Raw genomic sequence first — 122675 nt, forward strand, 5'->3', positions numbered from 1 at the left:
GATTTTCTTCTTTTTGTTCTTAATTGTGCGTATATATTGCACCGTTGAGTTCAATAAAAATTTAGTTGCGAGTCAGCGCTCTGTCTGTGTCCTTCTTTACCCTGTCCGTTGTCTTTTGCGCTGTTTTAAACATTTAAGCCGCACGTTACGTACGAACCAGACATGGCGGTGGCGCTGGGCTTCCGGGGCGTTGACGAACAGTAAGTACGCCGCCGATAGTTCGCAGCCAGTGGAAATGAGGAAGTGGAAACAGTAGTGCTGGTGGAGGAGGGCAAGCGAACACAACTACGACATTGGCTAGTGTAGCTGCTAGCCGGGCTAGATCCAGCGCTGCTGAGATCCCCCGATACAAAGGGGTTAGCCCCAAATCTGATCCAATCCAATCCAAGTCATATTAAAAGAGCGCGGGAAACAAACGTTCACCTCGATCTCGTCTATAACGTTCTTGGAGGTAGCCCCCCCCCCCCCCCCCCCCCCCCCCCCCCCCCCCCCCCCCCTGTAGCCACCGCATTGGAGGTTTGCACACGGTACACAACTTGGTGGCAGCGCTGGCGTGATCGACCACGAGACCTCGAGGACGCCTGGAGTCGGTTTCCGATGTCACAAAACCAGTCGGGGCCTTCTCAAGCGGGAGATGCCGCGGCACAAGCGGGCGAGGCTTCGTTCTTCAATGGTGCGGCACAAGCGGGCGGTGTTCCGTTCTTCAACCCGTTCGCCGTTGAAACTCCGGAGAAGCTCGACTTCAGGGACCCAAACGACTGGAGGAGGTGGATCGCACGATGGGAACGCTATCGCATCATCTCCGGACTCCATCTACGAGACCAAACGACCCAGGTGAACACATTTCTCTACGCTATGGGTCGAGAGGCCGAGGACGTTCTATTTTCACTGAAGCTGTCAGCGGACGAACTAAATGTCTACGATTCAGTGAAAGAAAAGTTTGAAATCCACTTCATTCCTCATACGAACGTCATATTTGAATGGGCAAAGTTTAACGTGAGTTAACAAGAAACACACGAGACAGCGGAAGCATTCATAACTTACTTGGACAGGATGGCAGACACCTGCGACTTCGGAAGCCTCAGGGAAGACTTGATCAGAGATCGGCTGGTCGTGGGCCTCCTAGACAAGAAGTTGAGTGAAAAGCTTCAACTGGACGCAAGACTAACGCTACAATGGGCGATTGCGGCGGCTCGTAACTCCAAAACGGCTAAGCGTCAACAACACGAACTGCGTGGTTACGAGGCAGCGCGTGCCGACGTCGACGAAGTTCATAACCGAGGAGGCCGTTATTGTCCACCGCACCACGAACATTCAAAGCTACCGGCTGCGCCAGAAACATCGTGGTCCTGCAGATGGTGTGGCGGCACTCTGAGACATAGCAAGGCCCAGCAACGGGGAAGAAATGCAATGGATGCAAGAAAACTGGCCATTTTCAAGCGGTGTCCATGGCCAGAGAACGTCCAACACACCCACGCTCAAGCAACAACGGGAGGCAAAGAAACTCCGCTGTGGAAGAGCTATTCGTGGGACAGGTGCTACACTCAACGAACGGACAACCATGGACGGTAAAGCCAGAATTGGACAAAAGACGCTGACCTTCAAGGTCGACATCGGCGCAGATGTCACGGTGGTTCCAGCCACGGAATACGATGAACGTGCCATGGGTACCCCGACGGTGGCCAATGACGAACTTCTCACGGCAGGAAGAGCACACCTCCCCACCCTTGGACAGTTCATCTCCGACAATCCAGTAGAACAACAAGACAACCCAGCAGAACATCTTTGTGGCTGAAGGTCTCCACTGTGCGTAACAGGGACGTCCAGCGATTCAAGCCCTCAACGTGCTTCCGGCACTGCACGAGGTCAGCACTGCCAGCAGCCATTGTCCGAAGGAATACGAGTCGCTTCTGGAGGATCGTCTGGGAACAATGAAGACGACGTACAAGATCTCACTTTACCCTGATGCCAAGCCCTTTGCGATCACATATCCTCGACGCGTGCCTATCCCAATCCTTCCAAAAGTTTGTCAGGAGATACAGCGCATGCTGGATTTGGGAGTGATCCAACAGGTAGACCACGCAACGGAATGGTGTGCGCCAATGGTAGTCGCAAAGAAAAAAGACGGCAGCCTGAGGATCTGTGTCGACTACACAGAGCTCAAGAACCAGGTCATTCGGGAGCGCGTCATTATGCCCACAGTCGAAGAGACCTTGGCAAAGCTCCGCGCGTTTTCAGCAAGCTGGACGCAAACGCGGGTTACTGGCAGGTTCCCTTGGCACCCGAATCCAAGGAACTGACAACCTTCATCACGCCCGCAGGACGCTCCCAGTTCGAACGGCTGCTGTTTGGTATCTCAAGAACACCAGAATTCTTTCAGAAAGAGATGCTCCAAATTTTCGAAAGAATACCAGGTCAAGTATGTCACATGGACGACATATTGGTTTTCGGGACTGACAGGCAAGAACATGACAGAAACCTCGAGCAGGTACTCCAGTGTCTACGCAAGGCAGGAGTCACCCTAAACAAGAACAAATGTCAGTTTGCAAAGAACAAAGTCAAGTTTTTGGGTCCCATCCTGGACAGCACAGGTATCACAGCTAACCCAGAGAAGACAGCAGCTGTGACCAACATGCCAGCACCTGAAAACCTGAAGGAGCTGTGATCGTGTCTAGGAATGGTCAACCATCTGGCGAAATTCCTTCCCATGATGGCACAAAAGACAAGGCCGCTGAGAGACTTGCTACACAGCGAAGCAAGTTGGTATTGGGGGGAACCACAAGATAGTGCCTTTCAACAAATCAAGGCCGAACTTAGTACGACTCCGGTCCTCGCTTACTACAACCCTCAAGCGCAGATCACTCTTTCATCGGATGCTTCATCATACGGACTCGGGCCCGTACTGCTACAGGAAGACAAGATGGGAAAAGACTTCCTGTGGCTTACGCTTCTCGAGTCATGACTGAAGCGGAAAAACAAAAAATGATGACCAAGTAGAAAAGGAGGCGCTCACCCTCACATGGGCGTGCGAACACTTCCGAATGTACCTACTAGGACTGAGATTTCACGTGGAAACGAACCACAAACCGCTGGTACCGTTGTTCTCAACAAAACGACTGAACGAGATGACGCCACGTCTACAACGCTTGCGGATGAGGATCCTAGAGTACGACTTCACAATATCTCACATACCAGGCAAGGAGATGCACACCGCCGACGTGCTATCGCGGAAGCTCCACACATCCCAAGCAAGCCACACAGACAAGGAGGAATCCTACATAAAAGAGTATGAACTCATAGCCCTGGAACTCTTGAATGTGTCATCTGAACTACTCGACAAACTCAGGCCCGAATTGAGTAAGCGTGTGACCACGGCACGGATCAGGCTCTACTGCAAAACGCAATGGCCGGTACTCACAGTCTTGACACCAGAAGCAAGGAAGAACGGGAGCGTGGCACCAGAACTTACCACAGTTCAAGGGCTCCTGCTGCAAAACAACAGACTTGTTATTCCACCTGTAATGCAGCAAGACATTCTCAAACGCCTGCACAGTGGATAGCAGGGCATCGTGATATGTCGAGCCAGGGCGGGGGACTCGGTTTGGTGGCCAGGCATCAGTCAATAGATCCACGACTACGTCAACCTGTGCCCTACCTGCCAGAAGTTCCGGCAACCAGGTGCGGAGACTATAATTCAGACACCTCAGCCAGAACGTCCATGGCAGGAGATTGGTATGGATATGTTTCTGTTGGATGGGAAGAACTACTTGGTAGTCATCGACTATTTCTCCAGGTTCTTTGAGCTTAAGCAGCTCCACAGGACGACGTCAAAGGACGTCATCGAAGCACTGAGTGAAATATTCGCACGATTTGGAATCCCGGAGGTCATTCGTTCCAACGGTGGACTCCAGTTTGCATCAAGCGAATGCAAGTGCTTTACACAGAAGTGGGGAGCGCGAGACGTAACGCCAAGTCCCTACTATCCCCAAAGCAATGGCGAGGCAGAACGAGCCGTCCAAACCGAGAAGAACCTGCTTAGGAAGTCCGAGGACCCTGCACAGGCTCTTCTGGCTCACATGACTACGCCAGGGAGGGAGGGTTATTCACCAGCGGAACTGTTGATGGGACGACGACTGAAGTCTACAGTTCCTGTGTCACCACACCTTCTGACGCCCAACTGGAAGTACACTGCTCGCTACAGGCAGCGTCACAACGTAGTGAAAGCCAAAGAGGCAAGCCACTACAACAGGCGTCACAGAGCAAGAGACAGAGCTGAACTGGCACCTAGATCGGCAGTCAGGATGTACGCGGGCGCCGCACACCAGGGAGTGGTGCTACAGCAGACCCGCGAACCATGATCATACCTGGTGCAGACTGAACATGGTGCATTACGGTTGCCGCCATGTTGTACGCAAATGTGACCACTCTTCACGTGACCTCCCAAGATCCGTGACATCACCGGTAAGATGGCAGCGCCCAGAGCTGGCGGATGCGAGTTTGTTCGGTGCTCGGTAGCCGCGATGTGCAGCTGCTTTCCGGTGACTTCGGGCTTCTTCGTGCTCGCTGACGCAGGTATAATGTGAAAATATAAAGGAATGAGACTTTATACCTTTTTTGCGCAAGTTCGCTCTGGATCTGGATTTTAACACCTATGAGACAGCATCAGCCGTACCGCCGTACCGGTGCTCGGATTTCCGGATGTGTTCGAGGCTCGATAGAACTTTGAGTGCTTTTAGCATGAAATTTTTGCATTCTCTTAGCTTTGTTTGAACGTTGTAATGTCTGAGAATCGACGCGAAATGTATGCGTCAGACGTAGGGCCCAGGGAAATTTGTTTCAGCCCTGAGCAACTTCATAATCGCAGCAACTTTTAGCGAGGAAGCTCCTGAGAAAGTTGAAAAATGTTGACTGCCATCCCTTTCGATCTCTTCAATAGACTTTTTTTTCAGAAGTGTGGGCCGCCTATACTTTGTTTCACCATAACTTGGAGAAGGGCAACCGCCACAGCCCCCTCAACCCAATCGGAGAGACGGAGTGAAGATGTGTGACAAATCTGTGCAGACGAGCACTGTCATGATATGTTGTCATGTGCCTCTCTCCAACGTACATACTGACTGACCGACTGTAGCCTTCGCTGTTTGCCAAATTGTGATGAAACGGATTACAGTAACTACTATAATTACCCAAGGCCTTCATACTTTGGGCATTTGTTCGACAAGAATGTTATATCAGCCATTACTGTGAACTTGGCTCAGCGCCTATTGGACTTGAATGCTGCGTTAGTCTTCGACGTGAACTGGGGCCTATTCGTGTGGTTTACGCCGAAAAAAAATCGGCCACAGATGTGTTGCTTGATGGGCTTTTGCAAAGGGTCTATTGTGTCATATGTATAGGAAGTGTCCTGCTATATAACAATGCATCCATACTATTGAACTAGATGCTCAGAGGTTTGTTTGTTTTTGCACTTAACAAGTTGCAGCAATAATTATTTCTTACGAGTGTAATATTTATTTTCGGTAGCTGGGCCCGGTTTGTGCTCATTAATGTCCGTGTGCTTTGATGTTATCATGTGTGTAGCTTTAAGTATCCTTTCTGCAATGCCTACAGATGCCCTTGGAGGGAATAAATTAACAAACAACATTTTCACGTCACTGGAGTTGGTTTTCAGATGCGCCACATGTTCAGGAGAAATGGAACGAGTGCAGCCCAATGCAACCGGTCTGCCAGTCTGGTATGTCCCATCAATTAATATTGAGGGGTCAAAGATGTGGGTGTCCTCAAAAGGTCCAGCATGTGCGGTGAACATAATTCTTTGTGTAGAGACTCTGAAGGCGTAAAGGTGAGCCGAAAAATGTTTATCTGGTTAGTGTATCAAATATGTTTATTTCCACTTAATTACATAATTATTGATTCTTAGGAAATGGTTCCATAACGAGTTCTTTCTGCGACAGTCTCGTGTCAGGCGTTCAGTCGTAGTAACTGTGCTCCTTGTTGTCGGATAACGCTCCTGGCACGTCGGTGTTCAGTTTGGTCGAGTGGCAACTTTGACCGACAGATGCCGTCTTGTAACCATACGTCATGTGCGGCCACTGACATTTGATGCACTGAAGCTGCAGAGCTGGATTCTAACCCGCAAATTTTCCTGGTAGTTCTCTGCGTAAATGCAGCAAGCTCGGGCATGTGGTGCTCCTATGGCTGTGCCTTTTGCTGTAGTGTTGACTTGATGGCTGGCAACATTTTTCTGCATCCCGCGACCACTGAACTCGTGTAAGTCTCGTGTGGCAAAGTGAAGTCGGGTGATGCTTGGTGTCCACTTTTGAGAACAACCAACCATTATATTTCTTCAAGTCACTCAGCGTCATTCTCCGTCAAAGTTGGAAATTGTGTGTTTTATTGCGTGGACACAGGTAATTGGTGTCAGCAAATTATTAGGTATTGTGCTCGGACGGCAACCAACACCAAATCAACTGTCTTGCATTGCTGCTCACCTGCTTTGTCGTGCTTACCTCCCGTCGGGGTGATGGGGATCAGGAGCTTCGGGGTAATGTCAGCACCAGGGTCAAAGGCCGCCGAAGATAATCCTCAATGTCCCGCGGACGCTCCTCGAGACGTGGTCGAAGGTCGTTCGGCACAAACTCTTGCCGGCCAATTCATTGGTACGGGCACCTCCAGTAGACATGGTCGGCCTCATGCAGTGGTAGCAGAGTGGTTTTCGGTCGACCATTTGCAGCACCTCCGTTTTTCTCGGTGTACTTTGTTCAGCGAGAACCTACACTGGTTCTTTCCGATGTCGGGAATGCGTCGGCGTTTGGTGTCTCGTTGAATTGGCATTGAATACTAACGGGTAGCCGGTGGTGGACGTCGTGACTTTGTGGCATAAGTCGCCCTCGGTTCGTCAGATGCCGCTTTGCTCGAAGAAGTCTTCAGTTGAAATGCCTGTCGAATTTGTTCCGAAACAATCTCGGCAATCAAAATAAAAGCTGGGCAACTGATGGCAGAAAGTAGCTTCCTGATATCCTCCCGGACAACAATGTGGATGATATTGCGGATGCCTGGGAGTCTGGCGTCGAAGTTGCAGCTGGATGACTCGAGTGTCGAGACGCTGGGGAGTTGTTGATAGTGACAGGCTCGGGCTTGCAGTGTACATTCAATGTTGGAAGCCTTGGTGATATGAACCCTTCGACTGTTGTCGTGGGGTTGCGGACAAGGCTGCCGAAGGTGCTGGCCCTCACATGAGGGGTATGGGATTCTTAGCTTCTCCTCTTCTGTAGCACCAGGGTTGGCGTGGGTGCTCGGTCAGGCGTAAAACATCATCCAAGAAGGCAGTGACGCTCTTGTTGGGGCCGTGTCCTGGACAGAATCAGGAATTCGGCTCTCTCTCGTCAATGTTGGCTGATGAACGTGAACTTCAGCTCGATCTTTCAAACTTCCCATGACGTTGAGGAGGATTCGTGGTCCTCAATTTGGTGCCTGGTAGTTTCTTCCACGAGAAGTATAGGTTCTGTAGGAGCTGGTTGTCTGTCCACCCACTGTGGCGGGCAACACGGTCATAATGTTCAATCCAGCCCTCGACGTCCTCATATACCATACGTGAAAGGGCGTCGGAGTGTGAGGTGCGACGGGCATACAAACAATGGTGGGAGTGGACGCGGTTCGCTGCTAAAGGTTTGTCATTGTTGGCTTAGTCAGCTTCGGTTTTTCTGGAAAAAGACCGAATTCCGGTGGTTCCTGCTAAAACCAGTGACTGATTCGGATTTCAGGCTCTTCGTGGTGCATTTTCGAGGTTCGTCTTTGTAGTACTTTCTCGTCTTGCGGTCTTTCTGCTGGGCTCGGGATAGGACTTGGTTCACGGCTCGCCGGGCGTTTAAGACGCGGGATAGTCCGCCACCTTTGTCCCGTTATTGGGCAACTCGGCTGAGGAGCCGCCAAGGTGCATACTGAGTGAAGGGCTATGGGTAAAGTACCCAGCACCTCCACCAGAACATACAATGACAGCTGAGCATGGCCTGGAACTTTCGAGAATAGTAAATATTAATAAAAGATAGGACGGGAGCAAGCATCCGTGACAATATAACAAAACTGACGGAAGAGAGACTACCCTGACCACTAAATAGCTTTTAGTGGCATTCTGTTCGAATAAATTCTCTCCCTCGGGGTTTCGCGACTGCCGTGGGCGAACTGAACTGAAATGGATGTGGGACCACTTTTCTGGTCATGAGCCGCAGCAGACTGTCGTCGCAAAGCGGCGTGAACGGGTGGACTGGGTAGGTAACACGCGCAATGAAATGTCCATACGGCTTGCAATTCGCGTAACGAGTGATGATGAAACTTTTGTGTCGACGAAGCGTGCGACAGACCAGCGGAATCAATACCAACTGCAACACCTGTGCTGCGTGAAAGTGCACGTCTACGCCGGAACAATTTGGGAAGCAGCACAGCATCACCTAAAGCATAGCACAGGAACCACCAGCTTGAAGGCAGCTCTTCGGTGCGTCGCACACCTGTGCTCCGTGAAAGTGCACGTCTACGCCGGAACAATTTGGGAAGCAGCACAACATCATTTAACACGGCACGGGAACTACCAGCTTCAAGGTAGCTCTCCGGGGCGCCGCACAACCAAAGTGAGCCTTCGATCATTTGAACGAAGCTGCACCACGATTGCATACTGCCAAGCACGACTCACGCAATTTCCGTCGCTGAACTGTGTATCCAAATATATTACACACGCTTCACTGCAGACCTCGAAGAATCCGATGGTCAACGAGAGCACAGAAACGTAGCCTTAAATTTTATCCTAGCGGTATCCGAATCAATCCGAGGACCGAGCAACGTAGGGCAGATTGTCTCTTCCGTGACAATATTCCCGTCAGTCACCAGCGAAATGCACACCGTTCCTCCGTATTTTCACGTTATGCCTACGTCAGACACCACGCTGAACTCTGAAGTCGCTTTCGACCGGCCTCACATGACAATTTCCGCGTCTGAAATAAACCCGCCGAGACGAACGACAACCAACAAAGCATCCGCCAAGCTCTGGCCCAGCTGGGGCCAGCCGCTGCATGGGCGCTGCCATCTTTCCTTTGACGTCACGTATTTGGTTTGGTCATGTGACGAGTGGTCAAATTTGCGTGCAATGGCAGCCGCCTTATGGGGGTCACTTTCGAGTGCAGACCGGAACCCCGGTTTATCGCTCCAAGCCCCTCTACCCCGTTGGGCTCGATATAGACAATAGGTCTTAGAAGGGAAGGTGTCGTGTCCAGAGACTGAAAGAAGTATGGCAACTCTCGGTCGGGGAGGGATGCCATATTAAAAGAGCGGGAAACAAACGTTCACCTTGATATCGTCTATTGAGGAGTTTCAGCGAATATAAGGGGCGCTCCGATCGATCCAACATGGCGGACAAAAGGGGGATAGATTTGCGACGCCCGTAGACCGGTAGCGTATAAATAAAACAAAGCGTGTCGTTTTCTGTTTGTTGCCGTGTGCGACACGATCATCGTTTCAACCAAGACCTACCGTGATGCTACAGATGAAGTGTTCATGCAAGTCGAAGGTAAGAAATCTTGCCATATTCAATATGTGTGCAAGTGTTCGACGTGAGCTCTCACGCTGGTGCAGCTGTCATCAAGTTGAACCGAATGTACGCGGGTCCAAAGAAAGGTACATATCAACAATGTTCGCGCTTTGAAACTATGAAGCGTACTTTATCTAAAACTAAACTTATCGGTCTGCGGCTACAAACATTTTCGTTGACGGTGCTTAGATGATGTGACCATTCAGGCCTCGCATTAAAAGGTGTTACGAACTCTTCGGTTGTTCTAGTTAAAACTTAATTGCGCTAAAAAGCGGTTGGATGGAAATGATGACAACTACAGCATAGAAGGGACGATTGAGGTCTTTATCCTGCGTTCTATGTATCGAAACATCGGTATCCTTGGTGCTATATTGCGATCAGCTGGTCGCCGATCGTCCTGTTTTTACGCATAATGTAAACAAGCCCCGGAAGCGCCAATCTCATTTCGATGTGCTTGTGCACCCCTACAAGCCTCGTTTTGGATCTTGGGGAAAGCTTTATTGTAATAGCAATAGTCTCATCGGTCATTCGAGTTGTATGTGCCACGGTGATATCTGCTGTGTGTGATCTGCTGTGTGTGATCTGCTGACAAACAAGTCTGTATTAAATGCGAGGAGAACGAAGGTAAAGCTTTTTTTAACTGTTTGCTTTTTACAGAACAGGGCAAAGCTTCTAAAACAAGAGCAACCTAAGCTGATATTTGAGTGTGCTCAAGAATGAATGGCAAAAGGTGTTTATGCTAAGTGGTAGATGTACGCAGTTGAGTTTCTGTTTGCCTCTGCATTGTAAATTGGAAGATATGTATCAGCAGAAGACAGGTGTCCTTTTGAAAATGTTTTTTTGTTAGGGCAAAAATAGGTTTTCATACACAAACGAAGAGTTCGCAAAACCATTTAATGCGAAGCCTCAACGGTTACATCATCTAAGCAACGTCAACGAAAATGTTTGTAGCCGCAGACCGATAAATTTAGGTTTAGATGAGTATGCGTCATAGTTTCAGCCTGAAACACGCAAAAATGTTGATATGTACCTTTCTTGATGACAAGTGCACCAATGTGAGAGAGCCCACGTCGTCAAACACTTGCACACATATCTTGACTATGGTATGGCAAGATTTATTGCTTGAAGTGAAGATCATCTCGCTACGACTAGCTACGACCACCCACCGCAGCGATGTAGGCGTCGAAGGGGCGCAACGCAGTCAGTCGCCGTCAACCGACGCTACTCGTTTTGCATTCACGGCTTTTCGCCCAGGTTCTTCATTTGTACTTGGCACCGAGTGTTATTTTCTGTGCTTGTGTGTGCTCAGTGGCTGGATATGGGCCTCAAGAGCAGTTCTTCAGGCTCAATAGCGTTCGCCGAAGAACTTCTGAAGAAAATGCCACCCAGGAAAAAAAGCACGAAGACGCAACGCACCAGATTGGCGGACTATGCACTGGGCGCGGAAATCGGGCCCTGCGAAATATACACCAAATGCAAACTATCTAAACAAAACAAAAACATTTTTAGGCTCAAATTGGCTTCTGCGGACTATACGCCTGGACACTGGTGCCTGTTATTATGTATTGTATATTCACTGCTGTTTGCTGTGACTTGAGACTGTCTTTCTGTAATGATGCAGAGGGGTCCATTGAACCTTGAAATAAAGATATTTAAGCACATCTAGATGCAGTATCCCTTGAAGCCAGATGGTCAGGGTGCCCAGTGGACACGGCAACCCTGCCGTGGCATCATCGGCTAACATGCACCCGATCACGTTCACGCAGATAATCATCGGCTGGCTGTTATTCCCCTCATCATCGTGGAAGGCATCCTCGCCTGTGGGATGCTTCGTGGTCACCGGCGACTCACTGCGGAGCGAAACAAAGATTGCACCGTCACTACCTACGCACGTGGCAGGCTTCCCCGGCGCAGCAGCCCTGCGCAGGATGACGTCATCAGGAGACCCCTGCTTGCCTGGCGAACAGTATATAAGAAGCATGCCCTCAGCCACCAGTTCCAGTGGACACGGCAACCCTGCCGTGGCATCATCGGCTAACATGCACCCGATCACGTTCACACAGGTTGGTGATCGCAAATACGGGTTCCGTAGTGACTACGTTGCCTTAGTTGTGTTGCCGTGTCCACGGGTGTTAGGTCAGTGTGTTCATGATTGTCTGTCTGTGGCGCGCATGCTACTCAAACTATCCGGCGATGTTGAAGAAAACCCTGGGCCCATAACTGAAAAGATGTTTTCTGAGATGCTCCAGACACAAAAAGAGATCCTTAAAAATGTCAACGAAATTCAGGTAAAACAAGATACTTCGGAAATCAATATACAGAAGCTGCAAAACAGGCTGGACGCGATTGAGGAAAAATTACAAATCGTCGATGAAACCAGTGGCAGGCTTGGTCAAATTAAAACCACGCTTAACGGTCACGATCACGAAATTACTTCTTTACACAAACAAATCGACGATCTTGAGAATCGATCCCGAAGAAATAATTTGATAATTAACAGTATCAGTGAAACAACACCGGAAACGGAAGAAGTCCTTGTGAGAAGCGTAACTCATGAGGTATTTGATGGTATACTGAAAGTTAAGGTTGATTCCATTGAAAGAATTCCCAGACTTGGGAGGCACATACCCGGTAGAATTCGGCCAGTTATTGTGAAATTCGCTGACTTTCGGGATAAAATGAAAATTCTTAACAATTGCTCTAAACTAAAGGGTACTCAAATCAGCATTAACAAGGATTTCTCGAAAAGAGTTGTGGAGATACGAAAGAACCTGTGGAACTCTACTGCAGATGAAAGAAAGGAAGGCGCAAAAGCTAGATTGGTTTTTGATAAGGTCAAAATAAACAACGTTCTTTATGCCTGGGACGAGGTTAGAAACAAAAGGTATCGATGTTCATCATATCCGAGTACGCAGGATAAGGATCAATGACGTCACAACAAAGCACGCTTCAAACTGATTAACATAAATGCCCGAAGTATTGTAAATAAAGTTGACCTAATTGAAAGCATTGTTCTTGAACACGAACCCGACGCTATGGTAATTACAGAAACGTGGCTACATTGCAATATTTTAGACAGTGAAATTACACCACCTAATTACTCCATAATTAGAAAAGATAGGGAAGCACGTGGCGGAGGCGTAGCAATTTTGATCAAAAGCGATATTGTATTTACTGTACTGGATGAGGTTGAAGATATCGAAGCTCTATGGGTCCAGATTAGAATGAACGACCGGGTTATAGTCTTGGGCGGTGTATACAGACCTCCCGATTCCTCAGTTGACTTTTTAGTCAGATTGCGACAATATATGGACTCTGTAATATGTCACAATAAAAACATCTTGTTAGTAGACGACTTTAATTTACCAGGCATTGACTGGAGTACGCTTTCGGTGGGAACAACAGACGGAGCCAGCTGCGAGCAACTACTGGAAATTGCATTTTGTTATAACTTATCTCTCTGCTGCATCATCATTACTTGACCTAATCTTTGTTTCCACAAACCTAACACCTCTTCTTTCGGAATGTGAACTTTTTGAAGGCATCTCAGATCACAAAATGACATGCATGACGCTAAACTTCAGCCCTTGCAGGCTTAGTCGCCCTCCGCATAAAAAGGTCCTTAATTTTGAGGGAGCAGATTACGTTAGCATTTTAGATTATCTTGAGAAGTCGCTTGACGACTTTCAGTCACTCTTCGAGTTAGATGCTGCTACCAAAGTTTCATGGAATTTTTTTGCTGATGTGACAGCACACTGTATTAGTTTATTCGTGCCTACGCGTATCAAAATAATAAGAACTAAAAACCCCTGGATCACTAGAGAAATTATCCATGTACAGAGAAAAATAAAGCGATGTCGGAAAGCTAATGCAATTAAACCAAATGACTCTAGAAAAATGGCACCGCAAAGCTTGAGTCACGATCTGAAGAGGCTTGTTAAAGATTCGAAGCATACATTTTACAATGTCACTCTTAAGAAATTTATTACAGAAGCCCCGGCTAAATTCTGGCGATATCTTAATTCCTCCCGAAAAAAGGAAATTACTTCCGACAACAGTCAGCAACGAGCGGAAGAATTCAATACCTTTTTTTCATCTGTGTTTACTCGAGACAACCAACATTCACCAAGAGGTAGAAATTTTGCTGGTTATCCTCCAATTAGTGACTTATTAATTCAAGAGGAGGGAGTCATTAACCTCTTACTTAACATAGATGTGAAAAAAAGTGCCGGGTCTGACGGAATTCCTAATGCGTTTTTGAAGCAGTACGCTGAATGGGTTGCCAAATATCTTACTATAATTTTTCAGTCGTCTATAAATAATGGTTCCGTGCCAAAAGCCTGGAAGATTGCCAAAATTGTACCCATACATAAAGGAGGCTCTGTTTCTTGTGTGGAAAACTACCGACCTATATCTCTCATTAACACGTGCTCTAAGCTTCTCGAACATATTGTTTCAAAACATCTTTTAACGTTCCTTAACGATCACGATATTTTGTTTCAATATCAACATGGATTTCGTAAATGTCTTTCCACAACAACCCAACTCATCGAAATCGTGCACGATCTTTCCCAAAATATAAATAACCATGGCCAAACCGACGTCATATTTTTAGATTTTTCAAAAGCATTCGATAAAGTGTCTCATCCTAAATTGTTGCTTAAAATTAACGCCTTGTTTAAGAAACCCATCATTACAAACTGGTTTTGTTCGTATCTTTCATCGAGAGTTCAATTCGTTGAGTTGGGAGGCTGTGTGTAGACCCGCTCCAGTTGCTTCTGGAGTTCCACAAGGTAGTGTGCTAGGACCGCTTTTATTTTTAATATTTATAGATGACATACGCTGTGGAACATCAGTTCCAATTAAGCTGTTTGCGGATGATTGTATTTTGTACAATAAAATAGAAACCAAACAAGATCAACTAAAACTGCAAAATGAACTCCTCAAAATCAAACATTGGTGCGACGAGTGGCAAATTGAGTTAAATCCTCGAAAATAAGTCGTTATGTCTATTACAAGAAAAAAGCATATCCTAAATTATGATTACTTTATAGATGACACCAACCTACCTCGTGTAGACGAAAATAAGTACTTAGGAGTGACCTTTACAAGCGACTTAAGATGGAATACACACACGGAAAAAGTGTCCAGAAAAGCTAACCAGGCACTATGGTACCTCAGAAGAAATCTTGCAAGCGCTTCGCCAGAAATAAAAACATTGGCTTACAAAACGCTGGGGAGACCTATCCTTGAATACGCAAAAGTAGTGTGGGATCCATGTACTGTAGCTAACTCGTCCAAACTTGATAGAGTCCAGCGGCTTGCTTCCAGGTTTATCTTTAATAAATATAATCGTAACCATTCCCCCACCGAACTCTGTCGACTTGCTGAACTTCCTTCTCTTGAATTAAGAACAAAGTGTGACCGCATTAAATTCATTTTTTTGATTATTCATGGTCTAGTTAAGATAGACAAAAATAATTACATGGACGTACGCGTCAGTGAATGTACGAGACATCGACATAGCATGCACATCAGGGAACCATCTGTCAAAAATGATTGTTTTAAATTTAGTTTCTTTCCTAGGGCAATAAAGGAATGGAACCAGGTCCCGAATTCCCTAGTCACTATGACAAATGTCTGTGATTTTGTTAAAAATATAAAGAGTATAGTGCTTGATAATGTGCCGTGACTTTGTGTTTTGAATGTATATCTTTTGCTTTTTTTTCATTCCTCCGGGTGAATCACTTTTTTGAAGTGTCAGTGCATGACTGTTCTTTTACATGTTGTATGTATTACCACTCCTGTAAAGGCCTTGTAAAGGGCCGACAGTATCAATAAATAAAAAAAGGTGTGCCATTACCTAATTTGCCAACAGCACACCAATGGTCACGATCAAAACTCACAGAGTCAATGGGCAGTTTTCCACCACAATATTTATTACCGTGTAATCACCAATTTGGTCCATTAAAACTTTTGAGGCTGTAGCCTATAGCACATCCATTCTGGATCTGCAAAGCTTATGCTGTAGACATGCATCATCACATGAGCATGTTTCTTATCAATCTTAAACGTAAAACGCTAGTTATGCAACGAAATTCCCATATCATCACATTTTTAGCAAATTGAATGGTCCCACCGGTCACACTTTTAGCTTTGGAAGTAAACCAATTCACAATACCAACAGTGGCATACATCGTGCCAAGCATTAGTGCCGCATGTGACACAAAAATGTCCTAACTAGGGAAGCAAACTTAGTCGATCGTGTTGATTAAAGCACTTAAGTAAGGGAGAAATTATCAATCAAAGAAGGTTACTCGAAAGGGAAGTTTTCTCGCTGAACGAATATGACCTTTTATTGGGCGTTCCGCAATGTAAGGCCGAATACATTCACTCCGTGATCGGTACAGAAGCATTTGCTTAGCAGTCGGTCGTGCGTGCTAAAAACAACAACAAAAACAAAGGTGGATTAGAAACGCAATAGATTCGCCTTTGAACGGAGTAGTTACACTCAAAATCGTGTCAACATAAAGCGACTATGGCCCACCTTGCTTGCAGCAATCTTAAAATTTATCCGTGTAGTCGCACCCGTGCACCAACCGAAAGCGTTGCTGCAAGCCCCTCCGCCGTCAACTTTGAGTCGATGTTGAGTCTGAAGAACCGCTCTATGAGGTCCATATCCAGCCACTGAGCACATACACAAGCACAGGAAATAATATTCGGTTCCAAGTACAAGCGAAGAACCCGGGGCGGAAAGCCCTGAATGCCAAACGACCTGCGTCGGGTAACGGCGACTGACTACGTAGTACACAGATTGCGCTCCTTCGACGCCTGCATCGCTGCGGCGGGTGGTCGTAGCTAGTCGTAGCAGATCGTGTCACCTATGTTGCTCGTACCGGAACACTAGAGCCGCGTAATATTCTTGCTGCCGAAGTTTATAAGCCTACGTTCGCGGCCAACGCATTAACACAAAGCCAACGCCCAGCGAACCTATCCCCCTCGTTCTCTTTCGGCGACCAGCCGCCAGGGCGGTGACACCGTCGCTGAAACTCCTCAATAACGTTCTTGGAGGTTCGCACACGGTACATGACAGCCTGACTGTGCGCCAACAACGACTGGATTTTCCCCCGGAACGGTGGAATATGTACGACGCCAATCTTCAAGATAAAGGCCGTACGAACAACACCTGCGAAGGATGGAATACCGGGTTCCAGAAGCTTGTCGGCCACGCCCATCCAAGCGTCTGGAGGCTGATTGAATGCCTACAGCAATATCAGGCGCTCGTTGCCACGGCGTTGACACAAGCCTGGAGAGGTGAACCCCAGTGAAGCGGGTGCGAAAAACCACTCTGCGCTAGCAGAATCGTCTGAAAATTAAATACCTTCGAGGGGTTCCAGGCAATGGCGTCACTAGGGTCAGGGGCACCCGGGGCGGTGGCCCGCGGCTACACCCCCCCCCCCCCCCGGCTTGTTGCCTGCCTCCCCCCCCCCCCTCCCGGCTCGTCGCCTGGCGCAACACCATCCACCCCCCCCCCCCCCCCCCCCCCGGCCTGCCTCAACACCCCCCGGAGCGCTGAGCGGCGTATGACTGATGTGATGCGGCGTTTCTATAAAGGCAAGTTTTGTGAAACAACTGCAGCCGTTCCGAAGGCGATGGTGAGCTCAAACTGTGGTAGGCTCCTGCCAATGGCGTAGGCAGGACTTTTATTTTTTTTATTCATTTTTTTTTCTTTTTTTTTTTTTTGGGGGGGGGGGGGGGGGTGAGGTGGCTGGGATATCCATTACTTGGGGTGCGGAGAGGGGAGGAAGGGGGAGAGGGTTCAAAATCGGCTGGATTTCGGGGGGGGGGGGGGGGTTGCTGAAACCCCATAAGCCCCCCTGGCTACGCCCCTGGCCCTTGCGTCGCTTTCGGCTGCGTAAAGGCTCGTTCACACTCTTGCAACTGAGTACGACCGAGAGAGACAAGACCGGTTCTTAATCCTCTTACGACGTTTAGGACCAGCTCCGCAGCATCGCGCCCGGTCCTAAGAAGTCGCAAGAGGATTAAACACCGGTCTTGACTCTCTCGGCCGTACTCGGTTGCAAGAGTGTGAACGACCCTTAAATCGCGTGAAAACGGCAGGAATTACTTTTCAGTTATAAATATGCAGCAAGCTTGTTGCAACAAATCTCGTTCGCTGCGTGTGCGAACTACAGGGGGCGCTTCTCTAGCTATCATCATCATCGTTTGTTACGCCACGGGTAGGACCACTGATCTCAATGACAATTGCTGGATCGCGTTTGCCCGCTCTGCGAATGCGGTCACTGGCGGCCATCTTTAGTAGAGTTATATTACCTCTAGCCACACAATAGTACTATGGTGGCGCAAACTACCGCCCTTTAAATTGCTGGCGCAGCCACAATCATCCATCCATGCCAGACAGCGTTATGGCGGTTGTGGTCGCAGGCTGCCGTGAAAATAATCGTGGGTGATATTTCGTGCTCGGTGTGAACAGTAGCCCGATTTTTGAGGACCCGGCGAAAGTTTCACGAAATCGCAGCACCGGGGAAAAGCAGTACAGCTCGCACCGAAAGCGGATTTGGGCGATGGCGGGGCGCACAGACGCGTTTGCGTAGTTCGGCTCCTCGTGTCTCGTAGCACTAAAGTGCAGCACTAGTGCGCCTACGGCAAAGGGGCCCCCGTCATCGATAGGCCGTGAACATCTGCTGGCACGCCTGTGGACAACAGCAGGTTTGTCAAGCCTCGCTGCCGGCCATTACCCGCTCGCTCCATCCACCGTCAGCCGTACCTCACCTGGCTCCTCATCGCCGGGGACGTGCCAACACCACGTGCCCTCCAATCCCGGCGCGCGGCCTACCTTCCCCCGCTGTTCCCGTTCTCTCTGCAATGCATGGCACCGCCACAAATGCGAGGATGTGCCTTTCGCAATGTATCGACGCCTCTACTCATCAACATCGGAGTGGTTCAGTGCTGCATGTCATCTCTCTGCAATGCGTGGCACCACCGCAAATGCGAGGATGCGTCTTTCGCAATGTATCGACGCCTCTCCTCGTCAACATCGGAGTGGTTCTGTGCTGCATGCCATCTCTCTGCAATGCATGGCACCACCGCAAATGCGAGGATGTGTCTTTCGCAATGTATCGACGCCTCTCCTCATCAACATCGGAGTGGTTCTGTGCTGCATGCCATCTCTCCAGAGTTGAAGAAACATTAAACGCCGTGCCGCAAATGAGCTTCTCCGCGGTGCGATTATGTGTTGACAGGTGGTGGTGTGATATTGGTGGTGGTGAAGTTTTGTGCTCCCGAACGCTTAGATACGGATCAAGAGACGCCGTGGATGTGCTCGCGATCATTTGGGGGATTCTCGCGAGTTGTTGCTACTCATGAGCAATGTCCTTCTTACTTTACAATTGTGGCTCTCACGGGCCGTCAGAAAAAAAAAATTCAGAACAAAAGCTTCAATGGGTTTTGAGATGCGAGTCGTTTCGACGGAAAATAGTAGGGTGCGAATTTCTGGTTCTGGCAATGTTACCACTTATGTGGCCGAGCCACCGAATCAAATTCAAAACAAGCAGGCAGGAACAAGTACCAGCTCAAAGTATAACTGAAATTGTTTAATTGGTTTTAACAAACAGCCAAATTAATAAATTATAATGTATACAGTGCGATGACTTATCGCATGTAATAAAGTAGATAAAATCTTGACTAGACTTCTCACTGGCCCAGTAAAATAAATCAGAGTGCGCAACAGAATAAAGTAAATAAAATCTTGACTAGACTTCTCACTGGCCCAGTAAAATCAGAGTGCGCAAGTTCTTTGACCGGATCCTTGGACCCACACTCTGTTCTGTTAATCGCCTCGCTTGGTGGTGTAGCCTGATCTTCAGGTAGCATGAGGCCGTGAGCTTGGTCAGTCGAACGACATGGTTGTTGTCTGGTTCGGCGTCATACATGTGGTCATCGAGGCCTTTGAAGACCTCGGTCGGCACATACATTGGCAGCTTCCAGGCGTGGTTGCTGAACCAGCTCCTTGGAGGCGTTGTTGCCGGGTTCCAGTCTCCTGACATACTTCTCTGCACTTTTGCAGATGGCCTGCACACTAGACGAAGGCACGAGCAGTCCGCCACGGTTTTTTCTTCTCAGGAGCTGGCCACCAGTTTCGCTTTGCTCTTGCAGGGCAGCCAGGCAGTTTGGGCAGGCTACCTTTTTTCGCAACATGCGGACAACATAGCCGGCGATGTACTCCACGACATTCTCCACATACAAGGACAGAGTCGTAGCGTTTGGGATGTAAACATAGTCGTGGTCCTCTTCCCCGGATGAGATCACCAAGCCAAAGCGACGAGCTACTGCATAGTCCTCCAGGGTTCCTTCATGGTTAGTGCCATCCCGGTGGGCTGCCTTCGTGCTCACATGCAATATGCTGGTCTCATCCTGCACGGTGGAGTTGCCCTTCACCTGTTGCACCTCATGGCGCACAAGGAGCCTTTTGTAAGCAGCCCTAAACTGCAGAGCAGTGGGATTGTTGTTCCAGCCTCCCTTGCTCCCGATGGCACCAAAAAAAAGTTCAAGGTGATCCTGGCGGCACTTGTAGGTGAGCAGGTACCTCATGAGGGGTTCCGGACCACCCAGCAGTGTCTCGCAGAGGCCTTCAAAGGTTTTCATGGCCACAAGAAATCCCACGAAGGCAGTCTTCCGTCTGGTGAGATAGAGCAGCTGACCTCGAACGTCTTTCAAGCCAAGGATGTACCTGGCTGCTTCTTCAAATGAGGGCTTCCATAGATGCTGTCTACTCATCTTCAAGGGTGCTTTAAAGTTCTTGGCCAGAGGATTTCTCGAATTGATCATGTCAAACAGCTTGTCAAAGATCCTGATGAACTTCACTGTTGCCTCACTGTCGGTGAAGGTTTGGTCCTTGAGATCAATGTTGCAGAATTCTAAGGCATCAGCAACGCTTGAACTGATCACTTGAGCTGCAAGATTCACCTTCATCTTTTGGCGGTCCCACTCCATATGGGCTGGTCTCAGCTTGTTGCCTGCCCTCAGACCTTGTTCCTCCTAAAGTTTGTTCAGGCGCTCTATGTACAACCACCTGATGGAGCGTCCATCGGGATCCTTGATCACTTGTAGGGATGCTAGTGCATTACGCAGCAGCTTGAGCATATGACAAATGTCCATTAGAATGAAGACTCTCTGGTCGCTGGTGGCAGGATGTGGGAACCAGGGCCTCATTTCTTCCGGATCTTCCAGCTCAACCCCGAGTGTTCTGAACATAGTCCAGTTGGATTGGAGCCCGTCACATGTCAAGCAGCAAACAATGACACCGATGTCATGAAGCTTCATTAGGCAAATGTTTACTAAATTGGCCTTCTCTGCTCCACTCATTCCATGGACCAGGAAGTACCCGCAGGGCACCTTCCAGTGGTCGTTTAGAGCCACAACCATCAGCACAAGAGCTTCAGTGGCTTGACGGCGAACATCCTTACGGGTGTCGCTGCTCTCCTCTGCACCGCCGTCACAGTTCTCATTGTTGTCCCCTGCGATCCCGACGTCTACAAATCCTCTCATCTTTTTCCCATCCCACTGCACGTGCTTTCGGATGCTCATCTTATCCATGAGCAGGGCAGAGATGACTTTGTTGCCTTTCTTTTCATTTTCTCTAACAGTGAGCTGCAGAGATTCGAACGCTTCAGCGGTGAACCCAGGCTCGGCATCAATTGAGCTGTACCATGACCGGATTGAAGACGAGTGGGGAAGTGCCAGCTGGAAAGTGTTTGTCACATACTCATATGCCTTGGTCGAATAGAACTGCAGCGTAAGAGCGAAACTCCTTAGCTCCGGAGGGTACTTTTCTCTAGTCACCTTCCCCCTGCTGTTTTTCAGCATTCGGAGACAGAGTTCCAGTGTGGTGCTTGAAAATGTCCGACGAAGAACATTGGTAGCGTCGTTGCTGATGAGCTGCTGCCTCTGGAGGTCCTGGAGGATTTCTTCCACCTGGGAGACTTTTTGCTTCAACCGCCTTGTAACTTCCTGCGAGTACTTTAGTTTTTTTTTGTACAGCCTCCATTTGACAAACAATGTCTTCCATCTTCTACTTTAAGCTGTGTGGACTTCGCACGGCATAGGAGTGCTCCGATGTCGACGTCGATGGTTGTACGACGAGGGTGTCGCATGTCGTACCGCTAGTGCCAGCACCTTCGTCAATTCCGGCTGCACTTGCAGTTTGCTTTGGCCGCCCCTTGGCTTGAGTTTGCTGAGAAAACATCAAACAACGAATAGGTTTTGTGATTCCAACACTTTGAGAAAGCATGCATGCTTGGTGTTCTATTCTGGTGAAGAAAGCAGATATTGCAATTTGGAATATTTGTGGCAAAATCACATGTTAGCGATAGCAAGTGTGTAAGGAGACTGGAGCCCGGCAGCAACGCCTCCAAGGGGCTGGTTCAGCAACCACGCCTGGAAGCTGCCATTGTACCTGTGGTTCTTCACAACCATGCTGAAGAGAAGACCCAGGCAGGGGTTTCCCCAGGAATAGGTGAGCGGCGTTTGGCAACTCCCGGTTCCTTAGGAAATTTTGTTTCACCATTGACAAGCTCAACAATGAGCTGGAAGCCTGTGCAAGCATAATTTTGAAACCTCCAAACTGTAGTTTTCAGAACCATGCTTAGACAGGCTTGCAGATTATCGTCGCCGCTTGTCAACAGCTAAACGAAATTTCCTAAGGAACCGGAAGTTGCCAAATGCCACTCACCTATCGAAATTAGGGGGTGTCTAAATTTTTTTTTTTGGGGGGGGGGGGGGGGGGCGAGGGGATTAGGGGGGCCGCATTGAGAATAGAGGAATCATTGCAAATTTAGGGGATGCCTCCATAAAAAATAAGGGGGGGGGGGTGTACACCCCCCTTAGGGGGTGTGTAGGGAAATCACTGGACCCAGGTCTTCAGAGCCTCGATGACCACATGTTTGACCCCGAACCAGACAACAACCATGTCGTCCGACTGACCGAGCTCACGGCCTCATGCTACTTGAAGATGAGGCTACACCACCAAGCGAGGCGATTAACAGAACAGAGTGTGGTTCCAAAGATCAGGTCAAAGAACTTGCGCACTATGATTTTACTGGGCCTGTGAGAAGTACAATGAAGATTTTATTTACTTTATTTATTCTGTTCGAATTACACGCGATAAGGGATCGTTTGTTTGTATTGTTCTTTAAAACCAATTAAACAATTTAGATACAGTTATAATTTGAGCTGGTGCTTGTTCCTGCCTGCCCTGACCCCCCGCTCTATAAGCGACTGATAAACCAATTCTACATTCACAGAAAAAGACTCCTATTTTATCGTATTTGTCCCTTTGTCGTCTTACGTGGGAAGCAGCTGCCACCAATTTCAATGTAGTCGGTCGGGTAATTTTTACGCTTGACAACCAATCAAGCTCCTCTTTGGAGGTCGAGATTCAGAGACCATCCTTACTAACTGGACAGTTCAACTATACCAAGGATAATGGCATATGTCATTATATTTGAAAGAAACTCTTCAATATATCACTTGATTTTGGACTTGGAGAAAAACTCCCCATATGGTGTGGAACCAACAAGGACTGAAGGAGAGCCCTCTAGCTTAAGTGATGGGCTCAGCGAGTACACACAATAGCTGGACAATTAAGTAACGCATTCATCCATACATCTGCTTATTGCGCTGAATCAGCACACTGTACTCCTGTTTGTTTGAACAACTTTTCTTGTGTGTAAATACAAATGTTTTGCTGTTAGACAAACCTCAAATCTCCCATTGAATTAGTGACTTTCTGCGACTAAATTTGTGTCACATGAAAGCTCTATTCGCTCCGTGCTGGAGTGTGCAAATGCAATATGAGATCCATGGTCACAAATGAGCATTGATGTGTTAAACAATGTTAAAAAATGTCCTTTGATTCATCTACAGCTGATATGACAGGTGGTCATCCATCATGAAGTTGTACCAGGGACAGACTAAAATTGTGTTACCTGCTAATCAATTGCATGAATAGTGTGGACATTGGCAAAAGATATGTCTGAGACAGTGGCATAGCCAGGAATTTTTTTTTTCTTTTTTTTTTGGGGGGGGGGGGGGGTGGCGGCGGCTGGGATGTCCATGACTTGGGGTGTGGAGAGGGGGAGGGGGTGTCAAAATGCATGTATATATTATAGGGTCAGCTGTATTTTGGGGAGGGGGCGGGGGCTGAAGCCCATTGGCTACGCCCCTGGTCTGCGAGTAGCTTCTTTCAACCCACAGCCGCAGAGTGAAACAGGCCTTTTTCAGAGCTCGCTAACCTAGACTTCATAGAAAAGTCTTGTCAGCACACAGTCACTCCTCTCCAATGCGACATAGATTAATTCATTCATATCATCTGCACTCACAAATTTTCAATAGTCATTATTCAAACTTGTCCTTATCTCGTATCTTACTGATATATATATATATTTTACTCTCTATGGTCACGTTGTATGTACGTGGCTTTAAGCTACTGCACACTTACCAAGCTGTTCAATTTATATTTCGCTTTTGGCTGTGCTAGAAGTACTTGAGTGTTGTCATAGCCTCTGTATTGGCCTCGAGATCGACCTAGTGGTGGCGCTACGGTCGCGCTATCATCATCATCAAAGCGGGGATAGGAGAACGGTCGCCCCATAGATTCTCCACGTTCGCGCGCGAGACGGCGTAGATTCTTGCGTTTATTTTGTCGCATACTATTGGTGGGAAAACAATTCTAGCGGAAAAGAATGCGGTACTGTTCGGTGCTTCAGTGAAGATTGAATCGTGTTGCCAGCGTGCGGCCCAAATTTATATAATCGCTTCTGTGGGTGCGTCGTCTGCTCTAGGCAGACGTTGGAAAGCATGGATCACCACGACTGATGCCTTTCTCCGGCTGAACTGGAATACTTATGTTAAAAATTTGTTTCTTTTAAAATGTATGTATGAGTTCATCAACGTGGAAATTAAAAAAAAAACAATAAATTCCAACCCAGATAACATAACACTGGTGCTGTAGGCTGTGAAATCGCAGCTTCTATCCTTTTCTTTTTTTAACTTCTAGCTTTTGTAGTAATATATATATTTAGAATGAAGATAAGTTAGCGCTGTATTGGAAATTGCCACGCTATTAAGTTCCTCTGCCCTTTTACTGTGCCGTAGTGTGGGTAAGTTGTTTGGAGTCTGAACCTTTTTGTTGGATGGAAGTCTTCGTTGTTTGTTGATGGAAGTCTTCGTTGTCCGTTCCCCCTTTCTATGTATCTTCCTCATGTCTAATTACCGTTACCAACACGCTCGTTTTGTTCTTGAACAAATCTACTGCGTTGCGATGAGGAGAGTGTGTCACTTCTAGTTAAGATCTGCAAACTGCACGGTTGGCAGGACAACTGAAACAAGTGAAACAAACTGTTCAGGTGCCGTGACTGTAATAAACGAGTGTAAACGAGCAACGCAGCAATGTTCCTGTTATTAAGTGCTTTTCTCAGTAGTATGGGTTCAGCCGCTTCAATTTTCTTGGTGAGGGCCGTGGATGTCAAGAGGCTAATACTACAAATTTCTCGCTAAATAATCTTGTATTGAACCACAGTAGACTGTGCAACCCCAACAAACGACGCGCACCACGACACAAACAGCATCGGCCGCAGTTATACTCTTACTTATGAGGGCCCTTCACGAGACATTCCGATCACCCTCTGCCCTCACCCAACGTATATCGGGACTGGGCAGTTCATCGATTAACGTTCAGATTATTCAAGTAATGCTTTAATTGCAATTTGTTTTTACCGATTAATTGGAGTCTTGAGCTGGAGGAAGTCCACAAGGAGTAAAAAATGCCTGCTTTAGTATTTTTGGCGTCTTTATTTCTTTTGTGACTCAGGTTTGCATGATAAACCACTTCAGCGTGCATGGCATTTCACCGAGGGTGATTATACTGTTTAAATAATAACTTAAAAAATACTTCATCTTAAAAGGCTTCCCGTGTTCATATTGAGAATGGGAATGCAATATGCCATTTATGACATAGCAAAACCAGTAAACAAATGTGTAGTTTTAACGCCTTTCACGCAATATGACCGACGAAAAATCAGCATACGGATTTATTGATTGATTAGTCTGTGAAAGGGGATATCGATCAGTCGGGTTAATTTTCTAATCAAACCACAGACCCACTCAACATTCAATGTTTTATGAAAGCCACGGTTTGTGCGAGATAACAAAAATACGTGGTACCAGCGAATGTATACAAACCAACACACTAAGATTATGGAAGCCTCAGACTTAATAATAATCGCTTTGCTGAATTTCTACGCCTGGGAAACAATATAACACAATCTTTAGTAAGAAGAAACGGCAACAAAAACATAAAACATTTAATAAGGAATGTCAAGCTCAGCCTGCAACGGGCTTGCGTCGTTGAGATCCATGCTTCTGAGCGTGCGCCCGTAGCAGACGACGCACGGCGGTATCCCCGCTTTCGCGCGTTTCCAATTTCGGCCGCACGGTGGCGACACGGTTCGATCTCGAGGCGAATACATGGCTTGGTTTAGCCTCATAGTCACGTCTCGTTAATATAGACGCCTCTGCCCCCCCCCCCCCCCCCCCCAAAAAAAAAAATAAAATAAAAATAAAATAAATATATATGTTTTAATAATGAGTGCTGTTACTAGTAATGAATCAAAGTAAAAAAACAAACATTATGTAACAACCGTAGCAAAACAAGTACTTGACATTAACGTTTTGGGATTTAAAGATTGTATTTTTAGAAGCAGGAGTACTATATTACCTTGAAGAGGTCTGTAGGCTGGTTGAAGATAGTGGGTATTGCACTTTCCCTTAGGCGCACAATTTTCCCCGTCCTATCGAAGCATTGTTCTTCAAAGTGGTCAGAGCAGACCACGCTTGTCTCTGAAGGCTCCCAGTTCAACCTGCCGACGTTTTCCACCCACAGCTGAAGGGTCGCGGGGTGACTTCGTGGAAACCTTGGGAACAAATAAATAAATAAATAAATAAATAAATAAATATATATATATATATATATATATATATATATATATATATATATATATATATATATATATATATATATATATATATATATATATATATATATATATATATATATATATATATATATATATATATACATAGATATTTACAGAAATATCGCTGCGCGCCAGGATAGCCACAAAACACTGAATACTTACCGATGGTAAGTTCTCGCTTTTTCGCGGTCCGGGCGATTGGAGCAGTGCGCCGCACAACATGACGGCATAGTCGACCGCGCTCTGAGGGCAATTCCCGCGTTTTCATTTGTACGATGACAGCTGGTTGCACACGACACCAGCTAATACACTGCTCGGAAGTTCCCGCGTTTTGCAATGCATGATTACGATTGGCCAACTAATTGCACACGACACCAGCTGACACACAGCTGATTTCGCACGACACTGACGACGCCCTGTGTGCGCTCTCTCGGTCGAGCGGAGGACGCTCTGGACCTCTGGCTTTGACCAGTATTGATCGGGAAGAGACATCAATTCACTTCGTTTAAATGCATTTTATTCAGAACGTCACAGGCAAATATATCAATCACTCACGGGCACATCGGCACACTAGTTTGTGGAGAGACCCCGGTAAAGTCGTACACTCGCGAGAATTCCCCAAATGATCGCGAGCACATGCAGGGCGTCTCTTGACCCGTATCTAAGCGTTCGGGATCGCAAGACTTCACCACCAACGAAATCACACCACCACCGATCAACGACGTCGAACCGCGGAGGTTCCACTGGAGGTTCCCATTCCCGGTACGGCGTCTGCTTTCGATGCGAGCTGCGCTGCTTTACCCCGGTGCTGCGCTTTCGTGAAACTTTCGCCGGGTCCTCGAAAATGGGGCTACCGTTCACGACGGGTTTCAAGAATCTGCTTCGTCGAACAACTTCAATCAAGCACAACAAATCACCCACGGCACCACGGCTCTGTATACCAACGTTACCTGTGTACTAAAGTGAAGTTACATTGTACTAGACCCACGGCTATTTTTATGGCAGCCTGCCGCCATTGCGCTGTCCGCCATATTAGTACTATGATGGCTAGAGATGATATAACTCTAACTAAAGATGGCCGCCAGTGACCGCATTCCGGTCCATAGGAGGAGCTGGTCAAACGCGATCCAGCAAATAGACATAGAGATCAGTGGGTAGGACCAAGGAGGTTAGAAGTACTAGGAGGGGGCACGTTGCAATATTGGTAAAGCCTAGTCATAAAAAGTTTAAACGATATTGTGCCCAGCGTGACCGCAGATCTGTCTGGCGATTGGTGCGCGTGACATGTCACGTGCGAGATGGATGGTTGATTCTAGGAGGAATCCTTGCAGGCTTGCGCGCGCTCCGTTCGGTAGGTTTTATCAGATCGAAGGCTAGACGAAGGCTAGCTACGGTCACGTGATGTGGTGAGAGTAAGGAGGAAAATGAAAAAGAGGCGAGGCGTCAAGGGAGCATGGCTTGTGGAGGCTACGCGGCTGACGTCATGCCCTCTCCTACCCTTCTATTCTCCATGGGTAGGACAGACTGGTGCAGACCTTGGATCCCTCGGCTCGTCAGCTCGCTTCATGCGCTGTTTGGGTAACGCGCGGCGAAGCCTGTTTTACGCGTTGTGTTTATTTGGTGATGTGATCTTTGTAGTAGGACATTTTACCGAAGATTGACATGGCACAAGAAACCGCACGTGGCACGCATAGTCGAGCCAACAAACAGTTTTGGAGCTGAGGTGTCGAAGCGCTGGGAGGGTGGTGTGCTGTTCTCCACCTTTACAAAAAGAATGAATGATGAAAATAGAACATCCAGCGCTTTATCCCACTACATCAACTACCGCAGCAAATAGGGTGTTTTTTTTTTAAATTATAATTCAGACAAAATTGAACTAACAAAGGAAGGTCTCATCAAATTGAAAATAGGAAAGCAAAATACAAGGACCTTTCGCGTGTCTAGTAGACACTTCAGTGAAAGTGACTTCGTGTATCCTGTTGTTTCCGATACGATCTTTGAGTGCTAGTCTCTTATTAGTACCGAGTTTTTTTTTTTTATCTGTAATTTAGTAAACGAACACTTCCTCAAATAACTGGCAGGAAGAAGTGGAGGCTGACTTCCCGACTCGTTTCAAGTAAATCCCTGCTTATTCAGCCGGTCGACGCGAAACGTGCAAGACCCCCTCGCGATCGAACTAATCTAGTTCTAACTAAACTAGTCAATAACACTTCAGCATACCATAAAATCAGGAACGCACCAGCTATAAATTACTACCGTTTGTATGTTTAATTTTTGCGGACCCCAATACGCATAATACTTGATGTGTTCTCCTCAACGAGCGGTTTTAAATTTGTAAACAATTCTTAGCAAAAATAGCATAGAACAAATTAATCAATCGCCTGAATTCGCCGGGCCATGGCCGACAACTTAGGAATTTATAAAAATGTCTGCTTTTCTTTCGAGCAGAAGTCGCGATGTGACAAACTTCTTTGCCACGTATTCGATTCGGGAGGAGCTAAACGTCAGTTGCTGACGAGCATTTGCTCAGCAGCAACTGTCGAGTCACACCTGGGGCCCTAATCTGGACACTTGGCGAGAAAGTCGGCGAGAAATCTGGCGGCCGTGATTGGCCAACGCCGCACTTGACCTTGGCGCCGGCCTGTCATAGCCACCAGATTTCTCGCCGACTTTCCCCTGGATAGAAGCGTCGGTATCGGCAAGCTCAATGTAGCTAAAACAAGTGTGCGACGCTTTGCAACACTTAGCTGCACAACTAAGAAGACAGCACGTGATTTACTCTGGTGAATGAAAAACCCTTTTCTACAGCAGCCTCCACAGATCCCCCCCCCCCCCCCCCCTAAAAAAAAAAAAAGAATTAGGGAGTTTGTGAACAGCCCTGACGCACGCCGTGCAAGCTGTAATGTGAAGCTCCAGGCTTGTTTTTGAACATTTTAAAGTTTTTCTACTACAAAAAGCAACTTCAAGGCGCTGTTATTCATTACAAAGATCACTCACAAAAACGTTAAACGCGTCTCTTAAAAAAAAAGAAATCATTTTTTTTAAACGGCGTAGATGCCAACTAACATAGCCACTCTGTGCTTTGACATAGCGCGTCGTCTGCTCGCATACTACCAGCTGCGTGACAGGAGGGCGCCCGCGAGGTGGCGCCACTAAAACATCTCGTCGCTACTGCATGCGAGCAGGCTTACGGGAGAAAGCTCGATGGTTATTTGCATTTGAACGGCAAAATAGAGCCTAAACGTGTTTACATAGTTGAAGGTTCCCTAAAGACAACACTCGGCGTGGTGCGTGGGAGCGTGCTGTTCGTCGGGGGGATGGTTGGTCACCTAAGAATACTGACGTTCTGTTCGGTGCACTTCGAAGATGATTGCTTTGAAAGAAGCGTTCAAACGAGAAGACTTCGACCGAGTCGCATCCTAACTGTGTTTCCTGCATTTCCAGCATACAGGCGGAAAGCAGTGAGTATCGTGGCAACTGTGAACGCTTATTTTGTTTTTTAGTGAGTAACATCTAGAAATCCAGACGGCGCACTTATAACAGCCGTGCACCTGCAAAACAAGTACTATAAGCAAATTTATTTTCGCAAGTTTGATATTCATGTAATCACAAGTGCCGGTTTGAGTGAAAGTGCACGTGCACGAATTCTAGCGATCGTGAGAGGCATAGGCGGAAAGTTATCAATTTCCATGAGCCCGCCTTAACAAAGCGAAAGTGGTTGCAGTCGCACCTGAATGCAGCTGTATGAAAGAGCCTTGAGAGCTCAACGAGAAATGGGGAGGGAGGGTAGAGGAGCTGATGGAGGAACTGCGGAAAGAGAGATAAGCGTAGGGCGACGCTAGAGCTCGAGGTCAGGGAGCAGGGGGTGAACCGCAAGGCCCGTTCACACTCTTGCGACCGAGTACGACTGACAGAGACGAGATCTCTCTTACAACTTCTTAAATGTTTCTAGAATGAGGGAACACAGTGACATTGTGGCGCCATCTATGCGGTGACCCTAGAACTGCATTTCACAAAAGCGAAGGTTTTGCGGGATTTCCGAGGTCAAATGTGCGTAATACCCATAGAAAGGCTCGTTTATAACATTGACAAAAGCTTTTCGAGTCAAAAAAGAAAGGATATTGCGCGAGAAATAAAAAAAAAATATATGCCGGACCGCCGAGTTTACACTGCTTCCCAATAGATGGCGCCAGTGTGTTCTCTGGTTTAAGAAGTTTTAAGGAACCCAGGTTTAAGAGGTCGCAAGCAGTCGCAAGAGTGTGAACGGGCCTTAATGGCAAAGAGCGAGAGCGTAGCAAGACACTTGGAAGGGCAGATTGAGGAGGTGGATGAAAGGGTTCAGGCAGAAGGAGGGAAGTGGGAGGCAGTGGAGACGGAACTGGACGGTATAAAACTCAGAGGGAGTGGTGGGCGCGCAACAGGTGGGAGAGCCAAGTACTGACGGCGGTGCCTTCTCTAGCAGGGGGATTTAAGAGGTAGCCAGGACGACGTCCGAAATGAGCAGCCAACGCCAACATTCAGCCAGATAGTTGGAACAAGTGGGGCCACGGGAGGACGGACAAACACAGCATCAGATGCACGAGTAGCAAGGTGACAAGACAGGGGGAAAAGTAGAGAGAGCGTGGGGTGGTTGGGTGGTCGGAAGTTCGATTGTGTCAGGATGCAAAGTGGCGGTCCTAAAAACGGTGCGGTATGATGAGAGGGTGCAGGTATGAAGGTAGAGGACATGCCAGGCAGGAGTTTTAGTGAGGTGATAGATAGAGCCAAGGACAGGATTTGGAACTACATGAAGGGAAAGAACCTAGTGGTCGTTCACACAGGAGTAAATTACGTACTCAAGTACCTGGGGATGCAAATAGAGGTGGTAGTGGCCAAACTGCGGGCCGTCTCGAAGGGGGTGCACATTGTGTTGCGCACCATCCCAGACGTCGTGGAAAGGGGGCCGCAGGTAGCCAGGCAGATTATTGAGGCGCACGGAGTTATATAGGAGATGAGGGAGACTACGACGTGCTGGATGTCAACCAGGAGATCTATAGGACTGGAGCACACCACCTTTTCTCCTAATGTCATCTATTACAGCATATACTAGGGGAGGTATAATGGGCGACAGTATGGGACGCAGAGCTAGGAATTTTTTTACGGGTGCAGAAGGACCCGAGGAAAGCCCCCGTCTGACAAGGAAAGATGCAAAAAAGAAGGGCAGGACTAAGACTTGCAGGAGAAAAAGAAAATTACAACAGAATGTAGGGTTTATAAAATTGCAGGGTGGCAGTAATAGGGTGGAGTGGATAGATATTGAGGAGCAACTCCAAAAGAAAAATTTCATACAGGATCGCGGAGACAGATCTTAGAGACATGGAACAACAACATTTTATGCGAGAGTACACGCAAATGGGATGCAACAGGAAAGGAAAAGAACAGAAAGGGGGAGGTCTAGGGGCATTGGTGAAAGGATAAGATTGGAACAGAGTAAAAAAAAGATTGTAGGGAACATTTGTGGATGAAATTTAGTATTGGGGTGTGCAACACTCTGGGGATTTGTATATTTGTCGACAGGAAATGATTCGAGAGAGGGAAACGCAGAGCAGATAGGACGCATGAAAGGAGGCATCAAGGAAATCGGGAAAGACCACGAAAAACCAATCACAGGAGATACGAATGCTCACTCGGAGGAATTTTATGGTTTCACAAATGCGACAGGAAGAATGATACAGATCTGGTACTGGTAGATGCACAAATCAAAAGTGAGGGAAAATAACATGGAGGAGGAACAACCCTCAATGGATAATTGACTACTGTATAACGTCCCACAAATTGTAGAACAGAATGGGTTGCATGGAAATAGACGAAGGAGCGAAAAGCTGAGGCGAGTGACCATAAACGACTTAAGGTTAATTTTGGCAAGACACAGCTAGAGCCAGAAGCGCAGAAGCAAGGAGACAAGATAGATTTTAGCTGAAGGAACTATCAAAACAGATTGAGGACACAGTAGCCACTCAAGCAGTGAAAGGCTGGTCGTACAATAAATTAGTAGAACTAGTCAAAAAGGAGTTGGAGCGAAACCAAGCCAGATTTAAGAACAAATTCAAACAAAGGCCAAAAAGCTGGTTGGATAAGGAAGCCAAAGTAGCCATAAATCAGAGACAAGATACATCCAAGAAGCATAGACAAGAAAAAAAAAAGAAGCAAGTGGAGGGCTCCCGCAGACGAAATAGAGAAGGACTTCCAGGAAAAGACAAAATTGACAAAGGAAATTAACCGAAATGATAGAAATGCAGCTACTACGTTTTGCGAGCACAGAAGTTCACAGGGTAGAAAGAGAAAAGTGCGCTACCACTCATTAACCACTGGTGATGGGACGCAGGTAGAAGGAGAGGAGACGTGCAAATATATTATGAGCATAGTTGAGGAAACATTTTTAGATCTAGAGCATTCATAAACCACGGAAAAAATGGATGGAAGTGTCAGCAAACCAGACCTTAGCGAACTACTACAGATAACACCAAGAGAATGCAAAAGAGCCAAGAGCAGGGTGTCAACAGAAACATCAACCGGGCCAGATGGCATACCAGTGAGACTTGTAAAAACTCTTGAGAAAACAATTAAATTTATGCTGCAACAAACAATATAAAAATTATTGTTGGGGGAGAGGTACCCGAGGCTTGGCGACAAAGCAGGATGAGTCTGCTGTACAAGGATAAAGGCGATATGGACGACATAAAATCCGGCCGTAACCAGCAATGCAGGTTGTAAACTTTGGAGTAGAATGTGGAAGGGAGCGAGTTGGGGATAAATACAGAAGACACTAAAAAGGAAACATTTAAAACCCGTTCACACTCTTGCGACCAAGTAAGACCGAGAGAGACGAGACCGGTTTTTAAGCCTCTTGCGATCTCTTAGGACCAGCTCAACTGCAGCACATCCGGTCCTAAGAAGTCGCAAAAGGCTTAAAAACCGGTCTCGTCTCTCTCAGTCTTACTCGGTCGCAAGAGTGTGAACGGTGCTTCAGAGGTGCAGAGGTTAACACACACAGCCCTTTAATATAGCAACTATGGTGCTTGAAACGCGTCTCCAACAGGTGTGTCTACCGCGTCTAAAAACGTGGTCCCTCGATTTCCACCTGATGTCGTCATAGAAGTGTCACGCTGTCGCCGGCCGCGATCCTGGCGGCATCCCAGCAGCGGTGGTGTGTGGCAGATACCTGTTCTGCTGCAGGTCGCTCTCCAGTGTGACAGTCCACGGAAGTTTCGGCAGCTAGGAGTTGGAACGCCGCGACGACAGTGATACACGCATTCGCTCGTGATTTTCGCCAGCATTTCTACGACCAACCGCCAGGATCGCGACATCGAACAGCATGACACTTCGGCTTCTTTGAGGTCATTGGTTGCCACTTCGAGATCACTTTTGACGCTAAAAATACCAGTCGGAGACGCGATCCAGGCACCATAATCGCAACGGACATGTTTTGATGCCGATTTCACTAGGGTGGCTCATCCTGGTCTCTGTAACCCCCCATTCACACTGGAAGCGGATCCGCGTTCGCGAAGCGGTTGCGAAAGCGGTTGTATAAAGATCCAGTGCAATTGCACGCGCATTTGATGTCATCAAATGCGCGTGCAATTGTACTGAATCCTTATACAACCGCGTTCGCAACCGCTTTGCGAACGCGGATCCGCTTCCAGTGTGAATGAGCCCTAAGTCTCTTTCCTTGTAAGCTTTTCCTCTTTCGTTGCTTTGGTAGAGTAGAATGGATAGAAACAGAAGAAATGTTAGGATAACTCCAGAATGTTTTTCGCAAGGGTGGGAGACTAGAAGATAATTTATATCTCAGACAAGACAACGACCGTTTTGGGTGCATTTTAGACGTACAAAAACATATGATAACGTAAATCAGGAAATTTTGTGGACACAGCTAAATAATTCAGGTTTAAAGATGAATTTGTTGAGATTTTTTTCGCAGGAAACGTACATGGACAATACAGTAACTATAACATGGGAGGCTGAAACCACAGAGCCAGCAGCAATAAGGCACGGCTTCCCAGCAGCACACAGCCCTCCATAACAGAGAAGCCTTCCAAATGGTTCGCAAAGGGTCGCCATTCAGCTCCAGGTGGCGGGTGAGACTCCCAGACAACAAGGCTTCATGCAATGGAGCCAGCACCGGATCTCGGTCAGTCACCGCCTCCACGACTGCTGTTGACAGGACACTTGGATATATTATCTCTCCAACATGAAGACATCCTGGATTTTTGTCTCCTTCACCGGTGTGAACGGAAGATGCAGCCGACTCAATGTATCAGCATTGCACAAGCTGGCTTGATCCTGCCCTGTAGGACAGCTTGTAGTTATAGCCACTCAGTGCCAGTGCCCATCGCAGCACCCAAAGCGAACTCTGCAGAGGAATGCGACATTCATGCCTGATCAGACACAGCAACGGCTTGTGTTTCGTAAACACTTACACTTAAGCCAACCCCACACAAAGTGGTGAAACTTGAGTAATAAAAAAATCACTGATAAAGCCTCCTTGTCCAGCTGACGATAATTCTTCTTGGCTACTGTCAACCGATGTGATGCGACTGCCACAGGTTGCTCTGGTCCAAACTCCCCTCGGTGCGTCAGTACTGCTCCAATGCCATATGGTGACTCATCGCAGCACAACAACAAAGGCAACTTGCCATCATAATAAACCAACACTTCAACTGATGTCAGAAACATCTTACTTGTTTAAAATGTTGCCCTTTTCTCCGCTCCCCACTGCCACAATGCTGCCTTTTTGAGCAGTAGATGTAAAAGATGCAAAACTGATGACAAACTCGGTAGAAAGTGGCGGTAAAAATTTAACAGCCCCAAATAACTATGCAGCTCACGAATATCAGTCCACACTGGGTGTTGATGGTCACATACGTTTTTGAAGCCTCGTCCGGCACCACCTTTTGGTAGGCGTCGCGGAGATTCAATATTGAGAACGTCTTGCCTCCCGCCAGGTTCGTTCAGATCTCTTCCACCATTGGCACTGGATATGTCTCAATGTTCGCAGCCTGGTTCACAGTGACCTTGAAATTCCCACACGATCGGATTTTCCCATCCTTCTTCAACACTGGAATCAACGGTGCAGCCGATTGCGATGTGCGCACTGGACTTAGGGTATCCTCACACTCCAACTCCCGAATCTCTTGAGTCACAAGATCTTGCCATGCGAACGGGACTGCTCTCGGCCGAAAGAACTTCGCTTGCATCCGACAGCACTCTTGGCCTTGACGCCACAGAGTATACACAGCCCCTCCGAAAACGAATCGGAAAACTTGCCCACCAAGTCATGTGCATTGTCGATCCGATGAACGCTCCTCAAGCTGTCCAAGGGCATTCCGAAGGCACTCGTCCAATTCCTTCTCAAAAGGGGCCCGCTAGAACCGCACCTGACAACAAACAAGGGCAGCCGGACCCGCCTTCCTCCAAACTCGGCGTTCACTTCGCGACAACCGCCGACTGGTGACCGAAGTAGCCTTTCAACTTGACGTCGGACTGCTCGAGCGCCGTCTCAGGAAAACACCTTCCGAACTCCACCTCGTCCATCACCGACTAGACGGCCTCCGTGTTCACTTTCATGTGCACCGTCTGACTCTGGACAGTCACTGTAGCACATATGGGCGGTACTCGAGGTTCTAGGACATCAACGTCTTCAGTTTGTGCAACAGCAGCAGCTGCCGCTCCGACTTCCAGCGACCACATGCTTCTGACGTCGTCCACCCCGGCTTCGTCATCGGACGCGTCTGCCGCCATCACGCCTCATGAGCGTTAGACCTCGCAGGTCCGCCCCCCGACTGTCCGCTCTTCTTCGATGAGTCTTCTGAACTCCTGCCCCTACACTGCTTAATCGGACATCTTCTTGTCGAATGCCCCTTTTTCTGTCACTAGAAGCACCACCGATTACGGAGACTGCACGACGACTCGGGGTGCCGTACACGCAGTCTTGTACACGTTACTAAAAAAAAGTAATCGATTACAATTACTATTACTTTTGGCTAAAAAGTATTCGATTAGATTACTTAATTACTCGATGGCAAAAGTAATTGGACATTACTTAGAGAAGTAATCGTTACTTTTCCGATTACTTTATTGTGTGAAGACACATCTTTAGCGCTCGCAACAATGAACTACTTCCAACCTATATTTCACATTTGCACAAGTATTGAAGAAGAAAAACTGGCTCCCTCTTCGTGGTCGTTGCACCTTCACAATGCGGACACAAGCATAGAATTCGTTTGAAGACGTTTAATGATCTGGGCCTTCACCAGTGTGTGTGTGCGTGTGGGGGGGGGGGGGGGGGGGAGCGGAGGTGGTTCTAGATCTTGTTAAGCTTGAGCAAGGGTTGTCGCTCAAAGTTTGTGTCGCTCATTTTATTATTCACATGTGGATGAGCTCGCATCTTATATAAAAGAGCAGCAGCTCCAGGATTTGAAACGGATCATGTGTAGTATCCATTAGCGGAAGAGATCGCCCCGACCACTTCTCAACTCAAAACCTTGCTTGTCACAAAGACCACGTAGGGGAAATGGGGAAATATTTCAACTGCCTTTGTTATATTTTGCATCCGCTTTAGGCATTCTTCGGTTCTGGTTCTCGTACGGGCTGCGAGTAGGTACCCTAAGCAGGATTTTTTTTATTTTTTATTTATATGTGTGTGTTTGCGTGAGGGGGCTAGTTTCAACGAAGGACTCACAAAGCTACATTCTGTTTCCTCAAACTTCGCCCTGAATGGCCATTGTCACGCACTGTGGCTTCCCTGGGGCATCCCACTCCCAGTCCCAGCTTGAAAGAAAAACAAAAAAAAAACGGACATTCCACAGAAACTGTACATAGAAAGAGATTGACCTCGTTTCCTACAGCTCCGCAAAAATCTTTCTTTTTTCCGTTCGAAAAAAAAACCAACTTAAAAAGCGAATTTTATTTTTGTCATTTCATAAAAAAAAAAAAGGCGTGTGCCGGAAAGGGGGGGGGGGGGGGGGAGGTTCCCGTGGTCAAATTGTAACGGTTACAAGTAATTTTATTACTTGAAAAAGTAATCAGATTACTCTTGTGATTACTGCCTAATAAAAGTAATCAACTGATTACAAAATTACTCCAAAAAGTAATCGATTACAAGTAATTTGATTACTTGTAATGCGTACGGTACAAGTCTGCGTACACCACACTGATGGCAATGACAGTGACTGACTGCCTCGTGTAACACTTCGGTGTTTATCGGCGTGCGATGTGCGTACATTAACCAGGTTTTATGCAACTTCACACTCCACGCTTTGCATATTTTTATTTTTTGCACACCACTATAGTCGGTGATAAGTTAAGATCTAAAAGAAGCTACTCCCACCTCTTTTCACTTTAGCAGAGCGAACGCTGGAGAGGAAGTCGCAATCTCTCCAGCGTTCGCTCTGCTAAAGTGGAAATGGGTGGGAGGAGCTTCCCTTGAACTCTTAACCTTTCGCTGACTATAGACTGCCCACACAAATCATCTAATTAAGACTGTGCAATAGCTACTTACAGAACCAGAGTCTATGACTGCTCATTCATTCAATTTATCACTGAACTCGTACTAAAATAGTCCTGATCATTTGACGTTGTGAGTGAATTTTTCACCTTGGTATTACTTTTGTTATGAGTTAAGCGTAAAACTCCGGTACCAGTCCTACTTTGGGCCTACTAAGCTCAATATCTACACCTGAAAGTATTTTTTTGTTGTGTTTTCCAGTCTCGTGGATGACCTATATGAGAGACCTGACCAAAAGAAAGTAGTTGATTTGTTTTAATTACTGAGGTAGTTAATTCCTCATGGCAGAATTTTGGAAACCCACGTCTATCACGTCATCACGTTTTTTTTCCGGAAATCCATACATGCACGACAAAACGGCCGACCCGTCATACAAATCTGACCCCATTGAAATCCTGTATGCGGAATTGGCCTCCGAAATTATCGAGGTGTTAATTTCGCACCGGCAATCGCATAATTTTTGTCGCGTCGGTTGTTTTGTCGAGATTGTGACTCGTAATTAGCTCAGGACGATTTGCGCTTTTGTTCTCACCACATTTGCTGGAGACGTGAGCTCATAGCAAAGGGAGCTGCTACCTTTGCACGTAAGCTGGTGCAGCCGAGGCGCGTTCCACAGAAACGTCGAGCAGGGAGAAACAAGTGAAAGACCAGGAATGTCAATTTCAGGATATAGAAATATACCACATTGCGTAGAAGTTCCACCACACACGATTTATTGTGTTGACGCAGAGGTCTGGCAGGCGAGCCCATCGCCCTCTGTTGGTTAAGAATCGCACTAACCATGGGTGGGGTTGAACCTTAAAGGTAGCACGACCGATTGCCAGAGTGCATTACGGAAAGGCGACTTCAAATTTGTGAATAGCCTTTTGTTAGATATCTGTAAATATTACCTCCTTTTATTACAATTTTAACCCCGTAAACACATTTCCACGTAATTAAAAATAAATATATTTTGTAGAACAAAGCTGAGTCCTGCTTTGCACATCAATTTAATGAGTCAACCTGTTCGTATTTTGACCAACGCGTCTGCAGAAAGACTCAAAGATAAGAATATAATGAAACGAAATGCCACATCCATCAAATATGCGCATGTTAACAACTAGGTTTTGCTTGTCTACCTGATTTCAGCATTATTCTAAATTGTCAAGAAACACGGACAGACGTCTGTGTATTATTGTGTCATCAAGGAGACCGGCAGCGTTTATTCTTGACTAAAGTGTTCAGCACAAAATATTAATAAACAATAATATTGAAGTGTACGTCGAGACATATTTTGGGCGTCACCTAACATCTGTGTATATTAGTAGATATTGGCTGGCATACATTCAAAACAGTCAATATTGTGAAAACATTCACATTAATGTTCCATTTTAAGGTTGCCATATATTGAAATCATCGAGATAATTTTAGCAAAGTAGATACATTTACATTATTTTTATTGAACATTTTAGTCAGTAAATTTGTATACTGCTCATAAAAAATATATACTACGTCCAGGGCGTTTTCTTTATTTTTTATGCAGTGAAATTGCTCTTGATCTTCAAGCCGTTGAGATATTCACGTCTGAATCGCGACCTTAATGACTAAGAACCTTTCCTTCTTGGCCTCTCATTCAGGAGTGCACATGAGGAGAAAGGTTCAGCATTGATTTTTAAGTCATGCACAACATACACAATTATTACGAGTTAAATTAAATGAGTTAATCGTTTGACCTGAAATACAAAAGGAAAAAAAGAAGATTGCTCGGTTTGCAGGTTTTTTTAATATCTGCCTCACAGAGAGCAACGAACAACGCAGAATAAGGAAGTTATGTACATGAGCTTCTGTTTTTTTTTTTCAATTAATATTTTTGTTTGTCCAGCATTCTTGCACATCCTTTGTCTAAAATAGCGAAACTAAGATGCGTGAATCTACCCAGTTTCAAACGCTAGCTGTGTACGATCTGTACTGTGGGTCTATCGGGATAGAATTGTGAGGGGACAAACGGGTATCGAAATCTTCAGCTATACAGCGAGCCGTTCATATTAGCGGGCCTCATATTGAAGAGAGGTGACTGCAGTTACTTTCGACGACACGCAGAACGTTAAAGCTTTATTTTGTTAGGTCACAATTTGGCAGAATTGAGTGTGCGAGGCAGCTTTTCAGACATGCGGACGTCGTCTAATCCTGTCGTTTTCATACTGCAGATCTTCGCCTTGTTCACGCTGTCAGTGAACTACACCGGCCCGCCTGGATTACAGGGATGCAAGCAACACCAGCAAACGCAGATTGTGTCCTCCCCGGTGAAGTCGGTGGACATTCCGTGCCTCACCAAGAATTTCTTCTGGTTTCGCCTACGTTTCATCGCGCCACCGGACCGACATCATCATCATCGGATTCTTCACATACCGCCCCCCTGCTTGGCGCGGAATTCGTCAGTGAGCGAGGCAGCTTTTCAACCATGCGGACGTCGTCTAATCCTGTCGTTTTCATACTGGAGGCTGGTAGTCGTCATTACTATTCGAAAGTAAAAAGCGACTATTTGTGTTTCGTAGTGCTGCCTCGCCCGGAAGCATTGTGTCTTTGTGTTTCCGACTGTGTTGATGCATTGTGTTCTTTGCTTTTGCTTTTGAGCGGGGATATTGAGTCCAACCCGGGACCTAAGACTGAGAGCCAAGGCAAGCAGCTTGACGAAATGCTGAAGCTTCTTCATGAAGTGAATGCTCGTACCCTTAAGTTTGAGAAGGGCCAGAATAGTCTTATGGCATTCGTTAACGAGATTAAAAGCAACCAACAATCGATTGAAAAACAACTCGTTGAAGTAAACAATAGACTAACAGTGGTTGAAAACAAGGCCTTAATGTCCGACGAGTGGCAGAATGAACTACGGGTAGCACAGCCGATCGCCAATGACACAAAGAAAGAAAATACGCTCCTACGCGCCCGAGTGGATGAAATGGAGGACAGGTCGAGACGGGAAAACTTAATTTTCCATGGAATCATTGACACTCCATCTGAGACATGGGCCCTATCCCAAGAGAAAGTACCGGAGGTGCTCCATCGGGAAGCTAACATGCAGATTGCTGAAGACGACATAGCTCGGGCTCATAGACTCGGCGCCTTTGTCGCGGGAAAATGTCGCCCAATAGTCGTTAAGTTTGAGTCTTACAAGCTTCGAGAAAACGTGCTGGTGGGTCGATCAAAATTAAAGGGCAGCAGTGGGTCTGTCAGCGAGGACTTTTCGCCAGCTACGCGTCACGCGCGAAAAAATTTGATTGACTTTGCGAAGGCTAGAAGCCCGGACAAGTACAGCTGCAACGGAAAAAGAGTAGCACAAGTGACCGATGACCGGAGCGGCAAAATCGTGACACGCGGCGCTCTTGTTCCCGAGCGCGCCGATAGAGGGAGTGCCAGTCGCGTTCCATGTCTCAACGAGGGGGCGGCCGGCAGCAAGCAGCTTATTTTAAAGCCTGCATTTTAAAAGCTATATTATCCCTCAACTTTCCGCCGGCCACCCCTACATTGAAAAATGCAACATGACTTGCACTCTCGCTATCGGCGAGTTTGGGAACAATACCGCCGCGTGTCGCGGTTTTGCCGCTCCGATCATCGGTCTCTTGTGCTACTCTTTTTACGTTGCAGCTGTACTTTAGCTTACGATACAATAAACTTCACCTTGATAAAAAGATTTTTATGTACTGCTCAGACAGTGACAGCGTGATTGAAGTTGGTGATCGTGTTGCACCACGCCGCGCAACTGCTGATAATAGCACGGCTGCTGAGTCAGTGCCTTCTGCTAGCTCCCCGTAGCAACCCATAAATAAGCAAAGTCGGCAAAGGCCTTGTCAATCGTTTGCTAATGTTTCAATGTTTTTCGCCAATGTAAGAAGTGTCATGAACAAGCGTGATGAATTGTGTGCGACTATTGACTCTTCTTCGTCTGATATCGTGTACTAACAGAAACTTGGCTTTCGTCTCGAAACCGTGACAGTGAAATATTTGCCTGCGAAAAAAATTTTAATATTTATCGATACGACAGGGAGTATAGATCAGGAGGAGTATTGATTGGAATTAACGAGAATATTGAATCATTTTATGTAAATATTGTAACTGAGCTTGAGTTTAGCTGTGTTTGCTTCCAAGCGGGAAATAGGCGAATTGTACTTTGTGCTTGTTATAGACCACCTAACTTTTCCACTGGCTATGTCAATGACTTACATGATGCGCTAAATATGGTTACTGCAAGATTCCCAGATTCTCCAATATTTTTATTAGGCGATTTTAATTATCTGAATATTGATTGGTCGGATACGTGCCCTTCTCTCAGTTGTCATTCCTCTGAGTGTTCCAATTTCTTAAGCTTGTGTGCTGATTTCAATCTTTTACAACTCGTCACTGAACCCACACTAGTCACAGCTACGTCAGCCAATATCCTTGATCTTGTTTTAACTAGTACGCCGGATCTTGTTTCTTTAGTATCTCATTAACCAGGTGTCAGTGATCATAGTTCATTATACATATCTCTGACGGTTCCTAAGCACAACTCTTCTAAAGTGACTAAACGCATTCGCGACTATAGCAAAGCGAACTTTGAAGCTATTAATAACCACTTAGCCCTTTTTCTAGATGTCTTTATAATAACTTTTTTGAACGCACCATTCAGGAAAACTGGACCTTGTTTAAAAATCAAGTGGCGCTGCTCACGGATAAATTCATTCCTCTCCGTTTGATAAGATCATACACTCATTCACCCTGGTTTAATGTGACACTAAAAAGGCTTTCTAATAAAAAGAAAAGATTGTTTCGCTCTGCAAATGCCACAGGCTGTTCGAAACGTTGGGAGGCTTATCAGAACGGATATGAGGCTTATAAATCTGCTATTCACGATGCGAAGCTTGTGTATTTTAATCAGACTTTGCCGAATATGTTGTCTACTAATCCTAAGCAGTTTTGGAACATTATTGGTGATAACAATTCGAACGAAATCTCAATCAGGCTGGATGATTGTGTTATACCTAATGAGGACTGTGCTGAAATTTTAAACGTGGCTTTTGTTAAATCTTTTTCCAGTGTATGTAACATGTTACCTTGTTCATTACCTCGGTGCAACTTTATGCCTATGGAACATTTCGAAATTGATCCCATTGGCATTGTTCGAATAATCGATAACCTTAAACTATCATCCAGTGCTGGTGTCGATAATATTAATTCAAAATTAAAAAAAAACAACACAAGTGCATATTCTTCCATCATACTGTCAAAAATATTCACCCAATCGCTAGATCTCGGTGTCCTCCCAGACGATTGGAAAGTTGGGAAGGTGGTTCCGTTGCAGAAAGGAGGTGATTAACATTCCCCTAACAACTATAGACCAATTTCACTCACTAGCATACCATGTAAAATACTTGAACATGTCATTTATTTTCAGCTTGTTAATTTTTTGGAGTCTAACGTGTTTTTCAACGCCGCTCAACATGGCTTCCAAAAATCATTTTCCTGCGAGACCCAGCTTTTATTATTTACTAACGACTTGCACCCTGTTCTTGATAGGGGGTCCCAGATAGACTGCGTATTTTTGGATTTCTCGAAGGCGTTCGATAAAGTCTCACACGAGTTGCTTTTGTTGAAACTAAATAACCTTCGCATTGATGCTAACGTTATGGCTTGGGTCCAGTGCTTTCTTACTAAACGATTCCAGTTCGTTACGGCCAATAACCATACATCTCCGCTCGCGTCAGTGACCTCCGGCGTGCCTCAGGGTTCTGTACTAGGCCCACTTCTGTTTTTAATCTTCATTAATGACCTGCCGAATGACATTTCTTCCTCAATTAACCTTTTTGCAGATGATTGTGTCATTCACCGTGAAATTAATCATGATTCAGATGTTATCAAACTCCAGACAGACATTGACGTTATTCTTCATTGGTGTGAAACTTGGCATATGGAGCTTAACACAACTAAGTGCAAAGTAATGAGAGTGTCTCGTAATCATTCAGTTTCTCCCTGCTACACTCTTAACAATGTTCCTTTACTTTCTGTATCGTCTTACAAGTACCTGGGCGTACACATAACATCTGATCTTTCTTGGAAAATACATATTGGATACGTTATTAGTAATGCTAATCGCATGCTTGGCTATTTAAAACATAATTTTTCTTTAGCTCCCTCCTCTTTGAAATTAACTCTTTATAAAACACTTGTACGCTCAAAGCTTAAATACGCGTCGTCTATCTGGGACCCAAGCCTTTTAAATTTGGTTAACCCCCTAGAAGCTGTTCAAAATCGTTCCGCTCGTTTTATCCTCAGTAATTATCAACGCACCGCAAGTGTCACCTCTATGAAATCTAACTTATCTTTACCTAGTCTTGCCTCACGCCGAAAGGTAGCCCGTTTGTGTCTCTTCTATAAAGTATTTCACACTAACTCTTTCCTCAGTCACCGTCTCCTCACACCACCTTTCTATGTTTCATCCCGTCTTGATCATCCTCATAAAGTAGGTGTACCACTATGTAGCACGAACACATTTCAACAATCTTTCATTCCCAGAACTTCTTTGGATTGGAACCGCCTTCCCACCTCCATCGCCATAATCCAGGCGGATAATTTGTTTTAAACTGCTGTTTCGAATTTTTATTGTTCATAACTAATATGTGCTTTTCCTTTAAGTTATTCATTGTATATTTTTCTTGTTGAATACAACCCACTCCCCTCTGTAATGCCGTTGGCCCTGAGGGTATTGAAATAAATAAATAAATAAAATGTTGAATGTCAAATATTGTAAAATATAATAATAGAATGCACCAACGATCCCGCGATATTTTTTATTGTTTGTTCACTTATTTACACTAGGGATGAACGGAGGAGAGCTTCTCAGTGCTCTTACGGAGATGTTGTGCAGCCTATATAGCACACACAGGAGAAGAAAAAAAAAAGTGGATTACGACGCAAGTGTCAGATTTATGCAAATATTAATTTGTTTGCAGTGTTAGTCCTGCCTATGAGTTCTTAGGCTTGTTTAAAAATTATACGCCTTGCACATAAAACTTAAAACGTTGTTATGCTCCTGTGCGTTGTTTTTATTCCAACGTTGCGTTTCACTTCTAAATACTTGCTAGTTCTTTCCGGTAAGTTAGCGTGGCAAAGTATGTTTTGAGTAAAACGATCAAAAGGAATAATCCCCATTCGGTCGCTAATCACCTACTTTAAAAAAAAATGAATTCGAATAGCCACTTTTTCTAAACTGTAAGATGTGTGACTTGCAAATAACGTATGCCAAGCATTGACTAGGAATGAACAACTTTCTGGAATATTTCAATCTAGTTTTAAAATTTCACGCCACGTGGCGTATCAACATTGAACTAGATTGGCTCACAAATGAACTAGCTTGAACTTGCTTGCTTGCCTGAACTAGACTTTTTGCTCGCAAGCGAAAGTGTATCTCCGCCCTGTCGGTAGAAGCAGTGCCCTGTTCACGATGGCACGCGTGAAATCGCTGCCTTAAGTCTGAACGTTTCTTAGTATGTGTGGAAAACAAAGACCAACTCCGTAATCCTTTCTACATTTAGTGTCATTCCTACACTATTGCCAGTAGCATTGTTATGGTCTAACCTGTGGTAAAAACTGTTCAGTTAATACGGTCTACATTTGCCGCCAGTTCATTGGTTTTTTCGGCATACGGCCTCGGACAACAGCCAGAAAGTCAGATGAGCATTCGGATTAACAGTTCGGACAGCAGCTCCTTGTCGAAGCGGGCCACGATGCGGACCTTGGAGTGCACTTCGGGCAGCATGTCTTCCGTCCAGGCCTGCACCAGCTGACCGCGGGTGTGCAGCCCCGATAGTTCGACGGCCACACGACGCTCGTACTCGTGTACCACGGCGTCCGGCGCCAGGGCAGCCACCACAGCGAGGGCGTCGCCCACTTCGTAGCCGCCTAACTCCACCTTCTCGTAGTAGCGCAGGTTGTGCCGTGTTATGGCCGCGAAGAAGCGTCCCTTAACCGTGTCTTGCTTCGTCATCGTCTGGTACACGTGCTGCACACAGCAAAAAAGGAAAAAAAAACACAGACTGGAGCGCAGGTTATTTGTTGGCCAGCTGCAGCGCTTCCGCTGTCATCGCAGTTAATTTCTTGGACACAGCAAGGAACCGGGGATATATATATATATATATATATATATATATATATATATATATATATATATATATATATATATATATATATATATATATATATATATATATATATATATACATTAATATTTTTTTCCATCAACTACAAAAATTGTTTAGAACGTCTCAGGATGTTTCAATATTTGAAAAAGTCGATCAACATAACTAACTGCCGATTCCGCGAGCTCGAATGTCTTGCAAAATTCTTCTAGTGTTCGTTTCATCTTTTGCCTCCAGTATCGGAATTTATTTCATGTTCAATACTTCTCGTTCTCTGATATTATTGTGAAGAGGAGAGACTTTACCATTCAATAATAGTCTGCAACTTCGTCAGAACCATGTAGTTCATAGTCTGACATGCTCCTGTAGCCAAGAGCCTTTTAACAGATACTGTGTTTATGGCCTCGATTCCACGAGGAAAATGTGACTAAAACGCCGCGGAAACCGTTACGAAATGTGTAACATACTCTTTAGATGACGATCTCTACAAAAGAGTGGCGAACTGTAATAAAAAAAGGCAATTCTAAACACTCTCTAACGGGAATCGCACCCACAACCACGTCAACCACGTCGTTGTGAGCTCGAGATTCTACCACTGCTCCACTTAGTGAGTGGATGCGAAGCTAGCTGGCTTTTCCTCTATCACGGCCGGTCTCTACAGGCTCTGCTACAGGCTCTGTTATGCCTCGACGCTGAGCGCAACGAACGCAGCGAAGCGAAGAACGTGCGCCTCTCCTTGGCCGGCGAGCAGAAACTCGATATCTGCAACCACTCACTGGGCTCGTTCTGTTTACCGGCACCTACTGCTCCGGTGCAGAAAAGTGTAGGGCGGTGTCCTTCCGGTCGTATCTCAATACACATACCGGAAAGTACACTGCCCTGCACTTTTCTGCGCCGCTGCAGGATATGCAGGTAAATTGAACGAAGCTAGTATCTGTGTGCACTGCGCTACGCCATGTTTGGTACGCTCAAATTCGGAGTATAACAGAGCCTTACTAAATGTTCGAACGCAAAGGCCGAACGCCGGCGTCCGGCGTCATAGCGTTCGATGTTCGCGTTTCAACAGTTTAACAGTTAAAAAAAAAACTGAGAAGTGAACACCACACGAAACATGCACGATTTAAGTTATCTCAACAATTCCGATAAACCCGTGGAGCACAGAATGTGTCGTGCGGGCATTATGCGCGAGAAAGGATTTATTATGATCGGTTACGAGGAGATTTGTGGTGGTTTCGGAGGCGCTGTAAACACGATCGACACTCCTGTCTTCTTCGGGTTTATCAAAAGGATTGAGAAAAGCTCAAATGTAACCAGGAGCGAAGTGCGTCCCGAGCATGCTTTTATGAGATGTCTTATATGGCCTCTGCTCCATGTGTGGTTGCGTACTGGGCCTTGAATTCTTATTGCTCTTGGATTGCGGTGAGCACCTTGTTGTAACTGAAGTAATCGCGAGGGAAGGAGTTTCGTTACCCTTTACGCTATAAACTGACTTTTGTCTGAAGTTCTCACGTCATACGCCCGCTGTGTTATTCCTTGGTACGGTATGAATCATCCCGTGATGTCGTGCATACATGTGGGAAGGTACGCTTCCTCATTCGGGAGCCAGCTGCGCACTGAGGATTGGTTGCAAACTAAATACAGGGTGTCACAAAAAAAATACATGTTTCTTTTTTTACTGCAAAAATTAACTAGGCATCGCCGAACGCCCATTCTCCGCCCAAAGGTAGCGCTAGAGGTCACAACGAGATTCCAAAGTTTCAGCCAGAACGGACACCTTAATCAAAAGTCATAATTGATTTTCTGAAAATTTCAATGGTAAAATGGCGGCTGACGGAGTTTTCGAATACATGGGGCTCTATGGCCACCAGAAACCGAAAAGGGGCAAAACTGGGCTCCATATTCCCATTGAAATTTTCAAAAAATCACTTATAACTTTTGATTAAGGTGTCCGTTCGGGCTGAAACTTTGGCATCTCGTTGTGACCTCTAGCGCGCCTTTTGGGCTGAGAATGAGCGTTTGGCAATGCGATAGTTTATTCTTGCGGTAAAAGAACCAAAAAAACCTGTAAATTGTTTTGTGACACCCTGTATATGGCTCTTGCCGACGGTCCCCTTTTATGCCACATGCTAGCGTATATACTCAAACAAGAATGGCCATAAAAGAAGATATACATGCAAAGATAGGTGCTGAATATTCTGGTAGCCCGGAACTTTGTTCTGCAAACATAGCGACAGTCGGGGGCAAGATCAGGAGAGGGCGTGTACGCATGCGCGGAAGCTTGCTGGGAAAAGGTTCATTGTGGAGTACTTCTAGGGAATTTTTAATCACTTCGGGCGGCGTTCCAGAAGTCATGCAGCTCATTTTTTTTAAATATTTTTATATATTACTATACACGACTTTGAAAAGACTTCTCCTTGATATAAAATGCTGAAATGATTGTAGAAAGCATGCCGTTCGTGATATTTTCCTCTGTTTCACTTTCGCAGACTCGTTAATTCCGAACATAAAAGAAAGTCAATCCTTTGCACTAACTCTAAAAAAAATATATATATATATTCAGGAACGTGAACCTTGCATTTTGTTATTTGAATTTTGTTCGAGCGACACTTGCATGCGTGCCAGGTAAAACCCGCATCCTTTGTAGATGTATTCATATATGGATCCAGAAGGAGCCACAATGACTGGGGATCCGGATGCAATATGCAGTGTTTTTGACGTTTACCGAAGATGAATTAAGATTGATTGATTAAGCCAATCAAGCAGCGCCAAAAGTGCACCGTCATGACACTCACTGTCGTTTTGCGTTTTCTACCACGTAGTAAACCAGTCACTCACAATGAAGGCGCTGTGAACTGCGCTTTTTTTTGTGCGCCATTGGTTTAGCCGGCGATAAAGAATTTACAAAAATACTAGCGCCATGATGATGCACCTGTGGCGCTGTTTGATCGGCGCACCGTAGCGATGGCTGTAGCCGCGGGCTTAACGTCAAAACGGCGTGTAGGTGCAAGGCTGCCCTCGCTGCAAAAATAAAGTTGTACATGCCTCCTAGAATTCCAGTTATCTAAACTCGTCGATTGGGGGGGGGGGGGGGGGGGGTTGTGAGGATATTTATACAGCGTGTAGTTGGTCAGCCATTAAAGTTGCGACGAGTCACACGCTGTAGATGAGCAATTTAGCCAGTGCAGTACAACCGCTAGCCTGGGGTCTTTAACGTGCACCACGCAGTAGTGGTAGACGACCGCACGCCGGTACGATGCTCATCCAGATCGAAACGGGCAGGGGTGGGGCTCGAACCCAGGATCCCTGGGTTCTGCAGCGCGAGTAAACTCGTCGAACACAGAGTTGGGGCCGAGGGTGACGGAGCGCTCCGACTGGCCTATCAGGACGACGACTTCGCGCTTTTTTCGCCGACGTCCATGCTAGAGGCCGCTGCCGTTGCTATCAGCAGTACGCGTTGTACTGACGTCACCGGGCGCTCTATAAGAAGAGCACCGTCATACGCGCAGCCAGATCGCTGCCGGCCTCTGCGGAAATAAAGCTGTTTCGCAGTCCTTCCTTCGTCTGGCCACTCCTTGCACCGCAGACATAACAACTGGCGACGAAGATGGGGGCAACAAAGCCAAGACGAAGGTGAGAAGCCTTGAAGCTGCGTCCAAACAGACAGCGAAACATCACAGCACGCCGCTGGGTACTCGGCGACAGCAAGTTTCTCAAGATGGCATCCTCCAGTCATATCGGCCAAGTAGACGCCTTCGATGAAACTGTGAGTGACTGGCAGTCTTATGAAGAAAGGTTGACGTCCTTTTTTCTGATCAACAAAATACCTGACGACCTCAAGGTGCATGCTTTTTTAAGCGTTATTGGGCCTAAAACGTACAGTCTCTTGAAGTCTTTGACGGCACCTGCCAAACCGTCAGAAAACACGCTAGAGCAACTAACCCAATTGCTGCGAAACCAGCTGTCACCGAGAGTATCAGTGATTGGAGAACGAGCGAAATTCCATCGCCGTAGTCAGTTGGAACACGAGAGTATCGCACAATATGTAGCGGAGCTCAGGAAGCTCTCTCAAACCTGTGAATTTGGCGGTTTCCTAGATGAGTCGCTGAGAGATCGATTCGCGTGCGGTTTGTTCCGTGCGGACATACAGCGGTATTTGTTTGCAGAGGATAAAACGTTGACATTTCAAAAAGCCGTTGAACGCGCACTCGCGTTAGAAGAAGCTAAAAAAAATGTTCAGGAGGCGCACGCAAAAGAAAGGAGCGATGACTTGCACAAGATGAGTACCGAAGATTCCGCGAAAAGGAAACAGTCGTTCGAGTGTTATCGCTGTGGCTCTGATAAGCATTTCGCCCGGGCGTGTCCGCACATTGCAGATAAGTGCATGAATTGCGGCAAGAAGGGTCACGTTCAGCGTGCATGTCGGAGTGCCAAGAAGAAGACTGTTGGCGGAAAGAAGTGGGTCCGGACTCTTCAAAGCGACGACACATTCAACGTCAAGATGCTGTCACCGCAAAGCCGGCGACCCATCACCGTCGACGTGGAAGTTCAAGGAACTTCCTTGAGCATGGAATTGGACACGGGAGCCACGGTGTCCATAATACCGAAGCAGCAGTTCAAGAAATTTCAGCCTCCTTTGAAGCTTGAACCCACCGAGCTACGCCTCAAGACTTACACCGGGGAAGTCGTGCAACCCTGCGGTTTCGTCAAAGCGTCCGTAAGATACAAGGGTCAAGAGGACGTTCTACCCCTCTACGTAGTTGACCACAATGGCCCGCCTCTTTTGGGCCGCGAGTGGCTCTCACGTCTTCGTCTGGACTGGGACAACATCTGCGGCGTACACAAGCTGTCGGACCCTCATCGGTCTGATGCAAGCAAGAAGTACGAGGCACGCCTAAAAGAACTTCAAGCCAAGTACAGCCGCATCTTCAACGGCACCCTTGGCGCCGTCCCTTGTGGGGGAGGACGATACCGACACCATCTATCCTGCGTCTGAAGCCGACGTACCACCTCCGTCTACTGTCTCCGCAAGACAAACGGTGCCCGTCACCCCCACTAACGCTGCGCCTCGGCGATACCCACAACGCCAGAGAAGACCCCCCGATCGCTATGAAGCCTCATGACGTTCCAAATTGCGGTGGAGGAAGTGCTAGAGGCCGCTGCCGTTGCTATCAGCAGTACGCGTAGTACTGACGTCACCGGGCGCTCTATAAGAAGAGCACCATCATACGCGCAGCCAGATCGCTGCCGGCCTCTGCGGAAATAAAGCTGTTTCGCAGTCCTTCCTTCGTCTGGCCACTCCTTGCACCGCAGCCATAACAGTCCAATCGGCGAACTCCGCGAACTTTCTGCTCTCACTTTGTGTTTGACGACTTTAGGGCCCCAGGCCTGCTGTGAACGAGACGTGCATCGCAAATATTTGGGCACATTTATACTTTGGAACCACGTTGTTGTAAAAAAAAAAAACTATCTCTAAACTCCGACCTAAAAACATGCTTTTCGTCTAGGGCTTGTCAGATTAGGGAAAAGCAGCCTTCTGCGTTAAATCTTTATTTCGAGCTCTTTTTGTTCGCGTTCCGCCCATTAAAAGCATGCTGGAAGGGACTCTGCACGCACCTAGTATCACTGCGCCGCAGTGTTCTTCCGCGGCATAAAGGCCGTCTGCTTTAATAGCCGTCACCATGGCAATGAACGCCGAATGAATAGAAGCTCGCACGTTACAGCCTCGTGAAGCCAGAAACAGCTGACGCAATTTTTCGAACGCCGTCTGCTAGTTAAAGTTTAATAGTTTTGTGTGAGCAGCCGCAGACTCACCGCAAAGTGTTAACACGCGCCGTCTGAAAAGGACATTCAGCGTTCGTTGCCATGGTGACGACGATAGAAGCAGGCGGCCTTTATGCTGCAGAAAAACACTGCAGCAGCGATACGAGGTGCGTACTGAGGCGCTTCCCGCATGCTTTTCAACGGGCGGAACGCCAACAAAAGGAGTTAGGAATATGGACTCAACGCAGAAGTCTGGTTTTCTCCAGCGCCGCATAATTTGACGAGCCTAACACAAAAAGCGTGCTTTTTTTTTTTTTTTTTTTGCCATCCCGCGCCCTGGCTTTTTTAATCCGTAACATGGGTCTAATGCATACATGGGTAAATTACTTTCAAAATGTAATTTAATTACAATTACAATTACTTAGCCCCCAAAGTAGTTTAACTACAATTACAATTACTACTACGCGAAAGTAGTTCATTGCAATTACAAATTACTTTTTAAAAGTAATGCAATTATTTTACAATTACTTATTTCTGAGAGTTACCCACCTTGGGCCATATAACTGTATGTAAACGAGTTATATGGCCGCTGTATAAATGTCACGCATTGTACTTTTCTTTTATGAAATTTGTTAAATGGATTATAGAACTTAATAGTTTGGAGTAATGAACTTCTGATTTCTTATATTCTCAAAAAATAAAAATAAATGGCGACAAAATTCACAGGTGCGAGGTGAATCTCTTTAGAGCTTGTGCAAATGGTATCCAAGTCAAACCAACAAAAAATAAACTTAAAAATAATACAAGGAAACAAATATGCGACAGTACTGGTATCATAAAACTCGGTGATTCGCTGCCTCTCCCTGTCTGTGGACTTGTAACATGTCGGATGTGGGTAACCGTAGCACGCGAACTGCGGTCGCTTCCACAAAACTAGTGTCACAATAGCAGCAACTCTCTTGCCAGGGATTCTGGGTTAATTCAGTGCACGGTAACACCAAAAAAAAAAAAAAAAGCTCCTGAGATATATAATAAATTTAGGATCGTCATGTCAGGCGAAGAAGCAAAGAAGCAGCAGGTCTAATTAACACGACTCACCCTGCCTTACTTCCAACTGTTGTTGCTAAACTGCGCTTCTTCGCCTCGATATTAGAGTAGCACGACCCTCTGTTAGTGGTACCAACATACGAGATAGAGGAGAAAGACGTGAAAACTCATAAAGAAAAGAGAATAATTACATGAACAAAAAAGTCCCCAAACTTGACTGAAATATGTAAGCGAATATGCTAGCGGCGAAGACGCGTAAGGAAAACTTCGAACCTCCCCGCCTCGACCGGATGATTTGATCGGAGCCAACCAGCTCGACTTCGACCCCCATACCCCCGTGTGGGAATGAGAAATAAGAAAGACCCCTAGAAACAGGAGCAACAGGAAGCGAACGAGACGAAGAGTCAGATTCAACTACGACAGGAACGAAAACGGACGCGAATGAAGCCCTCATTTATCAAATTATTTCTGAAATTCTTCATTAAATCGTTTTGCAGTCTACAAAATCCTTCATTCCGTTCTATCCCAGCCTCCCTTTTCCCTTTTTTTGAGCAGGTTGGGAGACTCTCTCTTTTATTGCTTCGGTTGTGCTCTCGTCGCCGTGGCCAGGGGGGAAAAGCGCCACCGCCGCAAAATCTTGCAAAAGTAATTGTAATTGTGCCTGAAATTTAGCAATTACTGATGCTAGAAAGTAATTAAATTACAATTACAATTCCTTTCAGCCAAAAGTAATTATTACAATTACAAATTACTAGGAAAAGTAATTAAATTACAGTAATTTAATTACTGTAATTGAATTACTACCCAAGTATGGTCTAATGCATCAAACTGCCAATGCCTTTGCCGGGCCGATCAGGGGTCAACAATTGTGCCCGTCGCCACCCGATATTTTAGAGTTGTAGTTGCATATACACTATTTATTCGCACTATCCTGCTCTTTTCACACTGTTTCCAAACAGTGTAATCAGCAAGTAAAGTATATGCGTACGTTTCTAACCATGAAGAATGCGACTCCTGGTTCTTGTGGAACTATTAGTACCCATGATGTTGTGCAATATTTAAACAACGATGCATTCTAAAACGTGGTAAAAACACTTTGTAATATGAAATATAAAAAAACAAATGCTTCCCTACGGATTTCAGAGGAAAGAATTATCGCTAAAATATAACATTAGTGTACGAAAGGACTAATATAAAATATTACCCTATTAACAGAAGTTTTGGGTGGTTAAGCCTTCAAAATGTTCCTGGGGCATTGGCTGCACAGTCTTTCTGAAGTCTAGACAATGCTGTACTATGTTTGATCTTCCTCTGTGGACATGTTGAGAAGATTCTTACCCAGGGTATTGGTGACTTCACCGCAGCCTCCCAGGGCACGATGGTGATGGGACATTCGGCCCTCGTGAGCACCACGTGGACCGCCTCAGGGTCGGTCTTGAAGTTGAACTCGGAGCCCGGCAGCACATTGCCCCTTCCTTGTCACAAGAAAAAGAAATAACAAAGACATCCGTAATGCCACCGTGGGTTTCGAGAAGCCGTCCTTGAATTACACTATTGCAATAACTCAGATACGTACTATATGAGTCTTTTAATCACAATTCAAGCGCGGCGTTCTGGTCTATCTTTAAATTTCAACAAAAATGTACATGTTTTGAGCGTATTCTTCGAACCTGTGCAAAGCACGAACCGCAAGCTTGACGGATTTTTTGTTTTTAAGTTGTTGAGCATTGAAGGGAGCGAGGCGAAAAGTGACGTTTCTCCCACCTGTCTGGGATCGCATGTTTGACCCTCGCTATTTTATCAGTTCTCAACTACCGCACTGCTACACTCAAAATAGGGTTCATTGCGCTTAACGAATTGAATAAATTTTTGTATTTTGTACAAAAGAAAGCCAAATTCGTTTTTTAATGCTTTTTGGCATAATTTGGTAAGTTATAGTGTGTAGGATATTTTAATTACATTTATATCACCAGAAAGCTCGAAATTATTTATTTTATCAAATATATGTTTTTATAATTATATGGGCAAAATATATACTGTTACATATACCTTTGAATGAACAAACGTTTGGTTAATTCAGCAAATTCAGAATCAATAAAATACATGTTTGCTTTAGTTTTAATAACGGAAAGAATGATCGTAGTTTATCAGAAAATATAAAGATAATATACCGGGTGTTTGGTTTTAATTCGAACGTGTTTAATAAAAAAGGGGGTGAGAGTTAGGCAAGTGACGGTCTTCAGTACGCATTTATGAGGCTTGGTGGACATTAGATGAGGAGAAAATGGTAACGGTAATTGAACTAATTAAATAAATTTCGTGAATTACCTATTTAACTTGGTTTTAGGGGTCGTGTTCCTATTTCGGCATTGACGGCAGTTACTATTAGAGGCCAGATCAATTAAAAATTTTGAAAAAATATATTAGTTTCTGACCTCTCGTTTTTCTCACTGATCAACTTTAACGGGTCTAACCCGACTGAAAAATTGCGCGCAAGAAGCGCCGGAAGCCCTGCCCACAATGACGCTTCGAAGAGTGACGTAGTCGTTTCAGTTACGTCGTCAATTGTGTCGTAGGCGCACCCACTAAGGACACGCTCTCAAGATATAAACGACTAGGTCTGTTCGATTTGGTGAGAAAGTTGTGTACTACTGTCGAGACCGGTTATAACGAAGTCGGTTATAGCGAAATAGCGGCTACAGCGAAGCGATCACGATTTCCCATTCCCCTTTGCACTTCGTTAACCAAAGTCGGCTGTAACGAAATGGCGGATATAGCGAAGTGAGTTCTGATTCCCGTTGGGGAAACTCCTCCCACACCTTTCCACTTTAGCAGAGCGATAGCCAGTGAGAAAGTCGCATCCTCTCCAGCTTTCGATCGCTCTGCTCAGGTGGAAAGGGTGGGCGGACTTTCCCGTGTATTCTTAACCTGTCACCGACTATAGTCCAGTCCGGGTTCAGGGGAGTGCAGGAGTCGTGGGTCGACGTCGCAGAGCCAGTGCAGCCACCGCGTAAGGACTAGCGCTGCGATCGACTTTCGGAGTGGAAGCGCAGGGTGTCGTCTGTATCTGTTATAGAGGTTAAAATCGCTAAAAAGATGACGGACGAGTGAAAGGGACCAACACCACAGAGCGTCTCTTTCACTTGTTCGTTGTTTTTCTAGCGCTTTTATCCTCTTAACTATGAATCACGAACTGGCCCGAGTGCATACCCTTCTATGTATTTATCTTTTGTTTCTCCCTGCCACCGTCGTATGCTACACACTTAATTCTTCGCGATTTGATTGGGTCACTTGCGCAACAAGTATTTCTTCCTTGGAATGTACTGAAATGCTTTCCACGCGAAATGCGATGGTAGATTTATTCCAAGTTTCTCGAGCTTCACATTTCGACGGTAGTTTCCCTGCATCAGGATGATTTCGCGTCGGGAGTTAGTGGCGGCAGCGGTCTTTGAAGACAACGCTGTTGCGAGAGCGTCGCCTTGGGGAAAACCGCTATCCATGACGCTTTGACGTTAAGTTGAAGAGTTTAGTTTGACTCTCAAGAAAGATCGACATGGAACTACAAAAACAATGTCAATTGCTTTTTTTTTTTTCAGGTCCCGTTAGTGCGCGGTCACTGATAGCAGCGGATAAAAGCCTGCCGTGTTATGCCCAGCTACGTGGGCACGCGAGTGCCAATGCGCTAAATCGAAGACCTCTGCGATATATTTGAGTCGTCCGTCCAAGGGCTGCGGAATACGGGGTTATTACTAGTGTAATTCTTTCCCGTGTCTTTAAAAAACAATATCAACATAAAACATATTCACTTAGCACAAAAAAAAAAATCAATTGTCGTGCGTCAATCTTTCAACACTTACCACAGCGAGCCAAAGCTAAACGAGCAGATGGGTTAGACGTTTTCATATCACATTCGAGCTTATTTCTACCTTCCGTTAAAATCTCGCTTCCGCGTCCAACACAGTTACCTTATTTTCGCCAATGAGAAGAAATGTGAAAACGGCGTTACTGTTAAACATTGTACACATGTGAGCAAAAACTTCGAGAAATGGCTCCGCGAACAGAAAGGGACGAAGAGTGTCGTCTGCTCTCTTCGTCAGCTTCTGCATGGACGCTGAACTGTCTAGGACTCTTCTGTGACACTTTTTTAATAGATTTACTTAAGTTTAATACGAGGCGGTTGACAAATGTTGCTGGAATATATTTTTATCTGCATAATGATAGAGACAAAACTACATTCAATTTGACGCTTTTCAAGATAGTCCCCCCCCCCCCCCCCCCCTCCCCCCGCGTTTAACACATGTGCGCCTGGCGACTCCGGTGCCAGGGGTACACCGCCGCTTTCGGCTCATACCCTGCGGGAAGCTTAATTCCGCTGCGAACAGCTTTGAGTGGTCTGAACAAATTAAAATCTATTGGCGCCAGCTAGGTGTACCTTAAGTATGGCAGATGCGATTGCGCTGAAAAAGTAGCCCCTTGACTTTTTTTTTTTTTTGCGCGCATTGCCGTGCAACAACAACACGCCAAAGGTTAGCAAACAATAACACTTCGACCTGATCATAGACTTCAAGTTGTTCTCAAACAAGTCACAGTATGACACGTTGTTGACCCTGTTTCCCCTACGCATGTAATGTTCGACTGTTTTCCCTTCATTGTTCCGGAAAGTCGTGGGCATAATATTGCGCTTTGTCGGAACCGCCCAAACTTCTTTGGTCTTGGTAGCAAAGTGTATCTCCACCTTTTGCTTGCCCGCTTGGTCTCTCGCTGGGATAGTGGATTCAACGTTCCCAGTGACAATAGGTTGAAGAAAATAATCTCTCTCAGGCTCCATAGCGTCCGAGTAGCGCCTCCCACACATCCACGCGGCGCTCCTTAATGCCTAAGTTGTCTTGGTACCTACGTGGCAGACACTTTATGGTACTGCAAAGTATCATGAATCATATAGTGCTTTGACACATGACTAATTCTGAATTTCTCAGCCATTTTAGCAATTGGCACATAGCGGTTTTTATGTACAAGAGTTTCAACTTCTGATAATGAGTACGGCGTCGCCGAAGTGTGAGCCCTGCCAGAGCGAGGTGCACAGTCAGGCTTGAGAGCCAGAGGCTAGAAAATTTCTTCTCAAAAGCAATTTTACATTACACATTACTTTTTTCAGGAATGCCGAAATTTAATTAAATTACATTACAAATAACCGCAGACTAAAAGTAATTACATTAAGTTACAATTGCTTTGGAAAAGTGAGAAAATTACTTCGAAATTACTTTTCAATTCCCTCAGGCAGTAAATCGTGCCCGTGACGACGTAAGTGGTAAACATAACGTAGAGCCTCTTAAAATAAGACTAAAACAAGCAGCTCACTTGTTTTGCTGTTCATTCAACGGTGAAGTTGATCGGTTAATGGCTGCTGTGATTCCGTCCTACTGATTTTGGAGAAGTCGTTCACTTCCATTGGCCGGGCCATGGGAGCTCGTTTTTACATGAAGTCGTAACGACTGTTGTGAGATGTCGTAACCTGCCCCTAATGTGACTTTTGGAGAAGGGCATCAGTTGTCCCCGAATCGATTTTTCACAAGGTTGAGCAAATGCCCATAACGTTGTTTTTTTTCTGACTCCGACGCAGTCGAATTGCTTTCCCTCAAGAGCGCTGGTAGACGCATTCCTGACATTCTTCTTGATAGGTATTTTTTCATAACACCTGAAGTGCGCGAGTTATAGCGCGTTGTCACGCAAGGGGGCCGAATGTTTTCTGGGGAGAAACGCCACCAGGGAGAGAAAGGTGTGTCGGACGCCTCCGGAAATCTTTCTTTTTCCAAAGTACCAATAGCTATGTCTACGCCTTTGCTTTTCCCCGACTTAACTTCCCGAAATGAGCCCGATTTGCTCGATGTTTGCCTTTTCCGACTATATTACGGCCACCCCTAAGCTCATAGTGCGGTGGCACCAACGCGCTTGTCAAAACAATCGACCGCCTCTTTCATTACCTGATTGCGCTCTCTGCGCATGTGTATTGGCGGGGGCTTGATCAAGTGGCGAAAGGTGGACGCACGACTGCTTCAATGAGCGCGCAGCTTCCATCGCGCTGTCAACGTAGGGGTGAACTGAGCACACAGAAAGCATATTCACCTACGAAGGACTAGGGTGCCTACATGTTCCCGCCGCTCCGCTGAGCGGAGCGGAAACATGTAGGCACCCTACGAAGGACAAGGCAAACTCACAAGAAAGTGCTGGGTCCTTGGTAAGAGATCAACTCCTACTCCTCGTTCGCAGGTTTTAAAATTTGTTGATCTTCTTAGTGACGTGTCCTCCACATTGTAGCCTGGAACGGTCCCCGATAACTTGGGGCCGTGAATCTGTCTTGACTAGAATTTCGTCAACGTTCCAGCTATGTCTTCACTCGAAAGCTTTTCTTCATCCGCCTCGACTTTCGACCCCGCCTGCGTGTGTTTGTCTCGCTCTCGACTCCCGCGTCAGGGATTTTGTTTTCAGGTGGATCTCGGAAAAATGTAATTACGAAAGTAATGAGTAATTTTCTTAAAATTGCTGTTTGAAAGTAATTCATTGCATTACAAAATTACCAGCATAAAGAAGTAATTCATTACATTTTTTATTACAGCAAAATATAATATAATTACAGTAATTTCATTACAGTAATGTCATTACGGCCATCTCTGGGCTTGACTCTACGCTTTGAAAATTTTTGTATTACTCGTACGCCTGTCGAAGTGACATACAGGTGCCTTGATACTGCTTGAACATGCTGCGATAAATATCCGCGGGGTTTTCGCCCTCTTCTACGAAACACCCGTTTGCTGCGCGCTGCTCCTCTCCGTTGCACGCTTTTAAGGGGTAGCCATATCGAGAGTACTGTGGTCACGTGACATTTTTTCTGCAGGACGCTGAGCCGGGGGCAACTCCGGCCAAAACTCAAAATGAAATAAATTAGTGGTATCGCTGTAATGACACAAAATACCACCCCAGCCAAAATATTACGTCCGGGGTACGCCGCATTCTCAACTAATGCCGATAATAAAAATGCGACCCGCCGCGAGCCGCTGCTCCTTAGCGGGCGGCCAGCGGGTTGCCGATCGCTAAAGCAACATTGGGCCGTGACTTCAGTATCGTTCTCTTTTTTTCCTCCGGTCCGGGCGTAGCGCGGGGTGCGCTTCTTTGAGGCGCTACCACCACTACTTCGGCTTGTGATTGGCGTGTTTAGCCGTTGTTTTTATCTGTAGCCCGTGTAGCTTCGGTATAGCCGTTTGTTTATTTGCTTGCGAGGACTACAAGACTCGTTTTAGCGAGCAACTCGGTACGCCAAAGACTGCCCAGCTGTTCCTCGAAAGATGCCGAGTACAACTTGTAGCGCTGTGGGCTGCTTGCACAACCCGCTGCGCAACCCGGAGGTGCTTTTTCACAAGTTTCCAACGGACCGGAAATTGGAGAAGGTGTGGGTGAACGCTGTTCGACGAGTGGACTTTGGACTTCGGCTTTTACGCGCCCGAGGAAAAAAGAACGAAAAAACAGACGTGTACAGCCCAGCACACGTGTGTTCGGGCGCCGCGGCCCACGCCGGAGAGCCTCAAAGCTTCGTGTCTGGGACTGACCCGCAGTGGGAAAGCGAGAGGTCCCCGAGTACTGTACGTCACTGGCAATGCGGCGTAGAGCACCGCCGCTCCATCCGCGGAGCCCCGATGACAATTTAGGCCTACCGACGAGTACGGCATAGCGCACGCACGGCGGCGGCCACCGAGTACGGCACCGAATGAGTTCACGGGTTTTCCAGTCGCTAGCTTTTGGGTATACGCACTAACTCTTGCTACATATGCTGGATAACTACCACGTATACAGAATTAAAATAAAATCAGCTTACCTCCTATATTTAGACGGCTAGCGCAACAGAGTTAAGTGCCGCTCGGCCTGCGTACTTGTTGAACGAGAACGATCATGACGTCACGTTCACATTGCGGCTGATTTCCAGTGTTGCCGGGGCCTCGAGCGGCTAGTTTCGGTATTGTTGGCCGCGCCCCAAACAAAAATTTTGAGGCGTCATATCTTTAAAACTACGCACAATAACGAGAAAAAAATTACACCGTGAAATTCAGGGACGCTGACTGCACTGAAAACTGTCATAATCCCAAAATCGAAAGTATGGACCGGAGTTGCCCTTTAAGTAAGTGGAAGGCCAAACAATATTTGAAGCACAACAATCTATCGTAGGATTTAATTTTTTTTAAATAATTAAACTGTGTTTTATTTTTCTTTCTTGTAAATTTACGAAGTAATTGTTTATTACATCAACAAACATAGCGAACAGTGTCCCATCTATCTAGTGAATGCACATTTGATATGTATATATAAGATAAATGTCGTCACATAAATTAGAATGAACGAATGTTTTAAAAATTTAGCGAATTCGAATCTGACATTTTTTAGAAGACATGTTTTGAAGATAAGGTAGTAAGGCAGGCGAGCTGGTTAAAGTTAAATATTTCTAAAACCGAAGACGGAGTTGAAACGTCTTGTGTTTGTCCCCTCCTTGTAGACTCTTTCTTGAGTATTAGAATTGTTTAACATATTTTTTTTATTTGCTTTAAGTTAGTGGAAAGCTATGTGTGCGGTTTATAAAAAAAAATAAAAGCGTAAAAAATAGTATTTTTTGTTTGACTGAAATTAATGTCTGAATTTTGACAGTTGTTCGTTGCGACTGCGTTCCCGCAAAATTGCTTTTCTCACCAACTTTGCGACGAAGGTATAGCGAATTGCCTAATATTGCCACTTTACGTCAAAATTACCTAGCATGTAAGCCTAAAAATAAGTGAAACTGTGCGTAATGTTGAGTAAAACTTATTGAACTCCGTAACGAAGCTTGCCGTCTTACAACAAAGGTCTGACAAGTTTGAAGCTTTAATGGCGGTCATATGAACAAATACTATATTTTATGTTGATACATTCTGATAAACCACTAGATACATTCCTAGTAATAACTAATAAAAATATGAAGGAAAATTTTCATTTTCTTTTTTTGCGAAAATCGATTTTGTATAAGCTAGGTTTTCGAAACCTTAGTTCATTCAAATGTTGTAACGAATTTTGTTTTGTACATACAAGGTGTTTCTAGAAACTTGGCCCAAATCGTTTCTTGGAAAAGTACGCATCGCACAGAAAAAAGGTGATGTCAATTTTAACGAGAGACTTAACGAATTAGTGAATTTATAGGTATGGTTTAATTAGGAACTTGCTGAGAATCATCGACAACCGCTAGATTATTTATTCATAATTTATTTCACCTTAAAGGCCGGGCAATACATAAAGGAAGAATGGGGGGTGTAATCAGAATGATACAAAAAGATGCCAAATATAAAAAGACAAAAAAAAAACATGATACACCTAGGACAAATTCACGGCATTTTGACAATGTTGAAACTTACATTGCCTTACGATGAAGACCTAGTCTGCGCAGTGGCACGTCGGCACGTGTGGTTCTGCGCGACGGACACCCGACCCTGCAGCTCAAGACAACGCGCGTGGTCTCGTCTCGCGACAGAACAAGCCAAGGCCCAGAATGAAGTTACGCTAGTAAAACCGTTAGTCATTTATGTTGTAGTCTCGTTTCATTACAGTGGTGACGAGTTCAAGAAACGAAGCCTACGACGGCGTCGCAACGCAATCACGACCGCATGGCAGCGTTCTATGGCCTTACGCAGCAGGTCACGAGGCACTGCAATATCATTCGCCGACATACACCAAACATGCCAGGATCCGCTTTAAAACCCCAATGACAGCGGTTGCTGTAAAACGATAACTGACACCCCATGATTGTTTACACACTGTCATCAGGCTCCGTTAAAGCGCATGCCTTGTTTGATTTGAACATTACAACTATACCGTCAGGGCAATCAAGTTTGGTGTGACACGTCGCGCCACCTGGTCCAAAATATTTCCAACACTGAGAAGGCTCTTTCGGCAGCTGTGCCTGATCGTGTGGGTCGAGACTCGCTTCCTCGGCGTTAATTTAAAAGTTGTCTGGTTTCCCTGGCTTTCGATACGCCTTCAGTTGTCGCGTGCGATCCCGGATGCCTCCGCAGAAGACCAAGCGTCGAAGGGCATCGAGCGTTCGGTATTGTTGCGTGAAGGGCTGTCACAACCGAGAAGTGTCAAGCTCCACAGGTTCCCGTCGCGGCCCTGGGAACAAGCACGCCGCCAGCGATGGATAAATGCCGTAAGGCGTGTAAAGTAAGTACTCCGTGTTAATCGCAGAGCTCGAGACGCATTGCTAGGTGTGCTTTTTGATTTGATATTTCAATGAAGACGGTCGAAGCGCGGCGTTTTTATCATTTATGTTCGATGCGACGAACTTCCTAGAGCCAGGTTCATGCTGTTGACATGCCGTCTTCTCGGCGGACTATTTTTGTTTGAACTGCGTTTTGAGGACAGTTGTGCCAATGTTTCGCGGAGCATTTCCTGGAACTGCGTTTCGTGAAAATTTTGCGGAGATCAGCTCACTTGGTGAACTGCTTCGCGAGGCCAGAACCTGTTTCAATTCCAGTAATGTGATCAGAGAACCACACATTCTCTAATGTTCGCGAACCGTTGCGGGCCCGTGTCAGTGAAATCTTCGTTCGAGCAGCTTTCAGACAGGTATTTTACGCTTCCTTCTTGCGTGTACTGAACCCAAGTGCTTTTTAAAATATAGTTTAGTAGAGATTCCAACCTTACCGATTGAATTCCCAATTTGACTCGGGTGTTATATTAAATAGGGACGGGGAAACTAGAAAACCACACAAAGCACCAGTTTAAATGAGCATAGTCTGCATACCTTGCTGCCTCCTAGATATCAGTTGGGTTTGAAGCTAATTCTTGCATTCATTACTTCAGCGATGACGGTTCAAACTGGAGTCCGAACGAGAGCTCCAGGATATGCTCAACTCATTTCCTGAACAACGAACTCAGCAATATCGAGAACCACCCTGGTTACTACCCAACGCTGTTCCCAGAAGTGTACCGGAAGAAGTCTGTGGATCCTGAGGCTCAACTTGGAAGGTTCAGCAGGTAAATATTGACTTTATTCACCTTTGGTTTGTTGCTCGCTATGTGTGTGGTGGTATGTGTGCACTGGCTTGTGTGTCCGCCGGCATCTTTATGGGTGCTCGCTTGCTGTAGTGATATTAAATTCTACTTCCTCATCTAAGCTAAGCAGATTGTGCGACTGTGCGCCCTGTAAAAAAAAGAAGAAAAAAAAGCACGGGGGATTGTTTGTGAGAGATTCTGCCTGAGAGATTGTCGTGTGTCTGATTCTCTCGTATGCCCAGCGACAAAACTTGCTCAACAACTGTTAATACTGTTGGAAGCTATATTTACGAGGGTTGTTTGAGAGGTAATAATGTTACCTGCGAAGGAGTTGCCCAAAGTCGATGGCACTTGAGAAATCTACTTAGTTCTCCTTGAGCGTTATGCACTTACCGGTCATATTCCAATGTATCCAATTCATAGAGAAAAAATTGCTATTTGTCTTGGTCCTCACACTACTCACATAAAGAGTGCGATGGTATGGTCACTGTGAAAAGGCTGCTGTTTTAGTGCAGAAAACAGATGAAGGTTCTACGGTGCCAAATCTGGTGAGTATGGTGGGCAAAACAACAGTCAATGTCACATTCATGAATTCACTGCACAGAGGTGCGGGTGTTGTCTTACTTCCACGACATTCAAAAACAGAAACGACGGCAATATGTCGTCGTCTCGGTTTTTTCGTCCTTCAGCAGATGACACAGAATGGGACGGCACCACGTCGTGTCTGTTTCTCGAGTCGCAGGTCCTTCGGCAGATGAGGGAGAGTAGACATGGAGTGCGACGGAAGCACATTGTCGTTGCTCTTTCTCGACTCGCAGGTCCTTCAGCAGATGAGGGAGTGTAGACACGGATTGCGATGGCAGCACATTTTCGTTCCAATTTCTTGAGTTGCAGGTCCTTCAGCAGACGACATAGAGTAGACACAGAACGGGACGGTAGCACATTGTCGTGGCTGTTTCTCGAGTCGCAGGTCCATCAGCAGACGAAGGAAAGTAGATACAGAACAGGACGGCAGCACATTGTCATTCCTATTTCTCGAGTTGCAGGTCCATCAGCAGACGACAGAGAGTAGACACAGAACGGGGCGGCAGCACATTGTCATTCCTATGTCTTGAGTCGCAGGCCCTTCAGCAGACGACAGAGTAGACACAGAACGGGACGGCAGCACGTCGTCGTGGCTGTTTCTTGAGTCGCAGGTCCTGCGGCAGACGAGGGAGAGTAGACACGGAGTGCGACGGCAGCACATTGTTGTTCCTATTTCTTGAGTTGCAGGTCCTTCAGCTGACGAAAGAAAGTAGATACAGAACGGGACGGCAGCACATTGTTGTTCCTATTTCTTGAGTCGCAGGCCTTCAGCAGACGACAGAGTAGACACAGAACGGGACGGCACCACGTCGTCGTGGCTGTTTCTCGAGTCGCAGGTCCTGCGGCAGACGAGGGAGAGTAGACACGGAGTGCGACAGCAAACACATTGTTGTTCCTATTTCTTAAGTCGCAGGTCCTTCAGCTGACGAAAGAAAGTAGATACAGAACGAGACGGCAGCACATTGTCATTCCTATTTCTCGTTGCTGCTTGGAGGGGCACGATGTTTGACAGAGTGATATGAAGCATTGTCCATTACTATGAGTGACATGAAGCATTGTCCATTACTATCACACTCCTGGCCTTGATGTTTGGCAACAACTTCTCTGCAAACCACTTCTCAAATCGCTCTAGTGACACACCAAAGATGACAATGTCGCACTCAGTGTGTACCTTGTGTGGCTCGGGCACATGCAATGAAATGGAACCTTTTCGCCCCAACTGGGAGTTCATGACATTCATTTCGTCCTCTTATGACAATGAACATATGACATGACACCTGCGATTCTCGATATTCTGATAGGAAGTGTATAGTGCAAGATTAGCAGATATGTATTTGATTGTGCATACTTGTTTGCAGGTGGCAGGAGCGATCAGCATGTTCAGGTGCCTCAGCTGCAGGATCTTCAGGACTACCATCTACAGGTGGTACCAGCCCAGTGCCTTCTGAGCATGATTCAGATTCCAGTGGAAGCCCACAACGGGGGTTGGAGCTGCTGTGTGAAGCTGTAGAACTTCGAGAGAAGTGTTCAGTGGTGAGTTGGTAGTTATTATGTCTTTTCCCCCCCATCTTTTGATTGCAGCAAGGTGCATCAGAAGCTGAAAAGCAGAGACTCAAGCCAAAAAACTAGCCGTTTGATTTCTGTTACAGTTAAAGCAGTACTATGAAATTGATTACATTTTGGTACCGTATTTACTTGAGTCTAAGCCGGCATTGATTTTATGCCCATCCCAAAAGGTAGAAAAATAATAAAAATATATCCTCGATTGTAAGCCAATCAAAAAGTAAAGAACACCATGCATTTTTAAAAAAAAACTGGCTCGTGCTTTCAACACTTATTTCGCTTTTGCTTGAATGATTTTTGTGATCATAGGAAGTGTCACTGTTTTCTGCGTCGTCGAATGGATCACTCGAAATAAAATTGGCCAATATTAACGAAGTAAATAAGTTTACTGTGGTTTGAGTGAGGTATTTGACACTAACCGGAATACATAAATCAGGAGAACGCTAAACTGGTGACGCGAGCTAAGATAACCAGCTCTCCACAAAGCCGTACAGGAATCAATCTCTTAGTTTTGCAATAACCGTACCAAAAACCAAACCAGTTGTTTTTGTTGAATCTTTGCTGGGAAGTGATAATTTGAAAATGAAAATCTGGAAAGTATCAGAAAACCAGTTGACATGTCATTCACTATAGATATGCATATCAAAAGCCGAGCTAGTCGGATAATGAAAAAATATGTGCTGACTGACCTGTACAGTTGCCAGTTGGGGTCAGGAAATCTGCAATGCTATACTCCGTTTCACCTTCAGTCCGAGCGCAGTGGACGCCACGAGCCATCCCAGCCGATCCAGCGCCGGGAGAAAGTCGCGTGACCTGCCGGTGGGGCGGGGCCACACCGGGAGCTCAAGGTCGCATGACACTCCCTCAACGCCGCATTGGCTGGGGTGGCTCCTAGCGTCCGCTGTGCTCGGACGGAAGGTGAAACGGAGTATAGTTACAGCTACACATTGTCAATCACGGAAAGGCTAATTCTTTGGCTGATAGAAATGAGACTGGGGATTGTGAGGCACGCTGCAGTGCATCCAGTGCCTTAACTCCCTTAGAGCCGCGGTCTTTCAGCACTCCAACAAATTCATGTTTCATGGCTGGCCTCGCTGAATGTTCAAGATGGGAAATGCTTTTTCAGGAGATCCAGACCGATGAACTCGGTACTTGCAGTCGAGGCTTCACAGTCTTCACGTGCTCCCTCGAAGGCGGCGCTGGTTGCACACAGATCACACATCGCGAGGTCTGCGACTTTGGGACTCAGCACCAGCCAGAGTTGTCTTCAAAGTATTCAGGTCCAAGCGAGAGGACCAGTTTCTTCGGAGGTTACGAGAGCATCCGACATTCGGAGGATGCATTACAAGGCATTTGCAATGTAAGCATGAGTGTATTTGCTTTGTTTTTGAGCATGTTGCCCCTTGTCACCGAGCGGAGCTGTGATGTAACGCTGGGGAACCGGCTGCTCCTCTTTCTCATGAAAATGAAGCTCGGGTTGAGCTACACTGCTCTTGGTGTGATTTTTAGTGTCGATAGAACTACAGCATCGCGCCACTTCCGAGCTGTGCTGACAACGTTGACTGCTGCGACAGCGAGGTGGATTTTTCGGCCTCCCTCTAACATTATTCGAGCTACGTTGCCAGAGTGTTTTAAAGTCAACTACCCTGAATGCAAAATGATCATTGATTGCACCGAAGTAAGAACAGAGGAGCCAAGTAGTGTTGGCCAGCAGCGCGTCCTGTACTCGAGCTACAAGAGTGGCTACACTCTCAAGTTTCTGGTCGCTGTAACCCCTAATGGGGCTATTTGTTTCCGTTCGAAGGCATACGGAGGCCGATGCTCCGACATCCATGTTACGGTGGACTCTGGGTTCTTAAACATTGTGCAGCCGGGAGACGTAATTCTGGCTGACAAAGGTTTTCCGGGCATCAGGGCAGGTCTGGCAGACACCGATGCGGTGCTCGTGATGCCGCCTTTTTTATCGGGGAATGGACAGTTTAGTGAGCAAGAAGTGCGCGACACTTATGACATTGCCCAGGTCCGAATTCACGTGGAGCGTATGATACAGCGAATTAAGATATACAATATCCTCAGGACAACGGTGCCCATTACTCTGATCCCCCTGATGGATGATGTTTTCCACATGTGCTGTGTGCTGGCAAATTTGCAACCTGCCATCATCAAGCCACAGGAATAAGCGGCAGTATGTGTAGGCCCATTCAGACGAATGGCAAGGCTTGGTATGTGGCTCCAATTTCTCGTATGGGGGTCGACTCTTCCTGGGTACCAGCGTAGGCTCCAACGAGCTTGAGTATCACTTAGAGCGGTAAACCGCAACCCAGGGCCTACAATGGAAATGGCACCACCCCCCCCCCCCCCTGGTTGCCGCCATCTTACCCAATTGCCACATTAGTGATCACGTGAAACTAAGATGGCTGCGCCCAGAGGTGGGCCAGGTCAGATTGGCCAGATCACGGTAAGCAGGGGGACCTCTGAGGCTGCGTTCGAATATTACTTGAATGGATCCGCATTATTCCGGTGGGTCATGTCACGTGACAAGACTGATAGAGCAACTGGACGCGGGTAGGTTTTCGAACGCCAAGGTACAGAACATTTACCCTAGAGCGAGATCAAGTGAATTTTGGACTGCGGCCCTGCTTATTGTAATCTGGCCAATCTGATCTGGTGCACCTATGGGCGCAGCCATCTTAAAGTCACGTGATCACTAATGTGGCAAACGGTCAGGATGGCGGCAACCGGGGGGGGGGGGGGGGGGTGCCATTTTTGGCCTATGGTTTACCGCTGTCAGTTTACTCAAGCTCGTTGGTGGGCTCTTTATTCGCAGACGAGTTCTCTGCCAGTGACTGTTTTGAAGGGGCCCTGCAAGGACTTTTTTACTGGTTTTAGTTTGCACCGAACCTGATCGCACTGGAAGTAGTGACTTAGTGAAACTTTTATTTTCTCGAAATTCGCTTTATTTTAGAAGTTATAGGCAAATTAGAATTACAAAAACAAGCAAAAAATAACCTCCCTCGTGACGTCCTTGGTTGCTTGAGCGGCCGTGAACTAGAGGAGGGGTAGTGGGCTTATCGCGAGCGCTCACGACTGCTGCACTTTGTGTCACCGGCGCGAGAGGGCGCCACTAAATCATGTTCTGGATAGGCTGTATGCAGCGGGCAGCCAGAGCGGCTCTCCTTGCATTTGCTGCGCGATTAAACACTATTTCGGCATGACACTTCATTGGCCACAAACAACGGCAAACACAGGGTAAAGATCAGTTCAGAATGGGAGCCACTCCGCGCTGGCATACCGCGAAACGACCAAACCGCAAAACACAGCTGCTCGCCGAAGGCCTTTGGAACGCTCAGAGCCGGTAGGATTCTCCAGTCTGTAAACGACTGCAGCGCCGCCGCGTACATCCGGGACCTTTCCGTGTCGGCGCCCGATCCCACTATGTCGACGGGTCATTTCTTGTTTCCGTACTTTATAAACTGCATTTGTTTCTTTCGTGCTCTAAAATACTGAACAAAAACTACTTTTATAAATAATTGAAATGGTTCGCGCCACTTATATTTTGTATTTCGACTAAAAAGAAGCTTTTAGCGGCTCTGACCAGTAGTAAGCCCAGGACCTAAGACGTCGCATGTCGCGCGCTTTCGGTACCGCGGGAGGTTTCTGCGTCGTCCGGTTAAAATATGATGCACTGATATTTAGTTACTCTCTCCGTGCCCGCTGGCTTGCCCGAACCCCGAAAGACGTGGAAACTGCAAAAAAGGTAGACGCTGAAATATGATTGCAGGGCCCCTTTAAAGGGAAGTTATGGAGCTTCTTGAAAAAAAATTAGTTAGAAGTGAATTCTAGTGTATTTTTACCCCGTAAACCCAAGCCATTTGCTGCGCAAGTATTGTTAAACGGGGGGAAAAGGCGAAAGACAATCGCTCTATGTGACGTCATCGACGGATCTTTTGGCTGCCCAAGGCTAGGGAGGCGGGGCTTCAGCCCTATTTAGAAATTGCTCGTATGGCTCTCGGGCGCATCGCATTGAAATATAATTGTGATATCTCTTATTCTAAAAGCCAAATGAACACAATTCAAGCGTTTTTTTTTTGTTTTTTTTCGAACATAAAAGTGCCCCATCTTCCCTTTAAGCGTTCCTGTATGTAGGTCATCTCCTGTTGTAAAAGATGTTTGTAGCTTTTTTATTAGATGTAAAGATGGTTGATAGCTTTGAGTGTATTTTCCATGTCCTTGGGGTTCTATTGTATAATGAAAGTGTGAAATCCGAGCAAGTTTTATGAGTACCATTGTGTTTGTCATTGAGAACGAAGCAGCGGCAAATGAAAATCACACACCTCAGTGCAGAAGTAAACATTTCGATTGTAGGATTATATTTTGTGCACTCTGCTTCACATTTCAGCCTTGTTTTAAACCACCAATTCCTAAAAAAACTGGCAAGTATGCAAAAGAAGCATGGAACACTGTTGCAACTCATGCTGTCTGCAGTGAATTGAATGCAGTACTTTATTTTTTGTCTTTTTTGTCACTCTTACTGATGTGCTTAGATCTGGTACTTTTGCGCAAGGGCTGGCAGGTACCAGCTGAAATAAAACCATTCCAGAGAAGGGATCTCATTGTTCAAAAACTTGTCATTCCTGGGAACGAGCACAGTGGCATCATGCTCATCACATGTGTAAACATAAAAATAACAAGATTGTAAATCCAGCACAAACATCAACACTTGCACTTGTGTGTAGTAGTTGTGCGATGGTTTCAGGCACAACTTGTCATTAATGTACACCAGGCAGCTGGTGAATGTCTTCCTCTTATTGGCGTCAACGACCGGTTGCCCTTTTATCGAGCTAGGGCACTTGATTTCCAGAAGGACTGTTTCTCCATCTTGCTGAAACACTCCGTCAGCACTGCCGCAAAGCCAAGACCTCTCTTGATGCACAAGCAGGCCCACCTGAAATGAAAGTGAAATAATGCTGTGGAAAGTAGACCTCCTAGCACACCATTTCGTAACATGGCTACACCTGTCCACTTCAACCACTGCACTCGGCGTGAATTCTTCTGGGGGATACTGTCGAAGCAATTAGTTTCCACATTGCTTTAGGGTCGCACCGTTGTGCGAGCACCTCACTTTGCCTTGTCTCATTCTCACATGCAAAGGAGTTGCCAAGCAATGCCAAGCACTCGTGCAAGTAGCTTTGAAAATGCTGCAAGCACTATGTTCGCCTTGGCAACATAGTGCCTGCAACTGAGAAGATGCAGTGAGAACTTTGTGTGTTTTAGAATGTGTATGTGGAGGGCAATACTGGTTTCTATGATAAGAAAACAATGCAATGCACTAATGTGTGGGTGTGTCAAACATTAGTCTTGTCATCTTTTGAATTGTGGACCGGTTTCACCGCAACTAAAAATTTATTTAGGGTATTTGAATAACGCACCTCCACGATATGTGCTCCAAACTTTTCTTCGAACCGTCGCCGTGCTTTTGGTTCAGTCTGCAAGCCTGTGTAATTGAAATTGGTATTAGCATATATTGTGAACACTCAAAGCCTAAATAATACCATAAGTCGTTGCGTCGCTTGAAAAGCTTGTGGTGTTCATCAAGCTCGCAACAAGATCCTGTGGAGTCTTCCTGGTCCGGAGGATGGTATGTGCCATTGTGCTCGAAATCCGCACCTTGCGCTCTTGGTACCACCTGTTGGTATCGAGAACATGAATTTAATCTGAGGAACGGAGTTTACAGCTATTCTGAAAAGTAGTGTTAATAGAGTCATCTTCAGCACCAGGCACATGCAGGCCAAGGCAAGAAAGTCGAGGAAAAAAAACAAAAAACTCCAAAGCAAACAGACAGTGCAGATTTTGGGCAATAATTTGCTAGTGGAAAGAGCAGATCCTTCAGACCTTTTGAAATTGCATTATCAATACTGCGGTTTCACCACTTCAAGAGTACAGTTTCGCATGAAACCTCACTACAAAGCTGGGCCTCTCGAAAGCACCCCAGATAGGTGCCAACATGCACCCTGACCTCTGAGGAGGTAAAAGATCTCACTGTGCACACTTGGACTGTGCCATCGTTGCCATGCAGATTCCGAGTACATCACGAGAAGCCACTCTTTCTTGAAAGAATGCTTTCTCGGGGTCTGTGAGTTGATCTTGACGGTACTTCAGTGCCTCTCCGTCCGAAGCCTGATGCGTTAGATGTTGCAGCACCACTTCCACTTCAGACTTCCTCACAATGGTGACCGCATCATTTACAATGTCTTCTAAGAGCTGGGCACACTCCAGCTCTACTTGATTCTGTCCTGTCAATCGCAGAATGTCCGTAAATGGGGTGTCAATGTCTGGGAAATGGTCAATGATGTAGCGTGGCAGCACCTCTCGTGGCTCTTGTTTTCCTACGAAGTTGCTTCGGTTGCCTGTGAAATTAACATTGCACGCCATTAACAACTCATAAATACAAGGTTGTAGATAATTTAAAAAAAAAAAGGTTAATACGTCCAGATTGCATGCAGGGTTTGGGGGAAAATTGCAGTTTGCGTCAGCAAGATATTAATCAATTTGGGGTAATAGTTGATGTTTGCTTGCCCATGCTTGGAAACCATCATAGCTGTTTAGCTTGCAGAAGGGTGCTAGGTAGGGCTAGTTGCTAAGACGACATAGTGAAAAGTGCAGCACACAAGAAACTTGACACACAACACCTATGTTTCGTTTCTCTCCTTGTCTGTTGTGCACTGTAATTTTTACATATATCTAACTCGGGAGTCACTTCACAGGTATAATCTAAAAGTAAAACCAATGATATTGATAGTTATGCTTAACAAGGAGGCTGTAATTCTCCGTGACGTGCGGGACTAGGCTAGATACTCGGATCCTGTGCAATACTTTTATTTTTTTCTGTTGAACAGCACCCAAAATAAAACATGTGCATAAGCTCAAAACAGTGCTCCGTGGATACATTGTATCGCTGGTGTCTGGTATTCCGTTAGGCGCGGCCCAATCGCCAACCCAGCAGTAACTTGCACGATAACGTGCACGACTTGACACTAGCTTTTGCGACTCGTGAACGTCAACGCCACATAACGGTGCTGCAGCATGCTCGTGAACCGATATGGTTGCACTCCTACCTCCAAAAAGGTCCCCGATCGACGCCTTGTCGCTTAATTTCGGCCTCTTTGAAGGCTTGCCCCACGCTTGGGGCACGCTAGTGCAAGCGCTGACCTCGTGCGTGTTGATGTAGTGCACTACAGCGGCGCTGTGCTTGCACTCGCCGAGGACACCGTACCGGCAAGTGCAGGACCCGGCGACGACCTTTCGCGAGTCTTGGATTAGCTGTGCAAGGAAAACATTAATAAATCACCCTTTTGTCCATGTAAATCTCGATAATATATCTACTCCTCATTGCTTGCACTCACCTGGAGTGTTACGTCGTACACGTGTTTTCCCTGCTGGGAATGGCACTTGGCCGCGATGTCCGTGCCGTTCTCTTCCCGCACGCCATACACGTGGTTGTTCTGGAACAACCTCTTCCCCTTTTCTAATGCCTGGTCGCGATAAAAGTTGCCGATATCTTGAATTGGTTTGAATCCGCAAAATAAAATAACGGGTGGCATCTTTCACGTGATACCGGCCGTGTCGCCGATTTAAGCCTTCTCAGTAATACGGCATTTGGCCACGGTGGCGCTGGCGATCAACCGACGGTGGCGCGCCCTAGGTACACTGCCCAGGGGGTATAGGGGCCCGTGCGATCGTCATAGGTTGTCATGGAATATTTTACGATAGACAGACCCTGATGAGGGCGCACACACTACTGACCAAGAGAAAAAACGAAAAGAAAACTAGATGTTAGCGGTTAGGCAGCGCGTGCATGCGATGGCTGCCGTTTTATTACAACTCACGATGTAATTTTTCTTGAAGTAGAGTACTCCTTAACGACCTTGAATACGGAAGCATTATATGAGATTCCTTAAATAAGAGGGGGGTGCACCTTCAAGATTTTTAAAACGTATGGAAAGGACCCAGTGCAAACAAATATATATATTTGTAATTATATGTTACATAAAAATGCCATCTGTAATATTTTTAAGGAAGATTACGACGTATTCAGTTGTTTGGCTGAAATAAGATTTTTAGTGGGCTTTGCTGAGGAATTTGCAGAGATTGAGTAAGGAACAAATGTCCTAGAGTGGTAGGATAACATGTTATCCCAGCTCCTTTTCTTCTTTTTTTTGCGGGGGGAAGGGGAGGTGGGGTGGAGGTGACGAACGATTCCAATTTGCTTAAGGAGGGAGACTACCTCGAATTGCACCTCTTTTAAAGAAATGCGTATTCAAAATTGCAAAGTTTTGGCATGTGCGGATAACAAAACACTCTCACAAAGCCTTGTCAATGTGCACTGACAAACAATGTCAAAAATAATTATTCTTTATATGTTGGTGAGGTGTGCTGCACTGCGTACCACTCGTCATCCACAAGTGAAAATAGCTGAAAGCAATGTCAGTATTTCAGAAGAAGTTTGAGGAAGACATCACCTACACTGGTGGAAAGAATTTCTGACTTTAAGACGCAAAAATAAATTTTTAAAACGTCATCATGAAACTTCAAGTGCATTTATCTCAGCTTCACTTTTTATTGTCAAATATCAGTTCAGGGAAGCTATCATTTCATAATCAAGTTATGTGTGCTGATATATTTTGGTTTTTCTATATAGAAATTTTCTGGAGAACACGACTGGGTACTTACTTTCTGCATTTCTATGCTCTTTTGTTATGAAAAGTTAACATTTCTTTCAAATCAAATAAATTTTATAATTTTCGAAATTTCTTTTCATAGTCGTCTGAAGCAAGTATTCTGCTGTGTGTTCCAGTAAAAAAAACTGGCCATTTTCATTCGCCTTTCTAAACGATAGCTTTTTTCAGCACGTACACTTTTTTAATATGAACTTTTATGTTACTCATCGTGGGATAAATTTATAGGGTTGAAAATTTCCACAACATCCTTGTCCAGTGCTATGAGTACGCATTGCAAATTTCATGCAAATAAGACAAACGGTTCGAAAGTTAGCCTTCCGGAGTGGTGTTTCCCCTTAAGTATAATCGAACAAAGCAGTCCCGTTAATATTATTACCAGGATTATAAAAAAATCTGAAGGTCTAATGCGAAAAAGAATGGACAAACATTCCCGGGAACCGCATGCCACCCGCGCGCTCGCGCTCAACACAACAGTCTCCGATGTCGAACGCTGCCGAACCCCTCCCTCGCCATATGCAACCAGATCCCGCTGGTGGTCTTCTTCCGGACAAGCGTTGGTGTTGCTTAAGAAATTGTGTAGAGGTCATGTTTAGAGGGCCGGAAGTTAGTCAGCCTCAATAGGCAACTTGTCTCTTAGATGTTGATGAAACATTTAGCCAATGCAGTACAACCGCTAGCCTGGGGTCTTTAACGTGCACCAGGCAGTAGTGATACACGGCCGTAAGTCGTTACAATGTTCATCCCAATCAAAGCGGGCAGGGGTGGGGATCGAAACCAGAATCTACTGGTTCTGCAGCGCGAGCTTCCGCTCCACGCGCTCCGAGCGGGGGTGCGTTCGCACACTGGGCCACGGGCCCCTCTTAAGCTCTTAATTGAACCCAAGGTCATGTCTGGCTCTCAGATTTGCTTGCCCGTGAACATGAAAACGGAGCACCGCAGGCTCTCGTACAGAAAAAATTACCACCCTCGGAGGGAGCCTTGTCTAAGCACCGGTGTAAGTCACGTGCAAAAGAACGGTGCTTTGGGTTGCGAATGCACTCATATAACACAACAGATCTCATCAAAAAGCGAACAAAAAAGCTTCGTTTATTTCATTTCTAACATAAATTTAAATCTTTTAATTACCTACATGAATCTCTAAGAACCATTTCTGCGAAACAAATCAGACACAATCAGCCCTATCCTGATTAACTTACTTAGCGCTCCCTAATGGTTTCGTCTTTTTTTTTTCCAGGACGATAAGTTGCTTGAACTCCCAAATATTATTATTATTTCATTCTTTCCAGGTAATGCGTACCCTGAATGCTTAGTAATACTATTTTTTTTGGTCTAGATTGTTTGCATTTACATATACTAGTATGCTGCATAACACTATTTCGAAATTATTTTTATGTGCTTTTTTGTATCTCGGACTTGGGTGACTCCCTACATCATTTCTAAGGGAATAGGGAAGGAGAAGGTTCATGAAGGCTGTCAAATAAACAAGCAAGAGCGCCTCACCTTTGATGTTCCCTCCCATGATGAAGATTTCCCTGAGGTTCTTGCCGAATTGCGGGTCCAGGAGCAGGGCCAGGGCGGCGTTGGTGTGCGGGCCCAGCAGCAGGAGCGTAAACTTGCCGGGAGCCTCCTTCGCCATCTGAACCAGAACCTGGGAGGCGTGCGGGGAGGTTTCTCCATCGGGCCCCGCCGGATAGTCGAGGGCCACTTCGCCCAGGCCGTCGTGGCCATGGTACTCCGTGGCCAGGTCCAGGGGCTCGGTCAGCGGCCGCTCACAGCCACGGTACACGGGGATCTGGGCACATTGGGCGACTCAGGATGACTATAAACGTAAAGCGCTACGGGCAGTCTACTGCAGGCTTCTTACGTCTAACCGATCCCCACAAGTCTATTGTCCTTGCACAAAGGGTGGGTAATGTTAAGCCAGAAACGCAATCTGCACTAGTGCCGATCATCTGTAGCACATACGTAATCCAATAAAATGAAGTGTATGTTTTCAAAACATATTTCAACGTAATATGAAGAAGTTTAAGGCCGACGTTTTGAGCACTGACTGGGGCCCAGTTTATTCCAAAACAGTAGACGAAGCTTATTTATAACACATTTATTAACATCTAGAAACAAATTATAGCTCAAACTTTTCCGGGGTAAAAAGGCACATTCTAAAAAGAATGGGAAGCTCTGCACCTCAGAATGTTAAACAAGAACCGTTTTTATAAGATATTTCAAACGAAAGATTCCCATATATTGATTGTCATCAAACAATTTTGTAACCACCTGACGTCTGATTTGCGAATACCTAAATTAGAGTATCCTACGCAGCTCTATACCCGAGGTCGCAAAAAGCGACAAGGAATAGTTATACATTAAGTACTACACCGCAATAGAGAGCATACAGCGATTGGTGGACGTTCTGTTTATGGGAAAATTGTATCTGGGGTGTCACCTGCAGAACACTTCAATGAAGTCTTCGTAAACTTAAATCTACCACCACACAATGTCAATGCTTAAAATGTCATACAACATTCCAACATTTTCTAGAGAACGGGAAACAATTATTTTAAAGCGCCTATGCTCCTTTTTGCTAAGCTCTCTGTAATATCAAATTTTCAATTTGGTTTCTTCAGAAAAAGGTCAAAAGAGTCTGCGTTGCTCCATGAAAAAGAAATAATCTTTGGAAACATAGATAAAGAATCGATAGTGAATCTTAGTATATTTATAGATTTTAGCAAGACATTTTAGCAAGGCATCAGCCATAAAATACCACCAGATAAACTATGCTGTTATGGCGTGTGTGGTTGAGCTCAGTCCTTTTTACATTACAATTTGGAGTAACGTAGGCAATCTGTTGTGATTGCTGTTGGACAAGATACTCGACAAGAGTATTTAAAGTAAGTTACTAAATACCTTCTTCATAAAGTATTTAGAGTCCTACACAAGTTACCTTTCCTTCAAAGTATCTTCAGTAGAATACATATTCGTAGAAATCCAATTCAATTACTTTCGAAGATGCTTCCGCATTGCATTATTTTTATCGATTTCAGTGACACCATAATGCTCTATTGGCAAGCGACAGAAGCAAGCAGAACAAAATGACAGTATTATTTTATGAAGTCCCACTACAAGGTGTAGCATCACCGGCGCATGTTGCAAGATTATATCTTTAAGAGAAATTATCAAAAAGAGGAAATCACTTTTTTTTGTGTTCTATAACGGGCACCTTGTACGCATCGTTCTACCAAGCGCTGTAATCGCTATGTTTGGAGTTTGTGAACCATTTTGGATGCGCAAAGTAATGAGTGATTAACGAGGGAGGTTGTACAGTATGCGTGTCAGTTGCCGTACCTTCCTCAAGCACCCATACGCTGCACTTAGAGATGACTAAACAATCGGACAAGCGGACACGAAGGAGTATTGCTGCGTTCAGAAAGGCGTACAACTTTGGAAGGGTTCTTTGTTTGCATTTTGAAAGCTCATCCTAATCGTAGTTTGTTTTCTGCCTTGTTACAATAATTATCGTCATGAAAAGTTCGGGCCAGGATGCCTTCATGTGCGCTAGTTCGGGCTATCACTGTTCCCCCACAGACAGTGCTCCCGAGAGTGCCTGAGTGGGGAAAGAAACAGGCGTTCTTGCTGTAACAAAGCAAAACATAAAACAAGATCGTGATTTTTTTATATTTTTATATGTTTTTTTTGTTGTTGTTGGCAATTTCAGTCTACACCTTTGATCCTGGCTTGTTTTCTGTTTTGTTTTTGGTCGTTTCCGCTCCATGTTTTGCCCTGGGATGTGCCAATTCTTATCCATGGAAGATACTCCAGCGACAAATTTTTCAAAATTAAAAAAATGTATGTGTGATTAAAAATATAAAGCACTAAACATGTAATTCTCAAAAAGAGTAAAATATAATTTCAATCAAATGTATTTTCAAGATGCCAAATTACTACCAAAAGTACTTGAAATGCAATATTTTGATTGCGATTTGAGACAGGCACAAGTCTGGTTGTTATCAGTTGAGGCCCGATGCTTAGGCACTAGAAAAGCCACTTTAGGCGCCTATAAAAGGCACTAAAAAGTTCGTTATAGAATTTACCTATAGGTACAATCAGTTTATATTCACAGGGTGCTTTTGAAAGTATTTAGGGACTTTGCCCCCTCCCCTCCCCCCATTAAAAGAAATACAGAATAAACTGGTACAATAGGAATTACAATTTAATTTGTCCAGCATTAAAAAAAAGTCGACTTAAGCCCACATCAGTACTAAGCTGTCCCATGCTGTACATAGTTCGACTAGAAACGATGGGTCAAATTATGAAAGCAATAGCAAACAAGCACCATCTCAAGATTTTTTTGGGTTCAAACTTTCGCCCCTTGTCACTTAAGCGCGAGACACATGCGCGAAAAATCCGTCCGATCCGACGTCCGATCCGGCAATACGACTGCTTGATCCGAAAAATTTGGTCGCGTCAGGCGTCAGATCGGCGATCCGACGTGCGTCCAACGCGCCAGATAGTTTCGCACGGCGGACGGATTGTCGGATGCGTCCAGCCAATGACAGCACAGCTAGCGCGAACGTCATGATGACGTACTGAGTCTGTCGGGACGAATCAGAAAACGGGACGGGCGACGGGAAGCCGGACGCGTGGATCCCGCCGACCCATTCGAGGAAGATGGCCCCGGCGAAGAATGCACGCGCTAACGAGAACGAGCTTCTAAGTTTGCTCGTGTGAGCTAAACCGTCAATCTGGGACCAGAGATCTGTGAACGCGGACCTCCGCTGGGGTGCTTGGATCTCCTGGGCGGAGCCGAACGGATCGTCGTGTCGCATGCAAGGTCGGAAGCGTGTGTCTCAAACTGTCGCGTGCGGCAATTCGGAGCGGCGTTCGGACTGTCGGATCGGACGTCGGATCGGACGATTCTGTCGTCCATGTGTCTCGCGCTTTAGAACCAGTTCGTACGCTGAAAAAAAAAAGCGTTCCCCGTCAACTGATGTGAGTGGGGCGCACTTGTACTTAGGAATATTCAACGCTTCCACACCCTCTGGCACCCTGGAGTGCTCCCTGGTGAGAACCTTTGTGACTTCTTTGAGTACAGAAAACCCCACTATTTTTGCTCCAGACAGACTGAAGCTTTGAAAGAACTTGTACAGCAGCGGGGCCTGCGGGGACGGCGTCGACTCGTTCTTGAACGTTCAAAATGAGCCCGATGTTCCGAGCCAGAGTTTTGCCAGCACTTTCAAGGCTCTTGATTGGAGCACAAATATGCCAAGTCACGTTCGGGAGTGTCCTTGCCCAGGACATCTTGAGCCTTTCTGATTGAGACACTATCGTCTTCTGGAAATTCGTTAATGGCCATCTTCACACCAGCAAAGTTAGTGCTGTAATACTCTACAGCTTTAAGGCACGTTCCCCATCGCGTCACGATGGCTTCTGGTGGAAAAGGCATCCCTGGTAGCTGTTCCTTAAATGCACAAACACAAGACGGTGACTTAAGAAAAACACAGCCTTCACAGCAGCTCCAGATCGGTTACATGCTTGAAGCGTGTTCTTAGCTCTTCGCAAATGCCGTGGGCAACGCAGGTGGCGTGCAACATCCGCGGGTAAAAAGCCCTCAGGAGGAGGGCAGCTTTGCGCATATAAGCCGCCGCATCCATGTAAGGCAGCAACAGCCTGCTGTCTTCCAATCCAGTAGAGTATAGCACGTTCAAGGACGTGTTTACAAAGTACGCCACGGTCTTCCTATTTGTTTTCTTTAGCGCCTTGGAACACACAAGAAAAGGCGCTGTTCTCTCGTCTGCTACGAGCTTCCCAACTACGAGGTGAGCGAAAAGCGTTTGGGTCTCCGCAGACGAAAGTCTGCGGACACCCAAATGCACGAGTCCCCAAGGCTGTAAACCTCTAATTTTCTTCATTGTTTCCTCGTACATGGGCCGCAGATAGTTCTCGTGCAGAGTCGACTCCGACGGTACGGTATGACTGGAGTATTTTTGTAAGAATTTTTTTGAAAACTGGGTTTTCTACTTTCGCCTAAGGAATAATAGCGGCGACTAAGGCTTCGCACAAGTCTGCGTAGCATGCATTCTTCTTTCCATCTTAAGGTTTCCCTAAAAAATCACTATTTTGAGGGCACGTTGCGTCCTGCGTTGGCTTGATGTCCTGCGGTTGTTTCGTGTTGTGCCAGGTGGCACTTCTCACATGGAATCTGTGAAAAAAAACAGCGTTACGATATGTTGAAAATCGAAGTGCGCCGTCTGGAGCGGGGATAGCTTTAAGCAATATTTTTCTAATACTTCTAAATATACCGATACTAAAAATATATGTTTTACAATGGTGAGAAAGCCTACTCATTGTGCAAGGTTGTTCAGGTTTTAGTTTAGCATAAGAGGACACAGCTGCCATACGCTCCACTGCCAAAGCTCACTCTTGCGAGACTAGCTGCTGCTTAGGAACAGGGCGCAGGACTGTTGGGTGAACTACGATTCGCGCCCACATTGGGTGTTAGCTGTTTATGGGGGGAATCGTGAGATAGTGCACGCTCTTCATCTCTCTAGAGTTGGTTTGCCGATTATGTCGCGCAAGATAAGGGGTATTTCAGTTGCCTCGTCCCTAGCGTGAGTTTCAGCCGTACACGCCCAGCCAAAACATGGGAGGCAACAAGCACGTACTGGAGTTCAGTCATCCGATAGAAAGACACTGCGTTTTGTCTTGTTACTGAGTATAGTTAATTTACTAATTAAAATTTCAATCAGCGTCAAGAACTTTGTGCGAGTCTTTTTGGTGGTCCCTCTCCAGAACATCACGGAGATAAATTTTTTCTGAGTCACCTTGCAAACGGTCCGGTAATGGCTGATGGCAGGGATGGGCAGTATTTCAAATACAAGTATTTCAAATACGTATTTAAAATACTTAGTGTATTTTACATTTGTATTTAATTACAAATTGGGTAATGTATTTCACGTGTGTATTTAAATACTCAAACGTGGGTATTTCAAATACAATTGTAATTAAATACAATTTTGTGGGCGAAAATACATCAGGAAGCAGGAAGAAAACTATGTTCTGCACCGAATGCAGTGTCTCTCAATCAATCACAAGCGTTTAGTGACTTTGTGATTACGGTGCTAGTCCAGGGCAAGAATAGTGACGAAATCGACGTTCACAGGCAGACTGGCTAAATAAGTGCCTGTGACAACTTGTGGTGCTTTCCAGCCTGATTTCCACCCATATTTTTGCCTGGAACATTCTAAACGCGCGGGTCGTTCAGATTTTTGTAACTGGTGCGAGTTGCAACAATAAAAATTATCTAGCTAGTGCTGCGCGTCTTGGTCGTCTCGGTTCTTTGTTCGTCTATACGAAAATGTAATCGACAAAAAAGCTGCTTGAAGCTTTGTACTTTTTTTCACCTATTACGTCCAAGCTGATTACATATTTTTGTGATTATATTTCTATTACGTTACTAGAGCCTCGCACACTAAATGCCCGTGCCACACGGGCAACTCGAATGCCATTTACAACAAATGACAGTTGTGTGATCGGCGAATCAGCTCGTAATCTGTCGCCGGTGGAACGCGCTACGCCCGAGTGTCGCGCGCTAATTGGCCGTCCGCTCAAATGTCATTCGTTGTAAATGGCATTCGAGTTGCCCGTGTGGCGCGGGTATAACTACCGAGTGTGCGATGCAAAATTAACATGAGATACCCAGAAACCCGTTGCAGGTGCCCTGAAAACGCTGACGCAAATTTTGAGGAATGTATTTGGAAAAGTATTTGGAGGGAGACCAAATACGTTTGGTTGTATTTGTATCTTGTACTTAAATGCTTTTTTGGAAATGTAATTAGATTTGTAATTAAATACATTTTTGACGAAGTATTTTGTATTTGTATTTCGATACATATTTGCATGTATTTTGCCCATCCCTGGCTGATGGTAAGTTCGAAGACTCTTTCTGCTTGGTATTTGAACACCGTGCGTACAGTTTAATTTGTGCGATCCTAATATTCCATCAACAAGGTCGCTTTTCTCACTGTGACGTCACGGAGACGACACAGCAACCAATCAGCACGCTGCACTAACAGCTACGGTTGTGCTCTTTCTCGGGGCTAATAGATTTCGAAAAACATTGTGCTTGACTGGTATCCGTCGAATAAATAATTACTTAAAGTGTTTTTGGAGAGTCATGCCAGGATTCAGGAAACTCCTGTATTACAAATGTATGTGCCTGTCTTGGCCGCGGGAGGAGGGGAGACACCGTTTTGCAGAGGCTTGTGTACTATGCGCAGGAAATTCTTCACCAACCCATAGACGAGTCACCCTTTCATCAAATAAATACATCTACATCATATCTTTAATAAACATGCGGGTGTTTTTCTTGGTCCACATTATATGAGCGAATCATGTCTTAGCGATTAGAAAATATTTGAGCGGACGAACGTTTTTGCGAATGCCATTTTAGCGAATAGGCTGTTTTTCGGCGGTGACGAGCAAGGCTTTTAAACTGGCGCGGTTACCCCTTGCTGTCGATCAGAGGAAACGAAGCTGCGATTCGCTACAGCGTCATTCGATGAAACGTCCTGGTTGCGTTTTCATTCGCTAAATTTCCTTTCGATCAAGTTTTGTTTTTTCTCCGAGACAAGGTACTTAAGGGTATGTCTTCCTACCTGCTTTCCACATGGTTGACAGAAGACCATATCCCTGTCTGTCGAGTAGTGAGAGGAATGTTGGGTCTATTGCCGAATCAGCACGCTCTTTGGGACCTTCTTTTTTTTTTGGCATTGTTGAGAAGCTTCAGGCAGTGAAAGCGAAATGCAGCAAACCACAGCTCCCTATTTCCTTCACCTCGCATGTAGGCTGGAACGCATGCACACACACACAGACACACACTCTCGCTCACTAAAAAAAAAAAAAAAAAAAAGCTTTTTGGTGGGCATTTTGCTTCGTTTTCCAATCTTCCAATGAACCGCAGTGAATAGGACGAGCCATCCCAGCCAATCCAGTACTACGAGGATGTCAGCGAAGGTTCCAGTTGGGCGGAGCGACACGCGGAGATTCTCCCAACGCTGGACTGGCTGGCACGCTCCCAGCATCCACTAAGGTCCATTTAGGGTGAAACGGAGTACAGCAGCATCCACATCCAGACTTCAAACCTCCAGGCAGCTCCCGGACTCCACACTGTCCAGACATGTTAAGACGACAAACCCGCTTCTCTAGAGCGAGGCGAGAGGGGGAGAAAGCAAAGAAGGACGATGCGTGGGGAAAGGCGGGAAGGGCCTTCTACTAGAAGGAAAGCGCCGTTTGTGCGTTGGCTGACAGGCGTGAAGAAAAAAAAACGATGTTTGTGGTGGATCTCGGGACAGAGATTGGAGCAGCCTGCTGCCATGCGTCGCAGCAAGATGAAAAATAGTTCGCTCGAATTTGAAAATAAGCAGAACAAGTCATTTTGGGGGAGAGAGGCAAAAAAAGTCAAAAATAGGCATTTATAGGCAGGAAACGGTAAATTAGGCTCAAACGCCGAAATAGGCATTTATAGGCACTATAAAACCACTCTTAAATCGCTTCTTAACTCATGGTTCGTGCTCATATATAGAAAAGGCACGATAGGGAACATAGGAACAAAATAGGCATTTGCATAAAGATCCGGTTTCTAGTTATCAGTGGTCCTGCATCGTCATTCCTTAACATACTGCGCGGCGTTCCCCAGGATAGTATACATGGTTCAGTATTAGTTAATGCATATAAAAATAATGTTGTAAATACAATCAAACAAATATAATACATACTATACCCTGATGATACAAGCCTATTTCTTGCAGAAACACGTGTGGAAAATTAGTTGGAGACGCAAACGATATCGTTAGTTAGTTTCTGATATGGCTCCACAACAATGGGCTCAAATAACCCGCCAAAAAGTTATGGCTTTTCTAATGAAACAACTAAGTTCTCCCTAATAATCATAAAATTACAATAGGTTCAATACCAACGGAGTAAGTTAAACATCATAAAACACTCCTAGTAAATTTTCTGAATATATTTTGTGGAAAAAAAATCTGTCAAGGGTGGTTCGGGTTACGTCTCCCCGCCGCAATGTTTTCTCATTTGATGTTTAATTACAAATACACTGCTCACTATTTAAGTCATATCAGTTATTGTCATCTTGTTTGAAAGAAAGTTGTATTTATTATTTATTTACCCTGAAGGCCCTCACGGGCATTACATAAGGGGGAACATAGTACAATAATTCGAAAAACTAAACAAAAAAAGACACAAAAAAGAAAAATATACAATTTATGCGTACAACAAAATATATTCATGCATACCACCACTTTGGACAGTAATTGAATATCGTGGATTAACCAGAAAATCTTAAATTAAAATTTTTTTTTTCTGAGGGAGTTTTCCTTTATTTATCAAAACATTGTCTTTTTGAATCAGCGTTCTTTCTTATGAATTCCCTCAGCGTTTCTTGTCTTTTGATGGGCTACATTTAAGTACAGAGGGTATAGCTACATGGACTAATACATTTTAAGGATTTTCTGCTTGACCACTCGCTTGACAAGTGTCACTCTAGACGAGGGGTGGCCAGGTTGACCCGGCCTAAGAGCCGCAAACAAACCAACGAAACTTAAAAAAGCCGCGGGTCAAACTTTTGTTTAGAGCAATAAACGAAACTCGAACTACTTTCAATCTACCGGAGTCAAAAGCAGTCAAACTGTACGTAAGGTAGCAGTAGCACAAGATTACCAAACCGCCACTTGTTTTTCGATTTAAAACGCGTTCCATTTCTCTTTTTGGGGAAGTGCTCATGTGAGTGTGTGTGTCCGTGTGTTGAAAGGGGGGGGGGGGGGGGAGGGGTAGGGGAGGGATCCGCGAGAAGCACTTTAACACGCGAGGAGCCGCATGCGGCTCGCGAACCGCAGGTTGGCCACCCCTGCAGTCTAGACGCATGCCCCCAGAATATCAAGACTTGCCCCGAAGAACGAAGGAGCTTAGTGGGGGAAGACCTGTTGGTCAAACAAGAGTGGGTTCAGAGGCTGTTCCACGTTCGGAATGCGCGCCTTTAGATTCTATTCTATTTCCGTCCACGGATTCTTTTCCACCGCTCTCGCAGCAAAGTGTTGGGGATGGCCTGGCACGAAATAGAAGTCCCTTAGCAGGTCGTTTTCACCGCGTTCAACAAAGTAAACGTAGGCGGTCATCCGAAAAGTACTGACTCCCCAAAATATTTCTCCGACCTTTTTTTCCTTCTAACCTTCACGTTTGTTTTGATGAGTTAATTCACCCTACCCCTTGGGACCTTTGCTGACCTTCACAAGTTTCTGACCAACATTACTACCCTCGAACTGGAGTTTTCATAGACCGCGTTTCCCCCTGCGCTAAGCCCTCCGCAACGAAGCAGCCGCTACTGCGCCGGCGCGCCCATGGCCTTGACTGTGGAGTTCCAGGCTCGCATAGCTGGTTGCGGAGAGCGTTGCGGGACAGCGGAAACGATCTACGAAAACTCCCTAATGACTCCACCGTGGGATCCGTGTCCCTCGGGCACGGATCCCACGGATGGGAAACGTTACCGGGACCCCCTTTGTGCCGGAGTGAGTCGGTATGACCCGCTTGAGGGTCTAATTTCAAAATGGCCTCAGCGACGGAAGCCTTGGCTCGCTTACGCGAGTCTCGCAGAACCCTTCCTCCCGCCAAACCGTCCTTATCAAGGTTGGAAGGCACCTTATGGCGCCAAGTTCAAACCTCTTCCCTCCCCACCCCCACCTGCGTCACCATTGCAGATCCCTCCCTGGGATCCGCCCCATTGCCCCCACTGCGGGGGATTTCCGCATATCCCTCACCTAATGTGGGGCTGAACCGCTTCCTCCCATCCCTATCGCCTCTCCCCCCACATCAGCGGGCCGGACACTGGTGGAGTGGTTCACCTTCCCAGCTCTCCTTATTCTCCTTTTCCGGCGGGCCCCGCTCGATCGCTCAGGTCAAGTCCCACTCAGGAGCCCCGAACGATGAAGACCTTCAGGCCCTCTTCTAGGTGCCGGACAGGGCGTCCTTTTGACAATAAAGTTCTGACAAGTACGCACGCACACAGAGGAAAAGGATGTTTGCACCTAATAAACGGTCTGTACCATGATATTAGAAAGTTTTAGTAGACCGTGTTTCCCCCTCCGCTAGCGCTCCGCTACGAAGAACCCGCCACTGTGCCTGCGCGCCGATGGCCTTGGCTGTAGAATTCCGGGTAGCGGAGGGGCTTAGCGGAGTGGGAAGCACGGTCTACTAAAACTCGCCATTGACCGTGAGGTATGCATATGAAGCGTCACGCTCGGGTTCACGGCGCAGACCGTATTTTTGTTTTTTCTTGGGATTTCTGAATATTTTTATTCCCATCATTTCCCGTAAATGTCGGCGATTCTCCCTCCCAAGTGCCTTTCGGGAAAGTGGACGCATTGTATTTCTTAGAGCGTGGAGGAGAAGAAATCGTTTCCCGCCTCCCGTGCGAATTCCAGGAACTGGGAAGTGCTTTACCTTGTCCATGCCGCAGACACGCAGAACCCGACGCACGTTGCTGTATACGTTGCTGAGGGTGGTGTTTCCCGCGACGCATGTGACGGCCTCGACGGTCGAGTGCAGGCTCAGCGCCAGCATGATCGCCAGGGCGTCGTCCACGCCGCAGTCCACGTCGAGAATGAGGTGCCGGTCTTGGATCACGCGCATAGCTGCAACGAGGGCTAAGGTCCGAGTGGGTTGATGAATATGGGAATTTACACTACAACTCTCGCTTCATGACTGCTGCCTAGGGCGGCAAAATTTCGGGGACAGCCTATTTGTGGCCGCCCCCCAATTAATGATGTCTTTTTCTGTTCTTAAATCCAGCTCCGAATTTAGCTATTTTGGGAATTCTAACTCCAAATCTAGTTACTTCGGAACATTTTAACTCCAAACTTAGCTACTCGCCCCTCCCCCCCCCCCCCCCCCCCCCCTTCCAACCCCCGCTTTCCATGGTCAGTGACAATGGGGAACGGAGGCTGGTGAAGGAGGGCGGCACTGTTAAAGGCTACTTAGGGCGGCAAAAGCTAAGTCCGCCTCTGGAACCACGCTAAAAAAAAGCGCGAGAGCACACGCGTAAAACAGATGTGTTAAAAAATAAATTTTTCCGACTAAAAGAGTCTGGAACTCGACCTGACAAAATGCTTTTTATAATGTCTACAAAATAATTTTTCAATGAGAGGGTAAATCCTACTAGTCCTGAGCTGACCCGGCGTCCTCATGTTCATGCGGCTATACAACCACCATGTGACCTTCATTTTGTAACTAGCGTGCCTATATCTCATTGCCTCATATTTGTACCTTTTCGATGATATCTATACGCATCCCTTTCTCACAATAATGCCTTCAGGCACTGCAAGGTAGCGTGAATAATTGAATGAATAAATAAATAAATTTGCGGACCCGCGTTGCTTCTGGGGATGTTTTGATATCCACCAAGTTGTCAACTGGCAACAAAATATACATTTTAAGGCCGCCGAGTACAAGTATGTGCTACTGCAAACCACTGGGCTTCAGCCCTCTTCGAGGAATGTGATATCAAGACGTATATTTCAATGCGCTCTTTACCCGATTTTTTTTTGTTTATTGCTAGTGGTGTGCGGAGCGATTGAAATAAATAATTTGATGCACACATTTAAAGTTCGACTATATATTTCTTTTGACATGTGAATCTTAAGTTCCCAAGGGCAATCATACTCTTCCTAACACGTTTATTCACTCCAATGCTCCCACCCTAGACAATATATAGTTTTGTTATAATCAGACAAAAATATTATTTAGCAAAAACATTTTAATTTCTTTTATTATTTTAAATTGCTGTAACTTATAAAACAGTCGTTTGAATTTGCTAGTTTATTTTTTATTTAGGAAACCTCAAGTCACCTGTTTAGGGCATTATATGAGGGGAATAAAATGTTTGATAATAAATAATACAACATGCAATAACGACCTTATTGCTCACAAAAGAATCATATCAATCTAAAAAAAAATATGTAAAACACGGTGTGTCGAACCGAAAAAAATACGGGTTCGGTTCCGGTTCAGGTTCAGGTAAATTTATTTTGTTCCGGTTCAGTTCCGGTTCAATTTATTCGATCCGCGAACCGGTTCGGGGAGCTGAACCGGTTCGCGAACCGGTTCGGAAATTATAAATGACAAATTGCAACATTAAAATAAATTACAAATAAAACATCTGAAATCAGCACATACGAAACGGGATACATCGTAGTGTAAGGCTCAGGGATTTCTACCAGGAATGGTTTCTTTATGTGCACTCAAAGGTTACCTCACCGACGTTTACGCATTCGGACTTCATCTAATTGGGTCCGACGCAGTAGCTGTAAAATCCGCGACCTCCTTACAAACCCACTTACTAGTAGAACTCGCTAACTATCCCGCCACCTCGGCGTGTAAGCAATTGAAGGAACAGTGGGGAGAAAATACAGCTTTCTTTACTTGAACTAGCCTTCGGTAACTCAAATTAGACCGTTAAAGAAGTTTTCCTTAAGCAAGATACGGAATATGAAAAACACTTCACCGAACGCAACGCCAGAAGGACGTAATAGGATAAATGTTAAAATAGAAGAGTTCGCTGTCTCACAAATATGTTAGTTTCTAAGTGCCTATACGAAACCGGATGCATTATTATCAAACTCCACAGCCTTTTCTTTTCTTATTCAGATGGAAGCAAGCTTCAAGAACTCGCGCGTTCTAGAAACGTGTTATGAAATGAGCACACAGCAGCATTTAGGATTTACGAGATTGTAGAAAAATGAAATCCCGTGACGCGATTTTTTTTTTTTGGACAGCCTTCCAATTTTTTTTCTTCCGTGCAAGCCGCTACCAGCGCAATACTGATTCCTATGTCAAGATTCATGGATGCAGCGTTTGTCAAGATTCATGGATGCAGCGTTTGTCAAGATTCATGGATGCAGCGTTTATATTCCTAAGACTGAGTGGAGAAGAAAAATATGTAATCGATGTGTGTGTCAGTTGACGGCACTTAAAAAACATGGAATTGATAGGACATTCATTGTCAACAGCGCATGGCCGAACCGTTTTGACATGAGCCGGTAACCGTTATTTTTTTCCGGTTCAGTTCCGGTTCGGGTTCATCGCGATAACAATATAACGGTTCGGGTTCGGGTTCAGTTCCGGAAAAAATACCGGTTCGGTTCCGGTTTTCGGTTCGGTTCGGTTCCGGTTCGACACCCTGGTAAAACAATAGCAACATTGTTAAATACAATACTAAAAATTCCCACTCATCATTTCTGAGTACCGTAAAAAATTTACCTGATGTTTTGAATTCTGTTCTATCTGTAATTTTTACAATGTTATGGGCAGAGCATTCTACTCGGAAATGGCAAGCTGCAACGGGGAGTTGAGAAATCGGTTAGTACAACATTTTTATAAGCGAATTTTATGAGGATGGTTGTGTTCAGAAAAAAATTCGATAAGAACGAAGTATTGTTAGCTCCTGGATGAGAACATTAAGATAATAAATGTTGGGAATGAACGCGAGACGGGAAAATATATAACGTGTCTTTGTCATTTATGAATAAGATAATTTTGATAAGGAGCCTATATGATACCAGCATATTCAAGCTGAGACCAAACAAATGATTTGAAGGCGATAAGACGAGTTCCAGAAGATGCTAAAACAATTTTATTCTAACGAGCCCCAATAACTGACTTACCTTAATTACAATGTGATCAATATGTTCATGCCAGCTTAGGTTAGAAACAAAAAAAAACTGCCAGATACTCATATTTCTTAACTTTTTAAAGGGGGGCACCGTTGATTGTGTAGTTGCAACACAGTGGAGTTTTTATCGTTGACACAGTGATAAATTTGGTTTTGTTGATGTTAATATACGCAATTCCCACTTACTGCAGCATTAAAAGATAGAGTTTATGTTGTTTTGCAAGAAACAGGGTGTCATTTATAGTTACTATTTTACTGCGCAAGACGCGGTAATCTGGAAAAAGCCACATCGATGAAGATATGCCAGCGGGAGAGTCATTTATATAAATAAGAAAGAGTAAGGGAGCCTTGCCTAAAGCCCTATAGGGCACGCCGGGCTTTACATCCGTAGTCGTTGACAAATGGTCTGAAACTGCAACAAATTATTTTCTATTGGGTAGAAACTCTCCAATCTAATTATAATCGAAAGTCTATGTTCAGTGATTCAAGCTTTTGTAATAACCTCCATGGGGCACGCAGTCGAAGGCTTTTGAAAAGCAAATATGCAATGTCTGTCTGGTAAAACGAGTGAACATTGCCGTAAAAATCTGACACTAGTTTTAAAGAAATGGGGTTTCACACGATTTACCTTTCCTGAAGCCGTGTTGTCCTTCAAAAAAGATATCGTCATTAAAACTAAATTAATGCTGTGGCTATGAATAACACGTTCTAGAATTATGCCTGGGACACTCGTAAGCAATATCGATCGGTAGTTACATAAACACGAGGTTCCACCAGACCTGTGAATGGGATTCACCTTCGCAGGCCTCCCCTTCCTCGGCAAACTTCCTTCAACGAGAAATTGCTGGTATAATGTGTGTGTGTGTAAAACGTTTAATGAAAGAAAAAAAAAAAAAGAGAAGTGGTCGCACTTGCGCGTGACTTCTTTCTGGGGACTTTCCCCTTAGAAATCCCCCGCTTTTAAATGTCCTGACTTAGGTTGCTCGACATCGTATAATCGAGCAGTGTCCGTAAGATTCGGACTCGTCTTTCAGAGTCGCCAAACGGTCTGATCCACTCCTCGTAGGAGGTAGGAGTGTCTTGGCCCAGCTGGGCCCAAGCATCGCTTCTGTGTGTGGCGAGGGCCTCACATTCCCAAATCAGGTGGTAAAGTTTTGGGAGTGTGCCGTCTCCTTTGCGTAGTTGACATCTTTGGTCGGGGGGTTCGTAATCAGGGTTCAGCTTGCGTTTCTTGATGGTCTCAAATTTTTGAGTCATATATGGTGTTGTTGCGCCCCCCGTACGAATTCGTCGGAGTATCACCATTTCCTTGCGTTTGAAGTGGTTCGGTGGAATGGGATTCGGTTCAGGGTTCCAGGATTCTTTTAGTCGGTGCTTCCATTCTTTTTTGTGCATTCGCAGAGGTTCAACCGGGTCGTATGTTGTATCGGCAGTTTCACTGTTAGTCGATGAGGGGTCGGATTCTCCGTCGACACGCGAGGGGTGAGGACTGTTTAGCTCCCTCGCGGCCGCGTCATGCGCCGCCTCGTTGCCGTGGATGGCCGTGTGTCCCGGGATCCATCGGATGCAGACCTTTGTTTGGTGTACACGGAATAGGTGCAGAGCAGTGTGGAAAATGCGTTTGATGGTTCTGCACGTCGTGGCTCCGTGTCTTTTGCATTCTCGGATGACGTGCTGCGAGTCCGTAAATATGTATAGTTGATTTGCGTCGTGCTGTCGGAACGTTACTGGAGAAAGGTTCGGTGGGTTTTAACAGTTTAGTGGTAATACCGTCCCTACCTGGCGAGGTTCGATATGGTAAGCCTTCGATTAATCTGGTTATGCCACGTGGACATACCGTTATCTCTTCCAAGGGGTCGTGGTAGAGGGTATAGCACAAGGAGAAACGATTCGTTCGTGAAAACATCACTAAATATTTATTAAAATAGTTTGCACTTTCGTGGTTCGTATGGGCTTTTCTTTTGGCATCTGTAAAGCCATAGTTAGATTACTTTGATTTTGGTGGGTTCATGCAATGCCAAAACCTTTTGAGGGTTGACTTTAAGAGACCTCAAGTCATCTTTATAAAATGTCCCTTTAGCTTTTTTTTAATTTCAAATACGCATATCATTGAATGGTAACTATCCAAATTCCAGGAAATGTCGTTGTTCCTTTCATAGGCATGTTATAAAAGCGTTTGTTTTTAAGAAAATACTTATTCTTTTTAAAAAGTTCGTTCATCTAAGTAGCAGAATACTGCAAATTATCATAAACATCTAAACCAGGACCAATCCACCTTAGTTGACAGATTGGCTCCAGCAACCCCCCAAAAAAAAGCTTTTGGCAAAAAAAAAAAAAATGTACCCTACACATTATCGATTTTTCCGGTTTACTGCAGCCGAATGGAAAATCTTGTATTTTGATGTATCTTTAAATTGTTTGTTCTCGTTTTAACTTTGCTGGTTCTCAAAAATTTGCATAAAATGCCTCCGAAATTAATTATTCTACGGATGTAATACACATCCTAGACACCACAGAATCTCCTATAATATTGGGGCGGGACTCCATTTAATATGTACGTACAATTGTAAGAAGTTTCTTATACACAAGAAAGAACTGTACATTTCGATTAACTTGGATACCATTCGTATTGGCAACACATCAAAACGTTTATTCGACTGAGGATCCTGCAGTTTACACGTCATCTTGACATTTTGGCACAAGAATAGTGGTATACAATAGAAAGAAGCAGTAGCACGGGAAATTGTTTTAAGCGTAACGTTTCAGTGTTATTACCATATGTGTATATTAAATACATGGGCGCCTATGGGAGCGCTGCCGTGACCCGCTAAGAGATGGCGCAAGTATATGATGGCACACATTTCTGGAGATATTGCCACACCTTGTTTGAAGAACTGCCTAAGAATCATCGCTGTTCAGGTCCAAAGTCGACTACGTATGAGATTATTTCAACCCAAAGCATTCAAGATGAGTAAGTAAATTATGTAAACCCGTTCATTTCGGGGAACTTATGATGCAAATATAAGATCACAAAATCTGTTCACGCGCCGTAGTCCGCAATTTCTCGCATGCGCAGTTGAGTGCCATATCTTCATTTTAGATTTAATGGTATATTTTCAGTGTCGGTGGGTGGCTCACCGGCACAAATGACGCGAAATGATCGACCATCGTGCCCTTCAAAGAGCACTGCTCCCAGTTCGTAGGATGATGCATCATCCTACAAATTGGGAGACACTGTGACCATCGCACCCTTTTCGCCATAAATCAATTCTCAGCCCCTAAGCCAGGTCGTCAAACCAAGGAATTCCTGCAGTTTGCCAACCCATTTCCCCCACCTCAAACAACTTATTAATCCAGTTTTTTGTTGTTGTTGCTTTGTTTTTGTTTTTTAATACTCATTTGTCGGATGAGGCTTACAACACCTGGTTCGACATCATGTCAGCAATTTTGCGAGAGTACGTTCCTGTCAAGAGCAGTCTGAGGCGTGGCAACCTGCCGTGGATAACATCCTGCCCATCTTACCTAAGCCCAAAGCGTCTCATTTAAATTTCCCACAACTATTTGCACCAGGGGTGGCCAAGCTGCGGCTCTTCGTATGTCGAAGTGCGACTCGCGGCTTCCCCCCCCTTCCTTCCCCCGCCTCCCTCCCGGCCACATAAGTACTTCCACAAAAAAAAAAAAAAAAAGAACGCGTTTCAAGTCGAAAGACAGAATGTCGTTTGGTAATCTTGTGCTGCTACCTCACTTACAATTGGACTGCTTTTGACTCGGATAGATTAAAAGTTGTTCGAGTATCGTTTATTACTCTGGAAAAAAGTTTGCCTTCCCCCCCTCGCGGCTCTTGGAAGTTTCGTGGTTTTCTTTGCGGCTCTTAGGCTGGGTCAGCCTGGCCACCCCTGATCTACACCAACTGGCAGCGAAGGCTACCAGTAAGCGAAAGCTCTACTGCGCTTATTTTAACCATCAATAGAAAATGCCCCAAGCTTTGGTATTCAAAGAGCACGGTATGTCTTACTCCAAGCCAAACGACATAGTCAAAATTTTGTCCCACCACTTCTTGACTCCAACAATCGATGACTCCACTTCATCTATATCCTGTCCTGTACAGCCCGAGATCCTTGCCGATGCTACACCATTAACGCTTTTCACGAACATTGACATTCTGCCCAGTGAAACGTATGAAGCTCTTGACCACGTCACCTCCTCTCAGCGCCCCAAACCAGACGGCTTTCACACTGCGCTTCTTAATGCCTGCGCTGGTTGTATGTTCCCCGTCCTCACCCACGTGCTCAATTCCTTCTTCTGCCACAGCTGAGTACCCCAATCCTGGAAGGTTGCAACAACCTCACCCTTATACAAGGGTGTGATTGTCCGCGCTGTTGTGTGCCATAAGGTAGCGCGGGCCTACTTTATTTAATAATTTAGTCAACGACGTGACAACTCTCTTTTACACTGCACTTCTCTATACCGACGACCACACCCTCAATCATCCAGGTGCCTCTCCCTCAGATTACACAAACGTGCAGGCTGATCTCGACCGTATTTACCTCTGGTAAAAAAACAATAGACACCCTTCCAACCTCTCTAAATGCCCTGTCATGCAAATCACCAATTCACGAAAGCCCTCAGACACCCCAAAATTGTTTCTTTAACGGTTCCGAAATCCAAAGAGCGACATATGTCCGTCTCCTAGTCATCACATGTGACCACCAGCTAAATTACCGCCGCCGAATTCAGGGAGTTGCCTCCGAATCGAGGCGGCTTCTGGCTTTCGTTTCCCGGTCTTCCAGAGGAGCCTGCACTTCTGTACCCAGACCAGATCCCTCTTCACGGCACTGGTCCATCCTGGAGTACTGCACTTCACTCTGGGAACCGTCGGCTGCCCATCTTGTTGCCTCATTATACTCCGTTCACCCCTAAGCTGACAGTATGGTGGGAGCTACGGGCTCGTCGGACCAAGCAACCGCCTTTCTTTCGTCACGTGACTGCTTTCTTTGCGCGTGTAGATAGAGGTATGAGTGGTTAAACTAGCGTGTAGCTCCCACCACCCTGTCAGCTTAGGTGTAAATAAGGTATAGAGTCAGTGCAGCGCCGTGCAGCCCACCTCACCTAACGACGCCAGCTTGGTTCCTCTGCGCCGCCATACCAAAAGCTATAGCTGGTACATATATGTACCAGCGCGCCCCTCCCTGGCCGTCTGAGATCCGCTGTACCTGCGATGTCAGGTCCCCACAGCACGACTCCTCGCTACCTTCCGTCTTCCGAACTCGATGCCCCCATCGGATGACATCTGACGTTTAGTATTAAGCTCAGATACTTGTAAGATGGCCGACCTCATTGAGCGTTCGGCTTTTGGGTTTCGAGCCGTGCGCCGACACCGTATATTGTTAGCGCTACGGTATGTCGTCCGTGCTACAGAGGAGAGCTCGCGGGAATTGCGCGCAACTTCGATCGGTTGAGCCACTCAAGTACTTTGCGTACTTGAGTGGCAGCATCTCACGTTACTGCTGAGGAAAATCGTGGTAAGGGAAAATTAATAGAAAACTCACAACCATAAGCCGGTCGCGGAAAACTACCAAGTCGACTACACCCGCGAAGATAAGCGGCCCAAAACGGCTGTGCTGGTAATCGAGAGTTCACGCGCGCGCATGCCTTCTTGCTACTGACTTCGCGAAGTTCTGGATTCGAATCCTCTTTGGGTTATCATTTCTTTGTTTCACCTTGTTTTAATGTAGTTTTAATCCACAATGAGGTTCCACAACCGCATTGCACAACGAATGCGAGCGGCGTCGGGACGAGCAGTATGGTTACGATGGTTACCGAACGACAGAATACCCATACATGTTTGAATCCGAAAACTGTATCCCAATCATGTAATGTAGTGGCGTCTGAACAATACAAAAGCGCCACTAAAAAACTCAATATTTTATCGCTCCCACTTTATTATTTAAAGATTAAGTAGAGTTGAATTTATGTTCAATCAGTGTACATAGCTACCATGACGTTTCATTGCTCACGCTGCCGGATGGTGTCACATGGTCGTTACAAACAGTCCCCACAAAGCGATTTTTAAACACGGATTATACAATGCAGACGCAAAATTTCACCGTAATGCTCAGGAATCGACATCTTCTTTTTTTAATAAATATGTTAAAATTAAAATCCGACAGTTTCTGTTTTTTTTTTTTTTTTTTTTCTTTTCATGACCCCTTTAAGTTTTGTTGCAAGTTATGGCGTATTCGCACGAGAGATCTTTATCTCCGGAGGAAACCGACTACGTCATAGAACTGCGAGAAGGAAAGGCCGCAAGAAGAAAGAGACGGTGCAGGAAATTTAAGGGAACATTATGGGGGGGGGGGGGGGGGGGGGGGGGGAGGGAAGGGGGTGGGAAGCGCTTGCGGCCTGAATATCCATCGAGTCGGAAGATTCAACGAGTCGAAAGATCCAATTGGTCACGTGACAGGCGAGACGGAATATCCATCGAGACGAAATGTCCAATTGAGACGGAATGTCCAACAAGTCCGAATGTCCAACGAGACGAAAGATCCAACCAGGCCTGAATGTCCACCGTGACTGAATGTCCATCGAGATGGAAGATCCAACCAGGTCTGAATGTCCACTGCGACTGAATATCCAACAAGACGGAATATCCAACCAGGTCTGAATGTACACTGAGGCTAGATATCCAATGTTCCATGTTCATTTATTCCTGTAATTTATTGTTTATACTGCTCCCAAATAAATAATGATAAGCAAAGACCTTTTTTTTTCATCGCGCGTTTTTGTATCTTACGTGAAAGGGCTTGCTGAAATGCTCCAAATTATATTTAACAATGTAAAGAACATATAAGATGCGTGATCTCCGAGGACAAAATAAGAAAAGAGGTTTTCTTTTTTTTGTGTCTGTGACTTTTTTGTTAGACCACGAAGGAATGGAATAAGCTGCTTAGGGAAATTGTTTGGGCCACAAATGCTGAAAGCTTTTTTCTTAATATTTGTTCGCCCTCTGCGATAATGCCTGATACTAGCGCCGCAGGCTCAAAGTAAATAAATATAAAGATTAAAATAACAAAAGCAACCAAAGTCAACACCGAAGCTTTGCAGTCAAATGCACTCCAAAATATGTTTTAGTAAAACCCGCGTCCCACTAGAGCGACATACAGAAACAAAAGACAAAGACAAGCCTCAAACCAGAGTCTTTCGCGATTTGAGACGCTTTGTAGAGTAACGGAGGCTATGCTCAAACACGAGCATCATGCACGCGAGGGTATCTTTGGCAGGCCTGCAATCGCTCGTGCTTACTTCGCGAGCACCGAACGACTAAACGACTGCCAAAGGTACCATCACGAGCATGCTGCATGGGTTTGAGGCTTGTCGCTGTGTTTTGTCTCTGTCTGTCGCTCTAGTAGGACGCGGGCATAAGGAAAAAAAAAAAAAAGAAAACCCGCCGCAGGCAGAAACCAAAGGGATGCGAGAAACATAGAGTCTTCAACGCAGCGAAGCATCGTGAACTTCCTAAAGAGGGTTCTACACGGAGTCTAGAAAACAAAAGCGACTGTACCCTCCGAAACCAAAAAGTAGGCGTACAACAAAGAGGTCTTCGAAACTTTATTTTCAACACATGCACGTCCCATGTCACCCCCTTTCCGGTTTTGGACCAAAGTTCTTTTGTATTGTAGTGAGCTCAAATCACTTGCCAGGTTAGAAAGGTTCAATATTTCTGAAACTCAAGACGGAAGCTACGAAGACGGGACAAACACAAGGCGTCTCGTCTTGTGTTTGTTTCTCTTTGTAGCCTCCGTCCTGGGTTTTAGAAATGTTTAACTTTAACCAGCTCGCCTGTCTTCTTACGTTATCTTAGGAAGGTTCGCTTTTGTTTTTGGTTCGATATAACAATGGTACAACACCACCTGAGTGGGTTCAAACCTTAGACCGCAGACAAACGAAACCATCCACTTACAAACAATGCTTGTTCCGGGTCGACATTTCACATGGCTATATAAAGGACTGCTATTTCGCCACCTCCCTCTGTCAGAACCCTGAGCTTCGTCTTCTCCAAATCACTGACACGCAAATACGGTGAGTGTTGAAATGATTTTAAAATCGAATTTCATCCACCGCACGTCGTAAAAGGAGTGAAAAGAAACACAAAAACACAAAAATAGGGAGCCAAAAAAAATTATTTGCTATAGAACTTTTAAAAGAAAACTGGACTCTTTTGCGCCTTCTTTCCTTCGCCTTTTCACTACGATGCATCCGCGGAAACGGGGCACGTCAGCCGAATCCACGTCGCCTATTGGGTAAGAGCCTACCTCACCAGCACCGCGATCGTAAACAATAAATAGCAGGCGAATGTTTCCTAAAAGTTTTGTTAAATAATATTCAGATCCACATTTTGTAGCATAATTAGACATGTGTGGCGAAAATTGCCAAATTTGATAATGCTGAGAGCCAAGCGCCATCTATCGTGTGGTAAACGAACTCCTGAAGAGCTTGTACAGGGGTTGCGAGGCCTCTTACACATTGGAAAACTACAAATCAAAACCAGTACCAATAAGTATTGGACTGAGACAGGGGTGTCCCCTATCGCCAACACTATTTAATGTGTACATAAACGACCTTCTCAAACAGCTGGAAGAGGAAGGGGCAGGTTTGCGCTTGAGCACTAAGACCAAGGACGGAGAGGAGGAATATACGCGCATCCCATGCCTGGCCTTTGCGGACGATGTGGTGCTCATCACAGAGTCATCAACCGACATGCAGCACATGATGGACATCTGCACAAGGGTGGCAGCGAGGGACAACCTTAAATTTAACGCAGGAAAAACTCAGTGGATGGGCTTCAACGTGAATTTGGACACCACCTTTTACCTACAAAATCAAAAGGTACAGAAAACAACAGCCTACAAATACCTTGGTGTAACAATAACGCACAGCAAGGAGCACCTGACCGAACAGGAAGAAAACGTAATTAAAAAGTCGAACAAACTGAAGGGGGTGGTGTGGCATCTCGCCAGGCACTCATACAATAAATGCTCGGTTGGGAGAGCACTGTGGAAATCCCTTGCAGTCCCAGCAGTGACTTACGCGAATGACGCACTTACATACATTGGTGAAGTGTCTGGATCGACATCAATACGAACTGGGGAGATGGCTGCTGGGGGGGGAGCAGCTGCACAGCAAACTCAGCGGTAACCGGGGAAATGGGATGGTCCACCCACGAGATACGAGAGGCCAGGTCGAAGCTTGCATACATGGGCAGACTAAAGTTCCTTCCCCAGGAGAGCTACGCCAGAAGGATGTACTACCACGTCCGATATCAGGGGTCCAAGACAGGCTGGATGAAGAGAATAAAGACCATAGATTCTAAGTACGGTGGGGGCACAACAAGGCATCTGGCGACGACGGAACGGGAGTGGGCGAGGACAATACGGACAGAGGTGACACGGGCCGGAATACAGGACTGGAGAAGGACAATGCAGAAGAAACAGAGCCTCCAACTGTACAGGAAACACAAGAAGACTGTGACTGGTGATGACTGGTGAGCGACACGCCATTGGTTGTTTCGGCGTTGGTTGACTGTGTGGTGTTTTCTTGCTTGAGCCTTTTTTAATAAAACTTCAGTTGATAGTCAGCGCTTGTCCTGTGCACTTCTCTCGTCGTCTTCGTATTTTGCGCGATGTTTTCCAAATTCAGAAGTCATGAACCAACTCGCTTGCATCGCCACCTTAATACAGTTCATATCTTCTACAGCAGGCTCTTTTAATTGTTTTAACGGCTACGGCAACCAACCCACCATATGTGTTAACCTCATCGCCCTTACGACGTGTCGTGCCCGCTACCTCACATATTGCATATGACTGGTGAGCGACACGCCATTGGTTGTTTCGGCGTTGGTTGACTGTGTGGTGTTTTCTTGCTTGAGCCTTTTTTAATAAAACTTCAGTTGATAGTCAGCGCTTGTCCTGTGCACTTCTCTCGTCGTCTTCGTCTTTTTGTGCGCTGTTTTCCAAATTCAGAAGACAAGAAGGAACCAGCACCCTATCCACACTACCGGGGAGACCGAGCCAGCGCGCTGCTGTTCCAGGCTCGAACGGGCTCCCTACTGACCCAGAGACGCAGATTTAAGCTCTATGGAGAAGACCCAAACTGCGGGCTCTGTGGCGGCAACGAGGAGACTGTCTAACACATCTTGGGACAATGCAGTGGCATCGACCAGAAAGGGCAAAGCGCGTTGCAGTGCGGTGTAGAACAGGCCCTTGGCTACGGAGAAGAGGCCGAGGAGGGCAGCGGTGACGACGGTGACCGTAAAAACCGCACGCATTCGACGGACGCAACAAAACGCCGCCTAGTGGCGTGGGAGCGACTTTGCCGCACCGCGAAACCTTCTGCCTAGAGCGGAACGCCTGAACAACCTCAACAGTGCACATCAGAAGTGACTATTTTTTTATTTTATTTACGCTACCACAGGCGCGCCCGCCCTGTTTTAAAAGGGTTTTGGTCCATCTTTCTGACTGACTGACTGAGCAACTACTGCGCGTGCGCAGTAGGGCAGGGCCGAGTTCAGTTACTTGGTTCGCGACGGCCGACGAACGTTTATTTCCTTTGATTTCCTTCCTCTCAAAACTCTGACTGACTGAACGTTTATTTTTCTACGTGTTCTTCTCGCGCGTGCCGACTTCAAGCAGCAAGAAAAAAAGTATTTAAAACAGACCACGACGAACAAGAACGCTGGCCACGAATCCACCGACTCTGACGAAGCGAGCTGCTCAGAATATAGGCCTAGCAGGCACTCCGACTCGGCGCAGCGTTGCTTCGTCGCAAGACCGTCTGCCTACGACCGGCTGGCGTGCTGAATGGAATATGCCCGCGCTACCCTTGTGGACCCTTCCCGCATTATAGTTTGATCGCTGACCTCAATTTGAGATTAAGAGGTGAGGTCAATCTCTTCCCCTTGTTTTCCGAGGCAGTGTTGACGAACACTCGTCGAAAAGAAACTCTCGTCGATTCTATCTTCTTGTTTTGTGTGATATAGAGCTATAATAAACGCCGTATGGATTACCTTCGTAACACGGTATGTACACTTTGTTATTGGTATGCCATTTTTATTCTGACAGACTGCACGTCACTGTCGAGCTATAACAGTTCGTGGGAGGCATACGTGCAATGCCGGTCCAACCTTTCTTCGCCGAGTGTCGCGTCAGTATCGAGTTGCAATCGTAAAAGATCGGTCCCGAAGCGCTTACCAACAGCGCGAATACAGCACTTCCATCAAACGCGCGCGTTCGCTCCGAGTGTGAACAGGTATTTACGTGGCTCTTGCTGACACTCGTAGTTCAAACGTATCTTCTTTAACGTCGGCTCGCTCCTGCATCTCCGAGGCCGCGAAAAACGCCGCGGCAATTTGTTTCCATCTACGTCGCTTTGCAAACGACTGACACGGGCCGCCTTTTACCGACATTGACAGTTGGGTTGACTTCTGGAGTCTTCACGGGAAGACTCGCTGCACTTAGGCGCCGATTCAGAAGATACGTCGGTGACATGAGCGCAGTAAAACCTACCGGCGCACCCGAACTCGTCGCCCGCTCCCATTCTCCTACTGCCGAGAGAACTTCCGGTTCCGGAAACAGCGTACGTCACGGCTTGTTTTGCGGTCAGTTGGAGAGAAAGAAAAAGTCGATATTTCATTAATTTTTTGTGTAGAAGTTAATAAACAGAGGCGAAAACGGATGCCTGTTCGGCATTCAGTGAACATTGACGGTTTAATGTAAAAGTTATCTGGAAAAAGTAAAAAGGTCATTTCATGGTCCTTTTAATATGTATCTACTGCGACACCAAAGTACTGTAATTGCATCTAAAATATTGTAGTTATTACGCCTATGTACTTTGAGCGGTATACAAATAATCACTGTTAGCTATTTATGCAGAAAAGTAAGGTCTTAGAATTTGAAAATTTCAAGACACATGAGAGGCTCAAGTTTCTCAAGTGCAATTCGAAGTTTCAAGTGTCCCTCGTCTGATTGTATGTGTCGCGTTTTGATTACAGGCTGGAGCGTACTCGCTGAGCCAGCGAGATGAATCCTGGGCACCTGGGTGTCCCAACGTTCGTGCCTTCTCACAAGCGCTCAAGCAAGCCAGTCATACAGTACAAAAGCTGTCGCTGGCCCAACGCGGTTCTTGAATTTTCGTTCAAGAGTGCCAACCCAAACAATCCTAGCATCGAGTACTATCGATGCATCAAATGCTTTCATCTCAGCAAGCACACGGTGACCGGGGAAAAATGTCCAGTAGCGCACCTCACGCTTAACAACGGAGTTATGGTGTCCGATCCTGATAATCCCATGACTCCGCACAGCTGAAGCCCAGACAAGGACTCCGATGCGACGGCGGTGCTTGCGAAGCGATTCATGTACGAAGTCTGTGCGGATGTACGTACCAGCCGCAAGAGGCCCCGTGAAGCATTCGACGAAGCTGTGACGTCCGTCAGGGAAAGGTTTCGTGAGTACGGAGATGAAGTCCAAGATGGCATACAAGCCAGCATGAACAGTGCATATGGATCTACGTCCAAGAGACGAGCCCTCTCACGCAATCGCCATCACAACAGACTAAAGGGCAACGCATTGGACGCTATTCTCCCGGAGCTTCGCGTCACCAACGACTTCCAAGAGTTCTTGCAACTGGAAGTCAAGACGGAAGGGAGACGGCTCCTGCTTTTTTATGCTGAAAAAGACCTGGAAGTGCTTCTCAATGTTGAATTCATTCTGGCGGACGGCAATTTTAAATATAACCCCAGTGAATTTCACAGCCCAGGGCAATTCTACACTCTACATGCCATTGTTAAAGGGGAAGCGCATCCCATTGTTTATGCTCTGATGCAGTCATGCGACGTTCAGGCCTACGAGGTTGTTTTCGGCACCTTAAAGACTTCACTTGAGTTCGGGGGGTCGGTTGCCTCTCAACCTCCACCACGTGGCACTTCGACTACGAGTCCGCAGCTATCCAGGCTGTGATGAACGTCTTCAAGACCACCGCGGGATTTTCGAAGGTAAGAAAATTTCTGAAGTATTGTTTTTGAGTAAGTGAACGACTTAAGTATGGCGTTTTTATCTATAAATGATAAATGAAGCCAAAGGTGGCAGAGTACTATATCTAGGATTCAGTTACGCGCTTGTTGCAACTGTGACCACACATGTGTGGGCTCCAATAGCTGTTTTCGCTCGTTTTACTCCCAGGTACGTGGCTGCGCATTTCACTTTGCGAAAGCCATTAACACAAAGCGCGACGAACTGGGGCTCAGGGCTCTTTGCCGTGACGACCCTGAGGTGAACAAATGGTTCGTCAGAATTCGTCACCTGCCTTTCGTTCCGGACCACTGCCGCCTGCTGTTTTCAAGTGACCTTCTTGCAGCGAAACCAAATCTACCCCAGCTGAATGCCGCTCGCCTGGACCAGTTTATCCGGTACTTCAGGAACTTCTGGCTATCCCATAGCATTATCAGAGAGATTTGGGGACAGTTTGGAAATCGGGGTCCAAGGACGACGAACGTAGTTGAGGGGTGGCACAACAGCCTGCATAGTCGCCTTTCAAGTCGCCATCCCGACCTGACTGAATTTATTCAGTTCCTTCAGGTTGCGCAGCATGCCGCACAGAATCGAATTCAAGCTCTTCTGCTTGATCCGCTCGCTGTGGCAAGACCTACATCAATCTCCGTCTCGGCAAGAAACGAGAGGCTCCACGCAGAAATGGATGCCTTTGCCTCATTCACCAGCGGCAATGCTGCCACCTACCAGGACGTCTGCAATTACGGGGACAGAATCGCGAGCACTGGTGTGCTCCCAGCGGCTACTTAACAGTTTTTCAGCAGTCATTTAGTGACACATGATGTGAATAAATGTGTCATGGTTTCCGCTGATCAAGTTGTCCTCTTTCAAAGACGTCGAGAAAGGTGCCAAAAGCGGAAACCTTCTCCGTAACGTTTTTGTCTAAACAGTTGCTCTGGTGTGCACCAATCACTGATTGTTGTATGTGATTACATTTTATTCTTGAAGTTTAATTACTGCCATAGCCTTTTCTTGCTTTTGCCAATAAATCTATTAATAAAGCAATAACCTACTTAAAACAGGCTTCTAAAATAAATATTGGGATTTTTTTGCAGTTAAGGCTGCGCGAAGTTCTGCGTTTTTTTTTTCTTCATATTTTTCAGCAGTTTTAGATGTATCGCAAAATTAGCGAAAGTGTCCGAAAGATGCAAAAACAAAAGTAATATATAAATTTGTTTGGTCCTGCTGACACGTGACGACGGTGGTAGACTTTTAAATGACCGGGGCAGTCACGTTTAATTGAAAGCGCAACAACGGCGATACTGTACATCAGAACAAGAACGCCCCTCGGATATTTTGGTTCCCAGTCCCCCAGATCAAATCTTCTTTCCCGCCCTGTCGCGCGACATTAAAGGTTCTCGCCTCCTCTCCTTCTGGGGCGGCCAATCAATCATTTTGAAATCTATCGGAGTCACGGGATGTCCACCGTCCAATTGTCGACTGGGGGCCGCCCAATACGCTCATTAGTACGGAGATTATATTTGCAACGGACACGGGGTGATACGCCCGTAACTTCGGCAGCACAAACGGCCGGAGCCTACTCGGCGCCACGCCAAGCCCATTCACGAAAATTATTTCGCAACTTCGTAGTTTCGCTTTGCCGCTCTATATTCCGTTTGCTCCAAAACTTGAGACTGCGGTGGAAGCCACGTCCTGTCTCTAAGTCGCCACGTCATCACGCTCCCACTCATACCAACGCAGAGGGCCGGGTCAGGTAATAAGAGGCAGGCGGCTGGTTGGTCCGGCGGGCACGCAGCTCCCACTGCAGTCTCAGCCGCCGTCTCAACCAAGCACCCAGCCAAGGTGCCTCTGCAAAGGCCGAAAATGGTTGGTAGAGGAGGCACAGGGGAATAGAAAGTTTTCCCAGACCGCGTTTCCCCTTCCGCTAAGCCCACAGCAACGAAGAAGCCGCTACTGCGCCTGCGTGCCGACGGCCTTGACTGTGGCGTTCCGTTTATCGTAGCGGGTTGCGGAGAGCATTGCGGGACGGCGAAAACGACCTACGAAAACTCCCTAATAACGGCCACCCGAATTCCGCCGACAACTCTAAAAAGCAGACCCCGGCGGGAGCAAGCTATGTACCCCCCGAGACGCGCGTAAGCCGGCGAAGGCCACACGCATCCCTCTCCAAAACGAACAATGGCCAGCGGTTCCTTCAAATAGGACGGCCCACATAAGAATAAACAAGCTAAAAACAAGCCCAAATTTGTATAAACCGTTAGGCAATTAAAAATTGTGTCGATCTTAACAGCCAAGTTTAAACAACCTGCATCCGCCTGAGCAACCAGGATTCTTTTTAAAAATTTGAAGATGTACCAGCTCGAAATACGTAAACAATGCGAAACGCGTTGCTCAAATCAGGTATCTACTTGGTTACGTGGCAGGCGAGACTGATATCCATCGAAAGTAATGTCCAACTGAGACGGAATGTCCAACGAGTCTGAATATCCAACGAGACGGAAGATCCAACCAGGCTGGAATGTCCACCGTGACTGAACATCCATCGAGACGGAATATCCATTTGACACTGAATGTCCAACGAGTCTGAATGTCCAACGAGACGAAAGATTCAACCAGGCCTGAATGTACAACGTGTCTGAATATCCAACGAGCCTGAATATACACTAGTGGATCTTTCGTTTCCTTGGATCTTTTGACTCGTTGGATATTCAAGCTCTGAATCGGTGGGAAGGGGGGGGGGGGGGGGGGGGGGGATCGGTGGCCGAGTGGGTTAACGCGTCTCAGATCGGAGCGTGGAGCGAAAGCTTCCGCTGCAGATTCCTTGGCAGGAAATATGTGCAAACATATGACGCCATTAAGAAGGGGAGGGACCATAGTACCGGTTAGAAATAATTTTATTACTTCTAAAAGTAGTCAAATAACTCTCGCGATTACTTTCTAATAAATGTATTCAACTTATTAGGAAATGAATCAAAAAGTAATTGATTACAAGTAATTTATTACCTTTAATGAGTGCCAGACAAGTCTGGTTCCAAGTGATGTCAGACCTGCCAAATATCTCTACTGGAAAATGGAATTTTCTGCAAAGCCGGCGAATTTTGATCGCCGGATCTTTGAAGTGGCTCCAAATGTTGCACAAAAGATTGGATCGGTGGAGGTTTTACGCCGGCAGGTATGGCCACGTACCTGGTATGAGCAAGGTGATGCAGTGGGCATCGTATACTGCGAATGGCCGGAAACGATGGGAGTTGAAAACGTACTAAAGTTTCTTTCAATCGTTATAATGTGTTTCTACACTAATTTTGAATGTAAATCTCATTATACAGTCTTCCACTCCCTGCTTCTGAAATTTAGTGGTCTCTAGCTGTTTTTAAAATTTCAATGGTGTTTTTTTTTTTTGTTGTTGATTTTTTTCGAATTGGCAACATTAGTTGCGCGTTTGACCCAGTGTTATCGAAGGCAGAAAGCTCGCGCTCGAGGCAGGACATCCACTGAGTTCTGAAACTGGAACCGACAATAGAATCGTGCCGTCTACAACTCTAGATTACAGCAACGAGGGGTGGAACATGTGATTTGAAAAATGCGAAGTACGAGAAAATTTGTCTGTGTGGTGGCCAAGAATAAATGAAGAAATCGAGCGCATGTAAAGACCCGTGAAACGTGCGTTCAAACTGGCCATAACCGAAAAATTCTACTCTGAAATCAGTGATAAGGCTCAGGCGAGCTGGTTTACGTTCATGATTTAAGCCAACCCTGAGACAGGGGAAACAAGAAGAACAAACACGACGAAGTCTCAAAACACAGCTGCGAATTAATTTTTGTGACTCGTCCTTTTTATAGAACGGCCCCCACCATCACTACAACTTCCTACCGTCAACCCCGCGATTCACGGTGTGTTGGGGGTTGCCCAGGGCGAGTGTTAGGGGTAACGGTGCTTGCGTTATTGTTGTACTGTTGTGGAAGTTCGTTCGGTTCGGTTCGGTTTCTTCGAATCGGGGTTGTTGGGCCTTGCCCATTTGACGTGCATCGTGGGGTTGACGGTAGGAAGTTCGAATGATGGTGGGGATCGTTCTATAAAAAGGACGAGTAAAATAAATAATAATTCGCAGCTGTGTTTTGAGACTTCGTCGTGTTTGTCCTTCTTGTTTCCCCTGTCTCAGGGTTATCTTAAATCATGCGATTTTCCTCGTCCAATTTTAAAGACGATTTTGGGAGGGAGGTGCGACGTACTTATTATTCCTACACGAAAGATGATGGCTGGTCGTAATCGCCCTTCGCTCTTGCTTTTGAAAACGACCTCACTCGAAGACCTCGCAACAGAGGGCGTAATAGCTCACTGCAAATCAATATTTGCCACCCATAGCATCCCAGGTGTTCTTCTTTCTGTCAATAGTCCCCAATGTGCGGAAACCACTGGTTCAGCTTTCGGAAATGTTCTCATAAACCTTTCAGGCACATCACATCAAGCCCCCGCTAAGCAAAAAGAAACAGCATAACGCAATTTACGGTGAGGATCATTAAGCAATCACTCAGCAAAACGTAAAATTTGTGGCTCACAATCTTTCGTTCAACACGTTTGCCTAACAAGTGCAGTTCGGCACACTTTTCATGGCGAGAGGAACTTGTGCAGAACGCTCCCAAAGACAACTAAGACCCTCGATTCAAAACTGCCCAAGCACAAACTGTGTGACTACGAGCAGTTGTTTTCTGTGTAACTGCACCTTCACTACAGAAATAACTCTGCACTACGTAGCGCATCAATGCGAGTAGAAACTCAGGAATCGACGAAATAACCAGCCAAACCAGTGACACAAATTGCGCATCAACGTGATCTGTTCGTCTCCTTTGGAGAGCGAGTTTGGGTCATGAACATAAAGCAAACTGGAGTCGTTCATGGCAAGGCTAAATTGCCACAATCTTTCTGGATAATGTAAAACGGTCAGGGTATCATAAGGAACTGCATGTTTCTATCTGATTTTATTGACCAATGAGAACAAAAATTTTAGAAGAATTACCCGCAACAGTAGGAAGTCTGGAGAGAAAAATTGAGGCTTGTACAGACACCTCCCTTTAGCACACTCGTCACGTGCGCTGCATAAAAGAACCAGGCTGTTTCGGAGCGTATTCAAAACTTCCTTAAGAATGGGAATGTTATCAAACTGGGAAGAGCAAGCGCGCGAGTTCCAGTGTCTCGTGCGTATGACCTAGAACCTCTGCTCTTGCGAAGCAAGGGACCAACATCGCTCCCCGCTTCGCGTGTAACCGGATCCTCCAGAGGCGCAGGCGTATCGCATTCATTTAATTTTACTTGAGTTGGGTCGATCCTGGTTATTACCAACAAAAAAAAAACTACCTTTTGTGCTGGAGTCGAGAAAAATATGAATTTTGTTTTCTAAAACGAAAACGTCTGTATTTTTTTTTTTTTTGTTTCTTTTACGTACGGACGAATCAGAACATGTGGTGCTTTCTCCTCAATAAACGTGCATCTCGCTACTTCACCCGGCTGTTAATTTGGTGTTAATTGGTGGTGCTTTCCGGTGTCCGCAAGTAAATATTTTATGGTACAATAGCCATTTAGACGTATCTCAGTAATGCAAAACTTCGGAAAGCAGTTGCCTGATTGCAACACCCGAGTGGCAACAGACAGACATCTGGACAGGTTCTTACCTTTTTTGATGTAGCTGAATTCTATAGGTTTGAGACGAGGTGCTCTATTTTCAAGCCGAACGCTCGCTCTCCACGTGTACGGTTTGCACAGAGCCTCCAACACAGCTTCGCTGAAAAGACGTTCCCGCTGGAGATTGCCTCAGCTGTAGAGATAAGGACCACGCTAATCGACTTATCGCGGGGTTGTATTTTTACAACGTTTTACTTGCTGGCAAATCTGGCTAGCGTAAGATTTCTCTTATCAACGGGCCTTGCCTGATAAACTCTCACTGTGTGGGGTGTGCCCTAACAGAACCCTGAGACAAATGACTAAAGAAAATTGTTTTGTTGCCGCACCAAGATTTTTAAAGGTATAAAGCTAAATTTGTTTCGGTTTGTTGAGTTCGAATTTTTAAAATATGGCTCACTAGTTTCACTAGTTCAAAGTTCTACGAAGAACAGTCTGTGTTCGAGTCAAAGGTTGGAAACAGCCGTCATAAAATTAAATGTAACAAAACTTTCGTTTATTTTTTTTTTTTTCTGACCGTTTTCAGTAAGCTTTAGTTAAGAGGCTTTGTGGAATCGAACGTCTAAGCCAGAGGTGACCAAGCTGCGGCTCGCGGGCCGTCTGCGGCTCTTCGCGTGTTAAAGCTCACCCCCCCCCCCCCCCCCCCCTTTCCGCACTTCCCCAAAAAGAGAAATGGAACGCGTTTTAAATCGAAAGACAGGTTGTCGTTTGATAGTCTTGTGTTACTGCTAAGTTACGTGCACTTGGACTGTTTTTGGCTCGGATAGATTGAAAGTAGTTCGAGTTTCGTTTATTGCTCTGGACCAAAGTTTGTCTCTCCCCCCCCCCCCCCCCCCCCCGGGGGTCTTGGAAGTTTTGTGGTTTTGCTTGCGGCTCTTAGGCCGGGTGAGCCTGGCCACCCCTGGTCTAAGCTTAGGCTTCGTATAATAATAAAAATATTGTAAACCAAATACGGAACTCATTCACTGCATCATACGTTGAGTAGAATGCACCAGTTTCGAACAAACAAAAAATGTTCCTCGTAAATCAAGTGGATGTAATCGTTTGCGATTGTAAAATTTTATTTTGCAAAAACATTCAAAGTTAAACATTCTTGGCCTAATGTAAAGTATCGCCACATGTAAGTCCAATGTTTGTGTATACATTTTAATTGGTTCGGATTACCCGGTCCACATGGAGAGCAGTTTAAAAATTAAATATAACCCTTACGAATTCGATCATCTCTGGAGTAGAAAAAAAAAGTACTCTTGATCGTTTTGAGCTATTTAGCGACACCTGGATGAGAGATGTAACACAAGCGCCAGGGATAGACAGTATCTAAAATGCAAACATTTAATATACATCCGGTATTTTGTATTTAACAGCATATTACAGAATGTATGTGTCGATTGTATTTAAATACTCAGTTGTATATTAAATAAAATTGATATTAAATTTAATTTCAAATACAATCGTCATGCGTAACCAAATAAGACGTCTGCATGTTTAGACAGGGTCCGGTGTGCTCTTGAGATATGGCGACATTAGTTATTTTTGTCGATAAGAAATTGCCATGCTGCTAACCTCTTTATTTCAACAAAAACTGTAGTTTTTACATGACGGCCTACTAGTACGAGCACCATTCAGGTGAAAATGTGGCAGGAGGTCTGATCGCTACGTTCTGCAAAGCGAGTTTTCGCTCCACGTGCTCTGTGCTGCAGAAGGGTATGAAATTAGACGAGTTGGTGGCACATTGTAGAGAATTAAAATCGCTAAAACACGAAGGGTTAGTAGATGAAGGACGTACAGTCGCAATCAAACTTAACTGGAACGCTCGACCGCGCGTCTTTTTCTGCAGGGCGCTAGCCTGGCGACAGCCGGTGGTACCAATTGGTCACGTGGCGGTTGTCCACTCGCAGAGCGCGGGCAGAGCGTGGTAGGTTCTTAGATGAACTGCTTTAAAAAAACACTGCTTGTTTTTTTTTTTTTCACCTTGCATTAGACAGCTCATTTCCCAACACACAAAAATAAAGATAAAATAAAACTGTTGACATTATTTCGTGTTTCTGATAGAGCTCGTTCCAGTAGAGTAGATTGTTGGGCTAGTTGGTTTTGGAATTTGGAATACATCTTAGCGCTCAAAAAACAGGGACACAGAGGCGTTATCTGATGCGATAGCTGCCCTAGCTCGGTGTCTACCAGTGCTCGTACCCTCCCAGCTCCCCCCCCCCCCCCCCCCACCTCGCGCTCTGTAATGGGCCCGCCGCCAAGTAACAAACTGACACCATCGGATGTCGCCTAACTGACGCCCCGCGTAAAAAAAAAGAAAAGAATAAAAAGATGGAAAACGCTCATTTGAGCTTTTTAGTTAAGTTTGATTGCGACTGGGTACATCGCAGAGCACTCTGTGCTGTTCTATTAGTTTTTTGTGTTTTTACCGCTTTTAATTATGCAGTGCTCTGTGCTGTTGTGTGCTAATTCTATATAGCTAACAGACTCGACCACCGATCATACCACCTTAGCGCTGTGAGTCATATGTCGAAAGCATGATCCTCGGCAGCTTCGATTACAAGAAACACACGATAAAAAAAAAAAAAAAAACGGGTAACGCATTGGCAAAATTGAACTATTGGCTCTTGTTTTGTGCTGCATTTATATTCCCCTTCAAACTGCTCCGTGACTGTTACAGGTGAGCAAATATTTTTAAGACAGAGATCTCTGTGCGCCACTTGTTTTGATCCTGCCCATAGTTTCTTGTAAAAGGCGGATGAGTGATAGGCAGTCACGTGACGTTCTCGCCTTTTGAAATGATGTGTCTATTGTTGATTGTACTACAAGAGGTGTTCTTTGCCCTGTTGCACAAACTGTCATCGCCTGCTCATGATCCATTCGGTCGTATTTCCTAATTTACGTTCAATTAATTTTATTGTTAGATCTGTTATTTCGTTTTATACGCTGGATTTTTGAAGTATATATACCGTCTCCACTACTTATTCAGATGTCAGCTATTTGCACTCAGACCTCAATTTCATTCAGGTATATCTAACTATAGAAACCAGATGTATCTGGGAAAGTATTTGGGGAGTATCAAGTTCTTTTCATCACGTTTTGTACTTAAATACCTTTTTAAAAATTGTAATTTTGGAGATGTACTAAGTGGACAGTAAAAGTTCAAGCGCGTATCATAGAGTCTGCAAAGGCGTTTCAAATTAAACCGAGTAACACTCTGTAAAAAAATTCTTAGCGTTTGGGAACCAATGAGAGTGTATTGAATAGAGAGCATTTCGTGAACCCGTTGAAAATTTTCATTGGACACAAACTAGTACAGCCTTGTGTTTATTGAAGAAAACTTCAAAAATCGCGCGCCCAAGTCGAGGTCTTTTATATTTTTTTTTCGCTACATTTTTGCGAGTGTTTTGCCCATCCTTTAAAGTACTAACAATTCTTGAAAGTTTCGACAGATATTCACTATAACGCATTTCACAGATCATTCTCGTACCAGTTACTGAAACAATCTTACGGCGCCACTATTCGTTACTCTCCCTGAACATTTTTTCTAAAGATTGTTTTCTTGTACTCTAATTTTTACTGCACTGTATTTTTGTTCTTCTAAAGTTTTAGTTAATTTTATGCTCATACACGGGAATGTGGTTAGTATTTTAGCTTTACTGCTAATGTAATGCATCCTGCTAATGTAATGTCGTCCGAGAGTGCCCCTGAAGTGTTTAGGATGCTCAAAAAATAAAACCGCTGGAACCTATTAGACGTCACTATATTTTTGCTCAAATTATTTCGTTTAGAAACAGTTAGTTTCGTGGATAAATTCCATATAATTACGGTACCCTCAAATACGCCCATTCAGGAAGGCAGCCATGTTTGAAAGTTTGGTCATGCCAGTGCACCTAACGCTGCGGTGTCGCAATGCTGCTCTCGCAACTCTGACTGTTTCCTTGCCTAATGTACCCCCAGACTTCGCTATCTCACCAATTAATTTCCGCCTTTAGCTCCACAGTTTCTAGCATTTTGAGTAGATTCATGATAGGGCAACGCTTGCGTCGTAGGAGTCTGGCTTCGACACACTACGTAGGTGCAAAGAGCAGGCTATAGAAGGCAGAGTGTAGAGTGCGAGTGTGGTGAGCATGGATATGCCTGTGAAAGAGCGTTCAACCTAGGGTGCCTACATGTTTCCGCCGCTCCATGTAGGCACCCTAGTTCAACCATATGACTACAATAGCATGGGTCATGGTCACCAAAACGTGACTACTCTGTAGGGTTACCTTAGCAATTTACCAGGGTTGACTGGTCGCCAGACGCAAATGAATGACATTCGAAAATTACTCTTTTGTCTACAAGAGCTCAAAAAATCGCTAAATTTGCAGTGTATGCTAGGAGACCTATGAGCACATGATACATAGAGTAATCTATTTGTTTAAATTTTTGTATCTTGAGCACTTTAAGGGGAGAAAAAGACGAAATGAAATTAAATTAATTACATATCAGTGTGGCCACGCACACAGCGACATTCGACGGCTCCCGGGAGAACATTTCTCCGTTCGACTCGATCGCCTCCGGAAGCTTCGGGTTACATTACCCGCCTCAGGTGCAGCGTTGTCGGCAGACCTTGCCGCACGCTGAGCCGCGTCCCACTAGAGCGACAAACAGCAACAAACGACAGCGACACACGACAACGAGCGGCAGACGACACCGACGGACAGCCTGTTTGTTGGAGTCCGCCGTCCCACCCGGCGGACACGACGCAGAACACGGGGACAAGGAAACTTGATTCCTAGTGGGACCCGAGTTGTCAACACAACATGTCAAAATACACAGACATAGTTTGGCGACGCGGCTTCCGTGTTTTGCTCTTTGGGTGTAAAACGCGTCGACAAACACGGTGAACGGGGAGACGATTACTTTATTTCTTGATTTAAGCTTCCGCTTGTCTTCATTTGCCTTTGGCGACTTTCCGCAAACAGTCGTGACAATGGACACCAAACTTTTTACGAACTATAGAATTCCCGAATCGTTCCTTTTCTGCGTCGTTCGAGGCATTCTAGGTGAGCGCCACGAAATTTCACGCCGATTTTGAGGATTTTTATAACTTCATATTTGAATGATCGAGGGCAGGTATTTTTTGGGGCACAATACGGCGTCCCGACTATTACAGAACGTAATGGCAAGCCTGTCGTCGGACGGAATGGCTTGCCGCGGAACGTCGTGTCGTACTTCGTGGTGAGCGGTCTTACTTTGGTCAATCCTAGAACATGGGTGTATCCATCCTGATGCAGGGGTGTCGACCTCGGCGTCTTGCAGCACCACCTCGTGCACCAAGTTTTCGCGAGCAAAACCAGCCATAGCAAATTCCCTTTCGCAACACGACCGCCAGCAAGCAAGCCGCGCCCGCGACCACTACGAGCAATTGAGGGACCGGAGCTGCCGAAACGATCAGTGGCCGCCAAGGACTTCGAAGGTCGAGCGGCGGAGCGAGCCACGGGAGGAAGGGTAGAAGGGTGGGAGGAGAGGCAAAAGAAGGTACAAGCGGGCGAGGAGGATAAGTTCATCCCCGCTAGATGTTCGTCGGTGGGGCTGCTTGCTGCGCCTCAAGTCCAACCACAGACAAGCACTCGTCCGTCGTCGATCGTTTGTCAGCACTTGTCGTCGATTGTCGTGTTGGTCGTTACAGTTGGACAACACCAGCGACACGGAACTTTTTGGTGTCGCCGGAGAGTAATCGGTATTTGTCGCTCTAGTGGGACGAGGCTATCACAGAAATTACAGAAAGATGCAAGCGAGCTGGTGAACTTTCAACATTGTAAAACCCGAGGCGGAGGACAAAAAGGAGAAGAAAAAAGAGGACAACACAGACACGGGTTTCAAACTCAGCTGAACGTTTTCTCTCCCAGCCTCGCGTATAAGGATAACAAACCTCCATCCCCCGGCGCATGACGTCACACTGTCAAACACTTTCTCACCCACCCTTTCCACAACTCCCTCCGCAGTTTGTAAACAAGATCAATAAGCCAACTCGGACCCAGACTGAATCACTTCCCCCAAACCTTAATCTTGACGCCGACACCCGGCGGGAAGTAACAACCGCTCCACAGATCGCTGAACCAAACAAGCCTATAATTTTAACTTTGGGGACTTTGGTGAAACACGGCAAAGCGTATGACCTCCAGAGGCGGTATATCCTAACTGCCCCCTAACCCCCTCTCTCTCCCTAAAAAAAAAAAAAATTAAAACAGAATCATTTTTGAGGAACCTTAAACCAGCTACGTACAAACATATACTTCCAACACAAATACAAAACCAGGAAACCATGGCTCGCACAAACAAAACACACTCAAAGGTATCCATAATAACCCTGAGACGAAGGAAAAATAAAAAAACGGACAGTACAACGAAGTCTCTATGAGACTTCGTTGTACTGTCCGTTTTTTTATTTTTCCTTCGTCTCAGGGTTATTATGGATACCATTCACCAGCTCGCCTGTGTTTTTTACCTTTCTTCACACTCAAAGGCTTAGAAATCTATTTGTTGTCTTGTTTATAAATGTTTACGGGTTACTAATACAGTTGGTTGTGCTGTTTACTTTAATAGTTTCGATAAGGCTTCTTTTAGCTGCATCTCTTTCCCTCGCCAACATCGTTGTCTTATTGAACAGCGGCTTGGAATCGTCGCATTCACCTACGTGTTTTCCAATCTCCGAATTTTGCGAGTTAGATGCAACTGCACTCTTGTGCTCAGCAATACGGCCATTAATACACCGCTTTGTTTGGCCCACATACGCCCCTCCGCACTCAAGCGGAATACTATAAACGACTTCCCCCTCACACTCCACCTCTCCTGCCCTGTATTTCTTTACACATCCCACATAAACCCTCGTAAAAGGCGACAACTTACTTAACTTAAAATCTGATTTAGAAACTACCGAAACACCGAAACGATATGCCACCGCTTTCAAATTATGAGAAACCGCATGAAAAAAAAGGTACCACTGCCGGCCATCGTCAACAAAACCACGTGATCCCCGTCCAAGTACCACGTGACGCCTCCGCCGCTCCGCACTCCGGCGGCTACAGACGGAGTGCCAGAGAGCGCTGTGAGAGGGAGAGGCGCCCTCAGAATGAACCAGCCGATCAGGCCACAGCACTCTCTTTCAACCACCCGATCTCGCGCGCTCTGGAAAGAGCGCTCGAGAGAGCGCAGAAAGAACCAGCGAAATCGTCATTAGCTCGGTTCAGCGACCTGTGGAGCGGTTGTTACTTGTCGCCGGGTGTCGGCGTCAAGATTAATCTGGGTCCGAGTTGGCTTATTGACCTTGTTTACGAACTGCGGAGGGAGTTGTGGAAAGGGTGGGTGAGAGAGTGTTTGACAGTGTGACGTCATGCGCCGAGGGATGGAGGTTTGTTGTCCTTATAAGCGAGGCTGGGAGAGTAAAAGTTCAGCTGAGTTTGATACCTGTTTCTGTGTTGTCCCTATTTTTCTCTTTTTTGTCTTACGTCTCGGGTTTTACAATGTTGGAGGCTATTAAATCGGTTCCGCGCAATATCCATTGCATAACGTTAAATAATATCCTAGCACCATTGCACAGCGGACACTACTCTCTCGTCCGGCTGCCGTGTTGACTCGCGGTTGCACCACTTCACGGCACCGCGAGGTAAACCTCACCACAAGGGCACAAAAGATTGCGGCGCAGGTTGACACAAGGAGACGAGACGGAGACAAGACAACTTGGGACCAGCGGCCCGTGCAGAGTGCAACACCTCGTCTTCATCATTATTCTAAATTCGGCCATATCTTAACTTATCATCGGCGTTACCGCACGCGTTGCATTATTAGACGTCACAGTTTCCCTGCTAAATTGAGTAGGAAAACTGAATTGCTGAGGTCACGTGACGTCAATTTCCCCGCTAAATTTCGCAAACATCTCCCGCTAAATTTAGTGGGGACATTGACGTCACATGACCTCAACACCAATTCAATTTCCCCGCTAAATTTAGCGGGGAAAGTTCATCGCTAAATTTAGAGGGGAAACTAAATTGGTGTTGAAATCACTTGACGTCAATTTCCCTGCTAAATTTAACGGGGAAACTTAACCTGCTAAATTTAGCGGAGAAATGTTTCCACTAAATTTAGCGGGAAGATTTTCGCTAAATTTCCCCGCTAAAATTAGCAGGGAAATTTTCGGCTAAATGGGAGTGGAGCAGGAGCGGAGGAGGGGAAGGGGAGGAGGGGCATACCTTCCCTTCTGTACCCTCCCCCCCTCCTCCTCAAGAGCTGCGCACTAATTCGGCATTACAGAGAATTTTAAATGTCTTCCATTTTGTTTTCACAATATTCCAGGGACGTTTTGGTTTTCCAGTTATCAGCTTGAGAGAAATGTTCTGGTCTTAACATTGTTCTTATTATTTAGTGAATAGACGGTATATTGCTGTCATCTTGATTATAGCCAACCGGCAGTGACGCAGCACCAACAGAGTGAGAGCCCACGGTTATATCCTGTCTGGTTGTAACTTGGCACATGGTAAACGCTACGTCCTACATTGCGTTTAGACGGCTGCGATGTGCACTACGCGTACGAGTGCAAAGCATATATATTGGAGCATAACGCAGGGAAACGCCTGACACTTCTTCGGGGTCAAAAGCGCACTGCGGCGATACGTAGTCCCGTCGTTCTGACTGGCCCACTGGGGTCGTAGTTTCCACCGTACTGGCATGTATACACTCAGGGATTCCTAGCCTACCCGGCATTTCTTGCTTCGGACACTAGGCTAAGCGACGCCACCAAACTAATAGCCCACGTTTAAACAATGCAGCCGACACTGCCAAGCATACTATACTGTTTCTCGCTTCAATAGTTAGATTACGCCAAACCAAACAGTATTGCAGGTTGTCTATATTCGTGTTAGTTTTGGCATTTCTTAACTTTCTGGCGTTCTGCGTTCATTATATGAAATAAAAACATGTTAAACAAGACTGACTTCACTAACGTTGAATTTGCATTTACGGTATACGACAGCGAGTCGCGGACAAGGCAAGACTTCAGCAAGAAGTGACCCCCCCCCCCCCTTTCCCCCCTCCCCAAACGTTTTATATCACACCACGAGCACTTGCCTCCAATCGTTCTCCACCTAACGAATTAATTTTCGTACTTGGCAGTGTGCTGCTCTACTCCGTTTCACTCTAAGTTCGACCGCAAATGACACTACAATCTGATTACGACAATGCAACAGCGCCAAAAACTTATCGTCACGGCACTAATCGCCTTTGTGCGTTTATTCGCCGTCATTTCCAGAAACAATTGATGCACCCCCGATTACTCCAAGAACAATGCATACCAGCAGTTAAAAAAACACACTATATGAGATTTAAAGGGAATTATAAAATATCGCGCTAGAAAGTTTGAAAGTGCATTGTATTTATAGTACTTTACTTCAAGTACAGGGTAAACCTCAAAATATTTTTTTTTGTTTTACTGCGAAAATAGCGCAGCACCGTACACTCATTCTCCGCCCAGGTGTTGCCCCAGCGGTAAATAATCCTCTTCACTAACGAGGCAAAAATGGCGTTGTGATTGCAATAAAAACAGTGTTTCTTTATTCAGACATATCCACTGACCATAAAAATATGTTCTTAGATAACATATTGAAAATTATTATTTAGAAAAATGTTGGTACTCAGTTGAGTTCCTGGGTAGTCACTTTGTATGAAAGTTAAGAGAACAATTTTTGTTTAGAGGGCACAAAAATATGTTGCACTTCGTTCACCTGACCCTGGTCTTTCCGCACAGTCGAAGTTTCTACATTTCAATGAATTCCTTAGTTTCCTATGGTCAGGGAAATGCCTGAATCCATCTAACCTGACGTCACTGTTCGGTATTGAAACAGGTTTTCTGGTATTTCTCTGTCCACCTGTAGCAGAGCTCCAGGCACTTTCAGCACGAACTTGACATGAGCTTTTCGCTCTTATGAGAGTTCCTGCAACGTCAGCTTTAATATCAATTAAGCTGAGCTTCTTTCCCTTTCTGTTCCCTAATTCAAAGTCACTCAGGTACTGCATCCACGCATTGCATGCTGCCATGTCCAAGAATTGGGCGAAAAGACGGATTGTCCCCTTCTTATTGTGAAGCTATATCCGGTAGTACGAAATGTACCTGTCCATGAGGTCGCTGTCTCCCATGTTGATATTGTATTGAGCAACGACGGCAGGTCGGGCAAAGTCGACTTTCTTGTGCTCCTCCTTTGACCACCTTTTACAAGTACCTTCTGGGTGAATTCCAAAAGCTGAGGACATCATAAAGACGGACTTGTTGTCCTTCCACTTTACCAAGCATAGTTTACCGTCTTCTCTTACTTTCTGCACAGAAGTTCCTCTGCCCATCTCCTTGTCTTTGGGGAATGTGAGCGCAGCCCCATCCGTGCGATTTGCCACAACTGTCCCAGTTAGAAAGATGTTGTTTGTTTGTTTGTTTGTTTGTTGGTTCAACCCGGGAGGGTAAGGCAACTGTGAGCGGGCATTACGCCCATACCAAGGGGTCCATAGTGCCTCTATGGCAGAAAAAGAGAGGAAAAATAATAAATAACTAGAACCGGTACATAGTGGAAGAAGTAAGTTCTGTGGGAGAACACAAATCGAGTTAGATGCTCCGCGGGTGGGCTCGCTCTTGGTAAATGTTCATAGTGAGGCACTGTCGACTGGTGGTGAACTAATGATTGGCGCCGGGAGGGAACTTCAAAGTTTCACCGCACGGGGTACGAAGGAGTGCGAGTGCCGAAGCGTACGGGTTAAAAGGGGCTGCTACCACCAGTGCGGGTACGCCGCAGGGAAGAGGAAAGAGGGAGAGAGGAGTCCGGTAGCAGAAAAGTGGCTAGTTGTCGCGTGGTTGCTACTTGACGCCGAAGTTGAAGCGGGTCCCAGCCGACTGAATGGAGGAGATCCCTAGTGTGCAGTTCTCGATAGGATGGTGTTCGGGGGAAGAGTTGGTGTCTCATAATAAGGTAGGCAGCGCGACATTGTACCGACTCGAAGGAGGCAACACGTTTTCCCGGTCCACTGATAATTTAAGAAGCCTAAGACATTAAGGCGATGAAACAGGATGATCGGCCCAGTACAATTCTTCCTTTGTATAACCGGCGCACAAACTCTGGTACGTCGGGAGCCCCAAATAACGTGCTCCAGTATTCTATCCGTGCTGATAGGCAACACCATACATTGAATGAAAGTCACATGTTTGAAAATGCATGCACTGTATTTGGTTGTGACAGGATGTTGTGAATTGAGGTTGGTAAATCTAAACCAAAACAGTAGGCAAAATATACCCAAGATGTTTTGCGCGGCACTACGCTACTAACCCTTCGATTTTGCAAGAGCCTCGAATACAAACCCGAATATTGGCGGACAAGGTGCTTGGTAGTGCGCTGATGGTGTAAGCTGCATTCAGACGTGACACTCCCGGCCCCGTTTGGATGCAGAGTGCGGAACTATAAATACTACTTCTAATAACCACCTTCTGTGTTCAACCATCTGCGTCATCAACTGGGCTGTGGAAGGCATTCTGAGCACGCGCAGTTGCCGTCTTCTGCGGAAGGCATCAGCCCCGCTCATTCGTTCACAGCCCGGTGGCATTTTTAGCCCGGTTGGTAAGTACTGGAAAGGGAGACAAAACAAGCAAGCATTCTAAAAAAAAAAAAAAAAAAAAATTGCTCGTGCTTTTTGTTTTTAGTTTTGGTACAAAATGACGTTTTTGGTCTTCCTTCTCATTGCAGTTTTCCTCATTACGAACATGCACTCAGTAAAATTTTAACAAAATATCGTACCATTGGCGCTTTATAACGCGTCTGCTCAATTCAATCACGTTTCTTTTCCCTTAACTTAGAACTTGTACCTTTCAAATATAGTAATGCTTTATTGCACAAACAAAGTGCAATATTACCTGTACATGTTTTAATTATAATTGGCGAGTTAGATTACTCTGTTAGTTATTAATCATTTAGCACTTTACGAAGCCTAGACGTATTTGGTTAAGCGTGCGCAGACAAGATCAACACAATATTTATAAAAGGCGGCCTCAATACCAGTCAATAGCCCTCACCCTTCACTATATGGTTCTTTGTTGTAAAGAAAATACAGAAAGAACTTTAAAAATCTAGATATGGCATCACACTCTCACCATAAAATCCCCCCCTTCTTCCCCCCCCCCCCCCCCCCCCCCCCCCCCCCGTGAGCTAAACTACACCTCTCCTTACAAAGTCCGAATCCAGAAAGGTCTTTTGCTTCAAAGAAAGCTAGGACGTGCAATTATTGATAAGCTGGAGGACTAACCTGCGGATTGCCTAAAGGGAAGCTGAAGAGGTCATTGAGTTCGAGCAAAGAATAAAATTTGAAATGTAGACACCTTAAAATAATGTGTCTTAATTTTTTTTTTCGACCTTAAGAGTAGAGGCGTTGTAATAACTAATTAAAATTTCGACGCAGACCCGCCCGCTGCGGCTCGCCGAGGGTAGGAAATCGCAAGAGCGGAAAGAAAAGGCTCGAGGTGCACCTAAGAACTTACGAGTTATGAATGCGAAATGTCGTTCTTCCGCTCCCTTATTTCGTCTGCGTCGTCGTGGACGGCCGAGCGCGCGCTCTCCTTGCCACGCTGACCTCGGCAGTGGAGCCGCTGCCTCGCTCGACGGCCAGACGCTTCGTATTACCGGCGCACTGGAGGCGCTGACATGCAGCGCTATGGGTAGGCGGTCGTTAAAACTGACGCTCAGCGGCCAATGGGAACCTTGTTCCTTGAAACTATGACGCACGCCAGCCAATGGGACCGAAGCCGAAATCCATCATATTTCGGCTTCGAAATCTCATGTTCAGATTTCGAAGCCGAAATCCCCGCTCTCAATTCACTGCGCTCTATTGAGAGCGGGGAAACTAGGTGTCGTATGGTTAGGCTTTCCGCGCGGCTTCAAAGCTGGGAGCCATCAGAGCGTGGCTTCACTTGGAGAAAGGAGTTTAGGTGCCGTTTGACGCGGCTTCAGAGCTGATGACGTCGGCTCGCTCCATGGGACAGTTAATGCTCTCGCATTAAGAACTAGCAAAAGTGGCGTCATCCGCGGGGTACCCTTGCTCGTCACTAAGCTGGCTCGGAGATGATGTCACGACGC

At 45.8% G+C, this 122675-nt stretch overlaps 2 protein-coding genes across 3 annotated transcripts; both read right to left on the reverse strand.

Annotated features, from left to right (window-relative positions):
- Positions 1-44927: 44927 nt before the first annotated feature.
- Positions 44928-109676, reverse strand: LOC115328279 (inosine-uridine preferring nucleoside hydrolase). 2 transcript variants are annotated; one of them, XM_042290989.1, is made up of 5 exons: positions 109539-109664; positions 87585-87775; positions 76578-76869; positions 54466-54602; positions 44928-46184 (listed from the first exon to the last, which is right to left on the reverse strand). In XM_042290989.1, exons 2-5 carry the CDS (start codon positions 87771-87773, stop codon positions 45852-45854), a joined length of 951 nt encoding a protein of 316 aa, XP_042146923.1. In that variant the 5' UTR covers positions 87774-87775; positions 109539-109664; the 3' UTR covers positions 44928-45851. The 2 variants fall into 2 exon arrangements, with proteins under 2 accessions (XP_042146923.1, XP_040062963.1); XM_040207029.3 differs by having other exon boundaries at positions 44949-46184; positions 87585-87787; positions 109539-109676.
- Positions 70702-74050, reverse strand: LOC115311094. Its single transcript, XM_029969713.3, has 6 exons — positions 73743-74050; positions 73455-73659; positions 72380-72746; positions 71892-72025; positions 71769-71833; positions 70702-71284 (listed from the first exon to the last, which is right to left on the reverse strand). The coding sequence occupies exons 1-6, from the start codon at positions 73938-73940 to the stop codon at positions 70880-70882; spliced, it is 1374 nt and encodes a 457-aa protein (XP_029825573.2). The 5' UTR covers positions 73941-74050; the 3' UTR covers positions 70702-70879.
- Positions 109677-122675: the final 12999 nt, after the last annotated feature.

Source organism: Ixodes scapularis, unplaced genomic scaffold, assembly GCF_016920785.2.
Source record: "Ixodes scapularis isolate PalLabHiFi unplaced genomic scaffold, ASM1692078v2 PGA_scaffold1__304_contigs__length_218370807, whole genome shotgun sequence".
In the NCBI taxonomy this organism is placed as follows: Eukaryota; Metazoa; Arthropoda; class Arachnida; order Ixodida; family Ixodidae; genus Ixodes; species Ixodes scapularis.

Excerpts from the sequence above, each read along its gene's own strand:
- LOC115311094 (XM_029969713.3), bottom strand. The coding sequence starts at position 73,940 with ATGCCACCCGTTATTTTATTTTGCGGATTCAAACCAATTCAAGATATC. Across the intron at positions 73,660-73,742 it reads TGTACGACGTAACACTCCAG|CTAATCCAAGACTCGCGAAA; the intron begins GTGAGTGCAAGC and ends TTCCTTGCACAG. Across the intron at positions 71,834-71,891 it reads AAGCGACGCAACGACTTATG|GCTTGCAGACTGAACCAAAA; the intron begins GTATTATTTAGG and ends TCAATTACACAG.
- LOC115328279 (XM_042290989.1), bottom strand. The coding sequence starts at position 87,773 with ATGCGCGTGATCCAAGACCGGCACCTCATTCTCGACGTGGACTGCGGC. Across the intron at positions 76,870-87,584 it reads GTGTCTGCGGCATGGACAAG|ATCCCCGTGTACCGTGGCTG; the intron begins GTAAAGCACTTC and ends CAATGTGCCCAG. Across the intron at positions 46,185-54,465 it reads TGAAGTCACCAATACCCTGG|CACGTGTACCAGACGATGAC; the intron begins GTAAGAATCTTC and ends TGCTGTGTGCAG.